Genomic DNA, 115562 nt, shown 5'->3' on the forward strand with positions numbered 1-115562 from the left:
CTATTTTCTGCACATTCTGGGAAGAAGCAGGAAAAAAAAAGTGAGGCGGGGAATTATTGAGTACCACTAACAATGTTCAGGTATCAGGGGTTCTTAACTTGGGGTCTGTGGATAAATTTCAGGGGTCATGAATTTGGAACTTTTTGTAGTTTGATAAGTGTATTTCAACATAATTGCTTTCCTTCGTAGTTCTTTGGATTTTATGCATTTAAAAACATTATTCTGAGAAGAGGTCCATAGGTTTCACTAGACTGTCAAGGGGGTCTATAACTGGCAAAAAAGACGAAGAATTTCCATTCTAGCTGCAAGAGCAACGGCACTAAGAGTGGTAAAGTTGGTTACCCTTACAACAGAGAAAAGAGTACCATATTTATGCCCTTGGCCCCAGTGTCTTCCCTTCCACAAGATCTTGGAACATTGTGCCCCTGGTTTGTACCGGGGTGTGTTAGTCATGTTTGATGTGGGAAGAAGGGAGATTAGGTCCACCCTTTGGTATTCACAGTGAACGAACATGTAAGAAGCACTCAATAAAGGCCTTCTTATTCATGGCAGTGACCTTGACTAGGGAAGGGACCAAAGAAGTCGTTTGTTGTATTTATTCATCTGTTGGAAATAATTGGTTGTGGCCCGATCAAGAAATTGCTATGATTGTCAGCCACCAGAGCAGCCATAGTGTTTTGTCGTACAGAGAGCCTCGACTGGCTTGGTGCTAGCTATGATGGGATTTTACCTCTACTAAGGGAAGGCAGTGGGATGTCACAGAAAAAGAACTGAACCTGAACCAGGTCAGGAGACCCGGGTATGGAGCAAGACTCTGACGTTTTGGGGCTGTGTGATGTTGTTCAAGTTATTTAAACTCTCTGGGCCACTTTCTTCTGTAAACTGAGACTTAGTACTTCCTTGTACTTCCCGTATCACAGGTTTGTTATGAACAAAGTGCTGTGTAAATCTTACAGCACTCCTTAAGTATGAGTTATTGTTGATTTGCTGAAATAAAGGAATAACTTAATCATTTCGATTAATTCGAATGGTAACTTGGAAAGAACATTGTACTGGAGTTGGAAGAGCCAGGAGCACATGCTAGCTCTGCCACTCACCATTGTGTGTTTAAGTCAGGTCGACAAGTATTTATTGAGTGCCTTCTGTGTGCCAGGCACTGTTCTAAGTGCTGGGGATATAAAGAAAGGCGCAATAGTCCTAGCCCTCAAAGAGTTCACAATGTAATGACAAAACTCACTTGTAGAGGCAACTAGGTCGCTCAGTGGATAGATCACCGGCTCTGGACTCAGGAGGTCCTGAGTTCAAATCCGGCCTCAGATCAAACACTTGATACTTACGAGCTGTGTGACCTAGGCAAGTCACTTAACCCCAATTGCCTCACCAAAACAAAACAAAACAAAAACCAACAACTCACTTGTAAATAAATCTGTTTCACACAAGTCATTTATCCTCAGCCTCTTTCATTATCCCATCTCTGAAATGGGGAAAAAGGGAAAGGAAGGGAATAAGCATTTATACAGCACCATTTATTTGCCAGGCACTGTGCTAAGCACTTTACACATATTAACTTGTTTGATCTTCATAAATAGCTTTGAGGTAGGTACTGTTCTTATCTCCATGTTACAGTTAAGGAAACTGAGACAGCCAGAGGTTAAATCACTTGCCCAAGGTCACATGGCTAGTCTAGGGCCATACTTGAACTCAAGACTTCCTGACTGCAGGCCCAGCACTCTATCCACTGTGTCACCTAGCTGCCTTAATGGGTACAACAAAAATAACAAGATGGGTATAGCGAAAATAATAATCATAGCAAACATTTATATAATACTTTAAGGCATGTAAAGCATTCCAGACAATATCTTGTCTGAGCTTAGCAACCACTCAAAGGAAGGTACTGTGGTTATCATAATCTTCATGTTAAAGATGAGGAAACTGAGTGAGGGCACAGAAACTGGGTGCCTTGCTCACTGTCAGAGAGCTGGTAAGGATAAGAGGTGGCATATGAATAGCCTTTCTAACTATGCCTATCCCACAGGGCACTTGCAAGGAAAACAATGATTTTGATTAACTGGTGTAGTGATTTGCATGGATTATGATTTGGTATTATTAGAGAGGAAAGAGTTGAGTTTCCTCACTTTAAGAAAAATTTCAAGGAATTCAAAGGACAGATAGAAAGCCCCTTCATTTCTCTGGTCCTCAGTTTCCTCATGTGTAAAATGAGCAGCTTGGATTAGATGGCCACCTCTAAGTCCCTTCTAGCTCTAAATCTGTGACCTTATGATCCTATGAACTGACAATCTAAAATATATACATTTATATGCGTATGTGTATATATGTATATATATATGTATATATACACACACACACACACACACACATAATACTATACAGTTTGGAAAATACATGTATAAGGGTGGGGGTTAATTTAGTCAGTTTACTCAATTAATGCACTCCACTTAGAGTAACTAATAAGATGCTATGCCTTGCTACCTTAACCAGGTGAGAACACCTCTACTGTATCAAGCAACCAATCAATGAAAGGGTTTGGAATGGGAGTTCCTAAGGATTCATGGACATATTTCTGGGTGTCTATAAACTAAAACCTGAATTTTTAAAAAATTTGATAAGTGTATTTTAATATAATCAGCTTCCTTTGTAATCCTATATATCTTATTTTATAGATTCAAAAATATTCTTCTGAGAAGAGGCTCATCACCTTCCCTAGACTGCCATTAGGGCCCATGACACAAAAGAATTAAGAATTTATTGATGGCTCCATCAAAAGGACTTCTAGGAGCTGTGAGTTAGCCTCAGGTTTTACAGATGATGAAACAGTCTCAGAGATGTTAAGCAACTTTCCTTAAAGTCACCTACCTGGTGTCAGATTTGGGAGTTGAACCTAACTCCTTGAGGCCTTTCATTACCTGGCAGTGGCTCTGTGATTTTTCAGGGCTCACTAAAACTTAGTCAGATGGGCCAAGTCCAGCCTGCTGCCTATTTTTGTAGGCCCAGGAGCCTAGAATGGTTTTTTACATTCTTAAAATAAAATAACACTTTATTGACAAATATAAAACAATTCTTAGCGGCAGTACAGAAACAGACATTCAGCCAGATCTGGCCCATTGCCTTAGTTTGCTGTCTCTGGTTTATATTATAAGTGAGGAATATAACCCTGAGTATATGGCTAAAAGAATTGAAGGCCCCTCTCATTGTGGGAAAAGAAAGTTACACAGCAGTGAGTGGCAATTCAGTGGAAGACCAGTGGTGGGCAGCAGCCAAAGACCCACAGGAGGAGTCAGCAGGTGAGAAAGAAGATCAGCCGTGCAGGGTAGGGTGTATCTACATACACTCCAGTAGGCAGGCTGGAGCTGCCTGGATGACATCATGGCACCATGCAGAAGAGCCAGCAGCAGCAACATCAGAGGAAGGGCCGGTTTCCTGCACGGACATTGCCCAAGAAGCGTGAGTCGCCATGGTTGTATATCAACCAAAAATATTTAGTAAGTGCTTATTATGTATCAGGTACTATCCTAACATACCCTCTTCATATGGGTGGGTGCCCTCAAATATTTTCCCTCTGCATGTTTCCTCTCTCACCATAGTGTAGTGATCTGTGGGAGATTCTCTCTTTGTATAAGGGGAATTTTTACCATTTACTTTACTATGATGTTTAATGAAGTGTCATTGGCTTTGAAATAAATGCGCCCTCTTGTTGGACTGGTTAAAGGGAAAAAAAATTGCTGGGGGAGGGGGTCTTGTGAGGTATGACTGAGTGGATGCTACCCCAAAATGTGCCTTGTACCTGGGATAACTTTCAAGGGATCCCGCAATTGAAGAAGGTCTGGGTCCACTTTTTAAATTATGAAGCTTTATGCAAGTATGTAATTATTATTTGAAAATTTGAAATGCCACTTCCTCTCCCCTTCTAAACCCACTGCAATCTGACTTCTGACCTCGGCATGCAACAGAAACTGCTACTCTCCAAATAACCAACGATCTATTGCTTGCTTAATCCTTATCCTTCTGACCTCTCTTCAGCCTTTGACACTGTTCATCCCCTTCTGGATGCCCTCTCTTCCCTGGCTTTTTGTGACCCTCCCTACTCCTTGATTAATTCTCAGACTTCTTTGCTGGATCTTCATCCCTGTCATGGCTACTAATTGGGAGTGTTCCCCAAGGCTCTGTCCCAAGTTCTCTTCTCTTTTCCCTCCATCTCATTTAGTGGCTTCATCAGCTTCCTTGGATTCAATGATCATCTCTATGCTGATGATTCTTAGATCTATTTATCCATCACCAACTGCCTGTTGGACATCTCAAACCAAACCAGTTAAAACGGAACTTGTTATCTTTCCCCCAAAACCTGCAAATGTTTTCCAACTCTATATATCCAGCCTGGTCTCTCTCTCCTGAGCTCTCATCCCACATTTCCAAGTGTCTATTAAACATTTTAAGTTAGATGTCCCATGGGCTACTCAAACTCAACATATCTGAAACAGAACTTAGTGTCTTTCACCCCAAATCTCTCCTGAACTTCCTTATTACATTCAAGGGCACCTAGAACAACCTGCAAGCTAAGTGCTATTATTATCTCCAGTCTACATTTGAGGAAACTGAGGCAAATAGAGGTTGTGACTTGCCCACTTAGGGTCACACAGTCATTGTGTGTGAGGTCACCTTTGAAGTCAGGTCTTCCTAACTCCAGGCCCACGGCTCTATCTGCCATCTGAAAGATGATATTACCATTCCTAATGTGTCCTCCATAGTGGACAGCTACCATGTGCAAGGCCATGTGTTAAGTGACAGAAAAAAAATGGACGTGTGTTATATAATGATGTGTCCAAGGCTATATTTGAACTCAAGAACTGACTCTAGGCCCACTGTGCCTAGAGTGGTGGTTACAGGGCTAGGGTGGGTTTAGGAAGAGGATTTAGATGATATACTCATTTTGTATTTATTTTTATCCTCATAAGATATTAGAGTCTATATTATCCAGTCTTTTATCATCCAGTTTGTCTTTTTTTTTTTTTAAAGGCAGTTGGGGTTAAGTGACTTGCCCAGGGTCACACAGCTAATGAGTGTCAAGTGTTTGGTCTGAGGCCTGATTTGAACTTAGGTCCTCCTGACTTCAGGGCCAGTGCTCTATTCACTCAATTTGTCTTTTATCATACCTAACCAATGGCAATTATTTCGCACTTATACCAGTACTCCATCACCCTGCTCCCTGAGTCCGCCCCAGTTGGCTCTCAGCAGAAACCACATAGGACTGTGAATTGTCAGCCTCAGTTTCCTTAGCTATAAAATGGGGATGACAACATTTTGCACTACTCTCACAGCACTGTTGTGAGGAAAAGCACTTTGTAAATCTTAAGTCACTATATAAACGTGAGACGTTGTTTTATTATCCTGGTAAACTCAGTGGGTTCTACTGAAGGCCTCTTGCTACGAACATACTACTGTCCTTGACAACCAGAGATAAAACAGAAACGCAAAGGGGAGATTTTTCAAAGATGAATTTCTTGTTTTGCACTTCTAATATTTCACACAGATAGGTTTAATAGTTGGATAGGGCATTTATACTCACACCAGCTTAGCTGTCTTAATGGGGTGTCCCAAAAGTCTTGGTGCATTTTAAAGCTTTAGTAATTTTTTTAAATTAATTAATTTATTTTTAGTTTTCAACAATCACTTCCATAAACTTTTGAGTTCTAAATTTTCTACCCCTCCCTTCCTACCTCCATCCCCAAGATGGCGTGCAATCTGATATAGGTTCTACTTATACATTCCTAGCTTTAACAATTTTTAATAGCAAATTGTCCTAAGACTTTTGGGATACTCTGTATTAGTGCTGCATTTCCATTCTGCAGAGAAAGTCAAACAGACAAACCATTATCTATCTGCTCCTTGGGTGGTGATTTGAAACGAGACCACTACTCCCAAACAGCTCCCAATAAGAGGTAATCTGAGATCACACCTCCATAAACTGAGAGCCAGATGGAACTCTAGGAGGAGTGTTGATCTGAATGACTTCTTTTACAGACCAGGAAGTTAAAGCCAAAGCCCTGGGAGATGAAGTGATTTGGAAGAAGTCACACAGGCCCCTTTTTGATTTAATTATTTTGCCATTAATGAGGGATGAAGGGGGACCTTTCTGGAAATTTTTTTTCTTGGGGAAGGGGGATCCCACAAGTTACTGTTATGATCCAAAGTATGGTAAGACCTGGAATAATAAAATGGGAGATTTTGGTTAATTGACATTTCTGGCAAAATAAAAATCCATCACAAACCCTTTATGTGTTTGAGTCTTTGCCAAGCTTTCTAAAATTCATTCATCAGGTTTCTTACTTTAGTAAAGGTACTTACCTTCTCATTTTTTTTTAGCAGACGTATTACTCTTTAATGTTGGAAAATCACATCATACACATTATCTCTCTTAATCCTCATAACAGCCTTTTGAAGTAAATACCAGAGATATCATCATTCCTACTTTACAGATGAAAAAAACTGAGGCCAAGAGAGGTTAAGTGTCTTGCAGAAGTCACATAGCTAGTGTCAGAGGAGCTGGAGCAGATTTAGAACAGAGAATGGAGAAAAGTTCAATTTGGCTTGAAAACAGGTGTGAGATGGAGTTTTATGAGATAAAGCTGGGTAAGTAGGAAGGAAAGAAAGGAAACTAGATCTTTAAAAGTGAATACAATGTGTCAGTCCCTGTTCTAAGAACTTTACAAGTATCACATGTGATCCTGGAAACAACCCTGGGAGGTAGGTACTGTTATTATTCCCATTTTACAGTTGAGGAAACTGTTCACCTCCTAATTTTATGATGCACTGAATTCCTGAAAAGCTCATCAAACAAACTGAACACACACAAGCATGTGCAGGTGAATTTGTTTCTATCAATATGTCTTTGCTTTTGTTTTAGGCAATTGGAGTTAAGTGACTTACCCAGGGTCACCCAGCTAGTAAGTGTCAAGTGTTTGGTCTGAGGCCAGATTTGAACTCAGGTCATCCTGACTTCAGGGCCAGTGCTCTATCCACTGCGCCACCTAGCTGCCCCTCTATCGATATGTCCAGTGTTAGTGGTGGAAACTATTGAACTGGATGACCTGGTAAAGGTGGCAAGAAGCTTATTTAAGCTATCAAAGTTGCACGAAGAGATTGAGGCACCCTGGATTTATTAAGCAGCCTTGAACGGAGTGGTGAAATGTAAACGGGGAAAAAGGGAGGACTTGTGAAACATTATTGAATCTGCTTCTGAAGTGGAGAGCAGGGCCCTCCGTGGTCATTCTCTCCATGAACGGACAATCTATGGATGTTGAAGGTGGCCGAGGCAGGAGGGGCTGAATAACGACTAACTCTAAGAAGGATCTGGGTGTTTATCTTAAAAACAAATGTAACCCCTAGTATAAGTTTGCTTTTTCTTTCAGCTCCTGGTTCTGAAAGTGAAGCTGAGGTTGCAAATTTTGTAAGGTTCCAATTTGCAGGTCTGTGGTTGAGAGACGCTTCATTACACGGAATAAGAAGGGGACAAACTAAGTTCTGAGTCTTTATCCTATCTAGACCAACAAAGAAATTATTTCTTAGAAGCCATTGCTACAGATAGAACATTTTCTTGCTCTGCGCACCATCCCTGAACTTCCACTGCAATGCGAAGTAACAGAAAGGGCATCAGATTTAGAGTAGGAGAACAAGAATTCAAGTTTGGATTCTCTTACTAACTGTGTAATCTTGGCCATTATCACTTTACCCTTCTGTGCCTCAGTTTCCTCATCTGGAGAATAAGACTAGCTAGCAATTTTATAGCACTCGAAGGTTTACAAAATGCTTCATGGATAGCATCTCTCTTGATCCTCCCGACAAGCCTGTGAGGCAGGTGCTATTATCATCTCCCTTTTACAGAGGAGAAAGCCGAGGCTGAGACAGGTTAAGTGACTTGCCCAAGGCCATACAGCTAGTAAATACCTGAAGAAAGATTCAAACTCAGGTATTCCTGACCCCCAAAATGAACACTCTATCCCCTGAACTATCTAACTACTTCTTGAAGGACAAGTTGAGGGATTCTTTTTCTTTAAAAAAAATTTTTTTTTTGGCAAGGCAATGAGGTGAAGTGACTTGCCCAGGGTGACACAGCTAGTAAGTGTCAAGTGTCTTGAACTCAGGTCCCCACTGAAGATGAAAGATTCTCAACCTGGAGTCCATGAATTGGTTTCATAAAATATTTTTATATCTGTATTTAAATATAAAGGGTTTCCTTCATAATCTCATGTATTTTATTTTATGGATTTAAAATATTATTTAGAGAAGGGGATCCATAGGTGTCACCGAACTGCCAGACAAACCATGACATGAAAAGTACTCCTGGTCTCTATAGGCTATAATGGTCCTTTTTTAAACTCCCACTAATAATTACACAGCAATCAACAATCCCAGGTGGCAGCCAGGTGGCTCAGTGTCTAGAGTGCCAAGCCTGGAGTCAGGAAGACGTGAGTTCAGATCTGGACTCAGACACTCACTGGCTGTGTGACCTTGGGCAAGTCACTGAACCTCTGTTTGCCTTAATCCACTAGAGAAGGAAATGGCAAACCACTCCAGGATCTTTGCAAAGAAAACTCCATGGACGATGTTGGTCCAGAAGGTCATGAACAATATCAATAATACAAAAATGAACATGTGAAAATGAGTTTTTGGTGATGTCAAATGGAAAGGTCCGAGATGAACTGGTCCTAAGACCTGAAGAGCCATCTTGAATTGTTAAAGGTGGGTGTTAGGGAAGAGAAGATGGTGACTTCCTGATTCTGAAGGAGGGCAGCTACTAGCCTTCATTACTCATGGCAAAGAACTCATCTACCCTAAGACTTTAAAGCCAAAGCCAGATCTGCTCTGCTCTCAGGCTTGAGGAAGAATGGTCTATGTATAACAGGTGGTTGTCCAGGCTTCTCATGCCCCAAAACAAAATAGGCAGGGTGGCCACTTAGCCAGCTGGTCAAGAGCTGCCCACTTGACCAATTGCTTAGGTGCCACTTTTCTGACTTGGTAGTACGGGTCATTGTGGTGAGGTTTGGACAGAGTAACCTATAGTCAGACATCTGAGTTTAAATCCCAGCTCTTCTTACTGCATGACTGAGGGCAAATCACTTAACCTCTCTGAGGATGTTTCCTGTTAAATGGGAACAATACTTACAGTTTTACTTCATGGGACTGTTGTGGGGAAAGCACTCTACAATCCTTAAAAATGTCACAGAAATGTGGACACATTCATTTCCCTCTTGACTTGTCTATGGAACTCCTGTTATGGAAAAATCCCTTCACCCGTGTTAATCACACTTCTCATGAAATTTATGAGCAGAGAGTTGCCTGGGATACTGAGATTAGTTGACTTGCTCATGGTCGCTAGATAAAGAAAAAGATACTAAAGGCTTCCTGCTTTAGACTGATCAGAGCACCTTTCTAGATCCACCACATGAAAGGCATCAGTTCAGAGGACCCCTAAAGAAGAGACCAATTTGTACCATGCATGTTTCTGAAGTTGGCCACTGGCTCCTTGTGGGTCCTTAGCACCTCAATCCTCCTTATATCAGTTTCTTCATTAGTCAAATCTCACAGAATTCTCATGAGTATCAAATGATATGAGACCACTTTTTTTTTTAAAGGTAGATAAAGCCCAGTATGATTTATCAGCACTTTTTCCTGTTTGCCTCACTCACCTAATAGGGATATTAGTATCTGCTATCAATTACATAACATTATTTCTACTTACTAGGGGAGTGGAAGATCTGTAAAGGTTGGGCTGTTTGTTTTTTTTTTTAAATGCTTGTAGCTTTACTAGCCAACGGTGTCTTGCACATCTTAGGGGTCTGTCCCAGGCTTATGATTGCAATGCCCTATATGGAAATTCCTTCCACATAAGCAGAACTGGAACTGAGTCTTAGAGGGTTGTCTGGGGGCACTGACAGGTTGAACGACTTGACCAGAGTCATAGGAATGTATCTAAGATAGGATTTGAATTCGCTACCACACAGTTGCCTCTTCCCCTTGCACATGGCATAATTGTTTTGTGAAACCCCCAAAGGTTCCATCAGTGTGGTTTTCCCCTCTTTTGATGCAGATAGAAGGCGATTCACATATTTGTGCATAGTCTTCATGGATTTCTGTGGTTAAAAAAAAATCCATTCCCTAGTGTCCCAACTTCTGGTGATAGGCCTCTGAACTTAGCTAGGCTAGTTCGCAGATAATAACAGATTTTGCCAACCCTTTTTTCAAATTTTTTCAAGGATTTATAGGATCTGGCAGGGCTTGGGCTCTGTGGATGTAGCCTTTGATAATCCAAGGGTGCCATTTTCACGTTGTGGCAGAGCACGAAAATAAAACTTCAGAAGGAAGAGAATTAGTTGGGCATTTTTCAAAATTATTTAAATTAATGATTTAGGTCCTGTGACTAAAGGGCTAGAAAGCTGTCCTTGGAGTGAGGACAATGAGAGTCAAGGTCTTATTTCTGAGGCACTGGCTGTGTGACTCTAGGTAAGTAGTTAACCTCCAAGCAACTTTGTAAGACTAGACCTTATAGAGAAGGCGCCAGTCAGCATTGGTAGAGGGAGTCGTCTATGTCTAGTGGAAAGTTACTTATACCAACAAAAGACCAGTCAGATAATCACGCCTGTCACAAAGATCTGATTCCATCCCATCTTTCCCCAATCAATTAAATGCTTTGAAATTCTCAAGGTGCTGGAAAAAAATGTAAAACATTAGATGCCTCAGAAAGTCATTCACTGATAGATCTAAATGTCAGACTTTTTATGTATCACATATACCATGTTGCTGTTACAACAAGTTTTTTCTTTAGTACTTAAATGTATTTTGAGCAAATAAACGCATACAACATTGGCAGTCTTGTGCATTGCTCTGCTTGGCCCAGGGATTTGGCCAAGGACAACTGTTCCTCTGGAAGGAAGGCAGTGCAGAAGGCCAGAATAGCTGGAGGTGAGGGACTTTCAGATATGAAAAAAAAATGAGGTGGATGAATTGTTCAACATCCTTCCATGCTTTTAGGAGTTACTGAGATGTAGGAAGCAGAACTATATAGGGCCATTATCTATGAGGTAGAAAAGGAAGACTGGCAAGAGAAATAAAAACCTCAGTGATTTGAAAAAAACAACCCCAGAAGGATTAGCAAGTGTTGACAAAGATCAATTTTTTTAAACAATGTACTTATTGAAGTGATTTATAAAATTTTCATGTATGAATACGAAGTTTGGAAAAACTTCATCACTTATGTGTTAGGCCCGATCCAAATATGGAAGAGGAGTACAAATAAGAAACTGTGTACTGTCATCTGGTAAACTGTTTAAGTCCCTGATGAGCCAGGCAAAGTAGAATCACAGAGTATTTCAAACCCCCGCCACCCTGCCATACCCATCAACATAAACACTAACTTAATAATAATCATGTATTAGCATCTTCATTTATTCATTCATTCCAACATTTATCAAACACCTCTGTGCAATGGACCATACTTTAAAGATTAACCAAAATACCGGAGTATTTTGTCTTTCATGGTGCCACCTTCTAAAAATGCCACGTTCCTCCTTAGTCCTAGATTGGAAGGTCACTGCCATGTTACCATTTCACTATGCATGAACAAACAAGGAAATAGAAATACAGCAGGCAAGTCAAATGTTCAACATCAGTCTGTAAAAGCATAGTGCCCACTGGTGCAAAAGAATGACCATTCGAGATATTTAAAAAGAGACTAGAAATCAGAATAAGCCAGCTTTTAATCAAGCAAAACCAAGTTTATATTCATTCTTTCTAAAAATAAAATTAGACTTTTTCCAATCCTTTACATCTGCATTTAATAATATTTTCTAAACAAAATACAGATGCTATAACATAGCAAGTGACAGTCTATATCATGTACAGCATACGATATGTTCAGTTTACATTTATGTCAGTTCTAATTTGGTCATTGGTACTCGACTCGTTACTTTAACATAGGACTTAAAATAAGATTTCCACAATTGACTATAAACATTAAGATGCTGTCTTAAAACTGCTCTGCTAGAAACTGTATAGAATATACAGAATTACAAAGTCAAGGTTTGGTGTTTTTTTTGTTTTGTTTTGTTTTTTAATCAAAATATACAACCCTCCCCCCAAACGAACACAAGCTATCAGCATTTCATTTTTATTTTTATTTATGAATGATACAATTATAGAAAATATCTGTAAAATTATCTTTTCATGTATAAATATTCTGCCATATTTACTTTGGTCTAGAATTATCAGCATACAAGTCCACTTAGAAAATATCCCACATGTGCAGACTGGAAGAATTCACTACTGATAATAGTGACTTCACAACTTGCATTGTCTGAAGCCAAAGGAACTAATGAAACAAAATACTTCTCCTGGACACATAGCCCTCATCTAGGGTAGTGTGAATCAGTGGACCACAAGATTAACTATTCAATACTGTAGGTATTATTTCAACAAAGACCTTTTAGTTCTGACTCTTACAAAACTTTTTAAACAAAACCCAAAGTAAATGACTAGTGCATGTATGTTATGTATAAAAGAACATGTAAATTCACTTGTATTTTGCCCTTTATAATACTGCATGAAAGTGAAAATGGAAACAGGAGGCTAATGAGGCTGCAGTATTGTGGTTATTAAATAGCAAAGCACTACAAAATGAAAGGTCAGTTTCCATCCCATCCTTCTCTGGATTGCTAAGATGCATTCTTGCCCACCCAGTGGAACAAAAGTCCTCTTCATAGAGACTTCAGAGCAGCACAAAGGGAAGGGCTGAATGCCCTCGGGATCCTCCTGCAGATGACCGTGCCAGGTACCGTACTGGAGGGCCCAGTGCACTCCAGGTTGATGTCAGGGATTGCAGGGCATCCCTTGAGCTCTTGGCTGGTGGCTTATAGATGTGGATTTTATGTGAGGAGACAGGTCAGGAATGTATCCCCCCTCTCTGGCAGGTGCGGAAAGTCAGAATCGGGGAGTCCTACACCTTCTGGGGAAGAAACAATGTGAACCTCTTTAATCTGACAAGTAGGTGCAGCAACTAGTCAGTCTTTGGGGGAAAATGTTAAGGGTGCTTGTCACCTGGAAATGATATTAGGGGACACATAGAGGTCTCTGGCAAGGTATCTGTTACCTAAGACTGAAGAGAGGCATCTAGATCGGTGGTTCAATTTCACAGGAGTCAGATAAGTAGGGGAGCAGTAAGCCTCTTTAATCATTCAACATCCCACTTTTACACACATTGTCCAGGAGTACAATAGTGCTAATGTTTGGATTTAGGGGACTAAGGGCCTCACTTCCTCTGGCCATCCTAGGTGATAAGTGGAGATAGAAATTCTACAGTTTCCCTAAGTATCTCACTCTTGCAAGGTAGCTCACATAGACTACCCAGTCTTTCCACGGCGGTAGGAGTTGGGCGTTGTGGCACAATCAAATGCTTGGCAGTTTACGACCACAAGCTCACCTTTCTTGAAGCATTTCAGTTACTTGCCCAGTGGAGCTGGGAAAGTCCCATTTCATTTGAGCTCTTGAGATTGGATGGGTCTGCCTTGAAATGGTAGCCTTCTGAGATTTGAATGGTGCCTGGAAGACTGCAGACATGTTCAGCCAAATTTGACTCTTCTTCACCTCAGAGGTGAGATGAGACGTTCTAAAGCTAAATCGAAGCAATATGCAGTTTAAGTAATTGCTGGTACATTTAGTAGTGTGGTAAAACATGTTTTGGGAGATACCAAGTAGACCACTGATGTCAAGATCCCCATAGTTGATCAGCCATAACTTCAAGAGAACTTTATCCAGTAGCGCACACTGTATTCTTGTTAGGTATTTGGCCATACCGAAAATACCCTTTATCAATTTTTCCTAAATTCTCATTTGTAGACCTACTTTCCCTCCATCACTTTCATTTTCTAACTGAACATGGACAGTGTAAAACTATGGGGTTATATTATTTTTTACAAGATTTGTTTTACAAGAAAAGATGAATGAATGCTTTTCTTTAGGTTACTCCTCTCATAATTTCCCCCCAACCATGTAGAATTTCATCCAATATCAAAAGTTTATCTTTTGAAAATTTTAACAGTATTGAAATTGGACAGGGGAAAAAAAGCATTGATGACATATTTCATTCACCTTTTAACACACTGGTGAAGTTGACATTCTCGTGGCATCTGAACTTTTATTTTCTTCAAAGTGATTCAAGTTCAGTATTTCATAGCCAGTTTGGCAGCTTCTAACAACGCTCAACAAAAAATGTGTGAGGCTGATTCGTTCTCTTTTGAAATTACAAAGTACCCACTGGCAGAAGTATTGTAGCTAAGAATATCATTTACCCTCTCATGATACTTGGGGAATACAAAGCCTCAGTTTTTATGTTCTGGTGCATTTTGCTTTTATAGTTAATGCTGAAACCTATGAACAGGAAGAAAAAGTGTCATGTTTCAGAAACTTATACAAATTTGAATTTCCTCTATACTTCACCCATTTATGTCTGTTACCTAAAAAGAAAAAGAAAATCATTGTCTAGTGGGTTTCCCACCACTGTCAATCAAAGGAGAACATCTTCAGACGTAGTATGTAGGGTTTCCTTCATCTTGTTTCCACCCGAGTCAGTGAAATGTTGACTCTCAAAAGGCTTAGAGATTTCATTGCCCCCGCCCTCTTTTTTCTCCAGCTGACTGGGGCTTTTGAACAAGTGTTTCTTTTGGTGCATCCCCAGGGCAGCTGCTGTTTTGCAAATTTTGGGGCACTGAAAGCAGGCATAGCCCTTTCCATTATGCTCATGGATATGCTTCTGCTCATGATTCCTTTTGGTGGACAGATACAGAAAGCTCTGCAAACAGAACTGACAACGATAACGTTTTTCCCCCGTGTGAATTCTTTCATGGATTTTGAGGGTTTCATTTAAAGTGAATGCCTTATTACAGTACTGACAGATGAATTCTTTGACCCCAAGATGAATACGTTCATGTTTCTGTAAGTTCCCTTGAACGGAAAAACACCTTCCACATGTTTTGCAAGAGTAAGGCTTCTCTCCAGTGTGACATCTCATATGCATTTTGAGGTTGGAAGGACTCTGGAATTGCTTTTGGCATAGTTCGCAAGCATGAGGCTTGGATGTGGTATGATGCCAATGGGTTTGTCCTTGGTGTCCAGCAGATGCTTTATCCCCAATACAAAGCTCACAGTGAAGGCTGGGCATCTCTTTATTTTCTTCTCCTTCAATGACCTTTTCCTTAGGGCTCTTTTTGACAAGAGCGTCTCCGTCACTTGAGTTTGTGTATTGTTCACCGCTTGGGCTCCTGTTTCCATGTCTTTTCTTCCACTTGACTTTCTTCATTTTCTTTAATTGTTTGGATTTCTTCTTGGGTTTATAATTGTAGTATGGGCGCCATGGCTTGTCCGTGGAATCCTGGTCACTGCCATCATCAAACATTTCACTCATTTCCACACATTCGGATCGGCTCAGCCTGGCTGGACTGCTCTCTTTCCGTTCCGTATCACTGTCTTCCTGAGCCTCGTGTTTAGATCTTCTCCCCCTTTTATAAAACAGTTTGGACCCTAGAATGTGTCTTTTCACAATAGCCTCATTGCCGATTTTTACTGTTATCTGGCAGAGAGGTGCAACGTTACTGTTGGTTGATGTCCCAGGCAAGGCGGGTTTTGCAATGTATGTTTCGGTTTTACTAGTTTCCTCAATAACGCTAGTGGTTTTACTCGAAGGACCTCCAGAACTGGTGGCATACTTTGCCTCCTCAAATGTTTCTCCCCTGTTGTAGGGCATAACTCTCTTCTTCTCCTTAATGCTTTTGATCTTGCTAGGGATTTTGCCAAAGCTCTCAGCATGCTTACTGTCATCTCTCGGGGAATGGTTAACAGCAGTGTTTGAAGAGATGGCATTACTGCTTGTCATGGCAGTGACTGTATTACTGTGCATTATCACCGAGGAAACCCGGCTGCTGTGAACAATGACAGAGGGGGCTGAGCTGCTGTAGCTGATGACCGATGTGGCATTTTCACTGACGTTACTGTAGGATGGAATTGTCACATCACCTCCACCCTGTGAGCCAGAAGCAAGACTTCTTCCCCCTGAGGGAACTGGCTTCTCAGCAGGACTAAAGTTATTTTTAACAGGGCTCAGCAGCCCTCCTCCTGCTCCTCCTCCTCCTGCTGCTGCTGCTCCTCCTCCCCACAAGGCCCCGTTTTGAGGATCTGTAGCCTGGTGGGCTTCTTTACCTGAAGGGGCATTGGGTGAAGTGGCTGGGCTATGTGACAGCATATTCACATTGTCTTGGAGAGTTAAAGCAGGCAGTTCAGAGCTTCTCGGATTCTTAATAATGCAGGAACTAGGAACAGGCTCACCGGGTTGGCTGCTTTCTTGTGAATGCTCATAGGAAGAACTTTTGTAGCTCTTATAGGGAGCCCTTTTGCATTTCATAGGCAGCAGTCTGTAAAGCTTGTAAGGATAGATATTAGGCTTCAGACCTCCATTGGCTGTCTTCTTATTCACGGGAAGCCGATGGTCAATTGCATGGAAAGACTTCTGATGGTTTTTAAGGATGTAGTAAGTCATGAAAGTCTCAAGGCAGAAGATGCACTGATACCGTCTCTCTCCGGTGTGCCAGATCTCGTGCCTGGTCCTGTACTCTGCCAAAGCAAACACTTTGCTACAGTAGTGACACGGGTACGTTCTTCTCCACGAGTGGACGTTGGCGTGTCTTCGGAGACTGGATAGAGTTACATAACTGCGCTTGCACACGACACACGTGTAGAGTATCTGCCCGTCCACGACCTTCACTGTATGCTCTACGTCTGGCAAGGGCCGGCTTGTGCCAGAATGTTCCCCCACCTTGTTCTCAGATGACTGCATTTCGGGACTCTTGTAGGAACTTTCAGTTTTTCCATCTGGAGATGAAAAGCTCGGTTGGTTTCCACCAGGAAGGGGGAGACGGTCGGAGTTCATGCAGGTCTGCTCGTGCTTGTCCAGCCTGTTGGAGGTGGTGAATTGTTTGTCGCAGTATTTGCACATGAAAGCTTCCGGAGGCTTTGTGTGAAGCTGCAGGTGGGACTCCAGTAAGGCTGGATTTTCAAATGATTTGGAGCAAAAAGTGCAGTCGTAAACAGAAGAAGAAGGAGGAGGAGGAGGAGGAGGAAGAGGAAGAGGGGGAGGAGGAGGAGGAGGGGGAGGAGGGAGGGCTGGGGTGTGGATTCAGGAATGTTAGCAGGTGGGTTTTCATTTTCCTTGGGAAAATGGTTGTCTTCTTGACTCTTGTGAGAATCTGAACTGGAAGGAATGGTTGGATCTGGGGTTTCTTCTCGATGAACCTCTGTACTGGTTCCTTGAGGGGGTGGTATTTTTGCCACTGCTGAACTGGAAGCTTGGGGTCTTGGGGGTGTCTTGGGGGTCCTGCACGTTTGTGTCTTTGCTGGCACCTCATCACAATTTTCTTCACTTCTTATATAAGGTGGGCTGGCAGCAGGCTCATACGAAGGACGTCCTTGAAAAGCATCAGCCGCTGATGGAACAGCGTAGGAATGTTCCGCTAGTGTCCTGACGGGTTCAGCCTCATTGCAGACATCATTCCTTTCTAGGCCAAAGCTCGATGTTCTCATTGAATCTGAGACCTTTTTAAAACTTGCCCTCAAGTCCAGGGGAGAAAACATGTTGTTATTATTTTCAGTTTCAAAGATGGAAAATGCATTTGTGATCCTTGGTCCATTGGCAATAGCTGGTTCTTCAGATAGTTTTTCATTTTTTTCTTCTTTAACCACACCCTTCTCTGTTATGCAAAATACATAGGGACCTGGAGAGTTTGAGAAATTGCTATCTGTAAGATCTTCCAGAAATGATATTCCCAGCTTTTTTCCTGCAGCTGCAAGATCAGTCACTGTTTCCTGTCTCTTTACAACAACCGTGGAACTGTAGATATAATTAAGTATTTCTGTAAACACTTCAGCCTTGAGGTCATCCAACTCCAGGACATGACTGGAAATGCAGATAGTACGGCTCCAAAATATATTTTTGAAATAAAGGCTTGAAGCTGCCAGGACATTGCTGTGGGCTTTAAATTTGGTGTCCTCTACAATGATAGTGACATCACATAAAATTCCCCGAATTCGTTGTTCGTTTAAGATGGAGAGCACTGTGTCACTGTGAAAGTCATCTTTGAGGTCCTTTGAGTGGGACATGACTGTCATCTGGAATGACAAAAAGAAAATGGTGACTAGCATGGTCAGAGATAATGAATTTTTTTCCTGAGCTATTTACAATAAAAATACATCTTAGCATTTATCCCAGAGGATATCAGTGAAGATTTAGGGATTTTTTTTTTAAATCTGGAATTTATTTTCCTATTTAGAAAGGGTATTGATAGATAGGTCATAGGTAGCTAGATGGTACAGTGGATAGGGTGCCAGACCTATTCAAATCCAGCTTCAGATACTTCTTAGCTGTGTCACTTAAACTTTGTTTGCCTCAGTTTCCTCATCTGTAAAATGAGATAATACTACTACCTACCTAAAAATTAGGTGAGAATCAAATGCAATAATAATTGTAAAGTGCTTAGCACAGTGTTAATAATAATAACATAATAAGTGTTATATAAATGTCAGCTAAAAAAATTGGCAGCTACTGGTGCCTGGTACATAATGTGTTACATAAATGTTAGCTAAAAAAAAAAAAGGCAGCTAAGTAGCACAGTGGATAGAGTGCTGGGCCTGGAGTCAGGAAGACTCATTTTCCTGAGTTCAAATCTGGCCTCACACACTTACTATATGACCCTGGCAAGTCACTTAACCCTGCTTGCCTCAATTTCCTTATCTGTAAAATGAGTCGGAGAAGGAAATGGCAAACCACTCCAGTGTCTTTGCCAAGAAAAATCCAAATAGGGTCATGAAGAGTTTGACATGACTGAAAAACAACTGAACAACAAAAATACCCCCCCCTAAAAAAACCATGTTTACTGGTTGTTGACAGATAGGAGGGAAGTATCTTTAATCTCTGTAACAGTGACCACCTTATTTGACCAGAGTTTTGTTGCCTCTCCAGATTCACTTTATTCACATTGTTGTTAACCTGCCTTTGATCACCCTAGTTGTGCTGCTGATCTCAGAGATCCAGGCGATACCAATGGCAAAGCTTCCCCCATCATAATTCTTAAACTAACTGTTAATGGTTAGATATTAGACTCTCTCCACCCCAATTTCTCCTTCCTATCAGAAAATGTAATTACTAAGTGTCAGGATTAGGAGACTCATTGTGTGGGTACAAGTGAATTAGCTACCAATTTTGGGGAAGTTTCTTTAGTAGGCTGGTTTTGATGCTGCTGGGTTTTGATCTAGTGGGGGTGATAAGTTTGACCTAAAAAGTGATCTTAACCTGCTGTGATTAAACTCCCTCATCATCACCTCCCTGTATTATTCCAAAATTGAATTTCTCTGAAGTATCTACAGTCCATAGAAGAATAGGAAATAGCTCAAAAGGGAATCTTTCCTAAGAGACTAACTGGTCCTTATGAAAAACAAAAACAAAATTCCTCCTGACATAGGATGAAGCAAATGCTTCATCTTTGGACTCTTTCCACCTTTATGTGGCAACTGGTAATCTTTTAAAAACTCTAGTTGCTTTGATCACAGAAGAGTAGCTTTCATTTACAGAGCTGGCCAAAAGAGTTGAAAACATGGAAGTAATAAACTTCTGTTAATTCTGAACAAATGTTTTATGCCAGTTATAACAGAAAGCTTGAGAAACTGACTCTCTTGCTATACATAAATATATTGATTAATGTATATAAATCAATAAAAGACTGGATGTATTAGGTCAAATTCCAGTTACTGGAATTCAGATTTTATATTTCATTCATTCACTCATTCACTTATTCATTCATTTACTGAGTACCTGCTATGTCCAAGACAGTATTAGTTCCGGGGATAGCAATACGAAAGATGACATAAATAGTCTTTGCCTTCTGGTAACTTGAAGTTAGTCAATCTCATTGTTGGAGCTCATTCATTCATTCAATAAACATTAATTAAGTACCTACCAAGCACTACGTCAAACAGTGGGTTTACAAAAAGAAGCAAAAGATAGTCCCTGACTTCAAGGAGCTTGTAATCTAATGCCCACCCTACAAATAAAAAATCGAAAAAGAAGTGAAAGTTATAGATAAAATTCCAAAATCCATCCTTATCAGTGTCCTTCTTCAAGATGCCAGCCTACCAATATGTACTAGTAATAATAATTCTAGCACTCCCTTTTAAAAAGCCAGATGAAATGAGAAAATATTAGGATTAAAAACCAAGCATTTGTGGGTTAAAAAAAGAGACAAAAATAAAACACTTAAACAACCCAAACCAAAACAATCCAAAGGAATTTATGCAAGTGTGTCTGCTTCAAGGACAATGAAAATATGACGACACAAACTCAGAAAGATTCATCACCACCACATTTAATTTTTCTCATGAAAAAAAGGTTTTTTTTGTCTTTTATGAGTATTTGCTCCCAGGTTTCTTTAGACGTCACCTCCTGATATGCATGCATTCGTGTGTGTGTGTGTGTGTGTGTGTGTGTGTGTGTGTGTGTATAGAGAGAGTTATACGTAGTATATACATATACTATATATAGTATATACATACATAAATATATATGTATGTATGTATTCACAGATAAATGTTAGAGATGGAAAGAATCTTAGAGATCATCCAGTCCCACCCCTTTCTCGAAATGGGAACTGTGAGAAAAGGGGACTTAGATTCTAATGTATTTTCAGCTTTGTGCATAATACAGAATTCCTGTCATAGGTTAAGTCAAAGAGCCCTAGAAATAGAACTCCTTCCCACTCCTGACCACCGGCCGTGCCTCTGTCCTGTCCGCATCACTGATGGGAACAACGTTTGTGGGGAAAGATTCTGCTATCTCACCACCACCACCACCACCACCTGCCACCAATGAACATACAAATCCAAGGACTTCAGGCATAGTAATGCTTCTCCAGACCACCAATCAGCCCTTCTTCCCACCTGGCCCCCACAGCCATCATCCACTGGGACAACCCTAATGGAGAAGGAGCTTGCCATCCTCACCATCATTAGTTCCAACTGCTGAACCATCTGCTACCAATGGACAGCCAAGTAAGGTCCTGAACAGCCAGTACTCTCTGGATGGGGTAGCAAAGAAGAAAGGAGAGCCAGGGGTGGAATAAGCCAGGTAGAAGAAACCACTGCTATCACCTTGACCATCTCTTTTCCCCAGACTCTAGTTCTAAATATCCTAGGACCCTACACCCAAGAACCCCAGAGATATCTGTGCCCTCCCAGGTCCCTGGTACTACTTTCAGCACAGACCCAGTAACTATCGTCTAGGGGTGCTACTCTTATGAAAATGGAATCTGTCCATTGCCCCTGCAGGTGCTGAAGCCCCCATTTGCTTCACAGCCACAGCTCTCAAAGACCCAGAAAAGAAAGTCTTCACTTGTCCTTGGCAAACAATTTGACATCAGGAACAGACACGTTTTTGCCGAAGGAAACGACAGTCTAAGGACCACGGGGCCTTTCCATCTGACTTGTACCTGAAACTTGCACATCTTGTCATCTTCTCCTATTTAAAAGTGACCTTCCAGACACCAGAGGAACTTTGTTGCATTCAGATGCACAAAGACAGAGCTTTGCACATAGTAAGCACTTAGTAAAGGCTTTTGCATTGCTTCATTTGTAGGTGAGAAAACAGAGGATTCAAGAGCTCTGTGACTTGGCCAAAGCCTCACAGTAAGTTAAGTGACTGAGTTGGGATTTAAACTCACTCTTTGATCATTAACTACGGGACAGAGAAACTAGAATTGTGGACTCATGTAACTGAAAGCTGGAGTAGCAATGATCAATCCAGAAGAATAATAAAGCATCCTCCAAAGTAATAAGGCAACTCAGTGGGAAAATCAGATATGACTTACACAAATGTTATTTTCACCCAACTTTTTAGGAACATATCTGTTGGGTAAAACTAGAGATTTGCATAGCTGCTCACTAGTTGCTATGGTGTCACTGAGAGAACATTCCAAATAAATTTTTTTTTAAATTATGCATGACTTCAAATGCATAATGGGTGTTGTATTTCTTGCCTTCTCAGTGGGTGGGGGTGTGTGTGTGAAGGGAGGGAGAGAATTTGGAACTCAAAATAAAAGAATAGATATTAAAAAAGAAAATATTCCTAAGTGAAAAACAGGCTAGTGAGAATTCTGAAGCAAAGCCAAAAAGGGGGAGATAATACATTTTCTAAGCTTTTTCCCCTCTCCATGGTTAATATTGACATAGCAGTATCCTTGTTGAATAAATGCCATATATATATATTTTGGACTGGACCCATAATTTCATTGGAATTGTTGTTCAGTTGTTTTCGATTGTGTCTGATTCGTGACCCCATTTAGGGTTTTCTTGGCAAAAATACTGGAGTGGTTTGCCATTTCCTTCTGCAGCTCATTTTACACATGAGGAAACTGAGGCAAACAGGGTTAAGTGACATGCCCAGGGTCACGCAGGTAGTCAGTGTCTGAGGCCAGATTTATGCTCAGGAAGATGAACCTTCCTAACTCCAAGCCCAGCACTCCGTGCACTATGGCACCACCTAGCAGCCCCAACAACAACAACATAATTTCATTGGAACTAGAGTTCCTAATGAGAACCTCTGTCCATGCTTCTTGGCTGGGGCCATTGAGTTTATTGACTTCTCTGGGAACACATAGCCATGTATGTGTCAGAGACTAAACTTGAACCCACAGCTTCCTGACTCCAAAGCCAGCTCTTAATCCACTATGTCATATGCTCTTACTCTGTATCTTGTTATAAAAGGCAGCTAGGTAGCACCATAGTGCACAGGGCCTGGAGTCAGGAAGACCTGAGTTTAAATCCAGTCTCAGACACTTACTAGCTGTGAGACCTTGGGCAAGTCACTTAACCCTATTTGCCTCAGTTTCCTCATCTGTAAAATGAGCTGGAGGAGGAAATGGCAAACCACTCCAGTATCTTTGCTAACAAAACCCTAAATGGAGTCACAAAAAGTGGGACATGACTGAAATAACTGAAGAGCAACAACACTAAATGAACAGAAATGTTAGAAATTGCTACTAAATTAGGAAACTGGGGACCTTTTGCCTCATTTCCAGCCTCCATAGGGTGTCATTATTGCCACCATTATTATCTAGTGCCCAATCACAGCTCCAAAGTGTGTCTTCACAACCCATAAAAACTTTCCCTTATAAAGAGCCCCTATCTTCCCTCTTCAAAGACAACCTGGAACCCTATGGATACCATTCATCCTTATACCAACTAAGTCGTGAATTCCTCTGAAAGACTAGGGGGAAGGTAGTTGTTTGTATAGGGGTAGGGATGGGGGGAGGGTTAGATTTGTTCTGCCTGAGCCATAAGAAATGGGTATGGGAAATTTCAACTCAACGTAAAGGAAAAATATCCTAAGAGTTAGAGCTAACCCCGAGTGTAGTATGCTGCCTTGACAGAAGTGGATTCCCTCTAGCTACAGGGCTTTAAGCAGAGTCTGGATGACCATTTGTCTGGTATATCATAACAGCTTTTTGTTTAGACGTGGGTTGGAATAGAGCATTTCAGAAGCCCCCTCCAACTCAGATTCAGTGATTTTTCTCTTCAGGATCCCTAACCCTAAAGCCCAACCCACTCTCCCCACCCCTACCCCTTGCCCAGGGTGGCAATGATTTTATTAAGATTCCCATTTCAAATGAGATAATATTTGAAAAGCACTTAGCTCGGTGTCTGGTATATAGTAGGCACTTAATAAATGCTTGTTCCCTTCACCACCACCGCCATTTCATAGGATAAGGAAATTTGTGACTCAGTTATGATCTGATCCAGGCTCTTCTGGATCTATATTATAGAATAGCTATATAAGAGATATATTAGCAATAGCTAATACCAATAGCCAGCATTTACATAGCACTTTAAGGTTTGCAAAGTCTTTTACAAATATTATCTCATTAACAACCCTGGGAAGTAGGTGTTATTATTACAATACTCATTACTTTCAGATGAAGGAACTGAGGTCACATCTGAACTCTGGTCTTCCTAACTGCAGGTCCAGTGCTCTGTGCATTAGGGTCTTTAGCTGCCTCTATGTACATGGGACACAGCTGTGGCTTCCTGCCTTCTGTCATGTCTGTAATCTATGATTACCTTTCCTAGGTTGTACCCTCATAAGCGCCCCGTAAAATGGACTTGACTTGTTACTATCAATAGCGCATCAGGGGACATTTAATTAAATTGTTTCAAGACGATGATGAGGAGGAAGAGGTTCTGACTCATGGGTCTACTGGTCTAGCCACCAAGAATAGTCAACAGCTTTAATCAGAAAAGCCATCTGAGCCAGAGCTAAAAAATTAGGCCTACTGAAACTCAAGCTGTCCTCCAGAAAGTACTACAGATTTCCAGGTTAACAGTTTGACTAATTTTTTGCCTTCTCTAACTTATTAAAAAAAAAAGTTCAAACTTGTCTGTAAAATAAGAACAAAAAAAATGCTTATTTCACTTGCCAAAGCTAAAACAATACTCCACCAACCAAAAACAATGAAGGGCACCCTGGCAATTCAGATGTCCATGAAACATGGGTTAAGATACAAAGTAGGCAAAACCCCCAGGGAGACGCGAAGGTTCATTTTATCTTGTTGACCTTCATATTCAAAGGAAACATCGATGGCTATCTGGGTGTGTGGGCATGGCTGAAAAGAACAATGCGTGACGGATAGCTCTTTCTACCCTGTGCACATCGGGGGAAAGTCTCTTAGGTTCCTAGCTACCCTACATTTCTGTTTACCGGTCCTACTTGAATCATCTACCGGCACCTCCAAACCCCCATCCTATGCTTCTGTGTCACTACATACTCAATTCAGACCGATGCCGGCCTCCTTTCCTTTCTCTCTTCCCCACCTCCACCCCATTTCCCAACACTGCCTTCGGGCACTGATTGGCCCATTCTGGGATTGAATTCAAACCTATGAAGAAACTCCTGGTAATTTGCCTGGGTTATGGGTTTGATTTAATGCGATGCTTTAACACATATGAAAAACAATGTGGAAGAGTGGATAGAGAGCTAGTCTCAAAACCAGGGAAATCTGGGTTCAAGACCCTCCCCCCCAAATAAAAATCCCAAAACATGAAAGCTGTGTTTTGGGCAAGAACTTTGATTTTTCAGGGCCTATAGGCAGACTATAAATTGAAGAGAAAGTGCCAAAATGTCCTAGTAGAGGGAGTTTGCCCACCTAGAACTTCCCCATGCCAGTGGAATCACAGGGTGAGTTCCTATTTCTATAACTTAAAACAGCACTTATTTATATGCCACTCTAAAGTTAGCAAAGCGCTTTAAACACTTTATCTTATCTGCGTATCACAACAACCCTAGTACAAACATTACCATTCTTATTTCTACAGAGGGAAGAAAATGAAGCATAGGAGGTTAAACAAGACTCATCCTTCGGTTAGGCAACTAGCAAAACATGTCAGAACCAGAATTGAAACCCAGGTCTTCCTGAGTCCAAATCTACCACTCTAAACATGGCACCTCTCTACTGAAAAATACATACAGAATTTTTCAAGAATTCAAATTATGCTTTCTGTTAGAATTCTAAAGCTGGAGAAGCAAATAAAGTACTTATTTTTATTAATACTGTTAATAACGATGATTGTAATCGACCTAATAAGATAAATTCTTAACCGTTTAAAGGGCAATGTGAGCTTAGTTAATGGATATTTCATAGGGAACCTTTTCCAATATTTAATATATAAAAATATACATATATCTCTAAGACCTTCCTCAGTGTCAGGCCAGCATGACTTTTTCCATTCCAAGGGACTGAGGCATGGAGAAGGTAAGTGATTTCCCCAAAGCCATACAGCAAATCAGGGGCAATGACGACACACAAAATTATGCTTTCACAATTCCTAGTCCACCAGTAACAACAGCAAAAACTGCATCGCCACAGCCACGCTCTCTTTTGCTCCAGATTTCCTTGCATAAAGGTAGCCTCCCCAGCCCCCAGCCTCATCCCATCACCCTAAACCCCATGAAAACAAGGAGGTACTGTATTAGAATACTGACCTGAAGTTTTGCGAAAGTCAAGATCACTGTCCATTTTGGCCCAGGACAGGTTCCATATCAAAATGGAATCTGCTGGCCTGGAAACCACTCTCTGTGGAAAGTTCACTGACAAAGGAGAACACTTTGCTTCAGGCTATCAGGCCCCACCATCCCACACACATCCTCACAGTAAGTTTTCTTATAGACAGTGTTGGGAGATTACGTCAGACTTGCTCATGTGACAGGGTATTAGAAACACAGGCATCAGATCTCCAAAACAGATTTCAAAACAGAAGCCCTTTATAGCATTGAGCTGAGTCTAGGAAAAGGAAAATCCTCTCCCTTTTGCCAACCATACACAACGAAAAAGCGGGCCGAGAAGTGCTTTATTTACTCAACTTTTAGGGATCCAGATCACCGGGGTTCCAAAGGCAAAGTTGGGCAGCAATGGATTGAGATTCATGCAGCCTTAGTGCCAAAATAAATTAAGTTAAATTGTTTTTAGTCCACGAGGGGGATTGACTCTATTTGAATATATTATCTTATAGAGGGAAACATCCGTTTGCTAGACTTGTGCTTGCCTGTATGCAGGGGACAAGAATGGGTAGGGTTCGTGTCCTTTAATGTTGTAACAGGCTTGGGTTCAAGGCTTCGCATTGATGGTTTTAGAGAGATTTTTAAAAAGGTGGTTTCCCCCCCCCTTTTTCCCCCTTTCTTTCTTTCTATTTTTTTGTAAACAGAGTAACCTTTCAGAGTGTTCCACATCACCTGGAGTCCACCTTTACATGTAGCTCGCATGGACACCAGCAAATTGGTTTTTGAGGTAATCTGAACATCAAAGCCCCTAGGTAGGGTATCTATTACTCTCTCATAATACAGAATCTGCCTCAAAAACTCTTTCAAATGCCATTTTCTGGGGAAGCTTATTAAAATGATCAGCTGATTTTCTGATAGGCTCGCCTGTTCCCAAGTTTTAAAACATTTCCTTATTTAGGTTTTAATCTGGACAGGGAAATATTATCTATCTACCCCTGGACAAATCTTCTGGCTTTCATGTTTACAGCTTTTCCAAGGAGAAGGCGGCTCCAGCCATTGGCAAGAATGTGACATCCTAAAGCCAGATGGAACGCTTGCTGTTATATTGGGGCTAAACTAATTGAATGCTCCCTCCTTCTGAGGGACCCCCGAAGCCACTGTACCACACTTCCCACTCGCTCTAGCTGCACCAACCCGGAAGCCCATCAAACAACCACAATGAACTTAATAGCTAACAGAGTTTCCTGGCCAGCATGGTTAGAACACTCTGTGCATGACATGAAGGTTCCACAGGTCTGCCTGCCCTCACGTAAATAGTCGAGGGCCAGTGATGTGAAACCCAAGGCATAAAGCATCAGCTGGAGTGCATGAAGATGTGGGCATCGGGAAACAGGTGCCGGGTTTATGTTTAGCCTCCTGGCTTCCCAAGTCCACCCAACGCATGCAGAGCCCAAGGAGCACAGACTGGTGGTACAACTGTGTTGTGTCTCAGGGGTGTGCCCTGTTTGGGGGTGCGGGGGTTGGTGTCAAGAACTAGCCACAGCAGTCCACCGAAGCACAGAACAAAGAGCCACACCTATGTCTTTCTTATCTCAAATGGGCAGTAGGAGGTTAACACAGATTTGGAGACTTTTTACTCCCCACCAGCAAATTTTGTTAAGACTCATTCTTTTGAGGTGGACTCTGTTAATCAAACTGATTACAAAAACCTACAACATCAGTTGGGAAACATTTGTTAAGCACTGTGCTCTGGGGTCATACTCATGTCTCCTAGAATCCCTCCTTTTCCTTCAAGATTCGACACAATGAGGCCCCAGCTGCTAGTGCCATCTCCTCCAGGGTGACTCTGGGTGCAACTTGTATAGGTCTTGTATGCACCTTGATATGCCCATGTTGTCTCCTGCACCCGAATATAAGCTCTTCGAGGGCAAGGATTGTTTAACGACTTTTGCTTTTGCATCCTCAGCACTTAGCAAGCACAATGTTGGCATGCAGTAAGCATTTAATAAATACTGGTTGGGGGATTGCTATTGTTATCAATGTTGTTGTTGTTGTTGTATGTGTGTGTGTGTGTGTGTGTGTGTGTGTGTGTGTGTGTGTGTGTGTGTTTTCCCTTCAGTGAATTCTCATGGTAAATGTGTAGCATGCTTACTCGGGCTGGCATGTATTTGGTCCAAAATCATTTGTCTCCCAATCTTTATATATGTCCCACTCTCTACTAAATGATTTTTTTTTTGAGTGAGGCAATGGGGTTAAGTGACTTGTCCAGAGTCACACAGCTAGTGAGTGTTATGTGTCTGAGGCCAGATTTGAACTCAGGTCTTCCTGAATCCAGGGCCAGCCCTCTATCCACTGCACTGCACAACCTACCTGCCCCTCTACTCAACTTTTCATTCACCCAAACTGAGTTTTACTTGACCCTCAAGATGGGAGAGCCTACAATTTCTATGTCTCTCTCACACATGTGCTTACCCACATGTACACATGTGCATACACATGCATATACACAGGTGTGCCTCTGCATATGTAAAACACATGTGGTGTACACGTGTATATGTGCATATAGGAAATCCATGTATGATGTACACGTGCCACATATATATGGGTATAACATATATGGGTATATTGTGTATGCACACACGTGCACATATGCATATGTATGCAAATACAATGCTACAGAAACATAGTATGTGATATACGCATATACAGCATATATGTATATGTGTATATACATGCTATATAAACAAAATACAATGCACCATACAGTACATACATACAGTGTCTATGCATGTATGTACATACACGTGTATGCATAAACACACATGTATATATTTTGCAGATATATACAAGTGTGCCACACCTATCTTTTTTAGGGAATTAAGCTATACCTCAGATACAAACATGGAATCCCAGGCACTAGGAGAGGTAGATGAGAGCAGGCATTGATGAGTGCCCGATCCCCATGGGAAAGACTTGCCTCACTTCAGAAGGGTGGTCACCTTCATGAACAGTGTTGCTTCACTAAGGGGATGTGGCTTCTAGCAGTTGCTGCTACTGTTCAGCTGTGCAAACGACCACAAGGCACTCAAGCATGAGCTGTGTTAGATCACTTCAAATTGAGCGTGAGCAGGTGGACTGCCCCCCTTGGTGTCTCCTGGAGATGTGGAGAATGCAGGCAGAATGGGTACGTGGTAAACAGTGAGCTGAGTCAGCAGGGGTTAACCCTCACCTTAATAACAACTTAAAGGTTAAAAAGTAGAAGAAACTCTCCCTCAAAGACTCAGCTCTTATCTCCTACACATTTCTTGATCCTCATACAGTTGTTATTCCTCCCCTCCCCCATTACTTTGCATCTTATTTTTACATCCTTTGCATTATTTACTTATATACATGTTGTATGTTGCAGTAGAATATAAACTCCCTGAGGGCAGGGATTGTTCTATTTCTCTTTGTATCCCTAGTAACTAGCATAGACATAGTGGTGTTTAATAAATGCTGCAATGGTTTAATTGCTCTCAAAGTTTACCATTCCTTCCCTGCTTTCCTACAGCCTTAGTCACCTGTCTCTCTCAGCTAAAAGCAGTGGGAATCAAGAAAACCTGGATTTCAATGGTCAAATTTGCCTTCTGACAAACAGAGGGGGGGAAACATCTTTTCTGCTACTTGAGGGATTTTTCCTTTAGAGTTCTACACTCGAGCAGGTGCCGTAGAGACATTTTGTGATTCTATGGCTTGCTATCTGCCTGCTCACTAATTCTAACCCCTACAGAGAGACTGTGCTGGGAGAAAAATAGCAAAAGGCTATTTATAGAAGGATGGAGGCTGGTGCCTTATGCTGGTCCTAAACACGGCCTTCAGCAAGATAAGAAGGGGAAGGACAATCAGTGATAGCCTAGCCTTATGGAGAGTGTCAGGAGCAAGGGCAAAGGAGGAGAGCTAAAGACTGTGTTCATTTGGCTGATCACACCATAGAGAATGTACTGATTTTATTGGGATGGGGCAACATTGGTGATTCCATCAGCAAGAGAAACTCCAATTGTGAAAGTCCCTCCACAACCAAAGATCAGTGACCTCTCTGTAACTTGGTCACAGAGAGTTGCCTCAGGCACAAAAGTTGTGATATGACTTTGGTCACACGACTGAAGATGAATTTGAACCAAATCTTTCTGATCCCAATGCTCCTGACTATTGTGACATATCGCCTTTCAGTATAACTAATAAAGGGCATAGATACTTATATTATTATTATAGCTGGCCTGTAATTGCTAAGTTAGGTTAAACAGGTGTGTGTGTGTGTGTGTGTGTGTGTGTGTGTGTGTGTGTGTGTGTGTGGAGATGTATGGTGTATGTGGAGGCCAATAACACCTTTCTTGTCCCTCATTAGTCTGGAGATTTAATTACATCCACTCTTCAAAGGACATTTGAATGACCCAAATGCGATTTTAATATTGAAATCAACTTTGTCTATAAAACAGTATTAGACAAAGGCACAAAAGAATCAGGATGTAAACAGGGCCCCAGGGCAGAGAGTGGGGCTATGCATGAGAAATGTGTCTATTTTATCTACGGACAAAATATACACACATAATTGCAAAATATTATATCAATTTGTAGAGCAAAGAAAAAAATGACAAGTTTGCTGATTCTTCAAACATTCAGAAATACAAAATCTCTTTGTGAAAGTGAAAATGTACATCAGCTGCAAATAAAGCATGCTATTTTTATCCTGGTGCCTGCACAGATGTGACTTGGTGTTCCCATACTGTATCTGCTTGCTGTGCAGCTGTTAGCAGAAACACGATTGTATTTTTGGCCCTGTTTCTATAGTGTGCTCACTATCAATTAATGTCATTTGTATTCAATTCCATCTCTGGCAAAGTCCTCCCTCTCTCCCTGCTCTGGTCCCTCCTATCTTAATAGGTCGAAGGTCCTCCAGCTAGGTCTTTGCAAGAAGCCTTGGGCTCTCCAGACTAGAACATTAAGGGTCAATTGTGGCAGAGGGAAGAGGAGGAAGGAGGAATGGAGGAATGGAGGAATGGAGGAGAAAGGTTCTGACAGGAAAGACAGAAACAATCAATGCCGTTGGTCTGAAACGAAGCTGAATAATATTTGGCTCGCATTTGTTTCAGAATTTATCGAACAAGTTAGAACATTCAGAACCTGGATTTTGGCTTGCCTGCTCTGGCTCGAAAGTGGAGAATAATTCCTCAAGCCCCAGTGATAGCCTCGTTTCAGTTCTGATGGGCCAATGCTCCATTTACCTTGCCACGCCCCACCCCCCTTTTCTTTAAATTGGTACCACATCTACCCTACTCCAGTCCTTCAACAGTACTCTAATTCCCTGTGGTCCTCCAGAGATCACTGATGGGAGGTAGCTCAACACATTCACCAATTTTTTCAGGACCTTGAATCTCCCTGGTTTGGGCTGCATGATTTGAATTCCTCAATGACAGATATCTAAAGGGGCTCTCTTACTCATCTTGCTTTCAACTGCTGTAACTCTGAACCATTTTTGTGCTGCCTTTTCCAGTCCTAGAGAATCAAAATATGATTTAAGCAGCTCCTCCATCACCCATTATCATCATCCCATGTACTGCAAGTAGTGCTCCTATCTCTTCTCTGATCCTCTTCTTTTCCTCAGCATTGCTTTAAAAAAAAACAACCCCAAACTCTCAACTTTTTTGTCATCCTTGGATTTCCTTGCCTGGACTCAGTTTAAGCTTTCAAACTCCTGATGCTTTTTTTAATAGTAACTTATTATGCTACTATATGTACCCTCTGATGTCTGCCTTTGCTGCCATCTTTTGTATGCCTTTAAAAAAATCTTAGTTAATAAGTTCCCCCATCTCCATATTGATCTTTTTTTAAACAGTGCCTCTCTTTTTCCTCATCAGAATTATTCTTTGCATCCTCTGAATTGTACTTCTCGTGCCCCCTGGGCCAACTTCCCCTGTAGAATAGTAGACTATGGGATTTTCCCCTGTTGGTAGGCTACCCATCTTCTCACTCAGCCCTTTCAATGCTCCTAAAATCTGGGGTGCCCAGCTTTCTTCTTTTCTATCACAAATTTCAAGGTGACGTGTTCATTTTCCTCTAACGTTTCCATTCTTTCCATCCTTGGAGCCAGTTTTTTCATGCTAAGAATCAGATCCAAAATAAAAGTTCCCCTTGTGAGTCCCTTTATCTTTTGAAGGATGAAATTATCACAAAGTGAAAAAGATCAAACAAACAGTATTATCTGTTCTGCTTTGGGCAAAGGATTTGGGTTCTATCACATATCTGGATCATCAAAGTCCTCTATCAACATTACATCATGCCTTGATGTGTTTATTATCTCTTTTCCAACCTTATTTTCTCTGTTTGTAGTGTGTTTTAAGTATACTTATACTTTAAGTTTCTTCCTCATTGATTAACACCTAAATGTTCTCCACCATGCTTCTTTTCCCCTTTTGATTTCCTCTTGGATTTCCTCACAAAAAGAAATGTTTTAAGTATTCAATACTATTCCTATATCCTTTATACCTAACATGTTATTTTTGAGTAATGGTAAATATTTCCTTTACAAGCCATATTTTAATCATAGCCTCCATCCTATCAAACTTCAATGACACCCATAAGGTCCAATATGCCTCCTTGGTATCAGGATCTTGTCTGCTAACCTTACTGTTCACACTTTGTGGATTTGTGTTGTAATGGGAAAGATCAATAATCAATGTCTTGAGTGCTTTGCAATCATTTATCAGCTGCAATCATGATAACAGGATAAGAAGTGATTGTATGATTTATTGTAAGATATAGTCCTGGGTGAAAACCTGTGTAACTGAACCTATGATGTAGTCCTAGGGGAATAGCTGTGTTAGTTAATCTTAGGAGTCTGGCTATAATAATTATGCATATATAATGTGTATTTACATTATGTATATGTGTATTTATATACACAATGTATATACCTACATTTGTATGTACATATATGGATACGTTATGTGTACTGAGTATGTGACGATAATAATCATATCTGTATCCTAATCTTTACATAAAATGATGAAGAAAGAAAACCTTCTGGAATGTAAAGGGCATTATTGGGATATCAAAACCTTGCAAGAGGGCATTGTTGAGCCATACATGAACAAGTAACCTATAAATAAAAGTGAATTCTGTATCTCATGGGCGGACTTCAGACCACTGCCTTTGTTTCTTTAATAAAGGTTGGTTTCTTTGCCCAGAAAGGTTTTTTTCTCTTTCTTTCTTTCTTTCTTTCTTTCTTTCTTTCTTTCTTTCTTTCTTTCTTTCTTTCTTTCTTTCTTTCTTTCTTTCTTTCTTTCTTTCTTTCTTTCTTTCTTTCTTTCTTTCTCTTTTCTCTCCAGCATACAAGCCTTAAAGGTCGTGAGGTTTTTTTGTTAGTATCTTTTCTGGATTTCATTTCCTGTGAACTTCTGGACATTTCTACTGCTTTCTTATTCCTACACTGTACTTCCAGTCTCTAATTTGGTGGATATACACAGGCAGCAGAATAGACTACTACTGCCTGTGTCCTTTTTTTTAGATTTATGGCTCCAGGGAAATATATTTTTACCAGATCTCATTCTCCGTGATCTCTCTGCACCCTTTGACATTATTGATCACCCTCTTCTCCTTGATACTCTCTAGTCTAGGTTTTTGGGACACTATTTTCTCCTGGTTCTCCTCCTACTTGTCTGACTGCTTGCTCCTTTTCATTTTCCTTTGCTAGTTCATTTACATCACTCCCCCTAACTGTGGGACTCCCTCAAGGCTCTGTTCTGAGTCTCCTATCTCTTAGCCCTTTATATTCTCTTCCTTAGTAAACTAATTGGATCCCATGGACTTAATCATTATGTCTATATCCAGTCCCAGTCTCTCCATTGAGTTTCAATACCACATAAAAAATTGTCTATTGGACATTTCAAGTGGGATGGATGAAAACATCTTAAACTCAACATGTCTAAAACAACCCATTATCTTTTCCCCTAAACCCTCCCTTCTTCCAGACTCCCCTATTTTTGTTGAAGACACCATAATCTTTCCGACATCACAAGTCTGTAATTTTGGCATTATACTGAATTCCTCCTTCTCCTTCACTCCATATATTTAATTAGTTGTCAAATTTTGCCATTTCTACCTTGACAACATCTTTAGCACCTGGCCCCTTCTCTGTACTCACAAAGCTACCATTTTAGTTCAGGTCCTCATTGCCTCTTACCTAAATTACTGAAATAGCTTTCCATGTGGTCTCCCTGACTCAAGTCTCCCCTACTCCAGTCCATCCTATATACTACTGCCCAAATAATTTTTCTTAGCGCAGGTCCGATCCTGAGACCAATAATTCCAGGGGCTTCCTACTGTCTTCAGGTTAAAAATGTAAACTCCTCCGTTTTACTTTTAAAGCTCTACAATATATAGCCTTAATCTTTCTAGTCTCACTGGACATGACTCCATCACCCACTATTCTCTGCCATCCAGCCATACTGGCCTCTCTATAATCTCTCTATCTCCACCTCAAAGAGCCCCTCTCTTCTTTTAAGATGCAGCTTGGGCACCATCTTCTGCAAAAAGTCTTTCCTGATTCCCCCAATATACATACACACACACACACACACACACACACATATATGTATATATGTAAATATATATATAATATATTATATACACATATTTGTATTTATTAACTTTATGTTTATGCTACATATTTTTATTTTTTTGCTGCATATTTTTATACATGCTTATTATCTTCCCCATTAGAAGGGTGTTTTTTGTTAATAATGATTATTTCATTCTTTGCACCTGAATCCCTAGCATTGTGCCTTGTACATAGTTTCTTGCTGTTAAGTCATTTTTTGGTCATGTCTGGAGTTTTGGAGTTTTCTTGGCAAAGATAATGGAGTGGTTTGCCATTTCCTTCTCCAGCTCATTTTACAGATGAGGAAACTGAGGCAAACAGGATTAACTGACTCGTCCAGGGTCATGCAGCTAGTAAGGTCTGAGGCCAGATTTACACTTAAGAAGATGAGTCTTCCTGTTTCCAAGTCCAGTGCTTTATCCAGTGCACCACCCTGCTGCCCTTGTATATAGTAGACACTTAATAAATACTTTCTAATTGGTTGACTGATATACTATTTCCACAAAATAATTTATGTACTCTACCTTAAGTAAAATTAGCTTTAAAAGAAAAGGTCTATATTTGCACAAACATTTTAATTTCCTAAGTCTTGTATTTCAGGGCGTAAGGCTCAAGTAAACACTGTCATTAAATAATAACAACAGAAAGTTCACCTTATATAAAAATGATCTTTGGGGAATACAAGTGTGAGCTAAATGCAATCCATGATTTTCTAACTGTTCTTCCTTTATGCGTCATTCACTTAGTCTTTTGAAATGATAATCTCATGAATATTTAGTCATAAAGATAATTCTAACCATTTTCTTTTCTTTCTTCCTGCCTCTTATTTTTTATACTCTATTAGCAGTTTTACTAGCAAGTAGACAAAAGAAATGAGATTTAATTCAAATTATCCAATTTTTCATTTTTAGCAGCTCCAGTAAAAATTTAGTTTGATAGAGGAGGTGGTCAAAACTATTTCCTAAGGCAGAATTTTTAGATTATCTATGAATTTCCATCATTCATTTAAAAAACAAATTCTCTAGAGGCCCACTCTTTGTATGGGATGTATAAACAAAGAAGTGAAAGTATGCCTTACAATGGATGTATCCCTCCTCTCTCAATTTGTCTTTATTTAAAAACAAACTACTCACTGGGCTATTGCCCATTTCACATAATTATTTATTCTAACCTAATGAAAATTGTTTTTTGCTTTGTTACTTCTTCACATATAACAATGAAAGAAGACAGGAAGTGTTTTTCCTTCTCTTCCCTTCCTACTCATGGCAGCCTTGCATAAAACCTTTCACATAGCAGGCACTCAATAAACACTTGGATGAATTAATAGGAAATTTTTTCGCCAAGGCATCTTTTCACAGAAGCATAGACTATTAGACCTGAAAGGGACTTTAAAGATAATCTAGTCCATTTTAAAGATGAGGAAACTGAGGCTTAGAGAAGATGGCTGACTTGGCCAAGGTCAGACAACAATTTAATGGCAAAGTTGGGTCTTAAAGCCATCTACTGACCCTTAATGTTCTTTCTACCATATTACTTTCCCTGCTCCAGACTATACTTATTTCTCTCAAGCTTCAATAGCGCAGAAGTGAAAAAAAAATTCAATATATAACATCTTTTAAATCAAGTACCAAGTGAAATGTTAATTTGATTTGTTTTAGAGGATATCTGGGTGTTTGGGTTGAACAGTTTTAGAAAACAAACTTGGTTCCACTTTGAATTGGTTCAGCAGCTTTTTCTTGTTGCTAAATGTTATTTAGGTCAAGGTTCAACAAAATAAAATTTGGGTGCTGCAAATTTGTCTGTCCTATTTACTCTGGATTTTTTTGTCCTTGTTCTAAAATTGTTATAATTGCTATATCATTTAGCTGTCATTCTCTTCTTATCCTTGAATTCAAGGCATCCTTGTTCTTTTGATTCAGTTTTGTTCTTTTCCACAGTGATAATTTTATATTATAGTAACAAATAAAACCTTTTAAAAAGTCCCAACCAAACTCTTCCAACTCTCTGTTTTCCTCCCCACCACCCCCTTCCAAATATCATTACCAGTAATCTGGTGCTTGGTAGCATAAGTAATGTTAGAAATATGGCAGGATTGAGTAAGAAATTGGAGCCTGCCCAGCAGTAGAAACAGAAAGGCCAGGGCTAAGAGTGGTTAGAGGACACTGTTGGACATTTAATGGGGCAAAATTAAATTAGAGCTGGGCAGAATATGTTCAGAGAAACTAAATTCTGTTCATGCTGACCTTTTAAGAGGGGAAATTAGCAAGAAAAAATATCTACAAGTCAATGCAAAAGATCAGATAACCGAGGAATTGTGGGTAAGAAAGTAAGTGATGAGTCAAGGTAGATGATACTTTACAATGTACAATCATGAGTATTCTGGGGAGGGGGTAGTTTTTCCCTGTAGGAGGGGGCAATCTTCATTCTCATAGCAGCTACCATCCCTACGCCTTAACTATGGTGGTCCATGGCATAATTGCATTGGGCTGCCAGTCCAAGGTCCCATTGCAATGGTGACTTTCTATGCAGGGTCTGCCTTCCCTCTAACCCTCATGGGGTATGAGCCATCCCTTCTCCCTGAGTTTTTCCTGTGCTTAGGTTTAGCTGTTGTTCAGTTGCATTACATCTTCATGACCCCATTTGGAGTTTTCATGGCAAAGATCCTAGAATAGTTTGCCACTTCCTTTTCTAGCTCATTTTCACAGATGAGAAAACTGAGGCAAACTGAGGGTTAAGTGACTTGCCCAGTGTCACCCACTTAGTAAGCGTCTGAGGCCAGAGTTGATCTCAGGAAGACGAGTCCAGTTCTCTATCCACTGCACCACCACCTGCTGGTCAGGTACCCCCCCCCCACCCAAATTCAGTGTGTCCCAGGCACAGTTATAACTAGTTGTCTCTGATTAGAACCACCTACTGTTGTGCATTTTATAAATGCATGGAAACATAGAAAGATACAAATAACCAATAAGTATACATAGCATATACAAAGTTGGTAGTTTATGAGTATAAAAATGTGAGTCTTCTTTTTTCAAAGAGGGAATCTTATACCTTAAAGATTGGCCTTGTGATAATCCATGGTCTAGCTGAATTGGGAAAGAAGATGCTTTTGTTCTTGAAAAAGCAGAATGTGATGGAAGGAGATCAAATGGGGCTTTCAACCTTACGAATGGCATCTAAACAATGACCCCTGGCACCCAGCTTATCACAAATTCATATACCACTCCTTCTGTTTTAATATAAAAAAGAAGAAAAAAGACCATCTTTATGCGCTCAAAATTTTGCTAGGCATCAAAGCCCACAAAAGTTCTTGTTTTATTGTTGTATGGTATTTGCTGGCCTGATTCACAAGAGTGATGTAGGATATATTAGTGAAAATATACTACTTTTGTGGATCAAAAAAAACCCCAAACCCTCCCAACACACAAAAAAATATTTTTAAGACAGCCCATCTTCATCTCCTGTTGGGTTTGCTTGTTGGTAAGAATGACAACAGCTCACCTTTACATATCCCTTAAAGGTTAACAAAGTATTTTTCAAATACATTAATTTATGATGACACTGTGAAATAGTGCCTATACTTTAGGTACTCTTCATGTCCACAAGGTGGTGCTGAATTCACAAAAAGAAAAATACGGGATTATAGATTTAGAACTAGCTATACTATCCACTTAGTGATTTCATCGGCTGCCACAGATTCACTTATAATCTCTAGGCAGATGACTCTCAGATCTACATATCCAGCCCCAGTCCATCTTCTAAGCTCCAATCCCATCTTCCCAATGCGTATCGGACATTTTTAAACAGATTTCCCTTAGGCATCTCAATCTGTGTGTCCAAAGCAGGACTCATTATCTTTCCCCTTCAAATGCTCTCCTCTTTCAAACTTCCACATCACCATCCTCCCATTCACCTAGATTCTCAACCTTGGCATCATTCTCAATTCTCACTAACTCTACACAGGCAATCTGTCGCCAAATTTTCTTATTTTTACCTTTTCAACATCTCATGTACACGTCCCCTTTGCTCCACTCACATAGTCCCCACACTTAGCTCAGCTCCTCATCATCTCCCACCTAAACTTTCACAATAGCCCAACTGGTTTTCCTACCTCAAGTGTCTCCTCGCTCCAATCTAGCCTCTAAAAAGCTGCCCAAGTGATTTTCCTACTGCACAGGTCTCAAAATGTCACCTCCTGCCCACTAATTTCCAGTGGTTCCCTATGACTTCCAGGATCACATATTATAAAGTTCTTTGTCATTTAAGATTCTTCTCAACCAGGTCTGTATCTGGCTACCTCAGTCTTCTACACTCCCTGCATTACACTGCGATTCAGCCACGCTGGCTCACTGGCTGCTCCTCGCACACAGCATCCAAACCTTTCCCTCGCCCTGGCAGTCCTCTATGCCTGTATCGCTCTCCCTCTCTACTTCCACCATGTGAACTCCACTTTAGGCCTTTCTTGCCACAATTCTCCACCAACCATTTGAGATTTCTCCCAAAGGTTACAGTCCACCTGTTGTGTATGAATCTTATATGTACAGTACTTACTTATTTACATGTGGTTTCTCTTATTAGAAAGTAAGCTCCTTGAGGGCAGGGAATTTTTTTTGGCCTTTTTTTTCCTATCTCCATTAATTAGCATAGTGTAAGCAAAAAATAATTGCTTAACAAATGTTTACTGATTGATTGTCCAACCCCTGACTTTATAGAGGAGGAAACTGAGGCCCAGAGATATCAAGCAAAGCTGGTATGTGAATGAAAAGCCTTTGCTTCCACCTCACAGAAAACCAAACCTTCAGTCACAGGGAGTGGGGAAAGTTATTAGTGCCTCATGAATCTGTAATAGACCTGTGATAGACAGTTCTTTTCCAAGAGGATCTGGCTGTGAAATGTATCAAGGAAACTTAGTGTAGCCAACCTGTAGTCTCATCTCTGAAGTATGCCTGTGACACAAACACCAGGGACGCCATCATAAAACCATTAGAAAGATGACATTGGGGGCAGCTAGATGGCATAGCAGATAGAGCACTGGTCCTGGATTCAGGAGGTACTGAGTTCAAATCCGGCCTCAAACACGTAACAACTAACTAGCTGTATGACCCTGGGCAAGTCACTTAACCCCACTGCCTAGCCAGAAAAAAGAAAAAAGACTTGTAGAGATAAAAAATATAATTTGGGGAAGCTAGGTGGCACAGTGGATAGAGCACCAGCCCTGAAGTCAGGAGGACCTGAGTTCAAATGTGACCTCAGACCAAATACTTGGCACTTACTAGCTGTGTGACCCTGGGCAAGTCACTTAACCCCAACTGCCTAAAAAAAAAAAAGACAACAGTGAAGATGACCTATATTCTCTGTTAGGTTGTAACCACATCTAACATACCTTCCACTGTGTTCTGCACACAGTAGTCACTTAATATTTGTCGATGCTAGCGATGTTAAGAACAGACAATCATTTTAAAGCTTCGCATATTGTACTCTAGAAATAATCTGCATTATCTTTAGATTATCTAGAGCAAGAATGACCCCAAATAAGTGATGTCAGAGTCTCATCTGCAGTTTTAGAATAGCCAGGAATGGTAATATGAAGTTGTGATAAGACAGTCTTTACTAGCAATGTGCTGGTAAATATTGAACAACTCCAAAACCAAAAGTACACACGATGTGCTTCATAGTTATATTTTGCCAACACTTCCTTAAGTCTAGATAATAAACCAAACAGTAAATCAAGTTCTGATTCATAGCGTTTGCCAATTTCAAAGGTGTGAATTCTCACACTGAAAATTTAACAACCAGCTCTGTGAAACTGCTCACATTTCCCTAACTTTCTGCTGTCACACAATTCATAGCCAGTCTAGCAGGAGGATAAGAATTACAGGTAGCAAAAACACGCAAGAACATACGGGAACACAGATTCAGAGCTAGAAGGAATCTTAGAGGCTATAACGTCCAAGCCCCACATCTTAAAAGGTGAGGGAATGAAAACTTACAGAAATGAAATGACTTTCCTAAGGTTACGTAGGTAGTAAATTATAGAACCAGGATTTGAACCCAGATTCTCCGATTCCATATCCAGGATTCTTTGCACTGTGCGATGTAAGATCCTACCTACATCACTGGATACAAGAGTCACACTGTTTTGTTACATGACAACTTATTAGAGAGTTATATAATAACAAAGTGCTACGTGAAGTGTAAAGGTTTGAATTTGTGACTGTCTTCAGTGATTCTCAGCAACACAAGGCCAGAAGCAGAGAAAACTCTTAAAGGGTCACACAGCTACCAAATTATCTAAGGCCATATTGGAACTCAAGTCTTCCCAACTCTAGGTCCAGCACTCTATCCACGATGCCATCTAGCTATACTCAGTGACCAATGACCATTTAAATTGCTATATCTGGTTTTCCTTTCTCAGTCTTCATCTTTACTTGTCTTTTTGCAGCATTTGGCACTTGAATTCCCATTCCTCCTGGATACCATCTCCTCCACTGGTTTTAGAAATTTGTAAAACTAAGTCTTTTAATTCTTCCACCAGTCTGAACAATCCTTACCTGGTTTATTGCCCTCCTCCCACTTTCTAAGGGAGAGTATCCTACAAGGCTCTTCCTCTCTTTACTTCCTTCCTAGGACATCTCATCTGGTCCCATGAAAGGATCAGAAGACAATGTCACAATGAACGCTTAGCTGCTACAGATCAGTTGTTACCTCTGGGCAGATGATGTACAAATTTACATATCCAGCACTCATGTCTTCCATGAGCTTCAGTTCCACATTTCCAGATGTCTGCTGCACATCCCACCAGCACCTCAAACTCAACTCATCTTTCCTTATAAATTTGTGAGTTTTCCAAACTTTTCTATTTATGTAGATGGTATCACCAATCCTACCATTCTCCCTATCTCTGCTAGAAACCTCAAAGCAATCTTAGACTCTTCCTTCTCTTTTACTCTTTACTCCCCCCAGTATCGATTCTACTGTCAAGACCTATCAATTCTATCTTCACAATATCACTCACTCTGGTGGAAAAAATGCTCTCATCACTTTTTACCTGCACTGCTGTAATAGTCTCTTTCCTCTCTTTAATCTATCCTTCACACAGCTTCCAAAACAATATTCCTAAGGTGGCATTGTGGATAGAGTGTAATACTTGGAAACATAAAGACCTGATGTAGATATTTACTTAAGCATATTACTTTGGGCAAGTCACTTAATCACTCAGCCTCGATCTCCTCATCTATAAAATGAGATGATAATAGTGCCTACTTCACAGAGTTGTTGTGAGGATCAAATGAGGTAACATATGTAAAGTACTTTGCCAACCTTACAGCACTATATGATTTAAATAGCTATCAATGATGATGGCAGCACTGGACTGATGCTTCTTCTTCGCTCAAAAAGCTTTAGTGGTTACTTATTGCCTTCAGGCTAAAATAAAAACTCACTAATCAGGCATTTAAGACCCTCCACAATCTAGACTCGAGCTATTTTCTGTCCTTAATTAACATTAGTCTTTTCTGTGTGGCCTTTGTGCCAGCCAAGTTGGACTGCTAGCTATTTTCCAAACTGGACATGTCATCTCTGACAATTCTATGCATCTCAGACTTTTAGTACCCTTCTCTTTCTTCAAAGCTCAGCTGGGGCACGGCTTTATCCATGAAGTCTTCCAAGATTACTCAGCTAAAACTGTTCTTTCCATCCTAACATTTTCTCAAGGCACATAGTCTAGATCTCTGCCATGCCATATCACTACCTTTCTCTAACTGTATTTATCTTTATACATGTCATACACTGCCCTGTAGACTATAAACTCCTTGAGGCAGGAGCGGAATAATTTTTAAAAATCTTCGTATTACCAGAAGACAGACCATGAGGTATAATATAGTGTTGGACTTGGGTTCAGAAAGACTTTGATTTAAATCCTATCTCTGTATGCTAGGCAAGTCATCTGAACTGTAAATGCATCAGATAATTCCCTAAGACTTATTTACTAAGTCATAGATGTGTTGCTATTTGTCTTGGTATGAGTTTCCCATGCTAATTGTCACAGATCTTTTGCATATCATTTCTATATTTGTTTATATTCTCAGTGCCCAACACAATATCTTATTCATAAAATATAGTTAATATAGGTTTATTGTATTGGAGGCATCTCAGCAAGACAGCTGAGTAATTGTGTCTAAGCCAGTTCCTCTTCATCATCTCCACAAAACAGCGAGAAAGAAAGAGAGAGAGAGAGAGAGAGAGAGAGAGAGAGAGAGAGAGAGAGAGAGAGAGAGAATAAGGTAAAATAACAAAAGACAGAAAAGGGAATATACCATAATAGCAAAAATGTCACAGGAAAACCAGTAGGTAGACTGAAGAAATGAGTAATAAAAAGTCTCCAACTCAATAAATAAATACAATGGAGTAAATAAAAATGAGAAGAAATCTTCAGAAAGAAGGGCTATTGTTACAATACAGTAACTACAACTCAACTCCCCCAAAAGGAAAAGCACCCCCTTTAAATTCTTTTATTCAGCTCACGAACCACACTGGAAGAGATAATGAGAGAAGTTAGAACTCTTGAAGTAGAATACAAGAAGACAAATAAGGGAACCTCTGCTTAGAATATATGTTGTAAAATTGTAATAAATTTGTCAATGCTCTTAAAAGGATAAAAACAAAGACAAAACATAAAAATGAACCAAGAGAAAATACTAAAGCAAATTAAAAAGACAGCAAAAAAATAAAAACAAGAGTCAGCATTTATATGGCATTCTAAGATTAGCAAAACACTTTATATATGTTATCTAATTAGTTCTTAACAATGACATTATGTGATAGATACTGTAATTATCCCCACTTTATACATGAGGAAACTCTGGATGACAGAATTTACGTGTCTTACCCAGGGTCATACATATAGTAAGTATTTGAGGCAGGTTTCAAACCGAGTTCTTCCTGACTGCAAGTCTAGCAGTCTATCTTCAACACTACTTAAAGGTATCTGAGTTCTCTACAACACAGAACAACTGAACTTCCACATGGCACTTAAGATGATAATCTAAGAATTGTTGGCTTTTGGCAAAAAATTATAATAAAGAGCCAAAGTGTAATATTCCAGGAAATCACACTATCCCTCCCTACCCCTTGCAAAAGGCCCAGTATTGGAAATGACAAAATACAGATAGCTAGAATCCATAGGATAGTATCAGAGAGGAACCCCAAGTTTAACTCATTCAGAAATGTTGCTACCCAATTCCAGAGATTCAACATCAAAGATAATATCTTAAAAGCCACCAGGAAGAAGCAATTCACATATTAAAAAATATCAATTCAAATCATGCAGGATTACTCAACAAATAACAAATAACAAACTAGAAGTATATACCAAAACACAATGAAAATCATCCACAATCATGCAGCCTATAAAACTGAACATTCTACATTGTGAGGAAAAAAATATATAATTTTTTGTTCTGTTCGGCCTTAGAGGGTCATAACTTGGAACAATGGGTAGGAATTGCAAAGAGGTTAATTTAGCCTTGATGCGAGGATGAATTTTCTAACAACTTAAGCTTTATAAAAGTGGAATAGGCTACCTTGGGATACCACTGGTTTCCTTTCATTTGAAGTCTTTAAGCAAAAGCTGCATAATCATAGAAATAGATAGCTTCTGAGGGTCCCCCCTAAGTCAGATTCAGTGATTCTATGTTCCTTATCAGGACTTGGAAAGGAAAGTGTGAAAAAAAAAGGTTATTTTAGTAAAAATAAAAAGTAGGAATCTGGGTCTGTTGGGGCAGAGTTTATTTTAAGCAAAATGAACCTTGTGATGATTATTTAAAAAGAAGTAATATAGAATGGATACAGGGGGAAATACACTTAACAGTTATATCCTTGGATGTCAATGGAATAGATTCACTAATAAAATGGCTCATTGTTCTAGCTCCAGCTTCTCTACCTCTAACCCATTACTCAAGCTCTCACCTGAGGCACTGACTCCTGATTGGTGAGAATTCTCTATATCAAGCCCAGACCTAGACCCATCGCATTACTACTCTCTGGCTATCTCATTTAGTGAGCAACCGTCTGGCTCATTTCCATCCTCATTCCTTCTTTAAAAAAAAAAAACACATATTTCCACATTAGTCATGTTGTGAAAGAAGAATCAGAACAAAAGGGGGAAACAATAAGAAAGAAAAAAAAAGAAAGAGAGAGAGAGAAGAAATAGTATTCCTCTATCTGCATTCAGACTCCACAGTTCTTTCTCTGGATGTGGATAGCATTTTCCATCATAAGTCTTTTGGAATTGTCTTAGATCATTGTGTTGCTGAGAAGAGCCAACTCTGTCAAAACTGATCACCACAGAATGTTGCTGTTATTGTGTACAGTGTTCTCTTGGTTCTGCTCATTTCACTCAGCATCAGTTCATGTAAGTCTTTCCAGGTTTTTCTGAAATACGCCTGCTCATCATTTCTTATAGTACCCTAGTATTCCATTACATTCACATACCACAACTTGTTCAGCCATTCCCCAACTGATGGGTATCCCCTCAATTTCCAATTCTTTGCCACCACAAAAAGAGCTGCTATGAATATTTTTGTACATGTGGGTCCTTTTCCCATTTTTATGTTCTCTTTGGGATGCAGACCTAGTAGTGGTATTGCTGGATCAAAGGGTATGCACAGTTTCATTGCCCTTTGGGCATAGTTCCAAATTGTTCTCCAGAATGGTTGGATCAGTTCACAACTCCACCAACAATGCACATCCTCACTCTTTCTACCTCCACCTCTACCTCTGGTAATGATAATCAGATAAAATCAATTCTACCATTCCTAATAGTAGGAGGAGTCAATCAATTGCCCAAGGGCTCTGCTCATGATTTTAGTAACTTCCAATCAAACACTTCCAATCAAAAACATCCCTCCCTTTCTTCCAGTTCCCTACATGTATACTCTTCCCCTATTAGAATGCAATCCCCTTGAGGTCAAGGAATATCTTAGTCCCTTTATCCCTTAGTGCAATTTCTTGCTCCATAATAAGTGCTTCATAAACGCTTTTCCATTCATCGTTACTCCAGTGGCTCTATAATCTTATCAACATAGATATTCTCTCCAATGATGTAGACACAATCAGTACCTACCTGCCTGTTCTAGCTAACTCTTGTCTCATAGAGGTTTGTCATAAGGCACTCACCCAACATGCTGGGAGCACTCATTGCATTCTGTTTTTATTGCAGAGATCATGTGGACTCATCATTCTCACTATGTACTCTACCCATATTTTTAATTTTAATTTTTTGTTGATATTTCGTTTTCATCTCACCTTCATTTCTGGATACCTGTTAGTCCTTCCCTACCCAGCAAGCCATTCTTTGTAACAAAGAATTTTAAAAAAAATATTAAAAAGCAGTTTGGCAGCTATTAAAAACGGTTAATAAAAACTAACTCATTAGCTGAGTCTGACAGTTCATGCAGTGTTCTAAACCTGTAATCCTAAGCCCCCGCAAAAAAAAAAGAAAGAAAAGAAAAGAAAAGGAAGGAAGCACATTTTATCATTTCTTAGGATGACCTCTAAGGTAGCTTTCAGCTCTAGATCTATGGCTCTTTTATTCCCTGTGGCCAAGGTGGGACACTATAATTACCCAGTGTTTAGTTTTGGTTTTGTAGTCTTTGAATTTGCACCATTATAGTCATTGTGTATGTTTTTCCCCTGGTTCTGTTCTCTTTACTCTGCTTCAGTTCATATAAATCCTTCCCATGCTTCTCTGAATCCTTTATATTCAGTTTCTCATGGTGCTGTAGTATGCCATCACATTCATGGACCACAGTTTGTTCAGCCATTGCCTGATTGAGGAAGCCTCTATATTTTCAGTCACGCATATTTGATGATATCTTTTATGCACTTCTACCTTTTAATTCTTTCTTTGTATGTACTGCAGCCTCCGAACATGCACCCCTTCAAAGACTGCATTTTAGGTGATATTTAATTTTAACATTGAGAGACTGAAATGTTTTATGGTTTGAAGTTGTAACACATTAGCAGAAGAGCACTGGCTTTAATTACATAGGCCTTTGTGCCAGGGATAAACTTGAAGTTATTAAAAAGAACTTTGTACTTTTCCAAAGGCAATCCATCCTCTCTCCTCCTCTTGTTCAGTTCTGAGCCTAGAACAGGGATAGCGAAGCTGTGGCCTCAAGGCTACATGTGGCCCCTTAGGTCCTCAGGTGTGGCCCTTTGACTGAATCCAAGTTTCACAGAACAAATCCCCTTAATAAAAAGATTTGCTCTGTAAAATTTGGACTCAAAAGGCCACATCCAAGGACCTAGAAGGCCACGTATGGCCTCAAGGCTACAGGTTCCCCACTTCTGGCCTAGATCATACTCCACATTAAAGGCATTTTATTTTATCTAAGAAAGCTTTTTTGGTTTGTAAATATACACATATATACACACATACATACAAATTTATAATAATGATAACCATTAGTATTTATAGAGTGCTTCAAGGTTTGCAAAACTCCTAGCAATCATCTTCTTTTATCTTCACAAGGAAAGTAGGTGCTATTATTATCCCAATTCTATAGATGAGGAAACCGAGACAGATAGAGGTTAAATAATTTGCCCAGGGTCACACAATTATTAAATCCTGGATTTGAAGTGGGGTATTCCTGACTTTAGGTCACTCTATCCACTGTATCACCTAGCTGTCCAGAGAGGAGAGCTCTATATGTTGTCTAGACTACGATGGTGTGATTAGGATGGACAACAGATATTTTTCATAAGCTTGGGTTTTCCATTGAGATAGTAAGGTCAGACTCATTTGTTTATAGGCATCATGTATGAAGCTCTGCATCTAGCCCCAGGAAAATGTAATCAATGTCATCCACAAACAGGAGTATCTATAATGAATCCCCCCTTTAGCTTGGACTTGAAGTTGGATTTCCTCTATGGAAATATAAATATCTTGGGCAAACAGTTCTTTATTTTATACTTTTTTCTGATATTAATGAACGATTAGAGCATTGGGCAGATAGGTGGCACAGCGGATAAAGTGCTAGGCCTGGAGTCAGGAAGACTCATTTTTCTAAGTTCAAATCTGGCCTCAGACACTTATTAGCCATGTGACGCTGGGTGAGTCACTTCACCCTGTTTGCCTCAGTTTCCTCATCTGTAAAATGAGCTGGAGAAGAAAATGGCAAGCCGCTCCAGTATCTTTGCCAAGAAAATGCCAAATGGGGTCACAAAGAATTGGACACAACTGAAATGACTGAACAAAGAGGACTGAACAAGATTATCTCCATTATACCCTTGCATATTTAGATAAGTTCATAGGAGACATCTTGGAGGATTAAGGTATTACTTTGCTTTACTTAATCAGATTTTTTTTACAATAAAACAATAATTGCAGGATCTTGTACTCTCTTCATGTTTCAAGTCAATTGTATGATGGTAAAGATGCGGTCTACTGTACCATAATCATTTGTGAAGGCTTGCCTATCACTATCTAATTCTCTCATAAATGATGCCCTCAAAACATTGTAGACCACGGAAGAAAGATTTAGAGGTGGAAGGGACTTTCTAATCCAATGTGTTATCACAAAAAATGTCATTAGGATGATAAAGTAGGGTTATTGACGTTCTCTCAGTTATATTGTGGGGAGAGATAGTCTCTATATGGTCTATTCTATTCCTTCAGACACTCTGAAAATGCAACCCTCAATGCCTTCAAAATTGTCTCACCTTTAGCACCAAGCTTCTCTGTTTTGGTCTGATTCAATTGTTCCTCCCATTTTTGTTTTCTTTAATACCTTCCAGGTCCTCAACAAACACATCTGAGACCTTGATGGTAGAGTCCAAATGTGGTGACTCTACCATCCTTGATATGAAAAGAGTTCATTAGATCGATAGTTAGAGAGACAGAAATATAGACTACAGTTTCCACTTTTCTTCCAGGTGTTGTTTTCCCTGTTTCACCCTTAAATGTCCTAAGAAGGATCTGGCTTAGTTGGATCTTCCACCAGATTTTCTGTAAACTGGATTTTTACTTCACTGTTTTTCTCTGCATTTTGATATCGTACTGCTCATGATATTGAAAATCCTTTGCTATAACATTTAATGAGCAAGTTTATGTTCTAAACTAGCATCATCCTGGTTGCCATCATTCTCCACTTGACAAAGAGATCAAGCGTTTGCTGACTTAGGCAATTTTTAGGTTCATTTGGTCTCCTTGTTACAGCAACTATTTCACACAGATTAAAATTCTGTTTAACCAAAACTTTTTTTTAAGTGTCAATATTCTTTCTTCCATCCATTTCTATCTTTTGTCATCAATAACTTGTTCAAATAGGCTCAATGCTAATTTTAAAATTGTGTATATTTTTCTCATTTTTTCTTATTTTTCTTAATTTTTATCTTTGTTTTAATAAGTTACTGGGCTGACTATATAGACTTCTCATTTGGGGTTAATGCTAACATGAATCACAAGTTATTTCTTATCTGTTAAAGTAGAATAAATTTCATTTTTTGGTGACATCATTTAGTGCATTCAAGCATTTTTCTTCTATTTATAGGTCGTCTTGTCTAAAAACATCAATCAGTTAAAATGTAAAAGGACACAGCGGGTATGTTTGAACCAGTTTAATTTTCTTATGTCTTTAAAGACACACAGACTTAGTAGACTAATATCTTCTTTGGGAAGAAACACTCATAACCTTTTGAGCATCTTGACTTGGGCTCAACCTATTGGTAAATTACTTTGGTCGTAAAAATGTAGACATCCTATTTACTGTTACCAATGAACTGTAGTAAGTGAATTATTAGCATTTAAAGTTCTTCACAACCTGGTCCCATCTTAACTTTTCCAGCTTTATTATACATTACTTCCATTCACACATAACATGGTCCACTGACCATTTCCTTTCTCTGTGTCTTTGTATACCATGCCTCAAATGTTTAAATATATAAAAATGGTATAAATATCAAACTTTTCTGACTTCTCTTCCACCTGGAATCCCTGGCTGCCATAACTAGAAGACAGAAAGAGCTTGAAACTTCCGATATAGACAAGACAGCTTTTCCTGCTCTCCTCCACCACCAGCTACTTGTACTTTATATCTGGTTTTTATGTGTTTTATATATTACACACACACACACACACACACACACACACACACAAACACACACATATATCATCTCTCTTGAAGTCTGTTGAGGGTACAAATTGCTTCATTTTTGTATTTATACCTCTAAGACCTAGCCAAGTTTCTGGCACACAGAATGGGTTTAGTATTTTTTTGTTGATTGACTGGTAAACTTTGAAGTGCCTTTCCTCATAGGCTCTGAGATTCCTGAGCAATGTGATTTGCCAATTTCATTTTCCTAGAAAAACATAAGAGCTTAGAATCTAGTGTTCAGTCTGATATCATGGCATTAGAAAGACAAGAGTCCTTAGCTGCCTTCCAAGCACAGCTTTGTATGCATGTTATATCCCACTAGTAAAATGTAAGCTCTGTGTGGGCAGGGACTTTTTGTTTTGCCCAGTATTTAGCCCAGTGCCTTATTAGTGACCAGCCTGCTGGTGATGAATCTCTCCACACTTAGCTATACTGTCCCTAGGAAAGAAAACATGGTGTATTGCTGGGACCATATTCAAAACCTTTATAGCATTAGAGAACCAGAGTTTGCACTCCATTAGCATAATCTTTGAGAACCCAGAAACACCTCCATGCCAAGATGAGAAAGCATAGCTTTTCTTTTTTTTTTTAAACAAAAAGAGAGAAGATTAAGCACGTGATTTCAAAAGCTAGAAAACCAACAAATTAATAATCCCATAACATGCTACATAGAGGAAATTCCAAAAGGAATAACAAAATTGAAAAGAAAGAAGATGATAAACAAAACAAAGGGCTTATTTTTTTTTCAAGATCAGCAAAATGGATATGCTAATTTTATGTATCTCCAAAAGAGATAATTTTGTTTTCCTTTATCATAAATGAAAAGAGGAGATTCACAATGAAGCAGAAAAAAATTGACACAGAAACTACTATACCCAAATATATGCCAACAAAACTGAAAATTTAAATGAAATGGATGAACAGCTACAAAAATATAAAATAAGCAAATTAACAAACCTAAACAACCCATTCTCAGAGAGAAATATGGAATAATCCATAAATCACTTGCTAGGAAATTAAAAAAAAAAACACCTTCCTTGTCAAGATTGACAAAATTTGCTTCTCTCTTATCTGTAAGAATTCACTTATGTATCCAATATTAAACAAAAAACAAATATTCCCTATGCTTACATAAATCTCAAAAACAGAGAAAGTACTTTATTAGACTACTTTTACTAGACCAATATTATCTCGATACCTAAGCCAGGGAGAGATAAAGAAGGAAAAAAAATATGCAAATTAATATCACTAGTAAATATTGATGCAAAATTTTTAAATAAATTATTAGTAAAGACACTATAGCAATACATCCAAAAACTATTCACTATTACCATGTTGGAATTTTATCAGAATGCAAGAATAGCTCACCATTAAGAAAACTCAGCATAATTAACTACAGGTAATATAATCTCTTAGAACTAGAAGGGAACTCGGAGATCACCTAATCCAGTACCTTAATTACACACACAAAACTGAGAACTAGGAAGATTAAGTAACTTGTCCAGAATTACACAGGTAGCAAGCATCGGAGACAAGATTTGAACCCAGATCCTCTGACTCCAGAACCAGTGTACTTTCCACAGTACATTTTATTACAATACAAGGCATTTTAATAACAAAAAAGTATGATTTTATCAATGGATAAAGAAAAAGACTATTCAATGAGATACAATATTTATGTTAAAAACAATAATAAGCAGGGTAGCTAGGTGGCACAGTGGATAGAGCCTTGGAGTTAGGAGGACCTGAGTTCAAATATGGTCTCAGACACTTGACACTTACTGGTTGTATGACTCTTGGCAAGTCACTTAACCCGGATTGCCTCACCAAAAAGCAAAAAAACAAAACCAGTAATAAACACAGAAATAAAAGGACCCTTTTTCACATGAAAGAAATGGAGGATGCTTGACTTTACCAGATCTTAAAGCATATTACAATATCATACTTATAAAAATTAGTACTAGTAAAAACTGGTACTAGATTTTTAAAAAATAGAAAATACATGAGTGGACAAGATATGATAAGCAAACATAAGCTGTCTAGTCTTCCAAAAACTAGCTAGGAAGGAACCCCTTATTCAGTAAGGGCTGTTGGAAGAACAGGGTAGCAGTTTTGTGGAATACAGATGTAGACCACCAATTTATGTCATGCACTATAATAAAAACCAAATGGATAAAAGACTCGAACTTTAAAAATCATATCATTAAAAAGCCAGAGGAAAATAAAGGGCTGATATTTTCTCTCCCTCCCCTTTCCTTTCTCCCTATCTCTATCTTCATTTCCCTCTCCTTTCCCTTCCCTCTTTCTCTCCTACAGATAGAGGGAAAATTCATAACCAGAGATGGAATAGAGGAGGGGATTAAGAAACAGCATAAAAATAGACAATTTTGAATACATTAAAATTTTAAAGCTTTTGCATAAACAAAATCAATATAGGTAGAATAAAAAGAAAAAATACAGACATGAGGCAAAAATAGTCTGACATCTAAAATTCATTGAAAACTAACACTAGTTTTTAAGATTAAGAGCTTTTCCCCAACTGACACACAAGGATCAGAGAATGTTAAATGATACTTTTTAAAACAAATAACTATCAAGAGCCATATAATAAACTGTTCAAAAATCACTAACAGAGAAATTTAAGCAAAATAGCTCTGGGGGACCATCTTACCCCTAAATTGATACGTGATTAAATACAGGAAGGATTATGGGTAGATAACCATGCTAAGTTATTGCTCCAGAAGCTGTGAATTAATCCAACTGATCTGAAAAACAGCCTGAAATCATGCAAGACTACATTGTTTGTGCCACTTGACATGGAAATTCCACTGCTCTGCTTCTACCCCAATGGGCTTAATGATTATAAGGAAAGACCCAACTATACAAAAATATTCATAACGTCATTGCTAGCAACAAAAATCTTCAAACTAACTTAGTGCCCAACGATGTTGGTATGGCTGAACAAATCATATCCTGTGAACGTAATGGAATAGACTTGTGCTGTAAGGAATCTTTCCTTAACTCTGAAGAATTCCTAGAAACATGGGAAAAGCACATGAAATGATGCAGAGTGAAAAGAGCAGAGCCAAAAGAACAATATAACCAACAACTGCCCCAATGTAAACGAAGACAACGTTAAAAGGCTACTATATTAGGGTAAATACAATAAGCAATGTCATTAAATCATTACATACTTCCTTTTGGTTTTTTTCCTCAACAAGGCTACAGAAGTGGAAAGTTACAGGTATTGTCAATTGCAATCAGTATAACAGGAAGTTTTTCTATTTACGTGTTCACTGAATATACTTTTGCCAGGGGTTGGCATATTTTTTGGTGACAAAATGTGTCCCTGCAAAAAGACAATTTTTTTAATTTAAAAAAAAAAAGAGATTTGTTTGGCTATAATTTGGTTTTCTATCACCTATATTTCCCAATGTATCCCATCTCTTCATCCCTCTCAGACAGAAAAAGAGAATTAAAAAAAAAAGATTTTCATATATGACGCGCAGATTTTCTTAGGTGCCTGCTGGCTTCTGATGAGACAGCCTAATTTAGTAGAAATAACACTGGATTTGGAATTGGGGGATTGGGTTTAAATATCAGCTTTGACATTTTCTAGTGGTGGGACTTTGGGCAACTTAATCTCTTTGATCCTCAGTATCCTGATTTGTAAAATGAAAATAATAAAAAGTTCACTCTCTATCTTGCAGAGTTGTGAGAAAAGCTAGTTACAAACCTCAAAGCACTAATATAAATATGAATTATTATATCATTATTTTTTTTCTCTGCTCACTTTTCCACTCACCACTCCATCTTGAAGACTATCAGAAACGTTTTCCCCCAGTAATTCCCCATTTAATCTCCATTTTTGCTGCTTTGGAAATGTTGCTTTCCAAAGCCCCACAACCTTCAGAAAGATGATGGCGCCACCAGCAGTGAATCACAGAATTCAAACATCATTGGTCAAGAGTCTTAGAGATCCTTTAGTCCAACACTCTTGTTTTATATATAAGGAAATTGAGCCTCGAGAATTTAAAGGGTCACATAGCAAGTCCAGCGGATGTCACTGTGAAAACAAAAACTATCTCTTCCTAGAATTCAAAGGAAGCACCATACTTGCCTAATTCTCAGAAATCCAGCCTCTAGAACAGAGTCACAATTAAAGGTCAAATGTCTTTATGTGTCCTATAGAAATCCCTTTCCCCCCACCGTTGAATAGAAACTCCCTCTGATGATGGAGGCGGGCAACTGTTCTGCATTTTGTATCTTAAAGAGTTACCTGGGGTATTGAGAAGTTAAATGATTTGCTCAAGGTGATACAGACAACGTTGTGTCAGAGGCAGCACTTGAACCCAGATCTTTCTGAGCCTGGGGTCAGCTCTCTTTCCACTTTGCTATGGTGTCTCTCAGAGCAATCTTACGAAAACATGTCAGCGTCACAGCTGGGAAAATTAGTGATCTAAATAGGAAGAAAAGAAAGAAAAAAAAAGAAAAAGAGAAAGGCATTGAGAGACCTAAATAAAGTCCATTTGCTACAAGTTGGGGTTTTTTTTTTTAGAAAAAATGGGAATAATTTTCAACAAAACAACTTATTCTGGTCAAAATCTATTTCCCATATTCCCAGCAGTCCACACTGACCAGGGAGGCCTTCCCCAGGTAGTTTACTTTCTTAGGTTTATCAAACATTCAGACATGAAGTTGGCGTGTTACTTGCTTTTATGAGATCACAGATTTCGAGCTGGGAGGGACTTTGGTGGCCAGCAAATTCGCCTCATTTTACAAACAAGAGAACTAAGGCACAGCTTGTCAGTGTCTAAGGTGGGCTCTGAACTCAGGCCTTCTGCATTTCCAAGTTGAGTAACCTATTGATTTGATTATAACCCGCTGGTTCACGTTGGTTTTTTTTTTTAAACTTGTTCCAATCATTTAGTTTTCTATTTTTTAACTAGAAATTCTGTTTTTTAACTAGACATTTAATAAAGATTGAGGTGGCATGTCAGTGGTACAACCTCCCATTCTTTTAGAATGAAAATTAAGTTATCTGGAGGGGAAGTCAGTGAATACTCACCAAAAAAAAAAAAAGCCTATAGAATATCATTATTTGGAAACCACCCCCACTCCCCTACCCCTCATATATACGCAGTTTTCGATACATTGATTTTTAAAATGGGGGTAAACACTTTTCCACAGGACAACGTCTAGTTTCTGTTGTCTTTTAATTTCAGAACAAAGGCTCATGGTTGTTTGCACAAGAATGCAGCCGCACAGAAAATGGCCACAACATGTTGGAAACATCAACATACCGAGCAAAGCAGGAACCACTGGGGAATGACAGGCGTTCAACTTTCAGAAGGGCAACAGTCTAGGGACCAGGTCGATCTCACAACTGGGCCAAAATATTTGTTTGCTGAATACCACAAAGGATAACTAAGGGTTGGAAGTCTGGTTTTCCTCCCTGAGCAGGCAATGCCTCGTGAAAAGGAGTCACAGAAACAATGCAGGTGGCAGCTAGAATTTGAGGGAAGAATTTTTTTCAGAGCCAATATTTTTTTGAAACCTCAATAAGGAAAAAGGTTTTGTTTTGTTTTAAAAAAAAACTAAAACAAAGTAGGGAGAAACTAGAAGCACCTTATCAGAAACTCTCCAGCCCCGCAAAAGAACAAAAATGCTCAAAATAGATTAGTCAGATGTGATTAAAGTTCTTGATACATTTCTTGGAAACATTTAAAAGGAAACAGAAAATTATATTAAGTATACCACAAATGCATGCCAAGAAACTCACTTCGAATAGAGACATGAGCAAGGAAACAGAAGGAGAAAAGGGATCTGTGGAAGGAGACAGAGAACGGTTGGTCACAGATGGTAGAGAACCAGGCTTTAGAACCGGGTCATATCAGGGAGAACATATCAAGAAGGAAAAAGTGGTCAGTACCGTCGAAAGCTCATCTGTAAAATGTTGGACCAGATGACTTTAAGTGTCATCCCAGCTCTAACATTTTGTGATTTAAGGTGTTTGCAACTCCAAGATCATAGATTTAGAACTGGAAGAGACTTTAGTGCCAATGAGTCCAAGCCCCCTTATGCTACAGATAGGAAATTGAGTCCCATAGCAGTTAAATGACTTGCCCAAGGTCACACAGGTAGTGCCAGAGCTGAGATTCGAACCCAGGTCCCACGACTCCAAATCCGGTGTTTTTCCCACTGTACCAAGCTGCCTCCTGTATTTCTCTCCAGTTTGACAAATCATCCAGTTCTTCAGGCCTTTGCATACCATTAAAGTTGCCCTACAGAGCATTGTTTTTCTAAGTCAGCTCCCAGATTGCTGCTTGCCAGGAATGAAAAGTGGTTGCACCCCCAACATGTCAGGATCTATAATGTTCAGAAGTCCAGTTACTTGTCGCTGATCATTTCCCTTTTCAAAAGAGAAAGGCCCCTCCTCGATGTCTCTCCACCACAGTCCTCTCTACCCTCCATTTTTTTTTTCCTTTTCAGGCAGGCATCAGTGCATGAGTCGCTGTACTCTGCTTACCCACGGGAGGCTCCTCCCCAGCAGGAGATGAAAGCCCAAGCAGCCTTCAGGGAGCCAAAAGGGAAAGGCCTGGGCCGTCTATGGAATGCGTTTGCACAACGTTCACAGAGGAATTTATAAATGCCTTTGGTTACAAATGGTCAGATACCCATCTAACGCACACAGGAAAAACAACAATAATAAAATGGAGCCAGGGTCAAGTTCAAAAAAAAGGAAGTGACGGAGGGGAATCATCCTGACGAATCCCTGGGCGCCTCCTGTTTGTGCAGGGCAAAGGGTGGGGCCAGCTGTATCCCTGGGGTTGCTGAAATGCTCCAACACATCACTCCAGGACGTGGGCCACACGAGCCAAGAGGGGGGCCAAGCCTGAAACTTGGCATTGTGTGACCCGATTGTCCACGGACAACCTGAGCCCAAGCTATGGGCCAGAAGGCAAATTAAGTGGGAGAAAGAGCCCTAGGCATGCATGCAGCCTGGGGACCTGGGTTCAAGTCCCTCCTTTGACACTGACACTCATTACCCAGTGGAACAAAGCACTTCCCTTTAGGGTTCAAGTACTTCTTTCACTATAAAACGGGAATAAGACTGCTTTATACTATTTACTTCACAGGACTGCTGTAAAGAAAGTGCTTATATATGTGATCTATTGCCCCATAGGCTATTTAATGCTTGATAACTCCTATTTATGGGAAGAAGGGGGAAAAAGTCTTAAAAGGCAAAAAAAAAAATTCTACCAACTACATTAATTGTCATGAATCCAAATCTTCCACAAGATGAAAAATTAAAAACCACATTGTCCCACTGTGCGGTTGCTAGAAATATGGCAGGGAGAGCAGACCATGGTCTTTCTTGGAAGAGGATCAATATCACTTCAAGCTTTGCCTGCTGATTCTGGCATGCTCTGGCCCTGCTCATAAACTATATCAGGAGAGGACCTAGGCAATGACTGGCACACTTTAGACACCAGAGCCTAGTCAAAAAGAGTGTCCGAGCAAGTGGGAGTTGGGAGGCCTGAGTGAGAGGCAGCCTGATTCTGCCACTAACTGTGGGACCTTGGGCAGGTCACTGAGCCTCATTCTCCTCAGGAATAAAATGTGGGAGCTGAGCTAGAATGATCTCTAAAATTCGGTGGTTCCTTATTGTGTTGTGTTTCGGGTGATCTGTGGTCGCTGCCCAATTTTCTCAAAATATTCCTCTTTCCCCTCCAAGCAATATATCTTTTATCCTGGGGAAGGAAGAAAGAATGAGTCTCTTCTTTAACTCTCTCTCTCCATCAAAGTCCTTTTCTATTCAGTAGTTACTGAGCATCTGTTGTGTTTGAGGTTTTGGGGTACAAAAAGATAAAGGATTAATCAACAAGCAAACCATGCTACATACTGGGCACTGGAAATAGAAAGTCAAAATTGAATTAGTCCCTGCATTCAGGGAACTTACATGCTATCAAGGGAGATAATATGGATAATTATAATAATTATAAAAATATTTGTATTAGATTGGGAGCTCCTCGAGGGCAGAGACTGTCTTCTATTTTTCTTTGTGTTCCCAGTGCTTAATACAGTGCCTGGTACATAGTAGGAGCTAATAAATGTTTATCAACTGACTGACTGTGATAGGTGTATGTATACAAGTAAAATATTTACAACATAAATGCGGCATAATTTTTGAAGGGAAATCACTAGCAGCTGGGTTATGGAAGAGAAACCTAGAAAAGGTTCACATAGAAAATGGTTCCTAAGCTCAATTTTGAAGGAACAAGGGATTTGGGGAGGCATAAATGAGGAAGTAGTGCATTCCTGGGGGACAGGCAATGCAAAGACTTAGAGATGGGAGGTGGAGGTGTTGTGGTTGAGGAAGACAGCCTGCATGGACTCCTGAATATACAGCAGGATTGAAAAGGTCGTATGAGGCCAGGTTGTGAAGGTTTCCAAGGCTGAGCAGAAAAGTTTAAATTTGATTCTAGAGGCCATAGGCAGGCACTGGCGGTTAATGAATAACGAAGTGATTTGGTCATAACTGTGCTCTAGAAAAATCACTTTCAGCAGATGTGTGGAGAGGAGAGAAACTTGAGGCAGGGAGCCAGCTAATTAGGTGGCTATTGTATTAATCTATAAAAGAGGTGATGGAGGTGATGGAATTAGGGTGGTGGCCTTGTGAGAAGAAAGACATTTAAGACTGGAAGAAACTTTAGACATTATGTAGTCCAGTGTTTCCGTTTTCTAGATATGGAAATTGAGGCCCAGAGAGATGCTTCTCTTTCTGCTTTCATGGACCTTGCCATCAAGTGAAGAAGTTAACGGTCTGGGTCAAAGTGACCAGCAGCAGCTTAAAAAAAACAAGAAGATAAACCCAACATGGTGCATGCTGGGCTAATTTTTTAATAGCTTACGTTCTAGTTGGGAGTCTATTCTAACAATTCTCTTATTAATGTTTCTTCACTAATTCTCTCTGTCTTTATATCATTTATAAGTGTGTCATTACCAAGGAAACAAACCAGTTTTGACTCAAGATCAATTACAACAAAGTATCATTCCATACTTATTAACTCCATGACCATCTTTAAGTCTCCATCCTCCTATGGAAATACTGGCCACCATTTCTTTTTTGAGCACTTTACTTCCCTTGGCTTCTGGGACCCTGTTTTATCCTGATGCTTCTTCTCTGACAAAGTTAGTTCTCTATTTTATCTAAATGTTTATTTTCCTTCTGCCCTCTGAATGTAGATGGTCTCAAAGTCCTCTCCTTCATTTTCTTTTCTCTCACCACTTTCAGCCCTAGAAAAAGATCCCTTGCTCCTACAACTTCAGCTCTCATTTCTATGTGAATGAACCCCATTCTATGGCTATAGCTCTGGCCTCTTTCCAAGCTCCAGTCTTAAAATTTTACCTGCCTGCTGGACAGCCTAACCTGTAAGTCCCACTGCTTTCACATTCTCCTTCTGACTTCCCTGTTTCTGTGCATCATTCCACAATCCTTCTAGTAACCAACAGTCTAAACTTCGGGAATCATCTTTGACTCCTCTCTGATGTCTTCAAGTCATAATGGTTCTTCCTTCACGATTCCTTTCAAATCTTAACTGGTACAACCCTAGATCAGGCCTCATTAGCTCTCAGTTGGACTATTTAATTGAGAGCTAATGAGGGCCTAATCTAGGGCCCTGCTAGTCAGGACCTGTTCAAGGTCATTAAAGGTCAATGAAATAAAGGTCAATACTACATCAAATAAAATTATCTATTCAATGTCAAAGATATTGGCTTATAGGATTGTAGGACTGGAATGGACCCACAAATCCCACCTCACCCTACAACTGAGGCCCAGATGAATTAAATGATTTATAGGACACATAAATAGTAAGGTAACAGAGTCACAATGCGAATTCCTTCCCCAGGACAATTAGTGGCAGAAGGAAGAGAAGAATTCAGACAAGATCACAGATTTTGAGCTAGAAAGGACCTCGGTGGTAATCTAGTCCAACCCATTTATTTTACAGTTGAGGAAAAGAGAGGGGAAAAGGGGGACAGTTCTGTTAAGTGAATTGTTCAAGGTGACATAGATATTAAGCAACTTGACCCAGCACTCTGTTCATCAGACTGCCTCATCTAGACTCAAAGTCCTATAATTTTTTCCATGACTTGCCTCATGGGAGAAACACTTCAGCTATTATTTCAAGGTCATTCATCAGTTATAATGACCTCAGATCATTTTTACAAAACACATACTAAAACAAAACCCTTGCTCAACTCTACTTAAAATGGGACTATAATGTGGTTGTTCCCGTCCAACAATGCAGATTACAGCCTATCTATGCCTGCTTATTTTGTGTGACTTTTCTCCACGTTCTCCCCCACAAAGTTTGCCACAGGGGATAACCCCAAAGTAGAGATTTCCCCTGATTTCTCCTGATATCTCCCCTTTAAGAAGCCATGAAATGCGAAGAAGAAAAAAATAAATCCTTATACTACCTTATGGAAAATGGGGAGGGCTTTGAATATATTTGGTATAGTTAGAAGTACATTGGCCCTTATAGGGTTAATATTTCTGGTGGGGAAAAATTACTTAGAAGTTTCTTCTCCTAAGTGCCCTACCTCTTCCAAATTAGGATCTGGAAAATACTTCGTCCCCAATGCTATATTTAGATTCTGAATTACTTCCCATGACGAAGCTCATGACTTACCATGACAAGGAAAGAATTTTGGGTCTTAGATTTTTACTAAAAGCTTCTTTGAAAGTATTAAAAAGTCTCTCCTATGGCTTTTGACTAAGATAAAATCATATTAAAGTTGCTGAGCATAACTGGAAAAAAATCTTTAGCACTTAAAATATGTATAAGACCCCATATATACATCATGTATAATAGATATTTAAAGTGGATATTCTGTTAGGGCCATAGTCCAGAATGAAATTATTCACTTACCTATAGCCAGGAAGTAGTCATAAAGTGGAATTATGTACAGGAAATCACAGCTCAGATGATTTATTATGCTGTAGAAAAAATAATGCTAACTCTGTGCAGTTGTTTTGTATCAACAAGGCAAACCTAGCTAGTCAAGAGTCTGGGCCAGAAAGTTTTGTTTATAAGCTATGTAACTGAGATTGTAAACCCCTGGGGCAAGGGCTATGTTCTTGCACGTACAATACAGAACCGAATGTGTTTTTGGTGCCCAACAAAAGAAATAAAAAGGTACTGGGAGGGTTGAGATTTTTTTCTTGGGGGGGTGGGGGAGGAGAGGGCACCGAGGGTGTTTTCATAATTCTATCTCATGGTCAATTACGTTTTCAGAGCTCACTTGAATCCAATCCACTAAATTTTTCATCTCTTTAAATGTAAAAACAGCTAAAGCTTCAATTTTTTATTTGCTTTTTCAAATAGAAGTCCAATTGTTTCATTAATGCAATATAATCCACCCTTGTTTCTAAAACTCTTGGGCTAAACAAACAATACCCCACCCATGTTAGAGGAAACTGCCTAACACCTGTGATTGGTGCATTTGTACAATAGATGTTTTAAGGGGATAATTTCATCTGTTTACAAAGGCCTTTTAAAAATTTTTTTTCCCAATGATATGAAGTTACCTCATGACTTATCTGTCACTTTCAGGTCTGTCAAAAGTTGATGCTAGAAAAGGAAATCTGGGCTATTTAAGCTTTGAACATCTATTTCCGTATGATTCCATAGAGCTCTACCAAGTCAAGTGAAACAGGCCAGTTATATTACAGAGAAAATGGAAGCCTTATGTTTTTTGATTTTATGGGCAAGTGTAGATACCCTCACATTTCTATATAAACTGATCACAGACTCTTGACCTTGAAGGGACTTTAGAGGTCATCTAGGCTGACTCTCCCTTCCCACCTCCCATTTTACAATTAAGGAAACTGAGGCCCACCGAGGAGTAACTTGCCCAAGGCCCCAGACGTAGTAAGCAATAGATCTGTGTCAAACCCAGGACTCCTATAGACTTTTGCAAACACTGAGGAAAATGTCTGACCAGTCAGCCTTAGCCCTGCAAGTCCACAAATGCTCAGAGAAAATTGCTGACTCTGAGGAATAAGGCTTCATGAGGGCCTCTGTTTAAAGTGGAAACAGGCAGCTTCTGATTTGTGTGCCTGGATGTAATAAAGCAATGATTTTTAAAACAAAACCAAGCCCAACCCCTAACACAAAACCTAATACAACCAGCAGACAGCTCCTTTGCAGTGGCCAAAGGCCTGAGGGATGAAGGCAATTAATGATAAATGAGCAAAGAAATCCTTGTTCAGTTTCAGCACAGAAACTGGTTGACACAGAAACTCCCCTGAGACAATTCCCAGGACTAGGGGAGGCAGGCCCACAATGAACCAAGGCTACAAGTTCTGGTCAGTTGTGTCAGCTGTCCAAAGTCCAAAGAGTCAAAAAGCAGGATTTTGAGCTTGCACCACCACATGGCCAGAGTCTCTGCCCAAAGCCCAACGCTCATTCAAGGCCTTCAGAGAATCTTCTAATAATAAAGGAGAGAGTAAAGGAATACTCAACATTACGTAACTAAACAAGTCTTTTTTTTTTGGAGGGGGGATCAAAAAAGTGAAATAAAACAGAAGTCAATTGAAAAATACACTGATAAAAGAACAGAGATTGCAACAATATAGCAAAACCAGCAGGATTTTCAGATGTTCACAGCTGTGTTTTTTATAATAACACATACACCAAGATGTTCATGGTCAAGTCTTACCTCCAGCCCTTGCTTACTTGGGCTTTCCAAAATCTTACAGCCTGGAAGAAAATAGTATTGGAAAGAGAAACAGAATTCTAAATATATGATCTCAGGAAATGGGGGATGAGAAGGGGAAAAAAAAACCAAACTATCTGCCATTATTCTAATCAGAGCTAATTGCAAAAAAAAAAAATGAAGATTTACTATGATGCTGCTTTCAAGTCATAACCTTTCTGGACAGCAGCTTTCTCATCTGTAAAATGAGACTTAGATGACCTCTGATATCCCTTTAAGCTCTAAAATCTGCGTTCCTCTGATTTTGGTTCCAACCTTAAGTCCTATTTTAATACCCTGTTAAACTAAATAGGCCCCAGCTTTATTTTCCATGCTTAGCAAATTAATGTTTCCTACTTTCACATGTAAATTTTGAAAAAAAAAGAGTTTAAGAAAATTTGTCATCTCTTTCCAATTTAGATTTATATGTCCTTCAGGAACTTCGAAGTTTACTGACATTGTTATTAATAATTCAGATATTCCAGCAACATATTCAGATATCAGGGCCTCTACTAATAGACTGAAATATACACAATCAGCCTCAGTTTGCCAATTTCCTAAAAGTTTCCTTGCCTTCTCTGTAATCAATAGCATTCCCCTCTTACCTATCCTTCAAAGCCAGTTCTTTCTTCTTTCTTTCTTTTTTTCCTGGCCTTCCTTCAACCCCTTAACAACTGTCAATCATTCTGTTCTTTCTTTTTTCCTTTCTTTTTCAAAATGAAATGAATAGAACCTGGCCATCTTTCACTGGATTTCATGGACAGCACTTTCCCCCTATCCTCTTCTCTGCCTCTTCATCTTTCCATGGCATTGATTATACTACTGTCTCTCAGTTTCTGCCTCCAGACTTTTAGTTATTTTTGACCTGGGCTGCTTCTTATTCCTCCTTCTTTAAAAGTCCATCACTGCTACAGATACCGCTCATCCCTTATGATGCCTTCCTTGAACACAGTACCTGGGAATTATCAGTCTATGCAAGGGCCACCGGCATCCCTCACAACTTTTTAGTCATTGGCTTTACTCCTTCTCCTCTCCTCCAAAAGCCAGCCCTAATCTTATCTTGGAGTGGATAAGATGCACCTGAGAAAAAGAGTTCTAAACTTCCAGAACAGCCCCCATCAGGAAGACATCAGGAAGCAGCTTCTGCTACTTACAATGTCTACTTTGAGGGTCAGTTGCCTCCCATATGTTACTATTCTCTCCTATTGAAATGACTGAAGTCAGAAGCCCAGACCAAAACCTATCAGTGTAGGTATATTCCACTCCCCCATACAGAATATAAGCTCCTTGAGGGCAGGAACTGTTTGGCTTGTTTTCCTATCTCTAGCACTAGCACAGGGTCTTACATATAGTAGGCACCTGATAAACATGAATTGAATTTAATTAATTTGCTAAACTGAATTATCTCTATACTGAAGAAAGAACCTAATATACCCAAAAGATAAAAAGGAATCTGTAAACTTTCCCGTCAGTAATAACTGTCTCAACTAGGAGTTCTCAACCTCAGATCCATGAGCCTGTTTTGTGTGTTTGTGTGTTTGTATTTAAAAAAAATTTTATAATGCCATTTCAATGTTATTGGTCTTTTTTTGTAATTCTACATATTTTATTTTAAGTGTTTACGAACATTATTTTGCAAAGGTGCCCACAGGATTTACCAGACCACCCAAGGGGACCATACCACAAAAAAGGGGATGCCAGTATGTAGAAAGTTACTCCTGGGATTCCTTATGGAGGCCAAGGCTGGGAAGAGGGGGAGAGATAAGCTGAAGGCTGTATTGCAATCAATAAGTCAGCCCTTGCTAATAACCCCCACGTGACGATGAATCAGCCAGGCCCACACAGTGGCAGCAGCTGTCAAGAACATAGTTTTACACCATCCCTACCCAGCAGGCTCACAGTCTGTGTTTATGGAAGGCTCCCCTGAGCCTGCAGAGTCAAGTTCAGACTCATCCTCCTCCACAATCCCCTACCCCTGCTCCCTAGCTGCCTATTCTCTCCATCTCCTTTTGTTCTGTCCAGGCCTGTCCTCTGACTGTTGGCTTTGTTCAGCCTCTGCGTTTTTCACCACACTGCCCTGCCCTCTTGGCCTAGAAGCAATCTCTCCCTTTTTTTCCCCTGCCAAACGATCACCCTTTCCTCTTTCAAATTCCTTCCCCGATCGTCTTACTTCTGCAGAAAGTCTTTCAGTCAGCGACCAGGCTCCTCCTTTTGCCCTAATAAAGGTTCCTCCCACCCCCTAATACACACACATGCTTCCTCACGCCTCCCAACCAACACTGCACCCCACCCCCCAAGAAGAAGAGAAAAGGGGGAGAAAAAAGCCGTTACCCCTCTGGGATTTCACCATATTCTAAGCTGATGGTTTTTGTTTTGTTTCTCTCTTTCAATGAGCATAGAAGGCCTTCCACCAGGGACTCCATGTCATCCTCTCGAGCTGGCAAAGGTGAACATGATTGTTGGGCCTCCAATGGGGCAGGAGTTTAGATATGGTGTGAGTTTTGGGCAGGTTAAGAAATGCTAAGAATCCTAGCCTAGTGGAGATGAAAGGGGGCTCAGAGACGACCTGCTCCAAGCCCTTTCCTTTATAGAGGATTTCTTTGGTGTCCACAGGCTGACTGTGGAGCTATTTTTGTTTTATTATTTTAGACAATAATGAAACGCCTGAGGTTTTTCTATATTTGAATTGGTAGCCAGGAGTGGGTGAATCCAGGGCTTAACAGGCCTCCAATGGCTGCTGATATTTGGGGTGTCAAAGCATCTTATAGCAAGAAAACACATAAAAGAAACAGATCACAAAGGGAAAAGATGTATGAGTTAGGGATCAAAAGAGCAATTCTTCTAGTCAGAGAGGTACTTGTACTAAGGTAATGATATACAACAAAGGGAATCCAACTAACACAAGCCCTGGGAACAGGCTTTGATTTAATGATGCCCACAGAACTTTCTGGGGACGGCCAGCAGAGAAGGGAGATGGCCCAAAGTCAGCACTCCAATATTTCAAAAGCAAGACCACCAGGCATGCATCATGAATTCTAACCCTGAGTTTCTCAACCTCATGTAAGCTCAAGATGACAGCAATTTTATGGAAGTCATTGGCATGCTAGGCCTATTGGCATGGACATGGACCTTGGCGGCTACTGCTTCATTTGGAGCCACACTGTCTTAGGGAGCCCAGGAGGAGAAGAGGCAGAGTTCCAAGTAGCAACTTTGCGGGCACGCACACACACACACACACACACACACACACACACACACACACACCCCAACAACAACAACAACCCAAGGGCAGTCTTCAATATAACAAAGCGGCCAATGACCTAGCAAAAATCATGAAAAATAGCCTAAAACAGAAGATCTATAAAATGGGCACATGTCACAATATACAGCCTTTCATTTGAAGTCGGAGCACTTGGGTCTACGATATGGTGGCTCCTCTTTCTTGCTAGTTGTTTGACTGTGGTAGTTAAATGCAGTCTAAGTCTCGGTTTTCTAAGATATAAAATGGGGGTGATATTTTCCCTCTCAATCTCACAAGGCTGCTGTAAAAAAAATGCTTTGTAAGGGATAAAGCACCAAATAAGTTATTATTATGTACACAGGGTCATATGCATATTGTATTTTGGCCCATAAGCAGAAGCATGCCTTTTTACAGATAAGGCATACTTCCCCTCAAATGTTCAGTTTTGTCTTGGCTAAATGTGGAGAACCATTTTGGACCATTCAAAATGAAAATGATCAGTCACTAAGTATTTACTAAATACTTTCTATGCCAGACACTGTGCTGGTATAGGTACTATAGGTACTAAGACAAAAATGAAACAGTCTTCACACTCTCAGGGAATTTAAGTTCTATCACTACATTTTGTCAATAAACTTTGAAAAAAGATGATTCATAATGTAACTGTCAGATTACCTCTGATAAATGAAAAAAAGAATAAATCCAGCTATGAAGTGAAAAATAAAACTGAAAATTGTGTAATTATAATGAGCAAGCTTGTCTCTGAAGAGGAAATGAAAAAAAAATATACCTTCTTTCCTTTGGAGAGATGGAGGACTATGGGTATGGAGCCTTGGCATAGACTTGGTTGATGTGATGATTAGATTTGTTTATCTGATTTTTTTCCTTTAAAAAAATTCTTTTTTCTCATAAGAGATGGCTTGATGAATAAGGGGGAGGAGAGAAGAGATATAGTTGGAAATGAAGGTGGTGCAAAAAACCAAAAGATAGCAATGAATTTTTTAAATTAAAAAATAAAGTAATTGAAAAATTCCAGCTTTGACAATTTAACTTTGGATGATGCTAAAAGTTGACATTTCTCTCATCAGATACTATATGTGTAAACTGCCCAAGGAAACCAATTCTCATTGGCCTTCCAATCATCATCAGCAAAACAATCTGAACAAACAACTGAAATGTCTGTAAAAGGACCCAATTATTAATAAGAGAGAGCATAAAAGCTTTAACAAGAAGGGCATTGCTGTCAGCCAGGCTAGAAGGAATTAGTAATTTATCCAGAAAACCAGTAACAGAAAAGAGCATTTGTCTCAACGCCCTAAGGTTTCAATAAAACCTGAACATAACTTCATTTGACAAGAGGGCCTAGTCAATCAGTCAGCCAGTCAACAGGTGTTTATTTAGTATCCATGTAAGGCACCAGGGATGCAAAAAAAAAAAAAGAAAAAAAAGGCAAAAGACAGCCACTTCAGAAAAAAAAAATCTTTCCTTTACTTGAACCAGAAAAGTAATATTTAAAAAATACCATAGAATTTTAGAGCTAGAAGAGATCTTAAAGACACCTTGTCCAAGTCCCTCATTTACAGATAAGGAAACTGAGGTCCTGAAAAGTGCAGCAAATGAGCAGCAGAGATCCTGTGATCCCCAAACCAGCTGTCCTTCCACTATGTCACACCCATGACATTTCACAACCTGAGTGGTCCAAGGGCAAAATGAGTTTCCTCATCTGAACTCAATGAAGTCTCATCTCCTTTTCAGATCTAAATCTAGATTTAAATTCCAGAATTCCCCTGCAAAATACTCTAAAGTGATACTCTAGAAATTTCCTGCAACCCTCCCCCAACACACAAAAGCCCTGCTTCTCTGGATCCCCAAGAAGAGCAGGAGCTTCGTAGAGAGCTAGAATTATGTGCTAGATGAATGTAATGGTCGCATCCTGAATGAGAGCTGCAGTGTCTTCAGGTAGAGTGGATCTGTGCTGAAGCTGGTGACAGTGATTATGGGGGACAATGGAAGCCATACCACATAGTGACCCGAAAGTCACTTTAGAAAACGGGCTACTGGAGCCCTTGGTCTACCTCTAAATCTATTTAGAATACTGAAGATTAAACAAATAAACAAACAAAAAAGCTTTTCTGTCTGAGCATCTATCAAAACGAACCACTTTTCCACATACTTTAATATTCAAAAACAATTATTAAGAATGCTTTTTCCCCAGGGGAAATGGATAGCATGAATCTGACATCCACAAATGTGTGTGCTCCATGCTAAGCATGGTTTAATGCTAAATTCAATCCAATAAGTATTTATTTCACATCTGATATGTGTCAGGCACAATTCTAGGTGCTAAGGATGCAATGGTCCTTGCTCTCAATGAGTGTAACAGTCCATTGGGAGGAAACTACATGTACCACAGAAAAGCACGAAAGTACAAAAATACATAGCAGTACATACAAAGCAATTTCAGGTAGACAGGCAGAACAGTCACAAATCAGGGAAGGCCTCATGGAAGAAGTGGCGGAGCCATATGAGCCAGAGGTGAGGGAAGAGACCATTCTAGCAACGGAGTCATCCTAGCTCCTTTTCTCCAAGCCAAGCAAAGAAGGAGACTTACTTAATGATGCCACTATACTATCTACCAGTAAAATTAATAAATAGGAGTGGTCTTCAAGTGGTCTTGGCAGACAAACAACACTCTACAATACAATTAAGGGCAGACACATTGGTATTCCTCTAGAACAGATGCCTCAGATTTTCTGCAAGGCAGAAAACTTGGAAAGATAAATTTTTTTCTCCTCCCCTAAAAAAGGAAAAATACTATATATCATCCTCATAGAAAATCAGAAATTCATCCATCTGGATGAATTACTATTTTTATTGTACTCGCTCAGCTATATCTACTGTGTCCTGACCTTCAAAACACCTTAGCCGTAATAAGGTCTGACCTTCTAAATGACAGAAGCTTACTTTCTAAGAGAAATCATCTTCATCTTGGAGATAATTGCCACCCATTACAATTGCCAGGAAGCTTTTCTAGCATCCTGGAAAGCCTGTAATTATCATGAGTGGAGAGGTTAAGAAAAGCTCCAGGCTTTGTTGTCGGTGGCCATCTGAAACAGAAGGACAAGCAGAAAGGCCAAAACACAACAAAGAAATCAAGAAGAGTCATTGTGGATTGCTCGATGACCTTTTTTTCCATCCAGTATTTGTTGTATGGGAATTCTAACGGTGCTGTTCATTCCTTGTCACACACATATGGGCTTTCCAACTCTTTTAATTTTTCTTACACGTCATCCTGGTCAGAAACCCAATAGAACATTGACTTTGTAATCAGTCTAGAAATAGCTCGAAGGAGGCAAACCTATGATATAGTAATGCCCCCTGGTTTAAAGTTAAAAATAAAAAGGCTCACCCCTTCCTTATGAACCCTGGGAAATCTACTGTGGAATTGATCAGGTTTTCTTTTAATGATGAAAATTTTTATAGTATTTATCTAATCCTGTAGCTAAGATTCAAACAGGTTCAAAAGGGTTAATTAGTGCTAGCCTATCAAAATAGCAGACATGGTAGCTGTAATCTTGTTGAATAGCAATGATGTTTTAATTGCAAATGCAGGGCTCATTATTTGTTCCAGAGTAAGCTACAATGCACTACATACTAGGGAAATTGGTCCTGTGACTTGTGCTGAAAAACAAATAAGCATTCGCTACAATTGTGCTGCTGCTGGTTCCTTTCGGTTTGTGGTCCTCTGCTTGAGTCGGCAATGCACAAAATGCACTTAGTCATTTTAAAGTCAAGGGTAAGAAAAGAAAATGGCTACCAAGCACTACAGATTTTTTTTTTTAAGCTTTGCAGGAAAGAGATTTCAAGCTCAAGCTCGGAAAACGGAGCCATGGGGAAATGAATCATGTTCTAATTGCAATCAGCCTGAAAGATTCCTCACAAAATATTGAAACCTACTTCCAAAAGGACATTTAGCCCACACAGGTCTGATTTTTACAGATACTGCCAAGACATGTTAATCGGGCTATGTGAATAAAGCCATTCTTGACTAAGATAGCCCTACATCTCCACGGCCTCCATCCACATCATAGGGAGATATCAGGTTCATCTTCACCTTTCCTTCCCAAGCATCCCAACAAAAACATGTGCTGTGTTCACTTAGGGGGTAGGGCTCTGATTTGGGTTCTTGTCTACTGAAAGCTCCGTGGTTCCCTTTGTGCTAAATAAAGTGATTGTAGGGGGAGGAACCCCAGGCAGAAGCATATTCTGATTCTCGGGATTTCTGAAATGCCTTTCATGTTAGAGGTACTGTGTACCAGTGATAATGAAACTACACCTTTATACACAAACGTTGGCCAGCAGCTCCAAGCAGGTTATAAAGAAAAACCCCACTTTTGACAGTAATGAGTACTGAGATGGAAAAAACCTTTCAGCCTTCAAGCTTTTGGCAAACATGCAGCTTCTGAGGCAAAGGGCATGGGTTTTAGGGTCAAGAAACCGCCTGGAAATCTCAAAACTAGATCATTCTTTTTTGGGAAAAGGAACGAATAGAACTATAAAATTCCTATTTCATATTTGCATCAAAAAAATTTAATGAGCTTCTTTTGCATATTTATTATTGCATTTTTAAACAGGGTTTGGTTGCCAAGGAAACAGGTTCTGGCCCAGTATTAATCTGGAACTAAAATATATCTGAGAAGTTGTGCTCCAAGGAAAGAGCCTGTAATAATTCATCTGAGAAGGTACTAGAATTTAGGTTTTACGTAACCAGAGCTGTTTATTCTCCACTCCTTAGCTACTTTTTATGAAATAATCCATTCCAGTGGGTCACCGAGACTTGGTTTCAGCTGACAGGGCTATCTATATCTTTCCTCTTTCCTCCATTGAAAAATTTACCCTCCACAGCCTAAAAAATTAAAGAAAAACCCCCCACATAATGTACTTATTTCTACACATTTAACAAAACTACCTTTATTGTCCTCTTTTACATAGTACGTTTAAAGCCCGTTTTGAAAAATTTAAATATTTTTCATTTCCCTTATTTAACTTGTTTGCGTATTTCGACATTTTCACCAGAAACCCAATAATTTTCAGATTCAGTTTAAAATGGGATTGAATGAAAAGCCTTTTAAAAAATTCCTTTGTTACCTAAACAGCGCCACACCTTTCCTACGCGATCATTTTCAAGGATGGAATCTTTCTACTTTTACAAGTTAAAAAAATCTGTTTACAAGTTAAAAAAAAATAACAACAACTATGTCAAAAGGAAAGACTGCCCAATTTAAGTTGCTAGGGGGAAAAAAGCCACAATTGTTCTAGTTCACTTTTGTTCTAAAAGCCATACACTAACTCATTCCTATGCTTGCTACATTGGCTTGAGAAATCTATAAAACATGCAAATTTCAACCTACCTGCAATTTCAACCTCCCTCAATGCCGTGCCAGCATGGCAGCACACTCTGCCATCTTTATGTAAAACGATGGAGACCAACTGAACTCCCCGTCTTCTTGCTCACAATTTTTAGATGCAGTTGTCAAAAAATCATACGGAGAACAGCTTGAATGTACTGTGATCACGAGAACTGAATTTATCAATAGGGAAACAGGATGGGTGGGGGGATGTCTTCATCCAAGATTTCTCCGGAGCTGCAACCAAGGAGGTGGGTTTGTTGGATTTTTTTTCCTCGCTCCTCTGAGAGTTGGAAAGCCTGGAGCTGACCACTGCAAAGGCCACTTGTCACATTTGCTGAAAATCAACCTATGGCTACCAGGGCTGAAAATCTAAATTTGAGAACCACAGCCCCATCGACACACAATGTGTACTGCACAAGAGTTAAAAATAGATTTGACGTGCCTCCTACCTGCATAATAAAGATGTAAGTTTCAAATGCTCTAATTTGATATTCACATTAATTAACAATACAACATTCATTATTTAAATGACAGCAAATGCAGGAAGAAAAGGGTGACACCATCTGGAAGCAGTTTTTTGGTTATTTGGGGTTTTTTTGTTTTTGTTTTTTGGGGATTTTGCTTTAAAAGGGGAGGGGGGGGATGAAACTCTATTTTGAATGTGATGACAAGCAAACAGCCAGGAGCAAATGAAAACAGAACTGAAAGGTGATGCTTAAATATCTCAGCCCTCACAGAAGCAAAAACAAGTCTTCCTTACCAGATGATATGGCACACAGAGCATTTACATACTCACATTTGAAATACTAGGCAACGTATAATGAATTCTATACACAGCATGCACACAGCACAAGCAATGTTAATCCTGCCTGCCCTTTTTGGCTGTCAGAGGGAAGATACATACTGCAGCATAGCTCTAGGAAAGGAGGAGGCAAGAGACCGCTCACCTTAAATGCAGTATCTGATTAATGTTGTAAGTGACATTGCATATCGGCTACAGAATCTTGGTTCAACTGGGTAGGAGGGAACAAAGAAAAATGTCATCAACTGGTGATGCAAGATGAGTCCAATCACTAAACACCGCTTGGTAAACTCCAAATTCTGCAACCACACAGTGGTAGGCATTTCAAACCCTTTTCCAAGCGGCTGGATCCTCCTGCTTCTGAGAATAAAACAATCCTTTTGCTAATGAAGAAAGACTATAATATCCTCTTCTTGAAGAAAGAATTCAGACAGTATGTATTTGGTCCTGGATGTGTTTCATAGATTGTGAATGTTAAACCTTAGATTTAAAAAAAAAATGTTTAAGCTAGCATAGGCATTAGAAAAATATTCATTTTAATGAATGGTGGAGCATCTTGACATCGTTCTGCAGAATCCTTAATGGTACTGATAGGACCGTGGAAGGATGGGGTCTCAGTGCATGATCAGCTGTCTCTGTCGGAGCGCTACGCTGCTAACCACGAGCAGTGTAAATATCTCTGCTAAATATGCAGAGGTGGCAGGTACTCTTTTGAACAGAATTTTGTTGAAATAGGAATAAGTTGATTTCATTTAGGAGCACAATAAAACACAATAAAGGAAAATGTATTTTGTGCTGGGTTCTTTTCAATTTACGGCAGGCTATTATAAAAGCGAACCTAAAGGACATTGACCTACATATAACACACAGACTTGCAGCATGCCATAGACTGTCAGAGCAAGGAGAGGCAACAATGATTATTTTTCTCTCCTCCCCCCCACCCAGAAAAAAAAAATAAATTGAAAGCCCCAACTCACAACTGCGAATTCCAGAAGGCTAGGGTACATACTGTACGTGAAGAAACCATGTTATGCTGGGATGCAATCTTTCTTTGTTTTTCTCCGAGGCTTTTCTTAGCTAAGATTAGACAGTGACATCATGGAAGTCAATGCAGGCACCAAGGTGCTAGAGTTTTTAGGGCTGGCATGTTTTTGGAACATTTGGAACGTCTCATCTGTCCAAATACCCAGTTTCATACCACCATTTTTCTCAACATCTCTCCTCCCTACCGCACCTCACCACACCCCCTGGTCTTCAAGCTTAATGGGATCTGGTTAGACTGAGCATAATAAACTGGGACTGTCTTCTATGAAGATTGCAAAAAAGTAAACAGTAGGAAATTAAATTTTGTAAGTAAAATAAAAATTTCAAGGATTTTTCCACATCATACTATTTATCCCTTCCCCTCAAGAAACACACACACACACACACACACACACACACACACACACACACACCCCTCTAAGCTCAAAGGCAAAAAAAAAATGCTTAAAAATTAACAGATACAAAGGACTGCTTATTCAGGGTTTTCAAGACATACCTAACAAGCAAATAGTAGTTCTCTACGTCTCCACTGTCACCATGTCCCCAAAGAGAGCGAAACAGCCCAGCTTACTGGAGATGCTCCCTCAAGACTATGCATGGTCAGATAAAGAACTGAAAGCGCTTAATTTACTATGTTGTAAAAAGAAAGGAGTCTCTTATTTTTAAGGAAATAGAACAGACTCCTCTTCCTCCTCTTTGCTAAGCCACAAAGAAACAATACCCTCCCCCACCCTTAGAACCTGGAAAAGAGCCAGGACATTAAAAAAATTGCTATGAAGCTGATTTTGAATATGTGCTATTTGTTTTGTTTTTGTCTGCTTGCTCCTCTTCCCTTCCCACCCCCACCCCACCCCAAAGAAGACTTTGTTTATCTACTGCACTATTGGATAAGTCTAAGTATGAAAAGGAATGGGCAATTTCTTGAATTGAGAATCACTTTTCTTTAATAGCCTCCGTCTTCTCAAAGGACCAGATAACAACAATCATGTTATCTAAACAATAAAGTTCACTGGAAAAAATCTGAAAAGAAACGTATTAAAAACTCAGGTGCCAGATTTCACAACTAGGTTCCTTCCTTCCTTTTTTTCCCTTCCTTTCTTTCTTTATTTCTCTCTTGTATCCTTTTTCCTTCCCTGAACTTTCAATGATTTTAATAGATGGAAGTAATCAATACTCACTGAGGCCATATACTTTAAAAAGCCAGAAATTAGGTCATCCAAATAGGCATACCTTAACCATGCAGATTTTCTTGCCCAGTGGAGTACATCTCTCACATTCAACTAGTTCTGCAACAAATGAAGCTCTGACAAAAACCACTAGCTACTGGCTTCATGTCCATTGGCAGAACCTTGTTCTCTCTTCCCTCTCCCCCCTTCCCCGCCTCAGAAAGAAAGAGAGAAAGAAAGAAAGAAAAAGAGAGAGAGAGAGAAGCTAGTCAATATCAGAACGAAACCTCTCAGGGCACTGAATTCCTCCATCGTCTTGAAAGGCCGAGAACTATATAGTATATAAGGGAAAATACTTTGGGTACCAAATTAATGGTAAAAAATCTGGTGATAAGCAAAGCATGTTTGGTCACTTCCTCAGTTTTGCCTTCTGCTTTTTATAACTGCTATGGTGGCTAAATTCACATGACTAATTGTAGAAGACCCTGCATCCCTTTCGATGGTACAATAACAACAACTAGAGTAATCCATACCAGGCTCCCCTGAGTAAGTGAATACCATTATTTCCACTTTAAAGAGACAGAGTTTGGCTGAGTGTGGTCAGATCTTCTCTTACCACTCAGCATGCCAGATGCCAAGATGTACAGTCAGTTTGCTAGGCCAAGCTGCTTCCACATCTCCCTATGGAATTCATTATCATGCCCTTTTCAAACAGGGTCTAAAACACATTTGCTGGTTTATTTTGCAATACTCCAAAACTCTCTTTGTGGAAATGTGGAACATTTCTCAAAGACATTTTCTGGATGTGTTAAACAAATTCAGATTATTACTAGAAAAGTTGAGTTGGGTTTTTGCAAAATATCCATTCATGCATTTTTTTTTAAAGAAAAGAAATATGCTTCTCCATTAAGCCAGGGATTCTTAATCTCTTTTGAATCATGGATCCCTTGAGTAATCTTATGAAATCGTGGGATCCCTTCTCAGAATAACATTTTTAAATGAATAACATAAAATACATAGAATTACGTAGGAAACCAATTATATTAAAATACAGCTATCAAAAAAAAAAAACCAAGTCAAACAAGGTCACCTTCCTTAAGCTTTCTAATGACTACAAATAGCAAAGGCTCATCTTCATTTATGAGTTTTTTATTTGTGAGCTCTTTCCACCAGTCTTCTCAATGTATAAGGCTTGCTCATCATCCTTCCTCTTTTTAAAAAAGTGACAGTTTAAAAATCCCTTTCTTTGTAGGTTTTTTAGAATAGGAGTAGTCAGAAGAGTGAGGTCTAAGAATCATGGGATCATAGACTGGAAGGAACCTCAGAGGATATTTAGTCTGACCCCCTCATTTTAGAGATGAGGAAACTGAAGCCCAGAGGGGTTAAGTGATTTGTCTAAGGTCACACAGGTTGTAAGCATCACTGGTAATATTTGAATCCAGGTTCTCTGATCCTGGAGCCAACAGTCTTTCCAGAAGTGACAAACAGGAACTTGGACAACTAGTCATTAGTAAGCCAGAACTAGAATTCAAGGCACACCATTCTATAGGGTTTCACTCATTTTACAGATGAAGAAAAATTAAGACTCATAAAGAAGTGACTTGATCAAGGTCATAAATGCAGTAAGTAGCAGACGTGGGATTTGAACTCAGGTCCGTACTCTGACTTCAAATCCAGCATCCCTTCTGTTTATACTGCACAGCTGTTCTCAAGTCAAAAGAATCTCACATAGTTTTTAGCATCATAGCGATGAGGTTTCTGGAGGTGGTGAAGGCCAGGAGCCTGAGGAAATTTCAGTATGATAGGTCCCATCATCCTTTTGTATTAAAATGTTTACGTGCTCACAGTCTAATTGCTTTGGGCCCTGAGTAAATTGCTTTCAGGCCTGTGCACCCAAGCCAAATTGCATGGCTCAAGTAAAAGCACATAATCTGTGCATTAACCGTGTCTGAAGCAATCTGTAGCAGCAGCAGCAGTAAGATAATACAATCACATTAGCGCGCTGGCCTCCAGGTTGCCGTAGTACCTTCTGTGCGGGCCATTTTAATCAGAGAGGTTTTATAATCAGAGAGGTTTTATACTCCGTGTTTCAGGTCAGCCAATTAGAGCGTCATCCAAGCAGGAGAAGCAGGGCCTTGCTGAGATAAGGATGAAGTGCTAGATTCCTAATGGACGTCCTCACCAGGCCTGTCCCCCTCGAAACCACAATGGGGTTTTTGTTAGAGAAGATTGCTGTGCTTGATAATACCTTTAGGATGAACTGATGTTGCTACCAACTGTATTTAAATAGAATCTTTATTCTAAGGAACTGAAAATATTACCTGTTTCTCAGATAGTCAACCTGGTTACTTGACCTTCAGGTTGAAAATTCACTCCTCCCCTATGGGAGTTGTAGAAAGAGTGTTTTCTCTTCCCTGCATCCCCAGATCCTTATTAAGCTAAAACGGAGAGAGAACTGGATTAATGATTTCCACCATCTCTACAGGCTGGCCCCTTATGAAAGTAGGGACTACTATGGTAAACTGAAAAGAGTCTTTGATCTGGAGTCAGAGAACCCAGGTTCAAATCCTGTTTCTACCCTGTGACCTTGAGAAAGTTATTTACCCTCTCTAAACCTCCGTTTTCTCAGCTGTAAAATGAAGAAGTTAATTAGATAATCTCTAAGGTTCCTTCTGGATCTAAATTTATCATCCTATGAACTTTATTTTATAGAAAGGGAAACTGAGTCATGAAGGCAAATGACCTTGGGCAGGTCAATTAATATAACTGGAATTCAGTTCCCTCAATTGTAAAATGATGGCCCTGAGGTCCCTCCCCTCCAGCTAGGGAGTGGTAATCTTGTGAAACTTGGCCCTGGTCATACACAGTCAGTAGAAATCAACTAAAACGGAGACATCCTGGAGACTGGTATATGGGGGTAGGTCAGGGTGTCTTTCATCTCTACTGATATAGTGTAACTTTATAGATCCTCTGGATGGCTCCCCAAACACCCTGCAAATCTCCCTAATTGGCAATACTAGCTATCCTCTGCCTCTGAACACATCCAGGGTGATCATGTTACCTACTTATCCAGAGTACTCACCAGTAGCCTTAACTGCGCATCAGATTCTGCTTTGCTGCACATCCATTGGAATGAGGGGATTAGAAATTTGAAGGTGAAATATCACAGATGGAGTTGTCAGGAAGCTGGGCCTGCAGAAAGAAGGCCCTGGATGAATTCATTTTGCTGCAAACACATTTATGAAGTGCCTACTACATGGAAGGCACACAAGGCTAGGCTGGGAAGATGTAAAGATGAAAGATGACCCTGTCCCTGCCTTCGGGGAGTTTATCATCTAACACATATGCATAAGGGTGGAAATCCATTTAATTCAACACGTATTGAGCAGTTGTTATGAATACAACACAGTGCTAGATGTTCGGGATTCAAGTCTGACTGCAACAAGCTTACGTTAAGTTATCTCGGGCAAGAGGGGAGCAGCTGCTACATATACAGAGACAAATGTAAAATATACACAAAGCTACACAAAGGGACGAGAAGAAATATTATATTAGAAATAATTATAGTAGAAAAGAATTGCATGCAATGAAAAGGTTAAAATAGAGTGGCATTTGAGAAATTCAAGAAAGGAAGAATCACTTCTAGATGGGGAAGGTATGTATGTAGGGACTCATCTTCCTGAGTTCAGACCTGGCCTCAGACACTAGCTGTGTGACCCTGGGCAAGTCACTTAACCCTATTTGCCTCAGTTTCCTCATCTGTAAAATGAGCTGGATAAGAAAATGGCAAACCACTCTAAGACCTTTGCCAAGAAAACCTCATACGGGTCTTGAAGAGTCGGACATGACTGATAACAACAACAACAATGTATGTGGGGACATTAATCAATCAGCCAACAAACATTTATTAGGTGCCTACTACATGACAGTGCTAGGAGCTTTGTTGTTATTTAGTCACGTCTGATTCTTCATGACCCCATTTGGGGTTTTCTTGGCAATTGGCAAAGGTACCGGAGTGGTTTTCCATTTTCTTCTCCAACTCATTTACAGATGAGGAAACTGAGGCAAACAGGGTTAAGTGACTTGCCCAGGGTCACATAGCTAGGAAGTGTCTGAAGCCAGATTTGAACTCAAGAAGATGAATCTTCCCAATTCCAGGCTTGGCACTCTATGTGCTATGGCACCACATAGCTGCCCTGCCTAGCAGCTAGGGATACAAATACGAAAGTGAGGCTGTCCCTGTCCTCCGGGTGCTTACATTCTGTTAGAATGTCAGGGAGATGAATCAAGAAAGGCTTCACAGAATAAGTGGCACCTGAGGTAAAGGAAACCAGTTAAGGATGCTACTATAGCCATCCCAGCGAGAAGTAATAAAGCTCTGAATGAAGAATGGTAGTAGGAGAAGGTAAAGAGGGAATGGATGGGAGAAATATCAAAGAAGGTAGAATCAACAGGTCTTGAAAGCTAGACTGGTGAAGGAAAGAGAGAATGGGAGCAGAGGCAAAGTTCATACCAAGGTTTCAAGCCCAGGTGACTGCACAGACAGAGCTGCTTACAGGAGAAAGCTTCTCAAGCAAGTTACCCCGTGAGGTTTTCAGTGTTTGTGAAGAAGGAGGGTGATTTGGAGCCAAATACACACACACACACACACACACACACACACACACACACACACACACACACACACGGCACAGGCCAGTCATCCTCCCTTCAAGCACTAGCAAAATCATGATCATTGCCTTCATTATCATCTCTTTTTCTCCTTGTGAAATGATGGCCGAGTGTTTTCAGTGACTATAATTGGTCAGGATTCTGCTTCTCGGTGGTGCCAAGAGCACGTAATGACTGAATGTTTATGAGGAAGAAGAACATCCCTATATTCCAAACTGGACTTTTGTCTACTGTCGTCCAGTTCTGGATCCTGTAAACCAACAGGCTAAGTACAAGAATGGGATTTCCTAGCACCTGAATCAGCAAAAAAAAAAAAAAAATCTCGGCATGGGTGTGGAGCAAGGAAGGGGTGGGTTGGAAAGTGATGGTGGGTAGGTGAATGGGGGCAGGGGGAGGGAGGAGAAACCTTGCTGAAAGAATCTCTCCCCTGAGACCTGTTAGACAAAGCTCTTTCCTCCTCTTTCCTCGCCCTCCCCACCACCCTCCAGGGTAATAATTAGTCCAGAGCTCAGCTCCTTTAGTGGGATGACTCTGATGATAAGATGAGGTCAGTCAATAAATATTTATTAAGTACCTACTATGTGCCAGAAACTGTGCTAAGCACTGGATACAAGGAAAGGCAAAAGACCATCCCTGCCCTCAAGTGGCTCACGGTCCAGCCGCAGAGATGTGAAAACAAGCACATCCAAACTAGCTGTGCACAGGATGAAGTGGAGATGGTCAGCAGAAGGAGATCAGGCAAGTGAATAGAGATGAAGAAGAAAAGCATTCTAGGCGTGGGGGACAGCCAGCTGGTGAAAGTGCCTGGAGTCTGGAGATGGATGAAATATGTTCTTTGAGGAACAGTGAGGATTCCAACAGAGTGGGGGGAGTATGAAAGAAGACTAGAAAGGTATGGGGGGTAGAATAGGAAAGGCTTAATTTTATTTATTTGTTTATTTATTTTGGTGAGGCAATTGGGGTTAAGTGACTTGCCCAGGGTCACACAGCTAGTAAGCATCAAGTGTCTGAGGCCACATTTGAACTCAGGTCCTCCTGACTGCAAGGCCAGAACTCCTAGATGCCCCTTAATTTTTAAAGATAAAGGGAGGAAGGCTTTTCTACAGTTTTTACAATCTTCTGAGAGGACTGTTTTTCTGGGTTCAATCACCCCATTGTCTTCAATACAATGAACACATATCTCTTCCCCATCACAAGAATTAAGAGACCTTAACAAGATGCATAGGCTTTAGCAAGGGCCCAGAGCACATGCCCCTCTCCTTGGGAAATGTTCCCATCCCACTTACAAACTATCACCTTGGCCAATGTCACTGAGCTGCCATGATGCATGAAGAAAGGACCCATGCTTCCCACTCACTGAACTGAGAAGAATAATGAGAGCTTAGCATCACCTGGTTGTAGCAAGTCCAGAGAGCAGCCTTTTGTAGGGTCATCAACCCCCTTTTATCTTTTACTATGTGTGTAGCCTGAGGATGCAGTATACCAACAGTCCACTAACTCCACACTGGCAACTAAGGCTCAGTTGTATCCTTTTTTTTTTTTTTTCTGAGGCAATGGGGTTAAGTGACTTGCCCAGGGTCACAGAGCTACCAAGTGTTGTGTGTCTGAGGCCTCATTTGAACTCAGGTCCTCCTGACTTCAAGGCCAGTGCTCTATCCGCTGTGTCACCTAGCTGCCCCAGTTGTATCCTTTTTATGAAAGGATTTGATTTTCTACTTAATTCTGGATGCGATAGGAGTGGGGGAGGGGTAGCAGGATATCATGGTCAGAGCTGTACTTCTGGGAGATCACTTTGACAGCTGAGGGAAAGATGGACTGGAGTGGGGAGAGATTTGTGGCAGGCAGATCAACTGGCAGATTACTACCATAGTCCAGGGTTGAGGTAATGAGGACCTGCACTAGAGAGGAGAGCAGGAGATGTATGTAATGTATGTTATGAAAATAAAATCAACAGGAAGTGACAACTGATTGATACACGGGGGAGGGGTGTGTGAAAAAGAAGAAGGAGTAGAAGATGGCATGTCAGGTTTTGGATTCGATTCTGGGTGACTGGGAAGATGGTGGTATCCTAAACAGGAAGAGGGAAAAGCTTGGGGAGAAAGATAATGAGTTCAGTTTTCAAAATGTTGAGATAGCCAGACGACATCCAGTTCTGGCTGGACGATAGTCAGTTGGAGACAGGGTACTGGGGCTCAGCAGAGAAGTGAAGACTGGATAAAGAGATCTGAGAATCATCAGCATAGAGATGATCGTTAAATCCATGGAAGCTGAAGATATCACCTAGTGAAATAGTATAGAGGAAGAAGAGATAGCTATGGGACATCGAGGCATGACCTGGATGAAGGTCAAGCCAAAGAGAATACAGAGTGGTCAAACAGATGAGTGGAGAACCAGGATTAAAGTAGCATCATGAAAACCTAGAGAGAAGAGTGCATCCTATCCAGTCTTTTGTCATGGAAGTGTCACAAAGCTATGTTTCCCCTCTCCTGTGCGGACCCTCTGCCCTAGATTGTTTTACTCAATCTTCTTGCCTCTCATTTTCTCTGCTCCTTGCTTTTTATTCACACAGCCTTCCTCTCCTAGAACACCTTCCCCTACCTTTTTGCTTATCCAAATTCTACTCATAGCTTAAAATTGAGTTACAATCCTACTCTTGGAATTTTGGAATCAAAATCGTCATTAGACACTGTGTGTCCAACCCCCTCATTTTGCGGGTGTACTAACTTCTCAATTTCACTGGGAAGCTAAGGCTCACCGATTTACCAAAGTCACATCAGTGTGAAGTGACCCTTCTCCTTTCAAATCCTGTTATAAAAAATTGTCGGTATCGTCCCAACGACTAAGGGGTTAAATTAGTGAACAAGGAAGTTCAGGTAAGTTTGGGTCTATGGACAAAAAGTCTGCTAATTCACCTGATAGCAAAACAAAAATACTGCTGTCTTCCCTCCCCACCCCTCAGTTGGTAGGAAAGGTGGCTATGTTTTTCCTATCAAAGGCTGGTGACCTGAGAACTAGGGAAGACTAGAGAAGGGAGAAGGAAAAATAAAATTTACTAACAAGAGATGAAGAGTAACAAGGCCTATGGAAGAATGCAAGGATGAAGACCCTCTCCTGGAGCTAATTTTTCTATGGTGAGGAGGTCAGGGGATATGCTGATGGCAGTTTAAGAAGGCAAACAACAGGGGCGGGTAGGTGCCACAGTGGGTAGAGCACTGCCTCTGGAGTCAGGAGGACCTGAGTTCAAATCTGCCCTCAGACACATAACACTCACTAGCTGTGTGACCATGAGCAAGTCATTTAATCCCAACTGCCTCCCCCCTCCCCCCCAGAAAAAGAAAAAAAAAGAAGGCAAACAACAGCTAAAGTTGGTCATCTGAGAGGGATGATTGAGTGACATTTAGAGATGGGAAGAGACTGCGATATGACTTAATGAATATAGGGCCCAGTATTAGATACAGGTTCCCACAGTGCGCCACACCCCTGGACCAATCCAGGGGCAACAGTTGTAGCCTCGGGTGCGATTGGGGGGATGGTGAATAAAAATAAGGAGGCAGTAGAAGCATAAGGAAAGAAGAAAAGATACGAAAAATTTGAAAAACCATCTGTACGTGTTTCATCTATTGTGTAACAGAGTTAAAGTCATAGTGATTACATAATTTTCCAAATAAACACACAAAATGCGAGTTGTAACTGATCAGTGGTCAAGTTCACTGGGAGGTCTTAATAAGCAAGTGTTGGCGGGCGAGCGTGCTGTACATTATTGGAAAGTCCAGCATACATCAGAAGGAATATGTGCGTGTAATGGCTTCTTTGCAATACAATATCATGTGGTTACATGACACAATACTGCATCATCAAAATTTCAATGCAGGGAAAAAACCCCACAAATTTACAATAAATTATTGAATTTAAGATGAATCATTTAAAAATATATTTTACATTTTTTGAAATGAATTTTTTTTCAAAAAGCCACCAAAGGGTTAAAGAAAGCAGATATCCAGGGGCCTTGAGTAAATTTTTTTTTTAAAGAGGCCAATAGGTCAAATAAGTTTGGGACCTTCTGATCTAGAGGGAAAGGTCATTCCCTAGAGCTGCTTACTAGATCCATGTAAAGTCAATAAACGTTTAAGTGCGTTGTGTTGCTATGTTGTGGCTCTTTATGGAATTTACCATAAAGGATGAAGAAAGAAGATGGAGATGTAATGTCATTACCAGGAAATGTTCCCAAATTAGAGTACCATTCATTTGGTATTTAATCCTGCCTTACCCCATTACTTCCATTTTTGTTTTGAAGAGTTGCTTAAACTCTTTATTGTTATTTTACTTTTAATGGGATTAGGCTTTGTCTAAAACAAAGTCCCTGCCCCCTGTGATCTTGTGCTCCCATTAGGGATGCTTCTTTTTATCCCTCACAGTACCTGGAAAAAAACATACCCAGTTGGGGGTTTCTCTTCATATCTCCCACAGGACCTAGCACAGTGCCTCACCCCTAGGAGATACTTAATAAATATTTGCTAATTCATCACAGATGATACATTAGGGCATGAGGCATATTGACTTGAGTGCCAGCCTTGAAGTCAAGATCTTGATTTGAATCCCACTCTGCCCCTCATGAGCTGTGTGATTGTGGGCAAGTCACTTAAGTTTTCTGAGTCTCAGCTCCCTAATTTGTAAAATAAGGATAAATAACATCCTATAATTGTAATTATAGAATAATATACTATCAACCTCACAGAGTTGTTGTGAGGTTTAAATGAAAGAAGGTATAGAAAAGACTTTGCAATTTTGAAGTTGTATCTTATTATTAAAATTTTATATTATTATTGTTATTCATGATAATAATAGCTATTATTATTTGGAAAGACCACTGGACCTGGATTCAAACTCTACTTTTGACTCAATACCCATGGGTATTGATACCCAATACAACTAACTCAATACTCAATACAATGGGCAACTCACTTAACCTCTCTGGACCTCAGTTTCCTTAATATAAAATAAGAAGGAAGAACTAGATGACCTCTAACATCCTTTCTAGATTTCCATCCATGATCCTATTATTTCAGCCTGAATTATATTTCATGAATATAGGTCACCAGTAGTGAAACTTGAGGATTAACTCCTTGGATGCTCACAAAGAAGTCTGTGGTGTACCCCATAATAAATATTTGTTGATTGACTGTGTGTTAGGCAAATACGAATTGAGTGTAATCATGTGCAAAATAGCCCTCAGGTAGGAGGTTAAAAGTGGGTGGAGATCATAGGTTACCTTAGGAAAATTTAACAATGTAGTAGTTTTTACTAATTTAAGATCAGCTGGCTAAAATTTAGTGGGCTGCAATAATACTCACCTCACCCCCACCTCTTTCTATCTGATTTGCAAAGAAATAGCTCATCATGTTAGCATGAATAGCTTAAAAAAATCCAGGCTTCATTTCCCATCACCCTCATACTTAGTAAGATTTTGAAACCAAAAGGTGCAAAACTGAAAAGGCCGCATTAACACCTGCAGGAAGCCTTGCTTACTCAAATTCTCACCCTTGGGGCACCCATCTTCACCTCCAGGTCACAAGAGCTATTTAAAAAGGCAGGCTTTAATCTCATTGGCCATGGTCTTTGAACACCCAGGCCCAAAGTTGTGGCTGATCCCAAAGGAAGGCACTACTCACTTGTGGAGATAAATGGGCAGGGACCTCAGTGCTGAAACCAGCTCCTGAAGGGTACCACCGAGGGCATACAGTATCGTGAGGGCATTCCACAGATACATCAGCAGTACATGGTCACAGAAGGTGCTGGTAGACCCTCAGCAGTTTGGTGTCCAACCCCATCAATGGCTCTCTTCAAAATCACCAGTGGTCTCTTAGTTACCAAATCTAGCCGCTTCTCCTCGTTCCTTCTTCTTGACCCCTCGGCAGCTTTTGACACTGCTGATCACCTCCTCTGGGATATCCTCTCCTGTCTAGCTCTTTGTGACATCGGTCTCTCCTTGTAGTCCTAGCTGTCTGACCACACGTTCTCAATGTCCTTTCCTGGTTCTTCAGTTATGTCATGCCCACTAACCACGGATGTCCTCTCCACTCACACTATTTCACTTGGTGATGTCAGCTCTAACGAATTCAATTAGCTCCAAGCAGATGATTTCCAGATTGATATATTTGACCTGAGTCTCCTTCCTGAGCCTTATCAACAATTGCCTCTTAGACATCTCCATCAAACTCATGATGCCCAAGACAGAACTTAGTATCCTTACATACATGTGTACATGCACACACGCACACACACACACACACACACACACACACACACACACACACACACACACCCTGTCCTCTTACAAACTTCCCTATTTTGGGTAGGTCACCACCACCCTTGTGGTTGCCCTTCCTCTCACTTACCCCACACCTGTTATTATGACCTTCACAATATCTCTTATGTGCATCATCTTCTCTTTACTCACACATCCACTAACCTAGTCCAGGCTTCCATCACCTTTTGCCTATACTTGAACAATAGCCTCAGATTGGTTTTCCTGCCTCCAGTCTGTGCCCCCTCCAATCCATCTTCCACAGAGCTGTCCCCCAAAAGATTTTCCTAAAGCACAGCTCTGACCATGACATGCTCCCAATTAATTCTAGTATCAAATATAAAGTACTTTGGTGTGGGAGAGTATGTATATGTGCATATATATATGCACATATATATATTATATACATATTATATACATATATATATGTATATTATGTACATACCTATGTATATGTATATATAAGTATTTAAATACGTCCATGTATGCATACATTTTTGAGGCAGCAGGTGAAGTAGATAGAGTACTGGGCTTGGAGTCAAGAAGATCTAAGTTCAAATCTGGCCTCAGACACCAGCTAGTTCTGTGACTCTGTACGAGTCATTTAACCCCTATTTGCCTCAGTTCCTCATTTGTACGGTGAACTAGAGAAGGAAATGGCAAAATACTCCAGTAACTTTGCCAAGAAAATCCTATGGACAAAAGCCCACGGGGTCATGTAGAGTTGTACACACCTGAACAAGAGCAAATGTCACTCCTCCACATATTCTATAGTATAGCCCCACTGCCCTAATTATCTCTCGCACATGGCACTTCTGTCTCCTGACTACATGACTTTGCACTGGCTGTGCCCCCATGTCTGGAATTTTCTCCCTCCTCATTACTGCCTTTTAGCTTCCCTACCTTTCTTCAACATTCATCTTAAATGCTAATTACGGCACAAGGCCTTTTCCAGCCTCCCCAGCTGCTGCTGCCTTGCTTTCTGAGATTACCCTTCATCTACCCTGTAAATATCTTTTCCCCCCTGATTTTTCTTTAATACACTCTCCATATTACATGACAGACCACCAGGTACTTCCTCAGTGGCAGGTACCTACACTTCAGTTGTACCCATCAGCATTTATATGTTATATATAATATATATAATATATTTATAATTACATATAATAAATTTATAATTATAGCAAATTGATAATTTATTATGTTATATAACAAATTTATTATATTATATAATAAATTATACATTGACATATAAGATATAATTAAATATATAATGAATCTAATATAATATATAATATTATATATATTATCATATTTGTGGCATGTGTTAAGTTACTCTGTATCTATCTTGTATGCACCTAGTTGTTTACATGGTGTCTCTCCTATTAAAATGGGAGCTCCTTGAAGACAGAGGCTGTTTTTGCCTTCCTTCGGGTCTCCAGAGCTTAGCACACAGGAAGCTCTCACTTCATGTCCCTCTCTTCTCACTGTCTGGGCTTTCTCTTAGCCCTTCCAGCAGCCTTGCCTCTACGACGGCATTGTCCCCTCACTCAAGCTCTCCTTGATGTGTTACTTTCCCTCAGTAGAATGTAAGCTTCTTGAGGGTAGGCTCTGTCTTATTTGCTTGTATTTCTATCTCCAGCACTTAGCAAAATTCCTGAAATATACTGAATGTTTAATGAATGTTTTAACTATTTATACTATTCATTTACTATACTAAGGTGGTGGTCTGGGTGCCACACACACACACACACACACACACCGCACACTTTTTTTTTAAGCCCAATCTGTCAGAAAAAAAAAAACCCCAACACCTTACAATCTGGTGGAGGAGTGAGTTGAGGGATAGGAAAAATCAGGTGGAATGACCACAGATATTAAAGGAGAGAAGAATTATTTCTATGTGTGGATCTAGGAAATCAGGAAAGGTGTCAGGAAGGAGATGGCATTCGAACATGGCTTTGAAACAGGAGAGAGATCTCAGCAGATGGAGAGATGTGGAAGGAATTCATGACAGGTGTGAGGGATGGTGTGGACAAATGCACACAACTGTAGAGGAAAACATGCATTTAAGCAAGCAGTGTGTCTGGATGGGAATGTGGAATCTGATGTTTCTAAAACAGAGGTCTAGCCACATCACTGCCCTGCTCAAAGAACTCCAGTGGCTCCCAATTGCCTCTAGAATGAAATATAGATCTCTCTATTCAATATTTAAAGCTTTTCACAGTATGACTCCAGCCTACCTTTCCCAGTTTATAGGACTTGACTGTCCTTGGCACAATGTAGCCAGAATGATCTAGCTGCTATTTGTTGCACATGACCTTCCATTCCCCAACTCCATCCATGCCTGTACATGGGCTATATCATGCATGCCTATCCCTCCTTGAATTGCTAGCTTTCCTCAATGATCAGCTTACAGACCACCTCCTACATGTGATATTTCCTGATGCCCACCCCCAGCCTGTCAGTGTCTCCCCTGGAATTATTACCTTGGATATTTTTTGTTTCCTTATATAATATATCATTTCCCCCAGTGGAATGTAAGGTCCTCAAAGGCAAGGGCTGTTTCATTTTTATTTTCATTTGCTTAAGTCCTAGAGCACATAATAAATGCTTGTTGATTCATTGATTGAAAGGAAGTGGTCTGAAACCAGACAGGAGCCAAGTTTTAGAGGAGATGGAATGCCAGACTTAGAAGGTTTATATTTCCTTCTAGGTGACTGGGAGCCACTGAAGGTTTTTTGAGCAGAGGGGAGTGATACCGATGAAATCCTGCCTTAAGAACATTAGTTTGGCACTTTGTGAAGGATGGATTAGAGAGGGAATGGAAGGGACACAGGAAGGCCATGTAGGAGGCTATTACATCAATATGGATGAGAAGTAACGAAATCCTGAATTATTCTGGTGGTAGCATGAGTGGAAAGGAGGGAAACAGGTCACTAAGTGGAAGTCTATGTTACCAAGTCAATGCGGGGGGAGGGGGGGACTGGGCGGTCTTTGCAATGGACTTCTCCTGACCTTACAATGTTAATAAACTAATTCAACGTCACATGTGAAACTAAGGAAATATAAGTTAAAGTTTAACTACAAAGCTGTCTTTCTGAGGCCAGCCGTAGGGGAAAAACTGTTTAACAGATGCTTTAATGAAAAAAAAATGCTTCACCTCTAAATGGTGTTATTTCACTAAACTACACTAGATTAAAAGGGAAGATTAAAAGTGCAGCCTTCACTAAATCAATCACTCAATATTTATTAAGTGCCTACTATGTGCCAGGCATTGTGATAAAGCTCTACTTAGATACCTGACATGAATGGAGGTCAACAGACATTTTGAAGGTTCAAGGTCTGGGGGGGGGGGGGCTACCAAGCAGGAAGAGTTTGAAGTATGGCCCCCAACAGATGGAGAGAAGCAGGGAAACATTTCTGATGGCAGAACTGAGCTTCAACGCTACAATGTTGGGCTGAAGCTGATAAATTAGAAGACATTTTAAAGGAATAAGAGTAATATGTTGTGGGGTTTTTTTTAAATTCAACATTAGAAGTACAAGACATAGGAAACTTGACTAGAATGGGTCAAAAAGAAATCTGGGGGTTTAGTGGACCACAATCTCAAAATGAATCAACAACGTGTATGGCAATTCCAAAGTCTACGTCAAGGTAGGCATAGTATTAGATTGTCTGGTCAGACCACAGCTAGAGTGTGGCTTTCAAACATTCTGCATAGGAAGGACAGCGATATTTTGGAGAGCTTCCAGAGAAAGGTGATCAGGATGTCAAGATCATGACTTAGGGGGAAGAACTAGTCATGTTTAACCTGACAAGAGAAGACTTAGGGGGATTGACAGTAGTCTTTCAAGTATTTGAAGGACTGCCATGCAGGATGAGATTTAGAGTTTTTCTATTTCATTTTTTTTTTTGGAGGCAATTGAGGGTTGCATGACTTGCCCAAGGTCACACAACCAGTAAGTTGCTGAGGTTGGATTTGAACTCAAAGTCTTCCTGACTCCAGAACCGATGCTCTATCCATTGTACCTACCCGCCTCGATTAGACTTTTTCTGCTTGGTCCCAGAAGGCAAAACTAGTCACTATGGACAATTGCAGCAAAGAGGCTGACTTAGGCTTAATAGAAGGGGATACTGCCTAATTATAGCTAACCCCAACTAGCAAGAATTGCCTCAAGAGGGGGTAGGTTTTCCATTCATTGAAGATCTTCAAGTGCAGCCGGGATGACTGTTTGCTGGGTATGTTTTTAGGAGATTCTTGCCCAGGGATGAATTGGATGACATGGCTGCTGAGGGTCCCTCCAACTCTGAAATTCTATCATACTCTGTTTTCTCCCAATGACAGCCTGTATCCACAATGTCTTCATTTTTTTTTTTAACTACCTCCTATCATCTGTTCTAAAATGGCTCCATTCTGGTGCTGGACACACTGTCCAGGGCCAGAGTTCTCACAGCGTGGCTTCAAAGACTTTTCAATAGACAGAGCACACAGTGCCCTTTGAGGCACTCAGAAGCAACTCTTGAGGTGCAGAGATCATTCAAATCCATCCTCCTTTTTTAAAGTTCAGTAAATTCCAGGCATGTGTAAATTAGGCAGGCCTGGAACTAGGTAGGGAAGTATGCCTGGAATAAAATTCTTCTAAAAATTCCCATAAATTTTTTAAAAAATTACATTATCTTCTTCATTTATTTAGGAAATGACAATTTGTGAATTTCAGAGAGGAAACCAGGTAGAAAGACACAGAAAAGAAAAGCAGAGGGGAATTACTATAATACCCAGAGCCCAAACCTTGATGCTAACAATAAGTATAGTCATTCCCTTTATGGATGCTTTGAAATGATGCTGGCCCTAGATTCCACATTACTCAAAATACTAGACATATATTACTTCCCCAGTGACTCAGCTTCCCTAAAAATGTCATCTGTGAAGTCAGGGTGGCGATCTTCATTGGTCTGACAGAAACAGTGAAGACACCGGGGTTAAAAACAAAACCCCAAAGGCAGTCCCACTGTATGGTTCTTGAAAAAATTCCATTCTGGTGTTTTCTAAGTCTATTCTTTAGGAGAAATGGGGGAATTTAGGTGTGAGAAACTAAAAGCCCACGCTACCATGGATGGTTGGCCCTAGTGAATCTGTAAAACCTGTGACCTTTCTAAAGGCAGAGTTGGGGGGGTTGGGGTGATGGAAATGGAACAATATTACTAATATTGGCCTTGAAGGGTAGGGTGCTTGATACCTTTGGGGAAAATGCTACTGAAGGAATCTATATTTTAGCCTCTCCTGGCTACTATATGCAGTCTTGAATTTTTGTTTGAAAGCTGGTAATGCAGTAGATAGAGCTCTGGACCTGAGTCAGTAAGACCTGAGTTCAAATGTGAGCTCAGACACTCACTGGTTGTGTGATTCTGGTCAAGTCACTTACCCTCTGTTTACCTCAGTTTCCTCACCTGTAAAATAGGGATAATTATGACACCTATGTTGTGGGGTTGTTGTGGGGATCAAATGAGATTATATTTATAAAAAGTACTTAGACCAATGCAAGGTACATAGTAGGCACTATATAAATGCTTATTTCCTCCTTCCCTTCTCTGTTTTTTGCTGTGCAGACACTCATGGAGTAGGGCTGAGGAATCATGTCTCTTTACAGCACTCAGTGCCCACCATGATCAAATGATGTCTCTCTGGCTTCATCTTACAAAACGGGACATACCTATTGCTATGATATACAGTAATCAACCATAAAGTCATCCTTATCAACGTCAGCTCCTACGTGATCAGTGTTTTTAAGAGACTTGGCTTCAACACATCAGGGATGAGTGATTTGGTCGGTGCGGGTACTCCCTCAAGCAGCACAGGTCAAAAACCCTCTAGGACTCAGTCCAGGGACTTAGAATCTTTGTGTTTTGTGGACCCCATTGGCAGTCTGGGGAAACCTACACACACCTCATATAATGTGCATAAAATAAAATACACAGGACTGTAAAGAAAACAAATTATATTGAAATAAGGTTATAAATTAAAAAAAAACCCTCAGACCCCAGGTTAAGAAGAATGTAATTTACTACATGATCTTAGGAAATTGCTACGGCTAAAAACGCATCAGCTTCTAGCCAGCCTGGCAATGAGCCTTTCTTAGTAATCGAGGCTGGCCCCTGGGCAAGAGGCAGTCTGTTACTAAGCCTTTCCAGCTTGGTCAAGGCCTGTCAGGGCCTATGCTCTTTTAGCACAGCCTTCAAGAATCCTGGGTCTCTTCTCTGGCACCATAAGGCATCAGGGTAATAACAATAATAATACATACCTGCTATGTGCTGACCACTGTGCTATGTGCTTTACAATTATTATCTCATTTGATCATCACAACAACCTTGGGAGGTAGGTACTATCATTATTCCCATTTTACAGTTGGGGAAACTGAGGTAAACAGAGAAGTTAAGTGACTTTCCCAGGGTTATACAATTAATAAGTGTCTGAGACAGAATGTGAACTCAGGTCTTTCCAATTCCAGACTCAGTGCTCAGTCCACCATGCTGCCTCGCTGCCTATAACATGAAGGAAGGAGAGGCAGCTTTGACTCTCTCCTCTTTCTAATTGCCCATATCCAACTAGTTCTGAAGTATGGTAGATTCTGCCTCTACAACACTGCTTGTCTCTGTTCGCTGGGCTACTGCTCTCATTTGAGCACTTATCACTTTCTACTTGGACTATTACAAGAATTTCCCAAGTGGTGCATCCCTTTTAGTCTCTGCCCTCTTCAATTCACCCTCCTCCATAACACCAAGATGAAGTCCCTAACACACAAGTCAGACTCTGTTACTCCCCTACTCAGTAAGTTTCAGTGGATGCCTTTTCTTCTAGGATAGAATATAAACTCTTCAGTTTAGTTTAAAACCCTACACAATCCGGCTTCAACCTACCTTTCCATATTGTTGCCCTTCTCTGTTGTTGCCACATTGGACAACTGGCTGTTCTTGAAACTCAATGTTCCTCATCCCAACCTGGTGCAGTTGTACAAATGGCCCTACGTGCCAGGAATTCACGGCCTCCTCATTTTTGTCTCTTAGAAACTCTAGCTTTGTGCCTAGAGCACCGGCCCTGAAGTCAAGTGGACCTGAGTTTAAATCTGGCCTCAGATCAAACATTTGACACTTAGTAGCTATGTGACCCTGGGCAAGTCACTTAACCTCAATTGCCTTAACCCCTTCCCCCGCCCCCTCCCCCCAAATCTAGCTTCTTTGAAGGGACAGCTCAGGTTCAAACTCTTCTACGAATGTTTCTAGCTTTTTTTTTTTCATGCCCAGTACAAGATAGACCAACCCAGATGGGGCAGACAGCCAATCTTCCCTAAAATCAACTTGCTGAGACAAATTCAGTCTGTGGGGGATGGGGAAACTCTAGGCTATAGTGAGACTGCCTAGCCATGGAGTAGGGGAAGGTGGGAGCTCACTTAGGCTACAGCATTCAAGGGTGCGTGTGGGGTGGGGGGAAGTAACTGTTAGCTCTCTATTTTAAACAAATTCTAAACTTCCTGCCAGTTAAGCACTTAATTCAGTTGTTTCTACATGGTAAAAAGGCTATTAGCAGCCCTCTAAATTTCAGCACCCTGAGCCAAAACCCCAGTTACTCCATCTTAATCATGGTTCTGCCTTCCTTGATCTACCGCTCACTCTCTTCTCAAATTACCTTGTATTTCTTCATCTGTGAACATGTTTTTATCACCACTCCAAGTAGAATATACTCTTTGAGAACAGAGATTATTTTGTATTTGAATCCCTAAGCCTAGGACTGTGCCTGGCACATAGTAGGCATTTAATACCTGTTTATTGAATTGGAGATTGTAAACCATCTGAAAATAAACTGGCATCCTGTGTGTTTTTAAGGGAGTATCTACCACTGATAAAGGAACAAAATCTATTACCCAGTGACCTTCCGCAATAATGTCCAGGGGCCAATAAGCTCTCTGCAATATATAGAGAACTACTAAAATGGGACACACCATCTGCCTTAGGTAATTTCCAATGCAATCTTTTCCTAAAAGAGGGTGTCTAGAATGATGCACTTAAACCTCTTGGGTAATTCTGACCTCCCCACTTCGCCATTTTTATCTCCTTTCATGCGTGTTCCATTTCTCTTATTAAATATCCCAGTATCTAGTTTGCTTGTCTGAGATGTACAGACACTGAGCCATTGGTTTTAAGTTACTTTACAGATCATTTCCTTGACTCATGAACTGCCATTAGAGAATTTACCAAGATCATTTTTTGAGCTCTGATGTCTCATCTTTGTATTAAAAAAGTAGCCTAACCTTTCTTCATTATTGGCATTGTATGAATTTTAACTTTAGATATCAAATGGTAATTTCAGGTTGCTCTTTCAGGGATCCCTTAATCCAGCCTCAGGCACTTACTAGCTGTGTGACCCTGGGCAAGTCATTTAATCCTCCTTACTCAGTTTCCTCATCTGTCAAATGAGCTGAAGAAGGAAATGGCAAACCACTCTAGTATCTTTGCCAAGAAAATCCCACGGACCATATGGTTTATGGAGTCACTGAGAGTTGGACACAATTAAACAACTGAACAACACCATATTTTTATGAATAAATGGAAAGATGGATAACAGAGCATTTTTTAAGTACTTACTACATACTGAGTAAGCACTGTGTTAAGTGGTAGAGATGTAGAGATTCTAAAATATAAACAGGACAGTTCCTGTCCTCAAACGGTTTGTGTTCTAACTGGGGAAGACACACATAAGGAAGTGGTAGCCTGGGAAGTATGTATTATTCAAGGAAACCACAGGGAGGGCGACTCAGGTCATAGGGCAATTGATCGGTAATGTCCTGTCGTTGATTCGGTTATTGTTCCCTGAGCTAAAGGTGGAAATTGGCAAGGCAGAAGGGGCGTGATATACAGCCACTGTGGGACAGCACGGCAAATACTGGGAAGAAGCAGTAGGCTGAATCTGGGTCAGGTTAGTTATGGTGACCACTCACCAGTCAGGAAGCTTAGGGGCCCTGGGCAGGACTGGAGTTCAAGCGCTGGAGGAGAGGTGGGGGTGGGGGAGGGCAGAGGCATGTCGTGAAGATGGGCAGGAGCAGCAGGGCCCTTTCCTGATCCCTTTCATCTAGTGCCTTCCCTCTGGGGATTATTTCCAGTTTATCTGGCATAGAGCTTATTTGTTGTTTGTACTCCCCTCCCCCATTAGACTGTAGGTTCTGTAAGAGCGGGGACTTTTTGCCTTTCTTTGTCTCCCTAGTGTTTAGTGCAATGGCCAGCATGCAGTTGGTGCTTAATAAATGCTTATTGACTGACTGGAAGTCATGCATTCATTCATTCATTAGCAAGTATTGATTAAGCATCTAGTTGAGCCATGAAGCATTGCTTCAATTAAAGACAGTAACCATCTGAAAATAAATATGCCAGAGCTGAAATGGACCTTGAAGGTCATCTGGGGCTAATTTAATTTATGCCAGCAAAGTAGCTCTTTGAAGGTAGGATCTGTATCTATAGCTATTATAGATTAGTATATGTGTGTGTATACTCTGTGTGTGTACATATGCATATGTGTATGTGTGTGAATGAGAGAGAGAAAGAGAGACACAGAGTGTAGGAGCTCATTGTTTAGAGTTCCTGGCCTGGAGTCAGGAGCATCTGAGTTTAAACCCAGCCTCAGACACTTACTAGCTGTGTAACACTGGGCAAGTCACTTAACCTTGTTTGCCTCGGTTTCCTCATCTGTATAATAAACTGGAGAAGAAAATGGCAAACCACTCCAATATCTTTGCCAAGAAAACCTCAAATGGGGTCACAAAGAGTCAGACACAACTGAAATGTCTGAACACTGTATATGTATATGTATGTACTATACACACACACACATATACATATATATGTATGTGTGTAAATAATGATATTCAACAATCATTTAAGACATTTATACCAGCCTCTGGGAATACTTGCATACATATATACACACACAGATGTGTGTAAGTATACATTTATATATGTGTGTATGTATGTGTATATATTCCCAGAGGCTGGCATAAATCTTAACTGTTTCCTGAATATTGAATAGAGGAAATGAAAACTGAGGCCTGTAGAGTTTAGGTGACTTAGCCAAGATCCTACCTAGACAGGATCATGGCATTAAAATTAGAATGGGCCCAGGAAAGGCCCCTATTCCAGCCTCCTTGTTACAGCCAAGAGAAGTGCGCTGAGCTGCCAAGCCAAGGATGATGCGCATGCAAAGTACTGCGCTAGGTTCTGCCCGGGGAACGGGAAAAATAAGATGTGCTCTCTTCCCCCCAAGGAACAGACAATTTGGGAAGATGAGATGTGTACACACATGTCAGGCGGTTCTAAGTGCCATAAGAAGGTTCTGATGTGCTATGGAATTTCAGGCAAGGCAAAGATGAAGACTTTGCTGAAGGTGTGACCTGTAATTTGGGCATTGAAACAGGTGGAGAAAGCAGTGGAGGGGAGGGTATGCCAGGTGGAGAGAATGGCCTGAACAAGGAGAAGGGAAAGCTCAAGGTGTGTTTAGGGAACACTCTAATTATGTAAAGACATAGAGAGAGATAAAACTAGAAAGGTAGGACAGCAATCTGACATGTGATCACGGATGAATCACTCAGCCTCTGTGCCTCAATTTTTCCATCTAAGAAACTGGAAGCAATAATTCCACCTTGCTTAAGATATAAAGACCCCAGTGATAGAATATGAATTCTATAAAATATTCTATTAAAAAAGCATTAAAAAACTGTAAAAATTCAAGATACTATCATCTTCCTTCTTCCACTATACTGGTGTGCATCAATTAGTTTATAAATAGTTTTATTTAGTGCTTCTGAAAGGAACAAATCAATCTTCCCCTGGCTTATTTAACCTGAAAATAAAAAGGGTTTTCCTAAACATCTCTCCTGAAAATGTACAAGGAAGAGCTTCCCTACCTGGGCAGTGTCATCACCCGGCCTGAAGTCAGAAGGGGAGAATAGTTCATAAATCAGTATAAGCTTCCCTTTAGTTATTAGGTGCAAGTTCAAGAATATCCTGCGGCTTGTACTTGGGCAGCCAGAACTGCACATGGGCAACCAGAGAGCGCAGGTTTTGCCATTTCCCTTCTTCTTACAGCTAAACAGCCCGGCCTATAATCTTAATGGTTCACAGCAGGGAAAGGCCATGTTAAACATAGCACTGAATGGTGTTACATAACTAGACAGAGGTCCTATTTCAGGATTTTTCAATCCCTTTATTTTATTTTTAAAACCTGGGAATCACTTGGTTTTGTGGGACAAAAGATCTCACTCATTTCCAATCTGGATTCAGTGTCTCATCTCTGAAAATAGGGAGACTAAGTCTCCGACACATTAAGGGATTTGCCCAAAGTCATACAGCATGTTAGTGGCAGATGCAAGCTTCAAACCCCTTACTACCGCCAAAAACAACAACTACAACAACAACCCCCCCCCAAACAAACCAAAACTAACAACACACACACACACACACACACACACATGCATGCACACAACCATGCACAAACAGAAACAAAACCCTTGTCATTGGAATGGGTGGGAAAAGGGTACATATTTCTGATGACATACCCATTAGGTAGTGCCTAGTTTTGATTTCTAGACTCTATCAATAAGCTTTTCATTCATTCCAGAATCATTATGGACTACCTGGAGTGCCCACGTGGATCAGCCTAGCTCCAAATCATATCTGACCTCAGAGAAAACCAGTCATACCATACATGGCCAAAAACACTGGCTGGCACACATAGAATCCACAGAAATCATGGCAGAGCAAATGGTTATCCAAAATGCACTGAGAGTCTTGGAATAAGTGGATTATTCTCCATCTCTCAGTTCTACATGGGAAGAGGAGGGGTGGTCTTTGTTTCCCGGCAGAAAAATTCTGAGTATATCTTTTCTGGGAGGGTGTTTGTATTCTTTAACCTAGAGATTGAAGAAGTCAGTCAACAATCAACATTTACTAAGCACCACAGTGTGCAGACAGTACTGTAGGAGGATCCAAAAATAAAGTTGCAGACATACTTCCTGCATTTAAGAAGCATACTTGAGTTAATGACGTAGGTAAGGACTGAGAAGTGCCAGTAAATCTGGAAGGGGCAATGCAAATCTTGAATAAATATAATATGTGTGTGTGTGTGTGTGTGTGTGTGTGTGTGTGTGCGTGTGGTGACTTTTGAAACTATTTGCAGACCAGCTTTAAACCAGGATGGGAGAATGAATAGAACTGTGTCCAAGTTGGAATAGTTCTGGCAGAATAGGAAACCAACCCCTCCCAGAAAAGTCCTTTTTTAAAAGAATCTTCATTGGGAAGGTCAGAAGATTACTAGCATTCCTGGCTTCCTCGATAAATAACCTCTGCCCTAAGAGATCCCGGTAATCATAATATTAATAATAATTTAGGTTTACAAAGATCTTTACAAATATGAAAGAACCGCCGGGGGGCACCATGAAGGAATCCCACCTCCCCTATAATCTCTTACTCTTACCCTGGGAATGGTAATCAAATCAACTCTGCCATTGCTTCTGGAAAGGGTGTGTTGATTGATTGTCCTACATCTCCACTCACCATTCCAGTAAGTTTCCAGAAGAAACACTCTTTCCTAGCCACTCTCTCTCATATCCAGGGTCCCTTCCATTATGATGTAAGGTCAGGGACTGACTCTCTTTTGTATCTGCTAACCTAGGGCTTACTACTAACAATAAATGTAAGCTTTTATATAATGTTTTAGAGTTTGCAAAGCCCTTTACAAATAATATCTCATGTTGTCCTCACAACAACCTTGGGAGGTAGGTAGGTGCTATAATTATTCCCATTTTACAGGTAAAGGAACTGAGGCAGACAAGTTAAATGACTTGCCCAGGGTCCCATAGCTTGTACATGTCTGAGGCTGGATTTGAAGTCAGGTCTTTCTGACTCCAGGCCTAGCTCTTCATCCACCATGCTACCTAACCACTTCTAAATCCTTATACAGAAGATGTCGTTTCTTTTGACTTTCTACTACTCTTGACTTTTGCCCACTAGACCTCAGTTCTAAATACCTGCCTTCTGGTTACAGTCAACTGATCCTACCTGTTTGTCTCGGGAGGGTGATGAGGTGAGTTGTAACCTGATATAGAGCAGGAGTCTCCAAAGTGGAGGGGTGTGGTCCCCAGGGAAGGTGCAAAGAAAATATTAGAACATCCTAGAGGTTTTTAATCTCAGACCAAAGATCGATTTTAGAGGTCCATGAACTTCGATGGGGAAAAAAATTACATCAAAATTTTCACTAACCTCAATCTGAAATTTAGCATTTCCTTCATTTATTTAAAAACTTCATTCCCAGAAAGAGTCCCCAAGATTCCCCAGACTGCCGAAGGCATCTGTGTGTTTCATCTCTCTCTCTCTCTCTCTCTCTCTCTCTCTCACACACACACACACACACACACACACACACACACACACACACACACACGGCTCAGAACTCTTGGTCTATCTGTATTTGTTTTCACCTTTAAAAATTAGACTATACTAATATTTAATGTTAGGATTGACACCAGCAGCCTCACTGAGTCTTTATGTCAAATGGTCACATGTCCCACCTGGTAGGTGAGGAAATATCTTGTGGGAGGAATGGAAGGTCTGGACCTGACAAAAATCCCCTTGGCCACTAGTTTCAAGGTATTCATTTTATGGTATGCACAGTTAAGTAGGTTTACAGACCATATTATCTAGTTCTAAGTAAACCAACCCTTACGAAATGAACAAATGACTTAGGAAGACTCCTGCAAAGAAACTGCAGGCTGAACATAATATTGTGAGCACGAATGAATGCTAAGAAAAATGACAGACAATACTTTTGCTACTCTAAGTAAGGGCTCTTTGCAAGGTAAAAACAAGGACACCCTAATCAGAGTTAACAAGAAGTCCCCCCACACAATCCTATTAGGAATTATTGGAGTTATTTGAAATATGGGTTTATAGCCACTTGCTTTACTATGAACCTCGTACCATGAAATATTAGGTGTTACAGTGGATAGAGTGCCAGACCTGGAGTCATAAAGATGCCTCTTCCTGAGTTCAACTCTGGCCTCAGACTCTTAATACCTCTGTGACCTTGGGCAAGTCATTTAACCCTGTTTGCCTCTGTTTCCTCATCAAATGAGCTGGAGAAAGAAATGGCAAACCACTCCAGGATCTTTGCCAAGAAAACCCCGAATGGGTACATGAAGACTCATACATGATTGAAAACAACTAAACAAGTAAGAAATCATCATAATTCACAGAACATTAAAAAAACTAAGACTTTAGGGCTGAAAACAACATGTCCTCCCCTAAAAACTCTCATTTCTGTACATTTTAAAAATTGGAAACAATTTTCCAATCTGCTAGAAGTATTTTCAAATGAAGAATTTCAGTGAGATTCGATCCCATTAGATCAAAACATAAAAAAGCAACATCCTTAAATTAATTTGTGAGAACTGATTGACATGGGAAAGATGGAAATTTACCAGCTGGACTTCAACAAAATCCTTTTTGTGATTGGTGAATGGAAAAATCATGATTTAATTTTTCCATTTGAATCTATGAATCTTTATCATATTGTTTTCAGCTATGACAGCCTTCAAAACCAAAGATCAAAATAAACATCTTAAAACCAGACCTTTGAATCTCTATATCACAAAATGTTAAACCAAGATTTTGAAAAATAATGAAGGATATAGAAGTACATTACTCTCACTAAAAATATTATTACTTGGGCAGCTAGGTGGTATAGTGGATACAGCATCAGCCCTGGAGTCAGGAGGACCTGAGTGCAAATCTGACCTCAGATGTGTAACCCTCACTAGCTATGTGACTCTGGGCAAGTCACTTAACCCCAACTGCCTCACCAAAAAATAAAAATATTATTACTCATATTTTAGTAAAAGGCTTTTGTATTGTTAAAAAAAATTTAAAGATTATTTCCTCTTTATCTCATATTTTAAATGGTGTATGTATATTTTAATAAGTGTAATATATTTTAATACTATTATCTCATTTTTAAATGGTTTATGTATATTTATAATACATACAATATATGAATACTATATACTACATAAAATTTATAAATATATGTATATATAGAGAGAGAAAGCTTAGAAGTTTTTTATTGTTGGGGTATGTGACCAAAAAAACAACTGCCTACATTTATATGATATTTTATAAGGAGATATATATATATATATATATCTTTATATCCCATGTGTATGTATATTTTACATATATACACATATAGAAAGAGGGGAAGAGAGAGAGAGAGATGCCCACACACAGAGACAGAGAGAAAGATAGAGAGAGAGAGAGGGAGAGAGAGAGGGAGAGGGAGAGGAAGAGGGAGAGGGAGAGAGAGAGGGAAAGAGAGAGGGAGAGAGAGAGGGAGAGAGGGAGAGAGAATATAACTCAACTCAAGAACCACCAGATAGCCACTCTGGACTCATGCAGACCTGAGTTTAATCTTGAATGCCTTTTTCTCTGTAATTTCTTTAGGTTGTATTTTAACCCCGGGTTTCTCCCGGGAATATCAGACTTTGACTAGGTTTCCACAAAAAAGGAAAAAAGATACTCAAGTCCTGTGAAAGCACTCAGGCTAACAAGACATATAAGAAAGGACAGGCTTTATTCAAGCAGACTAAAGACCTAAGGACTCATATCAGAGCTCATAAACAGCCACTCCCATTCATTCCCCTTTCCCATTTTGCCAGCCTGTGCCTTCCCAAGACCTTTACAATTTTCTTAACTTTTAGTAATATTTTGGATGGGCCCTGGGCTGCCACCGCAAGGGGAAAGCACCCTAGAAAACACTGCCACCAACTCCCTAGCTGTGGACTTCATCATCGAAACAGTTACCAGCTCATTGATCTTAGCTGCTGCAGTAACTCCAGAGCTGGGAATTTGGGTCAGTGCCAGAATACAGTGCTGTGGTAATGGAGTGACCAGGGCCCCAGGCAAGGTGAGCTCACACATTGTAAAGGAGATACAAGGGGGAGGAGGCAGAGGCTTGTTCAGCTTTTCCTGGGGCAGAACTGTAACTGATAACTATATATTATCTTATTTAATTTTTACTACTCTGTGAAATAGGTTAGTGCAAGTTATTCCCTTCACCTTTAATATACGAATCTGAGGCTCTGTCATGTTAAGTGATTTTTACAAGGTCATATAAGAACGTGTTGGTGGCAGAGAGAAGCTCAGGTCTTCTGACTATATCCAGTGTGTTATTACTCTATGACACCTTATCACTTGATACATAACTGTAGTGAGTAACCCTATTTGCTTCTGTTGGAACCTACCAAATGATATGCGGGCTGATTTAAAAGTTAATTAACGCTAGTCCTGGGGTTATCAGCTATTTCCTATTATTCCCATCTGACATGGCTCTATTCTCATTTCCTTTCATAGAAATTTAGAGTTTGAAGAAAATTAGAAATTATCTCATCTCGTGTTATACATGCAGAAACTGAACCTCACAAGCAAAATGACTTGCCCAAGGTGACACAGCTAGTTAGTGGAAGACCTGGGATTTCTGACTCCCAGGCCATGATGCTTCTTTCCTAGTAGGATCAGGGTGGGATCAGAGCAGGTGTTCTTAACCTGGGGTTTATGAACTTTAAAAAAAAATACTTTGACAACTGTATTTCAGTATAATTGGCTGCCTTTGCAATAGCATATATTTTATTATATTCATTTAAAAATATAATTCTGGAAAGGATTCCATAGGGTTCATCAGACTGCCAAAAGAGTACTTGACAAAAAAGAAAACAAAAACAAAAACAAAAAAACCCACTCCTGGCTTAGAGGGGCCTAGAAAAGGAAATTCTGATAATCTAGAATATTGGAACCAGTCTGAGAAATTAGCTTCATCCATGTTCCCTGTCTGTTCCTATGTCCCAGGCCACCATTACATCTAGAATTTTCCAATTCTAGTTGCTGAGAATTCTAATTTTCTCTCTCTTCTCTTCTCTCTGAAGCCCCTGTGAATTCTTGCATATGTCCTTTAATATAGCTGCCCCTACTTGGGGTGTCAAGGTCTTCCAAGGCTATTGTATATTCCCTGAAATCTTACCATATGCAAGAAGATTAAAGGTCCTGGAACCAAATGAAAACAAGGATTTAAGGTCCAAATGACATTTGTCCATCAGCGATAGCCCAAAGACTTTGCCACAAAGAACCATGAGGCACAAGTTTTATTAATTTGAAGATAGTCCTTATACATTCTCCTGTCTCTAAAGCCTTAGACACACAATTTAGATAAAATTTGGAATTTATTTTACAAAAAGGATTCACCTGGTGCCATAACTAAGGTAGACAACCAGTACTTTGCTCCGAGGAGCCGAAATTTATAAGATGCTGACAACATTTCTATCCTTCAAAGAATAAAAACAACTAAGCTTAGCAAGAATAATTAGTTAACATAGGAAGCGACCAGATGGCTCACTTCCTCTCACCCACCTTTAAAAAAAAAAATTGATTCGAGGGCATATTTCATGCAGCTTGCCAGAAGTACCGGTTTTGTAAAGCCTGCCCTGGGCACCAAAAAACAAAGAGTGGTTACGGTCAAGGGACTGCCACTAGTTTCCTGTAAATGGTCCACTTAAAATAGGATTCAGCTTGGCAAAAAAAAAAAAAAGAAAAAGAAAAAAAAATCAGTTGATAACCCTGTTTTCACAACCATGTCTGTTATGTAAAATGAGGTGAGCCTGCACTTGGTTGAGGTTTTTCTCTAAACCTGCCGATATGACGATGGCATTTTGTGGGCAACGACTAGGAGGAGAGGGGAATGCTCAGCCAGGCTGATCAGAAGACTTTAGCAGAGTTCCTTTGTTTTTGTATACAAGTTTAAATGTCTCTACTTTTGTTTTCCTGGGAAATTCATTTCCTTGCAAAGGGCATTCCAACTAACTGTCACCATCAAGACGTTGGTGACGTGGAAAGCGTTCTAGACTTGGATTCAGATGACGTGGGTTTGAGACCTGGTTCTGGCACCGAATTGCTGTGTGACCTTCAACATATGGTAAGATTTTAGACCTAATAAAGGAAATCTCAGAGACCATCTGGTTCAACCTCCTTATTTTATGATGAGGAACCAGAGGCCTGGAGAGGTCACTGACTCCCCCCAATTTCACACAGGTAGTTAGACAGCAGAGCCAGGATTGGACTCATCTTTTGATTCCAAATATGGTGCCCTGTCCACCATGATACCATCACATCCTCTGTCTCAGTCTCAGTTACCTCATCGGTAAAACGGGAGTTAAGAGTACTTGGAATACAAACCTCTCGAGATTAGTGTGAATATTAAAGCAAGATGATGGGGTGTGCTTTGTCACCAAAAATCATCACATAAACATAAGCAGAGTTTGCAAAACATAGGCAAAGTGAAGGTGCAAGGTTTGCGGGAACTAAAGTGTTAGGTAGAAAAATACAATACGCGGAAAAGACAAGACACAATACGTGGGATTCTGGCATCTGCGCTTATGCCAGATGTGAGGGCATACGCAGGGAATAAAAATAATCCTTCTATAAATAGGGCACTGGACAGTGGAAGCGCGAGTAATCAGGTTAGCAAACTTGGGGCTACGTTTCCGCAATCTGCCAATCCAGCCTGGGCCCTGGCAGTTCCATGCCTGGGCTGCGGTCTTCCTTTCCCTGCTACTCCAGGTGGGCAAGGGCCATGTTAGAGACAGAGGGCACCAGCCAACAAGAGGGTTTGTTTGGAAGTGGGAACTCTTAGTTCATGACCTAGGAAGTAAACTCTCCCCAAGTCTCTGAAGACAGGCAGGCAACGCTCCAATGGTCCGAGCCAAGGCTGGGCTGGGGGACCGGAGAAGGGGAGAGGAGGAGAGAGCCTTCCTCGGGGCTGCAGACCTGGACCGTGGATCCTGGAGGGTTCTGGGCCCCCTTCTGCAGGCCAGATGGGAGCCCAGGCTGGCACTGCCTCTGTGTGGTTGTGCCCAGCCCAGGCCCTGTTGGCACTCCTGCCTCTCCCTGCCCCTGCCTGCATTCCAGTCAGTGCCAGGCACCCAGCCTCCCTAGGCCTTGCAATCTTTCTTGATCGCGCTCTCTCTTTCTCTCCCTCTCTCCATGGGGGGAGACTGTCCACTCACTTGGCCTTGTGCAGCTGGGGCCAGTGGCTCTGGGTGGGGGGCCCTGGGCTAGCTGAGGGGGAAGGTGCAAGGGGTCGCCCCGCCAGACTTACTCTCTGTGCAGATTCCTCTGCTGCCCGCTCCCCCGGGCTCAGGGCTCAGGAGCGCTGCCTGCTTTTACCTCTCTCTCTCTCTCTGTCTCTCTGTCTCTCTCTCTGTCTCTTGGGCTCCTTCAGCTGCTGCCCGGACCAGCTCCAGATATTTGCCCGCTGATGTCACCACTGTGACTTCCTGCATTGCTCATGTTCAGTAAAGTTGGGGCGCTACAGCCCAGCCTGCCTTCCACCAGGGGCTTAAAAAAAAAAAAGCTGGAAGGGGAGGAGGAGGAGGAGGAGAGGGTGAAGGGGGAGGAGGAGGAGGAAGAAGGGGAGGAGGAGGAGGTGGGCAGGGGGGAGGAGAGCAGAGGGGAGGGCAGGGCACAAGAGGCGTTTACCTTACTTTGAGATTTACTGCAGCTGCTACTCCCATCCCCCCAGTCCAATTTCCTGGCTGCTAGGGAGAGGCTGGTGGACGGAGCAAGCTCCGATGACGTCAGGGGCAGAAGCTCACAGTGTCTGACTCAGCAGCAGCCGCAGCAGCAACAGTGGCCTTGGTTACAAAGCTGCCCTGCTAAGGGGCAGGGGACAAAAACAGCCTTTGAGGGCCTCCCCCTCCTCGCCACCCCCCACGCTTGGCTCGCCACCATATCCCTGTCCTCTTGGGGGTGTTGGGAGCTGGATACCCTGAGAAAATTCCTTCTGGTCTTCCTGGCTCTGCCTCTGCCTCAGCACTGGCTGAAAGGGCGCCCGGGAAGGTGCCGATCAGCCTGGCAGAGAGTGGTTCAGCCAGGAGATTTACAGTCAGGGGACCTAAGTTTGAATCCCAACTTGGAGTTGCGAGCTGGGTGACCTTGGAAAAGTCATTCCTTCCTCTGGCCTCACTACCTTCGTATATAACATAAAGGAGTTGAATTAGATGACCTTTGAGGGACCTTCAAACCCCACATCTATTCCCTATGACCCTTGTTAGGCTTCAGTTTCCCCACCTGTCAGTCAATAAACATTTATTAAGCACCTACAATGCACCACCTACACTGCGTTAAGCATATTTGTCAAATGAGGTGATTGAACTAACTGATCAAGGGCAGTGGAAAAGAATACTTACTGGATTTGGAGTCGGAGGCCTGGGTTTGAATCCTACCGCTGCCAGGACTGTGTGAACTTGAACAAATCACTTCTTATCCACAGGCCTCCATTTGGACTCCATGATCTCCAGAATCCTTGCTAGTCCTAAATCTGTACTGCTATGTGTCTTCCAGCTGTAAATCCTAGAATTCTTAGGGCCGTGCATGTAAGAACAACCCCTTAGGGCCCGTATCATTGGTGACGCTTTCCTGGGTACAACTGGAAAGCCTTGCAGGGTGGTAATTGGTGATCCCTCACTCTCTCTTTGGCCATTCTTTCTCTCCTTTTGGGGAATGTCCGGTTTAACTCTCGGGGTTGTTGGAAAAAGCCTGTACAGGTGTTAGGTATATTTGTTTTTGCTCTTCTGGGGTATTGCCTCCTGGCCATTCCTTACACCCGACACTCCATCTCTTGATTTAGGCATTTTCTCTGACCGGAATGCCAGTGCTTGGAATATTCCCCCTCCTCATCTCCACCTCCTGGTTTCCCTCAAGACCAATTAAAATTTCATCATCATCATCATCATCATCATCATCATCATCATCATCATCATCATCATCATCTTCTTCTTCCTCCTCCTCTTCCTCTTCCTGATCTCACTTAATGCTAGTACCTTCCCTCTCTTGATTATCTCCAATTTATCCTGTTGATAGCTTATTTGTACATAATTGTTTTCATATTATCTCCCCATCAGACTTGCTTTGCCTTTCTTTGTAGCACATGTCTGGCATATAGCAGGCGCTTAATAGATTCTAACTGAGCAACTGACTCTTAAATGCCCATTACATGCTGATCACTCTGCCAGGTACTGGGGAGACTGTGTTAAATGATTACTTTTACCCCCATTTTATTCCAATCAGTATTATTCAGTTTAGTGTGATTTCCATAGGGACAGTATTTCTGTTCAAGTATTACTGCATATTTTATATATGTTGGAATAACTGATTAAGTTCGATAGATTCTTTCTTGTATTGGGCCTCAAAACTATAGACTGTGGATTATTAATTCACTTGCTTAATCACAGGAAACTAGCTAGAGAACCTCCACCTTTTTTTCCTGATGAGTAAGTGACCGAGCCCAGCATGGCTGAGATGTCCTAGTGACATGGAAAATCCCCCAGCTTGCTTTTGTCCTTTTGTCCCACATTGTCAGTCTCTGTTGCCCAACGTGTGGAAATGGCCATGGGCACTTGGCCAATGTGCAGATGCTTTCTACTGGCCTGCCTGGAGGGTCAAGGTATAGATCTGTCAACCAATGAAATTTTACTCTGCATCATCTGCATCATCTCGCCAAAAGCTATAAAACCAAGGCCCTGGAGAAAGGGGGAATCACAGACCGTGAGAAAAATCTGAGGTCCTATTCATTAAAAAGGGCCAGGTTCCTTTAATAAATGGTTATGGGCTTGGAGCTCTACCTCAGTTGCTTTTATTGCAGATGGGACATTTTGGAGTCCCCAACACAAAGATCAAAAGGAAAGTCTTGGCCTTCAAAGAGCCTACTTTCTGTCTGTGGAGACATGCACAGACAGACTTACAAAATGCACACACACACACACACACACAAACCCCCAGAAACAAACAAACAAAAAACCAAACCAAAACAAAACAAAACCCTGAAGACTGACTGTAAAGGTAGAGTTTCAGGCCCTTTATAGCAGACTTAGCAGAGGACTTAGGCCTGGTTAGGCTATCTTGGTGGTTTTTGAATAGTAACATGTAGGTTGTTTCCAATTGCACCTGTGTGAGGGGGCCAGCTGTGAAGCCCAGAGCCTCTTTCTTCAGATTAGTCAGTCTTTCCTTCTGCAATGGCACTAGAGGGAGGAACCTTCTCCGGACATTGGGAATTCTGCCAGTTGCTACTCAGAGGAATCACTTTCATTCCATGGAGACTTTGTCCCTGATGTCATAGGGACTCTATAGCCAGAAGAGTAGGTTGAAACCAACTTCTTTCTCTCTGTCTCATAGTCCCTATTATTTTTTTTATTACAAATAAACTTATTTTACTAAATAAAACATCAGGATCATTAAACCCTTTCTGATCATTATAATTTCTTCCTATCTTACTATGTACCTAAAGATAGGGACTGGACCTGTGAATTCATTGGAATTCTTCTACTTGAGCAAAATGGCTCCTCCTCTGCAAAGTATAGTCTTAGAAGATCCTTTCTATTTGAATTTGATACCTTTGGACTAGAGCATTGAGAGGTTAAGTGACTTGCCCAGAATCACTAGTCAATAAATATCAGGCAAGATTTGAACCCAAGTCCTGGCTTCCTCTAGCTCTTTATGTATTATGCCGCTTCCTCTCCTATTACTTTATAGTCACAAAGTTTTTACAGAGTTGTAAATCAGTGCTACGTTGGGCAGTGGATAGAGTGCTAGGCCTGGAGTCAGGAAGACCTGAGTTTAAATCCAGTCTCAGACACTCAGTGGCTGTGTGACCTGGGCAAGTCACTTAACTGTGTTTGTCTCAGTTTCCTCACCTGTCAAATGAGCTGGAGAAGGAAATGGCAAATCACTCCAGAATCTTTGCAAAAAACAAAACCAAACCCAAATGGGATCACAAAGAGTCAGACGTAGCTGGAACAATTGAACAACAACAGATCATTAGTGCATGCATACTATTTTGTGTTCACATACTGGACATTTAAAAAAATTAGATAATACCCCATCATATTAACATATTATAGTTTACCTAGACACCAAAACAAATTCCAAAACAGACAGGAGTTATAGTAACTGACAATGTAGATAGTGCTTCAAGGTTTGAAAAGCCCTTTGCACGTATTAGCTAAGTTGATCGTCATAATAATTGTGAAGCTAGTACTGCAGATATTATTATAATCCTCATTTTACAGATGAGAAAATCGAGGCAAAATCACGTGTCTCTGGTCACACAGTATGTTTCAAAGGCAGCCTTAGTCTCTCCCCACTCCAAACCTAGCATTCTTTTCATTGCTCCATAATCCCACTCTACTGAAAACTCCAAAGTATTTGCCCCCCCCCCCCCAAAAAAAGCAAAGAAATCTTAGGTCAATTCACTTTACACATTCCCACATTCCTTGGCCTTTGGCAGAGAACTACTTTGAAGTCACGTACATCTTTCGCCACTTGTTTATTTGACTTCTTCTATCTACTTTTCCCGTTCCCCCAGAATCTCAGTAGTTTGGGCTGTTTGTCAGATAAAGAGATCTCCCTAATTAGATAAAGTTTAGATATACTTTGTGATACCGGAATAACATGAAATGGAAAAGAAAATGAATAGTCTAGAACAGTTACTAATCCCAAGACACAGAGTTTCTTCTTGTTTTCTCTAGGGCTGACTTTAACCATGGAGACCAGAGGAAGGTAATAGACAAGGCACGTCGCCCGGTAATATGAAGAAGCTCCTGAAATTACACCACCTTCATATCGGGCCCATCTGAACATGAAACCGTTGGTAATGCCTGCTTGCTCTCTGCCTGGCAAATGCCCCCCACCTTATTCTTGTGCTGTAGACAATCTAAACAATTGTACTTAATATATTTTGATGATATAATAGATTGTATTACCATACTATTAAGCATATTAATATTTTGTGTATTGCTTGTTCATGGGTGTCCTCTCTGGGATTTTCTGTATCTGTGATGTCAGTCTAAATCTAGGAGTTCCAGAGGGACGCTGAAGTCATTCATTTGGTAAAGTGTGCAACGTAGAAACATTCAGATGACAATGTCTGGTATTGAAAAAGAATTAATAGTATAATTTTTAAAAAAAAAATAGGAACATAGCTTTCATTAAAAAAAAAAAAGCCTTCAATAATGTGGCTTAATTTAACAAAGTATTTGCCAAGTAGATGAATCGTTTGCTTTGTTGAATAGATTCATTTATAATTGATAATATAGATTGCTTGTATATGAACAGATAATGTTTTATGTGCTTAAAACACTTTGTTCTCTTAAAGTAATTCAGACCTTACCCTTGCAAATCTGTCTGTTTAATTGTTTGCCAGTTCTTCCTTCACTAATAATCTACTCTTGGTTGAATTATTATGAACTTCAAATCACTAGGATTTGAATGTTAAGAACGCTTGGAGTGTTTATAGAGCACTTTGAGGTTTGCAGCTCCTTTTAAGAGACGTTACTTCAATCGATCCTCAGCAACAACCCCATTGCCGAGCTATTGGGGGTATTCTCCCCATTTTACACCGAAGGAACCTGAAGTGTAATAACGAAGAGAAATGCCCAGGGTTGCCCAACTAATAAGTGCTGCAGGTAAGAATTACTGAGGTTTTACTGAATCTGCTTTTTTAAATGATAACACTCCTATCTACTTTATTTGCTTTCTATCTATTCTTGCAGTCTGGCTCAAAAAGCTTCATATGTTTAAACCATCATGCAGTCACTGTAACCAATTCTGTTACTTTTGATATTTAGTCATTTCAATATATCTTCTGGTCAGGGGGGTCTTTCTGACTGGAGAGGCATCGTGGCATAGTGGATAAGGAGCTGGTTTTGAAAATATAAATACCTGGGATTAAATCTTGCATTTAACACATAGTGGCTGCGTGTCCCTGCCCAAGTCTCTTAACTTCTTGGCACTTTAGGTGACTCTTTAGAGAGACTACAAGTTGCAGAGAAGGTACTGACTTGCAGGGGTAGAGTTCTGTATACCAGTGACATTACAGTTTCATTCCTTTTCCCAGTCCCTATGCCTATCTAATGGGACAGCTAGGTGGTGCCATAGTGCACCGAGCACTAGGTCTGAAGTCAGGAAGACTCATCTTCATGAGTTCAAATCTGACCTCAAACACTAGCTATGTGACCCTGGGCGAGTCATTTAATCCTGTTTGCCTCAGTTTCCTCATCTGTAAAATGAACTGGAGAAGGAAATGGCAAACCACTCCAGTATCCCTGCCAAGAAAACCCCAAATGGGGTCACAAAGCATGGGAGACAACTAAATGGACTGGACAACAACAGTAACATGCCTACCTAATATATAATTACTTTAAATTATGCACTAACCATTTATAGCTGGTATTTAATAAACATTGAATTCAACTGAATTTGAGGCAATTAAAAGCAGAAGGATAAACCATACATAAATTAGATTTCTTGATTGGGTGGAATCAAACTCTAGCCAGGATTACAAATAAAGGACTTTTAACATCTTGCTGTAAACTAGATTGTAAGTTTCATGAGGAATGCCTAATAGTTTAGATCTAAAATTTCATCAGTGGAAGGAATTCCCTAATGTTTAAACTCCCCCAGTCAACTCAGCGAGCCACCACTCTGAAACTATGATTGCAGCCTTAGAGAGCTAATTGGGGGCACTGAAAGATTAACTAACTTTCGCATGGTTACATAGTTAGTATCTGCCTCCAAATCCAGCCCTCTAACCATTGCACCACACTGCCTCCAAACTCTTAGTAGCTACTTAATAAATACTTGACAGACTGATTGACTATTGAAATGAATATATTTCTCATACTTGGTCACTGTGCCATTTCAAGAAACTCTGAGATTAACAAGGGCTGCTCCTCAGTAAGAGTTCGAAGGATACAAACAAATCATTTTTTAAAAAAATTGCAAACTGACAATGACCATGTTTTTAAAAGTTTTGAATCATTAATAAAAAGAAAGAAACTAAACTAACTCTGAGGGCTTATTTCACATCTTTCAAAGTGGTAAAGATGTTTTTTTTTTCTCTTGTTCAGTTGTGTCTGACTCTTCATGACCCCATCTGGGGTTTTCTTGGCAAAGATGCTGGAGTGGTTTACCATTTCTTTCTCTAGCTCACTTTACGGATGAGGAAACTAAGGCAAAGAGGGTTAGGTGACTTGCCCAGGGTCACACAGTTAGCAAGTATCTGAAGCCAAATTTGAATTTGGGAAGTTGAGTCTTCCTGACTTTAAGCCCAATACTCTATCTACTGTGCTACCTAGCTGCCTTGGCAAAGATGTTAGAAGGTGAAAATAGTCAGGTCAGAGGGTCTAATGTTAGCACACTAATATGCTATTTGGAGCTGTGAATTGGTTCACCCTTTCTGGAAAACAATATGTAATTATACATGAAAACTTATGAAACAGTTCATATCCTTTGACTCAGTGATCCCACTGTTAGGCATATACCCCCAAAAGGTCAAAGACAGGAAGAAAGACCCCATATAAACCAAAATATTCATAGCAGCACTTTATGTAGTAGTAGTAAATCAGAAACCAAGTGGGCGCCCATTGCTGAACAAACTACGGTATATGTATGTAATGGAATTTTATTGTCCAATAAGAAATGAAAAATATGAGACATTCAGAAAAAATATGAAAAGACGTATAAACTGATATAAAGTAAAGTAAACACAACCAGGAGAATAATGTGTACATGAAAAGGGAACCAAATTCTGGGTGATTGTAATGACCAACCAAGATACTCAAAAATAGTGAAACATTCATCCTACCTCTTAGGGCAGAGGTGGGGGACTATGGGGACAGAATGTTGCATAAATTGTCAGATGCCATGAATGTATGAGTTGTTTTTCTTAACTGTTTTTCTTTGTTACAAAGGAGGTGTCATTATGTGGAGGAGGTAGGGAAGAGTATTTATGTGGAAATGACTGGGATACGACAAATAGTATCAATAAAACTTTTTTTTAAAGCAAAAAGCAAACAAAAAACCCTGAGACTGCTCAGCAAAAATGACTCTGGGGAAATGTCATTTTCAATGAAAATCAGCTGTTGTCTCTGTTAGGACAGAATTAGGCCCTCAGGTAGATGGTGAGTTTTCAGTTTTGAAATAGGACAAAGGTCACAAACTCAGGCAGAGAATAAAGGGAAAGGGAATTGGGAAAGCATTGGTCCTCTGAATTTGGTAATTAGGGAATTGGTTTTTGGATTATAAAGTTTCAGATGACTCAATTTCTTATGCCAGGCCAGTGTACAGTGATATTTTACTTCCTAAATTAATTATAGTGGAGGGCCTACATAAATCTGGTAAATTAATGCATCAGAACAGGTTTGAGTGAGTCATTTCTTTCCCCAAAGGGCATCCTGCAGTCAGAGTAGAGGAAGGAATAGCAAATGTCATAGATAATGCTTTCCAAACCGTTTTGTATATGTTTTTTCCATTTGTAGTTTTATTCATTAGAATTCTCTTTAGGTGCAATTTGGTCAAAGATGGATTTATCAGGTTGCACATTGTAATGGAACAAAAACTTGGTCTTCATGATTCTAATTGGGGCTGTTGTATCATTTGAGGCATTAAAAATCTCCTACTCTTGGATAAAAGGTCCTACTCTGATATCTCATTCTGGCATGGAAATGACCCTGGATTCTTGAAGTCTACAGCAGCCTGGTACAAACCATGGATCACGTGCTATGATGCTGAAAAGGCTTTGAATGGTCTCCATCTTCTTTCCGAAGACCATCCCAGCTAAGTAGAGAGACGCTTTTCTTCAGTAGGCCAGGTTCTTGGTAATGAATACTCTGGCCACGGCAACGTATGAACCAAAGAAAAATATAAGATGGCTCTCAGGTCTGTTTGCCTCCCTTCTATTCTCTAGTGGCAGTGGAAGAATAGGGCAGGGTTTTTAATAATCACAGATTTTATTTATTTTTTTAATTTAAAAATTAAAAAAAAAAAACGGGTCTCTAATCTTCACCCAGGTTGGAAGTTCAGTGGCCACTCATGGGTGTGATCTGACTGCTGATTTGCAAAGAAACTTTGAACTGCTCCATATCCAATGTAGGCCAGTTTACTTCTCCTTAGGCAGCCTATCGGCTTTCCTCTTTCCGCTACACCCCTTCACCACATTGGTGCCAGACTTAGTTGTATCTAAACTAATCTAAACTCATCATCTCAGCCTGCAGCAGAACTCCGGAGCCCAAGTGATCTATTGGCCTCAGCATCCCCAAAGTAAGGATTACGCATGTGTGCCACTATGCCCAGCAAATCACAGGTTTTACATTGTCCATAAACATGATTACAATTGCTGATATTCTAAATGTGAGCTTTCTACCCAATCACCAATGAGTAGAAATATTTCTGTACTACTATTATGCTTCCCTATAAACAAAATCAGAAGACAGCCAGAAGATATAGCTAGTCAGAAGAATGACTCACGAGTTCTCCTCGAAAAGTAAACAGTAAAGTTAGTTTTATTGTTCCAAAGCCAACCAGAAACATTGCATGTCTATATCTATCCAGTCTCAGACCTCCATTCACGTTTCTTGGTAGCCATCTTCCTGCCATGTCACCATCAAGGAACTCCCATCTCCCCCAATAATTTCCAGTCTCACTCTGGGAATCATAATCAAATCAGCACTGCCATAACTTCTAGAAACGGTTTGTCAATTGACTGTCTTATGGATCCACTCACCATGCCTGTAATTTTCCAGAAAAAGCACCCTTTCCAGCCATCACTCCCTTGTCTTTTCCATTAGAATATAAGAGCCTGTCTCTCTTTTTTATCTGTATCCATAGGGTTTAATAATAACAATAGTTGCAAGCATTTAATAATGTTTTAAGGTTTGCAAAGCATTTTGTAAATATTATCTCAACAACCCTGGGAGGTAGGTGCGATTTTTATTTATCTTCATTTGACAGATAAGGGAACTGAAACACTGAAATTAAGTGGCCTGCCCGAGATTACACAGCTAGTAAATTTCTGAGGTTAGATTTGAACTCATGTCTTCCTGACTCCAGGCCCACTGCTTTAACCATTGCACCATCTAGATGCCTAGCATTATGCCTACCAAATAGCAGCACTCAATAAATGCTCATTCATTTATTATAAATAATGCAAGTTCTTAGTTTTAGATATATGCTTTGGATCACATTAAGGAAATGTCCTTTCATTCCAATGATTTTTTAAAAATCATTTTTTAGATAAAAGAGAGCTATATTTTTTAAACGCCTTTTCTGTGTCTGTTAATACCATCATGAGATCTATTGGTTTTGCTGTTAGTATAATCAATTATGCAACTAAACTGTTTTAGACATTCTTGGTATAAATACAACCTGAGCAAAATGAATAATTTTTTAATATATTGTTTACATTTCATTTGCTATTTTTTCTATCAATATTCATTAGTAATGTTGGTGTATTCTCCATCACCACCATGGTTTAGATATCAAGGCCATAATAGGAGTTAGGTAGGGAGCCTTTTTTTGTTTTTGAAGATAGTTTATATAGCATAGGGATTATTTGTTCTTCAATGTATAATAGAATTTATTTGCAAACCCGTCTGGGTGTTTTTTTTTCTTCAGGAGTATATAATTTACTAAACTTCCCCCACCTCATTTTTTTTTTTGCTAGGCAATGGGTGTAAGTGACTTGCCCACAGTCACACAGCTAGTAAGTGTCAAGGGTCTGAGTTGGGATTTGAACTCAGGTCCTCCTGACTCCAGGGCTGGTGCTCTACCCACTGTATCACCCAACTGCCCGTAGACTCCCTTTCTGAGGTTGGATTGTTTAGATTCCTCATTTCCTCTTTTGCTCATGTTTGGTATTTTATAATTTTGAAGATGTCCATTCATTTCATTTGTTTTTAGTTTTTTAGAATACAATTATACATAGAATATATAATACTGTGTATAGGATATATATTATATATAGAATATATAGTATACAGGATATATAATATTGAGTTATTGTACATGGATATATAATATTCTATATGAAGCATATTATATATAGAATATATGCTATATAGAATATATAGCATTATATAGAATACATAGCATATAGATAATATATAGCAGGCATTCTATATATTATATAATCTATGACATTACATATAGAATATAAATATTATATATAGACATATGTAATATATATCATATATACGCTTCTGATAATTTTCTATACTTCTCGGTAGTCTACACTCTCATTTTTAAAAT

General features: G+C 40.2%; 1 protein-coding gene and 1 long non-coding RNA gene across 2 annotated transcripts; one reads left to right on the plus strand and one right to left on the minus strand.

Moving 5' to 3' along the window:
- Window positions 1-11436: 11436 nt before the first annotated feature.
- Window positions 11437-104895, minus strand: ZBTB38 (zinc finger and BTB domain containing 38). Its single transcript, XM_020970907.2, has 4 exons — window positions 104581-104895; window positions 77448-77557; window positions 17232-18219; window positions 11437-17193 (listed from the first exon to the last, which is right to left on the minus strand). The coding sequence occupies exons 2-4, from the start codon at window positions 77487-77489 to the stop codon at window positions 14570-14572; spliced, it is 3654 nt and encodes a 1217-aa protein (XP_020826566.1). The 5' UTR covers window positions 77490-77557; window positions 104581-104895; the 3' UTR covers window positions 11437-14569.
- Window positions 102599-115260, plus strand: LOC144454783 (uncharacterized). Its single transcript, XR_013483320.1, has 3 exons — window positions 102599-103398; window positions 109007-109942; window positions 112950-115260. It is a non-coding gene; the product is annotated as an uncharacterized LOC144454783 (long non-coding RNA).
- Window positions 115261-115562: the final 302 nt, after the last annotated feature.

The sequence above is a fragment of the Phascolarctos cinereus genome, unplaced genomic scaffold, assembly GCF_003287225.1.
Source record: "Phascolarctos cinereus isolate Bilbo 61053 unplaced genomic scaffold, phaCin_HiC Scaffold_7;HRSCAF=346, whole genome shotgun sequence".
Taxonomy (NCBI): Eukaryota; Metazoa; Chordata; class Mammalia; order Diprotodontia; family Phascolarctidae; genus Phascolarctos; species Phascolarctos cinereus.

What these genes read in the sequence shown, in the direction of transcription:
- ZBTB38 (XM_020970907.2), bottom strand. Translation starts at nt 77,489, where the DNA reads ATGTGCAGCAAAGCAGAATCTGATGCGCAGTTAAGGCTACTG. An exon ending in ATGCGCAGTTAAGGCTACTG is followed by an intron (nt 18,220 to 77,447) that starts GTGAGTACTCTG and finishes TTGTCATTCCAG; the next exon opens with ATGACAGTCATGTCCCACTC. An exon ending in CCCACCTGCTAACATTCCTG is followed by an intron (nt 17,194 to 17,231) that starts AATCCACACCCC and finishes CCCCTCCTCCTC; the next exon opens with CTCCTCCCCCTCTTCCTCTT.